General features: G+C 46.7%; 2 protein-coding genes, 1 long non-coding RNA gene and 1 other non-coding gene across 6 annotated transcripts; 2 read left to right on the forward strand and 2 right to left on the reverse strand.

Annotated features, from left to right (window-relative positions):
• The first annotated feature begins 855 nt into the window (after window positions 1-855).
• ITGA2 (integrin subunit alpha 2) lies at window positions 856-93,801 on the forward strand. 2 transcript variants are annotated; one of them, XM_066240713.1, is made up of 30 exons: window positions 856-1,029; window positions 24,486-24,606; window positions 39,054-39,163; window positions 41,873-41,964; window positions 46,213-46,327; window positions 46,499-46,626; window positions 49,237-49,385; window positions 52,614-52,764; window positions 53,021-53,186; window positions 55,033-55,109; window positions 56,865-57,003; window positions 57,873-58,018; window positions 59,654-59,797; window positions 61,457-61,660; window positions 62,375-62,511; window positions 65,702-65,841; window positions 69,392-69,543; window positions 72,234-72,344; window positions 72,895-72,977; window positions 73,403-73,544; window positions 74,626-74,718; window positions 75,282-75,358; window positions 75,439-75,522; window positions 79,018-79,120; window positions 80,557-80,667; window positions 81,545-81,649; window positions 83,036-83,149; window positions 86,535-86,624; window positions 88,983-89,099; window positions 90,098-93,801. In XM_066240713.1, exons 1-30 carry the CDS (start codon window positions 972-974, stop codon window positions 90,176-90,178), a joined length of 3,540 nt encoding a protein of 1,179 aa, XP_066096810.1. In that variant the 5' UTR covers window positions 856-971; the 3' UTR covers window positions 90,179-93,801. The 2 variants fall into 2 exon arrangements, with proteins under 2 accessions (XP_066096810.1, XP_066096821.1); XM_066240724.1 differs by lacking the exons at window positions 86,535-86,624; window positions 88,983-89,099; window positions 90,098-93,801 and adding an exon at window positions 83,474-83,599.
• LOC136321172 (small nucleolar RNA SNORA31) lies at window positions 32,085-32,216 on the forward strand. The gene has a single exon (XR_010728460.1). It is a non-coding gene; the product is annotated as a small nucleolar RNA SNORA31 (small nucleolar RNA).
• A 4,583-nt stretch (window positions 93,802-98,384) lies between the features above and the next one.
• Window positions 98,385-101,073, reverse strand: LOC136311615 (uncharacterized). The gene is made up of 2 exons (XR_010726817.1): window positions 100,949-101,073; window positions 98,385-98,893 (listed from the first exon to the last, which is right to left on the reverse strand). It is a non-coding gene; the product is annotated as an uncharacterized lncRNA (long non-coding RNA).
• Window positions 101,074-102,909: 1,836 nt separating this feature from the next.
• On the reverse strand, window positions 102,910-110,222 carry MOCS2 (molybdenum cofactor synthesis 2). 2 transcript variants are annotated; one of them, XM_066240740.1, is made up of 4 exons: window positions 110,061-110,222; window positions 108,866-108,987; window positions 106,696-106,840; window positions 102,910-103,037 (listed from the first exon to the last, which is right to left on the reverse strand). In XM_066240740.1, exons 1-3 carry the CDS (start codon window positions 110,205-110,207, stop codon window positions 106,714-106,716), a joined length of 396 nt encoding a protein of 131 aa, XP_066096837.1. In that variant the 5' UTR covers window positions 110,208-110,222; the 3' UTR covers window positions 102,910-103,037; window positions 106,696-106,713. The 2 variants fall into 2 exon arrangements, with proteins under 2 accessions (XP_066096837.1, XP_066096848.1); XM_066240751.1 differs by lacking the exon at window positions 102,910-103,037 and having other exon boundaries at window positions 106,695-106,840.
• Window positions 110,223-143,650: the final 33,428 nt, after the last annotated feature.

The following is a 143,650-nucleotide window of genomic DNA, read 5'->3' on the forward strand; positions in this document are numbered from 1 at the left end:
AAGGGAGCATTTAATTTTCACCAACTAGTTAAATTCTTTCCACCTTGAATCACTGTGCTTTCCAGTGACAAAGCCTAACGCATCCATCCCATCCTGTTCACAGTACCCGCTCCACCATGGTGACAATAATTTCCCCAATATGCTGGGCATTTGTGGATGAACCTTTGGAGAAAAAAAAAGTCAGGTTTAAAGAGAAGTGAATATCCTATTTCTTTGGTTGGTGAGTAAAAATGTCACACACGGTTATAGAATGTTCTCTTTCCAGATAGGAGGCTGACATGATGGAAGAAAGTGGTCACAGTGATGAACACACACACACACACACACACACACACACACACCCCACCCACTAGTCCTGCAGCAAGCAGGTTTTGCTTAAATGTCACCTCGGATAATCATAGCTTGGAAGCAGATTTAGTTTCCAACCTGGTCGTTCTGCTCTTATTTTTGTCAGCGTCCCCGCCCACTTGGGAACGGCGGGGCTAGCCCCGCACCTCGCAGCCCCCGAGAGCGGGATCCCACCCGCGCTGAGGGCTGCAGGACAAGAGCTGCAGAAGGGCCAGGGGGTCCTGGAGACCCAGGTCTCCGACGGTCGGTGGTGGGGCGAGGGGACAGGCTGGCTGTCGCCATCGGAGGCGCCCAGGCCGTGCCGTCCAGAGCAGGGAGGGTGCCATCCGCGCCGGCCGCGTCCCCACGGTTTCCGGGCGCGGGGCTAGGCCCGGGTGGCCGAGTGCAGGTGCGGTTTCCGGGGGCGTGGGGCCCAGGTGCGGCCCCGGCGCGGGCGGGCGGGGTGGGGCGGGCACATCCGCGTTCACGGGGCGGAGGGGCGGGCAGGCGGGGGCGGGTCTTGGCGCCCCAGGAGCGGCTGGAGCTACTTCTCCCTGCTCCCGCCGCGCTGGGAGACCAACCTCCGCACTGCTTGGCGCGTGTTGGGGTCTCGGGTCGCTCTGCAGTCCCCGAGCAGGCGCAGGATGCGGCGGGCACGCGCGAGGACCGCGCCGCTGAGGCCGGCGCTGCTGCTCCTGCAAGGTAAGCGGGGACGGTGCTCCGCAGGGGCAGCGGAGGGGCCCGCGGTCCCGGGTCAGGGGGTAGGGGCACGAGCCGTGGGGACTCGGGCGCAGTCAGCGCGCGCCCCCGGTCCGACACCACGTCGACCCAGGCGCCCCGCCATTCGGGCGAGATGGAGCGACTCCCCTGGCCCTGCCCGCGCTGCCCCGCCTGGTGTCCGCACGATGGGGGCAGGACTCGCCGTCTGTTAAGCAGCTTTCAAAGTCAGGTCAGTGCAAGCTCCGATTTCAGGCGCACGCGCACGTGCAGACTTGTGCACACTTGTGCACCGACAGTGGGCATGAGTGGCAATCCATCCCGGAGGGCGAGTCCAGCAGCCCGGCTCAGACAGGTGCGGCGCCTGACCCGGGCCAAGGGGAGCTGTGGGTCCCGGGGCGGGAGCCTGCCCCTCCTCAGCGCCATGCCTGGTGGCTTTTGCAGGAACCTGGGAACCCCTAAATGCTGATTTTTCGGCCCAAGGGTGTGCTCTGCTCCCGTTTCTTCGGGACGCAGCACTGATGTTTCTTGCGATAGGGGACGTAGGAAAACCGAGCGCCTCCTAACTACTTGGAGGAGGGGAATTCCTCCTTCCCTTCTTTCTGCCTTCCTCTTATTGTTCCAACGTCGTCTGTTCAACGAATGTAAACTCCGGGCCAGGAAAAGTTCTTTCCACTGTCTTGATCTTGGCGCCACAACAGGAGAATTGATGGAGCAGCAGCTCCGACTGCAGGGCAGCGAGAGGGGGGCCCACCAGGCTCCTGACTTATTTTGCCCCCAGTGTGGAAATGAGGCTGGGGTGCTGGGCTGCTGCGCGACCACCGTGCAGCAGCTCTTCTGCTGAGTTTAGTATGTGCTTACTTTAACTTGACTTGGGGAAAGGGGAGGGAGGGAGTCCCAGTCGTATTTTGTAGTTTGATCCCCCATCAAGACGAAAACATCTCTGATTTTCGAAGTTTTTATTTTTTTTACAAAGAAGATAACTATTTCCTAAACTCCCTGCCTTGAGGCACCTAGCTAGTCACTGTTCTTTATCGTGGAAGAAACCTAATCCATGTGACCCTGCAAAGCATTTCCCCCAGGTCAGAGAGAACTGAGAAAGAGCCTCACCACCTGCAAGACAATGTGGTTGGATTTCAGCCTCACCTGTGTCTGCTGCTCGAAGATACTCTCTCTTGCCCCGCCTCCTCCCCAGAATGTTCCCAAGGGGAGGGGCCTTCAACCCTAATTTAGGGGTTTCACATAAAGTTGGATTCATGTGGAAGATCAGGCCCGGGCAAACCACAGGCTTCCCACGAGCTAATCGACATTTAACACTGAGCTGCTTCATCTCTCTTTTATTACCCATTATTAACGGAAGCTATGGAAACATAACATCATCTTCTTCTGGTGGAAGTGTTGAGGCTTGTCTTTGAAAGAGCAGTGAGATGCTGGAGTGGAATGTGTGGCTTCAAGGCACGAAGTCAGGCACCAAGATTTTAACCCGGAGGTCATTTGAAAGGACAGCTTCGTGCAAGCAATGATTTAAAATGATGTGCAGGTAAAGCATTTTGTATAATTACTTCTTCCTTCTGCTCCAGTGATTTGCATATTCAATGAACCAATTTCCTCCCAATTCAGGGCAATCATAAGAAAGCTTTGCCCTTTTCCACATCAGTGGGGGTTCTTAGGGGAGCAACGTCATTTTGGGGGGTTTACCATGAATATCCAAGACCAACATGAGGAATTGAAATCCCTAGGTGAGTGATGTCTGAAGTTTTATAGGGCGTGACCCTATCGGCCCAGGATTCATTGTTACTATAAGCACACAATTGTACACTTGGACAAGTTATGTGATATACAGACATACCAAAAATGTAAACGTTAGTGTGTGCATATATGTGTTTAGACGTCTCACATTCTCTCCACCGTACCTGCCAACTACAGTAGAAACAAATCTCATGTTAACAATCAGATTCAAATTCACTTTCCATAATGCTTCCTGCAGGTACTTAAGGAAAAGCAGTGCTCAAAATTAGTTCCTGTGATGGTAACAGGGAGTGGGGTGGAGGGGTGGGGAAGGGAGGAGGAAGGAGAGGGAGGGAGAGGGGGGAGGGGAGGGGCACAAAGAAAACCAGATAGAAGGTGAGGGAGGATGATTTGACTTTGAGTGAGGGGTATGCAGCATAATCAAAGGTCAAAATAATCTGGAGATGTTTTCTCGGAACATATGTACTCTGATTTATCAATGTCACTGCATTAAAATTAATAAAAATAAGATTAAAAAATTAGTTCCATATTGATCACGTTTCATTCATGTCTTTGTTGAAGTGCTTGCCCTTGTATGGGTAGTCGGCAGGTTGAGGTTGGAAACGAAAGACCGTGAGAGGCCTGGAGAATGCGCCTTAACTAATAGGTCCAGAGAGGCAAGGGAAATGCAATTTTTTTGTGTGTATTTTTTGGAAGTTAGAAGCAGGGAGGCAGGCAGACTCCCACATGCGCCCGACTGGGATCCACCCGGCATGCCCATTAGGGGGCGGTGCTCTGCCCATTTGGGGCGTTGCTCCCTTGGGGCCAGAGCCATTCTCAGGCCCCAGCCGACTTTGCTCCAATGGAGCCTTGGCTGGGAGAGGGCGTGAGACAGAGAGAGGAGAGGGGGAAGGGTGGAGAAGCAGATGGGCGCTTCTATGTGCCCTGGCTAGAAATTGAACCCAGGACTTCCACACGCTAGGCCGACGCTCTACCACTGAGCCAACTGGCCAGGGCTGGGAAATGCAATTTTTAAGTGCACGATTTTTAAGTCACTTATATTCTCTAGTGTGTCACCAAGCCAAACAAGGGTAGTTCTTCACGCCTCTTGGGTTCTAGATTTCTTCTCTTCTCTTTCTGGTACCCAGAATCTTTCCCTTCTTAATGATTATTTTCAAATCCTCTCCCTCATTTCCCCTCAGGCTGTAAATAGTCTGGCATCTTTCTAGTTAGCAAGTCCTTTTACTCTGTGGGTTGGCAGGTCTTTCCTCCTGAAGCACCCGCAGCCCTGGCTTCTCCTCTCCCGAGTTCTCTTACCTTCCTGGCCGTTTGCGCGCAGTGCCCTCCGCTGGCTCTCACGCTGGCTGGGTCCTGGCCAGTGTCCGCCCAGCTCCACCCCAGCTCCTCCTCTACGCGCTGCAGGTCCCCTCCGGCAGCCACAGCCTGGGTCAGTGCCCCAGCCAGGCTGCCCCTGACCGTGAGCAGTGTTCCCATCTAGGTGTTGTATGAGCAGGAGCTCAACTGGAGTCAGCAGCTGCCCTCTGAAACCTGCCCTTCTGTTGTCAGCTGCTGTTTGATGGCGCATTCCGGGCGAACATGACCCCAGGAACCCTCTCCTTGTTCTCAGGCTCATGGCCAACGTCCTTCCAACCTCCGAGTTCTGTCCCTTCCCCCTAGCCCGTGCAGCCTGTGCTGTATCATCCACGTCACGCCCTGGGTGTTTTGTGTCCGGACTACTGGAGTGTACACACTGGTTTTCCTGTTTTGGTCTCTGATCCCTCCAGTCCAGTGTGCTCATTGTCACCAGTGTTATCTGTCTGAACGCTTCTCTGTCTCTGATCTCTCCCTCGCTTCAATCGTTTGGTGGCTCCCCTTCTTACGTAGGGTCAAGTCCAAATTCCTTGGCAGATCGGAAATGCCCTTTGCTCTCTGTCCGCTGGCTACCTGTTCAGCCTTTCCTCTAATACGCCTGTCCTCGCTCAGGGGCACACACAGGCACTCACACTGCGGGAAATGCATGTGCGATACACGCACACACACAGCTCCATGCACCTTCTGTGTCCGACCGCACCTGATCATACTGTCTTTAGTGTTGGCGTATTTTCCAGGCTGTTCTCTTTGTCTTCCCTGCCTGGATGCTTCCTACTTTTTGTCTCATCCCTTTGTAACTCACTATTGTCTTATGTTAGAAGAGATGACCTCCAAAGTAGGCCAGGTTTTTCTTTTATAATGAAAAGAAACTTTTGAGGGGATCTCCCATTTCTAGGACCCACCCCCAGCCCCAGAGCACCCTCTGATCCAGGAATTCCCCTCCCCCTTGGGCTACGGCTGCCCAACCTCCTCAAAGCTTTGCTCTCTGAAATACTGGTTCACACCTCTCTTTGATTTAAATTAATGGATTGGAGCTCGGGATTTAGTATTCAAAACCAGTTACTCATATGCGTCTGATGTGCAGCCAGGTTAGGAAGTAACTGCTGAAATATTAGCGCCGCACCTCCTCCTAATGAATTAAAATTCCAGCGTGGCCTGTACTACCTTGCTGCGAGGTGACCACCAAGACAGGCTGATTTCAACACCAAGGGGCGGTGCATGTGCCAGGTTGAGCGAATTCCCTCTAAAGGGGGTGACGAAGGCTCCTGTCTTCGTGTGCGGACAGTCTCGGGCAGAAAAGGGAGCAGTTATGTGACTGCAAAGCAGTGAGCTTCTCATGATGGAATTTCAGACATCCCTCCAAATAAAGACACCTCCAGCCAGTGTGTCAGAAAAAAAGCATTGCAGGAGAAATGGGGAAGATGGATGGGACCCAGCGTATCCTCCGGACGCCATGGAAATGTTACCACTAGAGTCACAAGCCGTAGTCTGGACTGTCGGCCATGCCTGAGACGTCGCTGAAAGGGTCAGCATAAAACGGGAAGAAGCAGTCTAATCATCTCTGCAATGATGTGGAAGATTTTGTGGTTGATTGGTTGGTTTCATTTGTCATGGTAACTAATGATTTACCTGGAAAAAAATTTAAAAAGAAATGCACAGAAGAACAGCCCTATAAAGAGAAGACTCTTGAGACCATACCAGGTGCTCTGTGAGAAAGGGGTCCCCCCAGGTGACCCCCAGGGGTCTTGGTGATCTGGCCATACTGAAGTCCGTAGCTAGGATTTGATCAGATCTTTGTGTGGTAACTGCTGCACGTCAGGCAATGTGCCAGGCCCGGTGCGGAAACATGGGACACTTGGCGTGTGGTCAGGGTGGCTTCCGTCCACTGGGAAACAAGTCTGTACAAGGGGAGGACATTGTCTCCGTCCCCGAAGGGTTCCTAACCAGTGTTGGGTCCCGCCATTGTATGCCCACTGGGTTAAACCCCTGCTCCATCTTGCTTGGAGGTCAGGGGACGCTCAAGGCATTGTGCTGAATAAGCACCGTGCTGTTTTCTAGGAGCAGAGTCTAAAACAGGGGCCCCCAAATTACAGCCTGCGGGCCTCATGCGGCCCCCTGAGGCCATTTATCCAGCCCCTGCCGCACTTCCATAAGGGGCACCTCGTTCATTGGTGGTCAGCGAGAGGAGCATAGTTCCCATTGAAATACTGGTCAGTTTGTTGATTTAAATTTACTTGTTCTTTATTTTAAATATTGTATTTGTTCCTGTTTTGTTTTTTTACTTTACAATATGTGCAGTGTGCATAGGGATTTGTTCATAGTTTTTTTTATAGTCTGGCCCTCCAATGGTCTGAGGGACAGTGAACTGGCCCTGTGTAATAAGTTTGGGGACCCCTGGTCTAGAAGGCTGGTCCAGTCCTGGTGGGACAGCAATATCAGTGCTTGGATCAGATTTTCAGGAAGTGCAGAGTTCTCTTGGAGCCGTAGACTTATGTTTCTCTCGTTATGCTTTTCATTCTCAATTTCCATCCAGTATAATCAAGAGCCTCAAAATAATCTTTTTAGAAATCATAGTCCCCATTAAATTTAATTTCCTAAATAAAATTATCGAGATAAATATATATAATGGTCCCAGAGAGCACAGAGAATCAGTGTGGGCACCAAAGTTTCCGTTAGTGAATGAGGGAAGCCTGTGATTCTGTGTGACTCTGGGGTGTTTTGAAACATTTTCTGACACTTTTATTAATCATATAAATTAGCAAAGAAGTTAATGTCTATTCTTAATTTTGTTAAAGTTTAATTAGTTCAGAGTGCCTGTATTCAAGTGCTTTATCCGGCCACGGCCTGCCTACTCTTGCACGTTGTGAGTGACACTTACTCATCAGTACAAACGCAAACTGAAGGAGGGTCCACCAGTATTTTCTGGACATGGAATATTGGGGCTGTCAGTGATTTTCAGGTATGCTTCTTCGAGAGAGCTGCCTGTCCCGTTGCCCAGTGGTTCGTAGAAACTGCAGTTCTGCTGGCGATGATTGGAGATGATTTTCTACGGAAGCCGCACGTAACCCCTGATCTCTGGATGACTTTCTATATAAAAATGAGGTTAATGTTCAGATGGAGCCGTGGAGAGAAGAGAGGGATGGACGCTGTGCTGTGCATGTGAGAGAGCATTGCATTGTGTTTTGAAAAAAGCCCGAGCAAAGGTATTGCACCCGAGGGTGCCTTGGACGTTGGCAGTTGTCACTCCCCCACCCCTGATTTGTTGGAGGGTGGCCTTTGTCTGTTTCAGGGAGGCCTGATCTCATTTCCATGGGGACCATGCAAAAATGCAGACTGAAGAAGCCTTCTTCGGGGCAGGTCAGTCGGATAAGTCTCTCCGAAACTGTTTGCCAGCTCCCTCAGGTCCTCCATCAAAACTGCTTCTCAGATGCTTGTTAGAGTGTGGATGCTGCCTCTCTGGGCTGTGCAGCCTTTGAAAACCATATTTTCAGTGCTGGTGGGTAGAGTGACTATTTCAGAATAATTGACATGGTGTTCTGTACACTTTCTAACATTGTTCCCTGGGAGGAAAAGAAGGAAGAAGCTAGCCCTGGAAATTGGGATACTTGCTTGAGAGCTTCATGGATTTCCTCTCCGTGCAAAAATGCAGTAAACAACCTGAACAGTGTTCATGCAAAATCAAGTTGTGACTACTAAGTCCTTTATGTAAATATGACAGTGCTCCTGCCCTCCGGGGCCACTATAACACAACATGAGACTGAGTGGCTCACAAACACCAGAACGTTGCTTCTCCCAGCTCTGGGCACTGGGAAGTCCAAGATTAGGGCACCAGCATGGTGCCTCCTGGTGAGAGCCCTTTTCCTGGTTCCTAGCTGGGGGCGCCTTCATCCCCATGCAGTGGGAGGGGCTCTCTGGACCCTCTCTTGTAAGACACTAGTCCCTCCCATGGGGGCAAAGCCTGAGCGGCTCCCAGAGGCCCCATGTCATCATCTCAGTATCTTTGGGAGTGAGCATTTCAGCAGAGGGGGGATTGCAAACTTTAAGACCATGGCACACAGTCATTAAGGAGTTCCTCTGTTATTGCAGTACTTGATTTCTGCCCCTGAGTAATCCAACCTGAATATTGCAGTGTTGTTTTATCATGATTGTGTTATTGTGGTTCGAGGGAGATCTGACCTAAGCCCCTTTGAGAGTACAGCACTGTGCACAGGGTCATCTGGCTTGAGTGTGGGGTTGCCGGCTTGAGCATGGGATCATTGGCTTGAGCCCAAGGTCGCTAGCTTGAGCAAGGGGTCACTGGCTCTGCTGGGGCCCCCTGGTCAAGGCACATATGAGAAAACAATCAATGAACAACTAAGGAGGGGCAACGAAGAATTGATGCTTCTCATCTCTCTCCCTTCCTGTCTGTCTGTCTGCCTGCCTGCCTGCCTGCCTGTCTTTCTCTTTCATGCATGCAAAAAAAATAAAATAGAGTACAGCACTGTGGTTTTTCTGAACTACAACTCAACCCCCAAGTCTGTACATCACACGTGTCTCAATGTCACTGAGGCTCATGCACCCAGGAAGCCTTCTCAATCCACGTGACCTGCTCATAGGGACTTTCATGGCAGTTGTCCCCTTCTCTGTTGATCACGTGGCTCCTCAGCTGTGAGTCCTACAGACTGGAACTCTTCTTCTCAGAAGAAGACAGGGCCCATGTCTTCTGTGCTTGTGCCGGCTTGCGTTTTGCTGCACAAACAATGAAGGCATGAGGCATCATGATGAACATATGACAGCTCCTGGGACACGGATCAAAGGCACGCTTTCTGTACTGATGCCAAGCTGACAACTTCCTGCTTTCTAATTAGTGCATGCAACCCCCCCCCCCCTTGGCAAGTTCATCTACATCTGTGAGCATGTTCTTTTAGTTGATCATTTTCTTTCACTTGACAGAGTTTGTTTGCTTTTGAGAAACATTCATCTACGGCCATACCACCCTGAACGCGCCCGATCTCGTCTGATCTCGGAAGCTAAGCAGGGTCGGGCCTGGTTAGTACTTGGATGGGAGAAACATTCTCCTTTGTCTAGGTATGAGAATTCTGTGGGCAGGTACCAAGATGAATGGATGTATTGGGACAGTACAGACATATTTTCCTATGTCCTTGTAACTTTTTTGTTCCCATCAAGTAGCATCATTATTTATCTTCAGTGTGACTCTCCCATTGAATACTCTTTTTTTTTTTTTCTGTAGTGATAAGCAGGGAGGCAGAGAGACAGACTTCCTCATGCACCCAACCGGGATCCACCCAGTATGCCCACTAGGGGGTGATACTTGGCCCATCTGGGGTGTTGCTCCATTGCAACTGGAGCTATTCTAGGGCCAGAGGCAGAGGCTATGGAGCCATCCTCAGTGCCCGGACCAACTTTGCTCCAGTGGAGCCTTGGCTGAAGGAGGGGAAGAGAAAGAGAAAGTAGAGGGGGAAGGGTGGAGAAGCAGATGGGCGCTTCTCCTGTGTGCCCTGGCTGGGAATCGATCCCGGGACTTCCACATGCCGTCCGACGCTCTACCACTGAGCCAAGTGGCCAAAGTTCTTTTTTTTTTTTTGAGAGAGAGAGAGAGGGAGAAAAGCACCAACTCATGGCTCCACTTAGTTGTGCCCTTGTTCTCGCTTGCTGTCCTTTGTATACGTGTGTCCATCTGGGTTTCCCAAAGTGTAGCTTTACATGACTGCATCCTGCCATGCTGTGGTTGGCTGTTGTCCCATTGTTAGATATTTAGATATTTAGGCTGTTTCCTGTGGGCTCTGACCTCCTCCTGTGGCTATAAATAGTCATTGTACAAAAAGCTTTTTTTCTTTTCCTCTCTTGGATCATTTCCAGATGGGGCATTACTGGGTCACAGGTGATGTGTGTACTTTCTAGCTCTCATTGTGTGCTGAACAGTGCAGTCACCACTAATGTGTGCATTTGCCTATCTCACTGTTGGAATTTAGTTTACTCTCTGTAGTTTGTCTTAAGTTTTTTTGTAGTTTAAGGGCTGTAACATGGTGTATCTTATGTAATTTAATTCTTGTTCTTTCTATTCACTGGGCTACATATTTAATATAACCATCTAAAAAAGCCTATCTTTTGAAAAAAATATAGATGGATTAGGCTGTTTTAGAATTTAGGCCCAGACAAAACCTCAAGGAATCATCTAGTAAATGCCTCATGTTTATAATAGCCAGCTTTTGAGAAGACTAAAGCCCAGGACTCCCACCTGCAGGGTGTCCTTCGGGATTTCTCCTTACAGTCTCTTGGACAGACTTCCCCTTGTCCTCTGTGGCCCCCAGGCTGACTACACAATTCGTTTTCACTTGAGTGGCAGGCCTCTAGTTAAAATGTCCATCTTCCTGTGGACTAGAAGCCTTCAGGGAAGAGAGAAAATAGAAGTTCTGTTTACCAGAAGATGGACTTCCAGTAACCGAATTTGGAGATTGTTCTGGCTAGCCACTGGCCATGCCACACATCACCCTAAAACTTAGTGGCCTCAAATGACAGCCGTTATTTGTTACATGTCATGGTTTCATAAGCAGGACTGTAAGACTGGCTTGACCAGGTGGTTCTCACACAAGGTCTCTCGTGTGGCTCCTCAGAGGGCAAGGCTGCCCTTTCTTTCCATGTGGTGCCATTGGGCGGCGTCTCCTGCGTGGCCTCTCCTAAGCCAGACTCAGAAATCGTCCCACCAGCTTCCGGGGAGGAGACATACTCTGCCTCTTGACCAGAAGACTGTCAGGTAATTCCCAGAAATGGTTTAACTAACATCAACTTAATGGTACTTACAAGACGGTTCATCGCTTAGATCAGAGTTGTTCAACATCGGCATTGTTGACATTTGGGGCCAGATCATTCTTTCTGGAGATGGGGTGGCAGGTGGGGTCGTTCTGTGCACTGCAGGACATTGAGGGACATCATTGACTCCACACACTAGATACCAGTAGCCCCCTCCCCCAACACACAGTGCGACAACCAAAAATGTGTCCAGACGTTACCAAATGCCCCCTGAGGGACAAATTTGTCCCCAGCAGAGAACCACTACACTAAACAAACAAGTATTAAGCACATTTACTGCCGGGTCTGAAGACTAAGTTAAAGGCTATTTTTCTGGGTGACTTTAGATAAGTCATAGGAAAACTATTCCCTTTGGGAGGATCAAATGGAATTGTGAATGAAAAAGTATTTTGTGTATTGTGGAAGCATACGTCATGTTATTTTTTAATCCGTAAACTTGGTACTCATTCGCTGTTATCATCATTCATTTTTCTGAGGGACCTCGTGGTGGGTGCCTGTCATTGGGCGGGAGAGTGTCAGATGCGGCAGGGGGACTTGCAGGAGTCCTGCAGCCCCGCCGGAGGTCTGTTTTCTATTCCTAAATGCACCTGTGGAGGAGCAGGGTAGCACCTAGGTCCTTACTGAATGTACAATTTGACACAGGTTTTTAAAGAAAACGTGTTTTTCTTTCTTAATGAAAGAGGAGGAATGTTACACCACTGGATTCCAGGGCAGTTGTGGGGGTCATCCTGTGCTCTTTTTTTTTTTCATGCCAGGAGCCAGATGTGATCTGTACATATTGTGTGGTCATTCCCAGAGAGCCCATAATTTCTAAGTTTAGCTGCATATTATTCTTTTGAGAGGAGAGGGGAGGGCTTTCTCCATGGAGACAATGCTGCTGCCTCTGGGTTCCTGTGGTTGTGTGTGTGTCCCAGCGATCTGCCCATGACCTGTGACTGTTTTCCGTGGTCATGCATATTCTGGATAATGATTAGCTATACTTGTGAGTCTGAAGGCTATTTTCTTCATCTTGAAGTCAGGGTCTGAGTAACCCCCGCTTCCGGCTGCTGTGGCTTCCTAGGGGGTGTGCGGACTGATAATGTTTCCTTGGCTTTTGTGGTGTGCTTTGAGTGTGCCTCAGCAAAAAGTAGTACCAGCCATCCACTCATCCATCACACAGGGCTCAGAAACTTCCGTGGGCATTGATTCAGGGTATATATTTGCGCATACACACACACACACACACACACACACACACACACACACTTTATGTTCGAGGTAAAGTGCTATAAGCCCTACAGTTTCTCAAGAATTATGCTCTCCTTGGTGACATAATGATATGAGTAGTAAAAGAAAAGAAAACCACAAAAAAGGGTTTTTATTAAGTCTTCATCGTTTGCTTGGCACTGGGCTGAGCCTGTTGTGTGCATTGTCTGCTCACAGGGAGGTAGGCAGATACAGAGAGCTGTTTCACAGACGACAGAGCAATGGCTCACATAGAAGGAGGGGCTTGCCCGAGGTCTCAGCCCTGTTCTCTGGCACTGTGATGTACTTCTGTCTTGCCCACTGTGTGGAGTTTTTCGGTTTGAAAAAATGCTTATACTTCAAGGGCTAGCTTGCTTCCACCACCCCACCACTCCAACACCCCAAAATATAGTCAGTCTGCTCTTCTAGTGTTCTTCTGTACTAGATAAAAAGCAAACTTACTGGTAAATGTTCTCTAAAATTCTAAATAGAAACTAACATGTCTGCATATTTGTAGATAGATGTATGTACGTATAACATACATATTTTCTAATCTGTCATTTAATCCATCCACCAGTGTGTCTTCTTGGTAGTCCACATTTAAGCATCTTCCTTTGAACCAGGCTAGAACTCTGAGAATTATACACTAAGTAAACCAGTGTTATTCACTTCTCTCTCTCTCTCTCTCTCTCATGTGTGTGTGTGTGTGTGTGTGTGTGTGTGTGTGTGTGTGTGTGTTAGAGAAGTTAGAAGTGGGAGGCAGAGAGACAGACTGATGCATGTGCCTGACCAGGATCCACCTGGCATGCCCACCAGGGGGTGATGCTCTGCCCATCTGGGGCGTTGCTGCGTTGCAACCGGAGCCATTCTAACGTCTGAGGCAGAAGCCATGGAGCTGTCCTCAGTGCCAGGCCAACTTTGCTCTAATGGAGCCTTGGCTGCTGGAAAGGGAAGAAAGAGACAGAAAGGAAGGAGAGGGGGAAGGGTAGAGAAGCAGATGGGTGCTTCTCCTGTGTGCTCTGACTGGGAATTGAACCTGGGACTTCCACACACCGGGCTGACGCTCTACCACTGAGCAAACTGGCTAGGGCCATATGTACTTTTTAATCTGTCTTTTAACTCATCCACTGGTGTGTCTTCTTGGTAGCCTGCATTGAAGCATCTTCCTTTGAACCAGGCAAGAACTCTAAGAATTATACACTAACTAAACAGGTGTTCACTGCTCTCTCATCGTGTGTGTGTGTGTGTGTGTGTGTGTGTGTGTGTGTTGCAAGCCATTGGCTGCTATGATTCTTAGCAGCTCTACGAGTGAGGGACATCCACTGGCTTCTGTCCTCACAGCCCTGCTCAGCCCTACAGACGCGTACCTATGGCTTCTCTTATGGACTCAGTCTGGCTCCGAGTGGGCCTTCCTCTTTTCCTGCTGCCTTCTGTCTTTCCCCAGCATCCTTGTCTTTCCCAGGGAACCCCAACTTCTCCTGACCTGCCCAAAGGGGGCCAACTTCAGGTTTGTCATTATCGCCTCCGGCAATCTCCCATTCCTGGCACGACACCCCGTCAAGTGGAGGGGAAGCAGTCGGCAGTCTCTGCGAATTCCGATGATGATCGATCCACTGCCATGTGTTGGGCGCGGTTCTGAGGACTGGGGATGGGATTGGGGTACAGCCATGACCACAATAGAGCCTCACGCTCCAAGATGCAGGCAGATTTACCTCAGAACACGCGAGGCTTACGCTTCGGGGACCCTCACTATGCAGGTCCCTCCCATGTGTGTACCTGGCCCGATATCTTTATTAAATATGCACATGTTAAAGTCACTGTCTCTTTTGTCCCTAACATGATATGTTTCAGCAAAGACCTCAACATAAACTGGTTAACCAATATCAACTTCCAAGAGTTTCTGAATTAGTCCCTGTAAAAGAAAACTTGAGTGGCCTTAAAATATATTGTAGCTCCTGCCTGATGATGGAAAACAGTCCTAAACACTTACACGGCATCAGAAATAAGAAGTTATAAAAATGACAGAAACTTTCCTATCTATAAATAATAAAAATGAAAAAAAAATAAAACCAATGTACCATGCCAGAAGAAAAGTTGAATATTTTTAGAGAATAACTCATGAAACAGTCAAGTGAAGATGTGATCAAAGCATAGGAAAAATGTGTAACAGAAGTGTGTCACTGTGTTTACTTTTTTTTTTTTCAGCTTTGAAAAATCTTGCTAAGACCGCTCTTCTCATCTTAAGTGACTATTATATTTTATACCTGAATTTGTTTCACAATTCTTGTAATATTTTCCTTTTAAAGAGCCTCTCTCCCTACAAAACTTAGATCTCCCAGGCTGATGCTCGTTGGGGAGGCCGATGAAACCATGCATTTGTTATCTGGTGATTTCTGTGGGTGGACGTGGGCCTCGCTGGGGTCCTCTGCTTTGGGGTCTCTCATGAAGTTGTAGTCAAGGTGTGGGCCAGGGCTGCAGTGTCATCCGCATGCTGGCTGAGGAAGGACCCACTCCCGTTCACTTTGATTGGTGGCAGAATTCATTTTCTCCCGGGCTGTTGGACTGAGGGCCTCGGCTCAGCACTGGCTCTCAGTGGGGGGCTGCCCTCAGTCCCCACGCCGTGTGGACCCCGTGGCTTCTTCAAAGCTAAACAAGAAGAACTCTGCCAGTGAGATGGACCTTATGGTACTGTGTGATGTAATTGCAAGGGGGACATCTATGGCCCTGGATTCGGTGTGTTGAGTCTTCAGCTCTGCTGGTCCACAGTCACAGGTGCTCCCAGCCTGGGAGAAGAGGTTCAGGCAAAGGCACGAGTGACCGGAGATGGGGACCACGGGCAGCCTGGCCACCACCAGCCACTATGGAAACCATGGGCAGCCTGGCCACGACCGGCAGTGAGGGAAACAGCTCTGACGGACATGTTTCTGAGGCAGAGAGAGAGAGAGAGAAGGCAGTGAGGATGCATGTGATGTTCTTCGGACAAAGCACTCCATGCAGAGGGAGCAGGGAACAAATGTAAAACACCTGAGGTCAGCATGTTGATGGAAGAGCCAGGAATCCAGCTGAATGAGTTAAAGGGACAGGGAAGGAGAGAGGGGTGACCATGCAGCTCTGGAGGCAGAACTTGCCCATGAGAGCAGCCGAGTCCCCTTTGGAGGGAGTGTTCCCTAATCAGACGTGCAGATGGTGAGTACAGAAGGAGGGACAAGAAGGTGGGTGCAGGCGAGGATGTCGGGACAGTCCCCAACCACAAGTCCGTGCCGAAGTGTCCCGGGAACCGAGAGGTGTATAGTGGGAGAAATACTGGCTTCAGTTAGGCCCATGAGGCAGGTCTTGTTACTCAGCAAGTCATCGAACAGGCGCTGCCTTGCTAAATGAACAAAAGTGCTACTGAGTTTCTGCCCTCACATGGAAGGAGACGAAGAATGTTGTAAGTAGAAGGTGCATTGAGGAGCTGGGGTTCCTAGTGGACCTCCCAGGCCCCTCGGCCGTTGGGACATAATAGGTCTGCCCGATGGTGAAACACTTCAACATCCTTATTAAAAAAAAAGAGAGAAATCTATTGAGTTTTATGAAGCACTTAACAAATGGACTCCAGAAGCCATCACAGTGGACTTTTGTAAAAGTTTATCACCTGCAAAATCAAAAATGGGAAAGGGCCGCAGGTCACCTGACTCTGTGCCATCATTCTCCAGGCTTAATACACTTCCTTTGTCACACACACAAAAAATTAACACCTACTCCACACAAAATATGCACTGTAAATGGTATAACTGGCATGAGTATCTCTCTTGTGTTCATACATGTGCATTTATGCCTTGATAGAATGATCTGTCAAAACTCAGAGGTGTAAATTGAAGTTTTCTGGTATCATCTCATCGCTCCCTGTCTCATTGGCTGGGGCTGCCTTCACCAAACCCCACAGGCCAGGTGGCTGCGTTAACAACAGCAATTTATTTTCTCGGCAGTTCTGGAAGCTACCGTCCTGAATGAGGGGCCCTCAGGTGGGTTTCCGGTGGGACCTCCCTTCCCGGAGTGCAGACTGCTGACCTATTGCCTTGCTCACCTGTGTGGCTTTGGGATGCCCCTCACCTTATATGGACAACGGTGCTATCAGATTCAGGTCCTGCTATTTGACCTCTTTTAACCTGAATGACCTCCTTTCTGTCCCTGTCTTCAAGTAGAGTTGCATCGGGAGTCAGAATGTCAGCGTATGAATTTGGGAGGGATGCTGTTCCTCCGTAACACCCCCGCACACTTAACAACATGTGAATGGGTTTCTTTCTGGCAACGGAAGTGATGTGCGTGTTTCTCTGATATGAACAAAGAGTCATTGTCAGATGAATGACACATGCCTAGCCTGTAAAAAAAAATGGTGGCAACAAATCAACGAAGCAGCAAATTATTCATTAGATGTCAATTGGAGTGTCTCTGCTTCTGAAAATGTAAATAAGATTTGTTCAAATCCCTATTCCAACCTTGTAGGAAAATTTTTCTTGTAGGAAATCTGAAGATTTCTCTAAACCCTCAGAAAGTGTCCATTTTCATTGTCGTTCAGTCCCGAGCTTCCCGACATCAGGATGTTTTTGTTCTCTGCTCTGCCAGGCCTGGTGTTTGGTGTCACCTTGGGGGCAGGCTCGGACGTTAGCCCAGCATCATTTCATGGATGCTGACCGACGGCATGGGCTTCCTGAGTCAGAGACGGGGACTTTGTCACTCAGAGCACTACAGTCTGTGTGAGCACGAGCGTGTGGACATCAGTTCCCTCTGTGCCTCCTGTGAGGTCCCCCAGGGGCTGCGCGAACGGGTCCCAAGGCATGCGGGCACACGCAGTAGGTGCCGTGCAGGGCAGGGGCCCAAGGCGGGGCACACCTGCTGTTTTACCAACAGGAAATTGGCCAGCCTGCCCTTTGTCCCCCAGGGAGCCAGGCCATCAACTGTAACCACACCCTGAGAGGCGGCCCAGGTGGACAGGTGTCAGGACTGTACCTTCTCCACATTCCCATTGTATAGAATTTAGTGGTGCCCCCCACAAAACATATGTCTGTGTCCTGTCTCCCCAAAATCTGTGCATCTGACCTTATTTGGATGGAGGGTCTTTGGAGGCTGCCTCCTGGAGATGGTCGCTGGGAACGTGGATGTTGAAGCCACTTCTGGTCAGAGCACAGAAGGAAGTAAGGAAAGCGTTGTCGGAAACTGGAGGGAAGGTGAGCCTCCGTGACACAGTGGCAAGGACCTTGGTCCAATGGTGACCCGCCGATGTGTAGAAAGTGGGACTTTCAAGAGTTAATGTAGACACTTAGCTGCGGAGACTTCCAAAGCAGAACATGGAAGGTGCAGCTGGCTGTTTCCCTGTGGAGTAGGGTGAGTGTCAGAGTGGAGAGAGAGAAGAACAGACGCTGATGATTTGAGAACATCTCAGCTGAGCCTGTCCAGATGACAAAAAAATATTTTTTAAAGCTAATAGAAAAGCTAAAAAAAAAAAAAAATAGAAGAGAGAGAGAAACTCACTGTTAGGAAAGTGCGCTCCGAAGAGCCGAGTGCCGCCTGGGCATGCGCTCCGAAGAGCCGAGTGCCGCTTGGGCATGCACTCCCTAGATCTGAACCCCCTGAGCAGAGGCCAGCGGGAGGTGCAGGAACCAGAAACGTCCGTCGGGGGAGTGCTCTCCTGTCTGGTGGCCAGGAGCCCAGCACCTGCACGGAGACCGGCAGCATTTGCAGGGATGTTGTCTCAGCAGAAGTGCTGCCCTCTGGGACCAAAGGGGACAGAGACGCGGAGGCCAGCAAGCCTGGCACAGGCTCCAGGGACAGAGCCCCGAGCCGCAGAGGATTGCTGTCAGATCTGACGCCTAAAGGAATCTCACCTGCTGGATTAAACGTTCATGGTCCGGGACCCCTTAATTTCTTTGCATTTCTCCCTTGAGACATAGCAAGGTCTGTGACATGCCCGTTGAACCACTGTGTCTGAGAAAGAGCTTGTTTGCTGGGTTCACAGACCCTCAGCTAGAGAGAGCATCTTGTCTCAGGACAGATCATTCCTAGTCGCTCCAATACTGATTTAGGTGAGATGGTTTCTCTTGGACTCAGGGCACCTTTCTCCTGGGAGTCTCTGCTGCTCCCTACGAGTGTTCCCTGCCCTGCTGTCTTAGTGACTGCTGCCCTGGGATGTCCAGCTCACTGTCCTGCGTCCCTGCTCCTGCCAGTGCCCTGCAACTTCTGAGGCCTGGTTTCTATGAGACACGGGAGAAATGCGTTTCACCTTCTTTAGACAGTGACACCCTGTGCCTGCTCTGTCATTGAGATTCAGGCCTTCAAGTGTGTATGTGTGTACACGGGTGTGCAAAAGAAAGTTTACAGTTGTGAGTACCCAATACACAGTTTATCTTTGTATTATCGTAATCATAACTTGTATGTCATTTTCCTTATGGATAACTGCAAATCTACTTATATAATAAAATTTATATATAAACCTACACATATATATATTTAATAAAATTTAACTACTAGATGAGAAAATGAACTCCATCATGATTTCATGTTGTTATATGATCTGCCAGGGTCTACCATTAATGGGGGGAAATGAGGTCATTATATACACAGTCACATGTGGCCTTCCCAGCATCAGATAACTTGAAAGTTGGAGCAGCTTGACATCACCTCCCCAAGCATTTACCGGTGTCTTAGATAATTGGTAATGTCTCAGTAGCACCTCTGAGTTCTGCACGGTGGGGTGATGTTAAACTGGGATGAGAGACGCCATCTTTCTCAATGTTTATTCTAACTCTCTGCTTCATTTGCTCCTTTATTTTCTTCTGCATTTCATTTCCTCAAAAGTAAAGATGTGCAGCAGTACATCTGCAGTATGGGTGTTCAGGAGAACAGTGGCAGGTGTAGACCAATGTGGGTTGGTGCATTTGCACCGTGGGTGTTCAGGAGAAGAGTTGCAGGTGTAGACCAGTGTGGATTGGTGCATCTGCACCGTGGGTGTTCAGGAGAACAGTCGCAGGTGTAGACCTGTGTGGATTGGTGCATCTGCACCGTAGGTGTTCAGAAGAAGAGTTGCGGGTGTAGACCTGTGTGGATTGGTGCATCTGCACCGTAGGTGTTCAGGAGAAGAGTTGCGGGTGTAGACCTGTGTGGATTGATGCATCTGCACCGTGGGTGTTCAGGAGAAGAGTTGCGGGTGTAGACCTGTGTGGATTGGTGCATCTGCACCGTGGGTGTTCAGGAGAAGAGTTGCAGGTGTAGACCTGTGTGGATTGGTGCATCTGCACCGTGGGTGTTCAGGAGAAGAGTTGCAGGTGTAGACCTGTGTGGATTGGTGCATCTGCACCGTGGGTGTTCAGGAGAACAGTCGCAGGTGTAGACCTGTGTGGATTGGTGCATCTGCACCGTAGGTGTTCAGGAGAAGAGTTGCAGGTGTAGACCTGTGTGGATTGGTGCATCTGCACCGTGGGTGTTCAGGAGAACAGTCGCAGGTGTAGACCTGTGTGGATTGGTGCATCTGCACCGTAGGTGTTCAGAAGAAGAGTTGCGGGTGTAGACCTGTGTGGATTGGTGCATCTGCACCGTGGGTGTTCAGGAGAAGAGTTGCGGGTGTAGACCTGTGTGGATAGATGCATCTGCACCGTGGGTGTTCAGGAGAAGAGTTGCGGGTGTAGACCTGTGTGGATTGATGCATCTGCACCGTGGGTGTTCAGGAGAAGAGTTGCGGGTGTAGACCTGTGTGGATTGGTGCATCTGCACTGTGGGTGTTCAGGAGAACAGTGGCAGGTGTAGACCTGTGTGGATTGGTGCATCTGCACCGTGGGTGTTCAGGAGAACAGTCGCGGGTGTAGACCTGTGTGGATTGGTGCATCTGCACCGTAGGTGTTCAGAAGAAGAGTTGCGGGTGTAGACCTGTGTGGATTGGTGCATCTGCACTGTGGGTGTTCAGGAGAAGAGTTGCGGGTGTAGACCTGTGTGGATTGATGCATCTGCACCGTGGGTGTTCAGGAGAAGAGTTGCGGGTGTAGACCTGTGTGGATTGGTGCATCTGCACCGTGGGTGTTCAGGAGAACAGTCACAGGTGTAGACCTGTGTGGATTGATGCATCTGCACCGTGGGTGTTCAGGAGAACAGTGGCAGGTGTAGACCAATGTGGGTTGGTGCATCTGCATCGTGGGTGTTCAGGAGAAGAGTTGCAGGTGTAGACCGGTGTGGATTGGTGCATCTGCACCGTGGGTGTTCAGGAGAAGAGTTGCAGGTGTAGACCTGTGTGGATTGATGCATCTGCACCGTGGGTGTTCAGGAGAAGAGTTGCAGGTGTAGACCTGTGTGGATTGGTGCATCTGCACCGTGGGTGTTCAGGAGAACAGTGGCAGGTGTAGACCTGTGTGAATTGATGCATCTGCACCGTGGGTGTTCAGGAGAAGAGTTGTAGGTGTAGACTGGTGTGGATTGGTGCATCTGCACCGTGGGTGTTCAGGAGAAGAGTTGCAGGTGTAGACCTGTGTGGATTGGTGCATCTGCACCGTGGGTGTTCAGGAGAACAGTGGCAGGTGTAGACCGGTGTGGATTGGTGCATCTGCACCGTGGGTGTTCAGGAGAAGAGTTGCAGGTGTAGACCAGTGTGGATTGGTGCATCTGCACCGTGGGTGTTCAGGAGAACAGTGGCAGGTGTAGACCAGTGTGGATTGGTACATCTGCACCGTGTGTGTTCAGGAGAACAGTGGCAGGTGTAGACCTGTGTGGATTGATGCATCTGCACCGTGGGTGTTCAGGAGAAGAGTTGCGGGTGTAGACCTGTGTGGATTGGTGCATCTGCACCGTGGGTGTTCAGGAGAACAGTCGCAGGTGTAGACCTGTGTGGATTGGTGCATCTGCACCGTGGGTGTTCAGAAGAAGAGTTGCGGGTGTAGACCTGTGTGGATTGGTGCATCTGCACCGTGGGTGTTCAGGAGAAGAGTTGCGGGTGTAGACCTGTGTGGATTGATGCATCTGCACCGTGGGTGTTCAGGAGAAGAGTTGCGGGTGTAGACCTGTGTGGATTGGTGCATCTGCACCGTGGGTGTTCAGGAGAACAGTGGCAGGTGTAGACCTGTGTGGATTGGTGCATCTGCACCGTGGGTGTTCAGGAGAACAGTCGCAGGTGTAGACCTGTGTGGATTGGTGCATCTGCACCGTAGGTGTTCAGAAGAAGAGTTGCGGGTGTAGACCTGTGTGGATTGGTGCATCTGCACCGTGGGTGTTCAGGAGAACAGTCACAGGTGTAGACCTGTGTGGATTGATGCATCTGCACTGTGGGTGTTCAGGAGAACAGTGGCAGGTGTAGACCAATGTGGGTTGGTGCATCTGCATCGTGGGTGTTCAGGAGAAGAGTTGCAGGTGTAGACCTGTGTGGATTGGTGCATCTGCACCGTGGGTGTTCAGGAGAAGAGTTGCAGGTGTAGACTGGTATGGATTGGTGCATCTGCACCGTGGGTGTTCAGGAGAAGAGTTGCAGGTGTAGACCTGTGTGGATTGATGCATCTGCACCGTGGGTGTTCAGGAGAACAGTGGCAGGTGTAGACCTGTGTGGATTGGTGCATCTGCACCGTGGGTGTTCAGGAGAACAGTCGCAGGTGTAGACCTGTGTGGATTGGTGCATCTGCACCGTAGGTGTTCAGAAGAAGAGTTGCGGGTGTAGACCTGTGTGGATTGGTGCATCTGCACCGTGGGTGTTCAGGAGAAGAGTTGCGGGTGTAGACCTGTGTGGATTGATGCATCTGCACCGTGGGTGTTCAGGAGAAGAGTTGCTGGTGTAGACCTGTGTGGATTGGTGCATCTGCACCGTGGGTGTTCAGGAGAACAGTCACAGGTGTAGACCTGTGTGGATTGATGCATCTGCACCGTGGGTGTTCAGGAGAACAGTGGCAGGTGTAGACCAATGTGGGTTGGTGCATCTGCATCGTGGGTGTTCAGGAGAAGAGTTGCAGGTGTAGACCTGTGTGGATTGGTGCATCTGCACCGTGGGTGTTCAGGAGAAGAGTCGCAGGTGTAGACCTGTGTGGATTGGTGCATCTGCACCGTGGGTGTTCAGGAGAAGAGTTGCAGGTGTAGACCTGTGTGGATTGATGCATCTGCACCGTGGGTGTTCAGGAGAAGAGTTGCAGGTGTAGACCTGTGTGGATTGATGCATCTGCACCGTGGGTGTTCAGGAGAAGAGTTGCAGGTGTAGACCGGTGTGGATTGGTGCATCTGCACCGTGGGTGTTCATGAGAAGAGTTGCAGGTGTAGACCGGTGTGGATTGGTGCTTCTGCACTGTGGTTGTTCAGGAGATCAGTGGCAGGTGTAGACCAGTGTGGATTGGTACATCTGCACCGTGTGTGTTCAGGAGAACAGTGGCAGGTGTAGACCTGTGTGGATTGATGCATCTGCACCGTGGGTGTTCAGGAGAAGAGTTGTAGGTGTAGACTGGTGTGGATTGGTGCATCTGCACCGTGGGTGTTCAGGAGAAGAGTTGCAGGTGTAGACCTGTGTGGATTGGTGCATCTGCACCGTGGGTGTTCAGGAGAAGAGTCACAAGTGTAGACCGGTGTGGATTGGTGCATCTGCACCGTGGGTGTTCAGGAGAACCGTTGCAGGTGTAGACCTGTGTGGATTGGTGCATCTGCACCGTGGGTGTTCAGGAGAAGAGTCACAAGTGTAGACCGGTGTGGATTGGTGCATCTGCACTGTGGGTGTTCAGGAGAACAGTCACAGGTGTAGACCGGTATGGATTGGTGCATCTGCACCGTGGGTGTTCAGGAGAACAGTCACAGGTGTAGACCGGTATGGATTGGTGCATCTACACTGTGGGTGTTCAGAACTGTCGCAGGTGTAGACCAATGTGGGTTTTGCTCCAGAGTATTCAAAAGGATTATTTTTTCTCTTCCTGGCAGCATGCATTTCTGGAAAATAATGCGCTGCGCTCTCTAGAGGGAACAGGTCCATGGGAGAGTGATTTTGGCACTCCGAGAGGAAATTACTTTTTTGTCAAAGCATCACTAGTGAGGCCTTGGTTCCTTTGGAGCCCTTAGAGGCATTTGTGCCCAGAAGGACGCGGGCACCAGTTGGGGGGCAGGCCTTTCCTCCATCCTTTCTGTGTCTGAAATGACAGACCTACAGAACACTTGCCCAGAAAGCGGAATATTCCTTCCTGAAAGCACACATTAATGGAACTTCGATGGTGGTGTTAAGGAGTGCACCCTGCCTTCGTGTCTGCACACGTGAGTGCTGACCTCAGACAGCAGGAAGCAAACCACGGAGTGGCAGGATCCGGGCACCCTTCTCTCTCCCAATGCGGTAGGATAGAGGACAGACAGCCCGAGTTAATGCTCTGTTTTTTCTGAACATGATTATCATTCAGAAAGCAGCATCCAGGAGCAAAATAGCTCTGACAGCTCCTGCCAGAATCAGAGACAAATGACCCCTTTTCTTACATGTTCATCCTTGGACAGGATCACTTCCGAAGGGACACAACCCGGTTTTCCAGGAGCCGTGGTTTCCCTGCCGCCTTCGAAGACGCAGCTGCGCCCTTTCAGTTGACATTTCCTGGGGAGCCCACTACAGATCTTCAATCTTCGACCTTCTAGGCAGTGGTCGGCAAACTCATTAGTTAACAGAGCCAAATATCAACAGTACAACGACTGAAATTTCTTTGAGAACCAAATTTTTTAAACTTAAACTATATAGGTAGGTACATTCCTTATCGAGGTAGCGCCCGCATGTGGTATTTTGTGGAAGAGCCACACTTGGGGCCGAAGAGCCGCATGTGGCTCGTGAGCCACAGTTTGCCGACCAGGACTCTAGGGGGCTCAGCAGCAGAGGATGCCACTTTCAGACCCTGCCTTGGGGACACAGAGTCCTCTGCTATCAGAAAGAACACATGGAGCTGAAGTGGCTTTAGTATCCCCAGAGGTGACATGTGGTTTGACAGGTCAAGCTTGTGAGTCACACAGCCCTGTGCTCAAGTCCTGCCCTCGCCCTTGTCACTGTCCACCTGTGAGACACACTCACCTGGGGAATCTTGGGAGTCTCTGGAGGACAGTTACAATGCGAGCAGCCCCGTCTCAGGGCTGTGCAGGAGGATGAACAAGACAGTGCACCATGCATCTGAAGGACCAAGCGTGGTGGTCCCCCGGCCCTGGAGAAGCACCTAAAAAAGCAGTAGCTACTGTCCCTTGGTAAACCAAGAAGGAAAAGAATTTCATCCAATGAGTTGTTTGCAAGGGGGCCCTGGATAATTCTGTGACAGATTTATAGCCTCAAATTGTAAATGTGGGCTCTGTTTTATCTTTCTCAATAGGCGTTTTGAATTGCTGCGTGGCGTATAATGTTGGGCTCCTGGAGGCGAAGATATTTCCCGGTCCTTCAAGTGAGCAGTTTGGTTACGTGGTGCAGCAGTTTATAAATCCAAAAGGCAACTGGTAAGCGTGGTCTCTTCTTTGTGACCTCTGTAGAAACAACTATGTGTGTTTAATATGTGACACCAGGTGCTATGTGCTCGTTCAGGTTGGTGCATGACTGTATTATTGACAAGTAGGTGTCAACTATTTTTAAACGAACTTTTCTTTGAGCAGTGGTAACTCTAAGACTGGTAATTAATGGGATGATATAATGCTACTTTATAAAACCACGGATAGAAAATTCTCTTTATGTAGTCTTTAGCAAATTCCTAATACTGGTTTTGACTATAGAAGACAGACAGACAGACATAGAGATATTTATAGTTTGATTTATTTATCTTCATTTCTTTTTCTGTACTAAACTGGTTTCTGTCCAGCTTTGTAAATCTTCATGTAGCTGATGCTGTTGCCCCTGAGCCATTTCTAGACTGTAGAATTGCTCCCTAAATTTTCTCCTTCATCGAGGCTCTGCCTACATTCCCTCAGCCTTCCCTACCTCAGATGGGAAGGGTCCTCACGAGCGTCCAGGCGAAAGTTACAAAGGTGCCTTTCTCTAGTGCATTTAGCATCTTTTATTTTTTTCCCAAAAGTGCCCCGAGTTTTTTAATGCTGTGTAATGGTTGCATTTATCAACAATCAATACATTTATATACAACCACTTTCATGGATATGGAGCTGTACCCCCCATTGATGCTCTAAGTTCCCCATGGTAATTGTAAAAATAAGCTCAGGTGATTCTGAACATTGTTTAGGGAGAAGAGCTGTAGGTCCCCTTCTTCCAGAGCTGATGTGCGCTGGTAGACGGGAGTCCTGCCATGGACCGCCCCCATCTCCCTAACAGCGGCAGCAGAAGACTGCAGACAGTCCCCCGAGCTTCAGAGCCTGGGTCCTCCAGAGCCCTTTGCAGTGATTAAACGGGCTGTTGTGGGCTTGCCAGATAAGAGCGGTCACTTACAACCTTTTTTTTTTCTTTCCGCGTGAACTTGGGTTTGATGCTCTAAAAAATGGATTCCAAGAAACATTTAAAATCCAAATTATTCACATCTTGGACCTTGGCTGTCTGTGATGGGGAGTGAAATGAAATAATCACTGGAGAGGGTACTGTGTCTCCCAGGGCGGCTTGGAAGAGGTGGATCAGGGGTCGGTCTCAGGGGACGGAGAGGAATAGGCCGCAGAGGAGGGTTAACCAGCACGGGAGACCTGGGAGGCAGTGTGTGCGTCGTAGAAGGTTTGTCAGTCAGCCCGAAGGATGAGCACAGTCGTTGGAAACCCAGAGAGTAGCAGTTACTGTCATCCTTTGGGGTACAAGAGAGAGAGAAAAGAGAAAGAGAGAGACAGAGAGAGAGAATCTCTAACAAGTATCTAATTACGCTTTGAGAACCATAAAGCATAAGATTACAAAGATGTTATGGCTGGTGTAGTCTGGCCTTGGAATCCAGCAGATAAACTTTCTAATGACCCCCAATTTTACATATCCATCCCCGATTCCTTCCTGAAGTGCAGACACTCGTATCACACATCTCCACTTTAATGCCCGATACACAGACATGTCAAACTCAACTGAGAAGGAATGCATATCAGATGGTCCATACCAGCGGAAGAGGCCAGAGCTCCTTGACTCCTCTTTCTCTCGCCTCCCCCACATAGCTGGTCCCTGTTGACATACCACCACAATACTCACGATAACAGCCCACCTCTCACCACCAGCACTTCCCAGCCACCCCCTGCTGCCCTTCTAACCCCTCTTTACTCTCCTCACTGGCGCCAGAGTGAACTTTTTAAAACATGATCCAAATAATGTCACTCCCTAGCCTGGCCTGTGGTGGCTCAGTGGATAGAGCATCGACCTGGAATGCTAAGGTCGCTGGTTTGAAACCCCGGGCTTGCCCAGTCAAGGCACAAACAAGAAGCAAGCAATAAACAACTAAAGTGAAGCAACTCTGATTTGATAGTTCTCATTCCTTCCCTCCTCTCTCCTCTTTCTGTGAAAGTCAGTAAATAATGTGTGTGTTTTTTCAAAATGAAAATATCACCCCCTAGTAAAACCCTCTGTGGCCGTCCACTGCAATTAAAATTCTCTAAAAGCTGCTTCATGGTCTGGCCTCCAGCGGCCGCGCCCACATCCTATTTTATTCCTTCACCTTTGTCCACTGTGCTCCAGAATTTGGGCTTCCGTCTGCCCCTCAGGTGCACCCAAGCTGTTCCTGCCTCGAAGGTTCCGCACCTGCCTTTGTCCTGGAAGGAGCAGTCTTCCCAGGGCCTTCCCTTGGCTGGCTGGTTCTCCCAAGTCTCGGACCCCCTGTGTCCCCTCGTCTGTCTAAACTAGCACTCACCGCACCTGCTGTCCCTCTCCAGCCCGGTGCGCTGACTGATGTTCTGTATGGCATTTGTCACTATTTGAAGTGGTCTTTATGTGTTCTATGGTCATTATCTGTCTCCTCCTCTGCCTCTGGGTGTAGGGACGTTGTTCTGATCACTTGGATGTCGTCAGAACCCAGAGTGCTATCTAGCACAGACCAGAGGATCCATTATCATTTGTGGAAGGACTGAACGTAAGTCCTATTTCCGAATGATTCACCCAAGGAACTCTACCAAGGGAACTAGAGTAGACTGACTTAAGTATGAGCTGAACGAGACCTGAGACTCTCTCCGATGTCCTGCTTCATGAGCATGGCCTTGCCAAGGCCAACTGGCCGTTATGCTTGAGGCTATTCTTTGAAGTGACAGTTTTTCTGGGACAGGGTACCTCTAAGAGAAAGGGTCACCAACAGTAAAGATGTATTAGAGGTGATGGGCCTGGCCAGGATTGTAAGGAGGCTCAGTCGCTGGCCACATTGCAGGTTGGAAGTTGGGTAAGACCCAAAGGGACAAAAAGTTGACAGGAGCCCAGTGGGCCGAGGCCTGGGGCAAGTGAGAGGCAGCCACGTTCCTTTTCTCTCTTCAGCATTCCCTGTGAGCACACACATGCTGGAAACAGTCCAGTGTGCTAGCGTTCATGGTGACGTTCTGGTGCGGAAAGGTTATGTGAGGACCAGGGACACCATGCTTCTAAATCCGGCCTTGGCCTTCATGTGTCTTTCCTGGAAGATGTCTAAACACAAAAACAATGACTGTTAGGACACAGGGTACCCCTCTATCATTGTCTGGGCTGGTGCTTTTAACCCTGGTGCAGAGCCTTCCAGTGGGTGTTGTGCTGGGTGGGTTTTCCCAGGCCTAACCCCCCCCCCCAGCCCGTATGTGACCACCAGCAGGTGTGAGTGCCCATCTGACCTGAGGGCGAGCCCACGGAGGCGTGCCAGGCAGGGACGGATGAAGACCGGCCTGGCATGCTGGTCCTCCCCCGGTGTGGCTTGTGAAGCAGAGGGCAGCGTATCCGAGCCGGGGCCTGAGCGTGTGATGTGTCGCAGGCCGGGCACCTGGGAGGCGCAGAGTGCGAGGCGCAGACCTTGAAGGTTAGGTGCTGCCTGGGTGGCCAAAGACACCACAGTTGTCAGCCACTTCCTTGCATGTGCATTTTTGTGTCATTCACATACTCACTATTATGAGCCATTCTCTCTTTTTAAGGCTTGGGAGGGACCCCAGAGGGGTCCCCTCCTTACGTCTCTCTCTCTGGCCTGGCCCCACCTGGGTGAGTGCCGCAGAGGGTAGGGCTGTGACAGGACCAGGCTGCCGGGTGTCCCCACGGCAGGGCTGAAGCAGCCAGGGGTGAGGGTAGCTGCCCTCACAGTCCGCGGGCTCCGGGATGTCACGTGACACCCGCAATCCAGAGCTGCCTATTCGTGTGACCATTGGCACCGTGCCTTCTCCTCTGCTGATTTACGACAGCTCTACGGACGTTGCAGGGGCCGCAGGTATGGAGAGGACTGTTTAAATGTTAACCTGCCTTCTGATACCAATCACGTTCATCTTAGGCACAGGAAGGGCTATTGCTATGAAGTCTTTTAATAACTGAGTTTTTCCTTTTTAGCTCTAAAATCTATAATACACACACACACACACACACACACACACACACCTTTGTTTTTGCTCCTCCCTACTGCTTGTCCGTCTGGAAGCTGCTGTTGAGGGGCTATCTCTGCTCACATGGATATTCTTTGCCACCTGTCTTGTGATCCCCAACTGCATCCTCAGCCCGCTCATTCTTCCCGACAGCTTGCTTCAGTCTGAGTTTTCTTACCTCGCTCTCGACTCTTTTAAAAGTAACACTTTTGCTGTTCCCTATGGCCCCTGTGTCTAAGAATTTACAGGCATGGTTTACATGGGGATCGATGAGATTTTAACACAATCTTTTACTGGTTTTATTTATTATGCTATTGTTGCACCGAGGAATTTACTCTAAAAATAGTGGTGGCATGGCTTTGAGAAGTCTAGAGGCTTTGTCATGGTCTTAAATGAGCTGGGTGATTTTCAAAGCTGGTTACCCCCCCCCCCCAAGCGTAGCCCAGAGCACCCCTCAGTCCGGAAGCAAAGTTCCCAGGCTGAGTGAGGGTTGTCTGCTTGGGCGTGTCCTCATTTTACACACAGATTGTTCGGCTGCAGATGATGCAATCCTTATCACACAGTTGCAAAAAGGATGGGACGTGTTTAAAATCATTTCCTGGAGGCTTGTGGTTTGCACACTGGCCAGTCTGTTTGTCTTACCCGAAGGCCCAACCCAAGAATAATCTGAGCTCATTTCATGACTCAAACACCTTAGAGCATGGCAGCTGCTTGTGTGACGAGGACTGTCTGGGAATCGGGGGTACTGCTAGGTGCAGAAATGTGTTTTGCTCCAGCAATGGCGGGTGCCTGCTTACGACTCCCTCAGGAAAGAGGGGACTGGGATGAGCACGTGTCATGGCCAACAAAGTAATGTTATCAGTACGTGAGCTTAAATTAATTTTAACGTTTTAGTAAAGAAATTATTTAACAAAGCTCTATGTCTGTTGTAAATACAACAGATTGTAAGAGAATTTTAGATAACATAGAAAATGTTCAATTCTATAACAGACATCAAAGATAGTCCTATGGAATGTTGGTGTTAACAATACCTGGTATTTATTGAGTATTCCTTCTTTGCTGAACACATGCTACTCCTAATGCTTCTAAGAGCATTGTGAAATCATCACCTCTTTTACCAATGAGGGGACTGAGGCTTAGGTGAAATAGTTTGCCTCAGATTACAGAACTAATAAGTAATAAACCTAGGGTAGATTAATGCAAAACAGAGATGAAATGCCCTACAGGCACATATTTTTATAAATATCCAAGAAAGAGAGTGACATAATGTAGTTGACATATATAAAATAATATTTAAGTATAACTTTTGTATAAACCTTATAACACATCAACTCCAGTATTTTGAATGGGAAGTTCTGTCACACAAAAAGTATTGCCCGGGCAGGGATGACAGTGTCTGTCTTCTCGTTCCTTCGTGCAGAGGGCTTTGTCAAGAGCCCGAGCTTGAGGGGTCTCACTGTCAGCTCCAACACCAGGAGCAGAATGACCTTGGGGAAGTCACACCACCTCTCTGGAACCCAAAGAGAGTGTCATTTCTGCCAGATGGGAGGGCATTGAGCACCTTGAGAGAGAACAGAAGTAAAACCCTTCAAAACCTAAGCCACTGTGCGGTCTCTCATGAGCTCCATGCGTAGGTCACCAGGAAAGAAGTCAGGGGTTTTGGTCATTGGCTCTGCCAGCCTTCCTTCCCTCCCTCTGCCCAGCTCCTTAGCCCCCCTCTCATCCATCGTGGGTTCGCTTCCAAGCCTACTGGTTCACTGTGGTCCATTTCTTCTCCGTCTTGGCCATGCGTGCTATTCCAATCCCCTTCCCAGTATCACCATGCCTTTGTCTTTCATTATGGCCTTGCAGTATAAGCCAGTATCATCCTTTATGTTTCTTTCTGAATCGGAAATTATCTTGCCATTGGGTTGTCCAGGCAGTGCCATGTCACACGCTCACTCTGTTTATTCCCAGGGTTTGTGTTTAAATCCAGGATGTAGACATTCCCTTTTGTTCTTCCATTTCACTTTCATTATTGTCACTCTAATGTGTTGTTCTGTAAGGGCATTAGACATTTGCCTATAATAGATAGATTCTTGCCCTTTTATCCTAAGTCTGAAAAACTCAATGTACTTTTTTCTTCTTTTTTCAAGTGAGAGGAAGGGAGATGGGGAGACAGACTCCCTGATGAGCCCTGACTGGGATCCACCCAGCAACCCCCATCTGGGGCTGATGCTCTGTTCATCTGGGGCTGCTTGCAACAGAGCTACTTTTAGCACCTGAGGAGGAGGAAGTTAACATCCTCAGTGCCTGGGGCCGATGCACTCAAATCAATTGAGCCATGGCTGTGGGAGGAGAAGGAAGAGAAGAGGGAGGGGGAGGGGTAGAGAAGCAGATGGTCGCTTCTCCTGTGTGTCTTGACCAGGAATTGAACCTGGGACATCCATATGCTGGGCAGATGTTCTACCACTGAGACAACCAGCCAGGGCCAAAAACTCCATACAAATATTTTTATAAATAACCACTATGCTATTGGCATGGAATTCACTATTAATATAGACACACAATGTGGCATGTCTCCTGTCAACAATGACTTTCTCCAGGCCAGCAGTAAGGACTGGCTAAATTGGGTCCCAAGTGTCTTCTAGAACTCTATGGACCACCTTGGTGTTGATTCAGTTACATTTGTACCCCATAGTTCTTCATTTTTTTCCCCACTAAGTAAAAATCATCTTTATGGCTACCCTGTTTGCATGGTTGGTGCTATTATCACAAATAAAAGTCTGTCATAGAAAAAGCACTCTTAGTATCCCCTGCTCTGACTTGCTTCGCCCTTCCCCACTCTGAGTGCAAACTTGTGTGGACACCTGCAAGCACACACGCACCTGTCTTTTGTGACTAGCATGTGGGGGGGCCTGCTGCCACAGAGTGTCTGAAGGGGGGTTTCCAATGACCTTCAGAACCCTGCAGGCCTCACTGTCTTGTCTGATCACACTGAGCACCCCTCTTTGTGAACACATGGATGTCCACTTCTGGGACAACGTTCTGTACAGCAGCAAATGGGGCGTGCGCGTGCACACACGCACACACACACACACACACACACACAGCTTCCTGGTGGCTCATTGTCTGAAACATGTCCATCCATCTAACTCCATCGGAGGAGGGATCTAGAGAACACTGCAAGGCACAGGTGGAACCTCTTGCCCATTTTGTTTATGGCCCAGGTGGCGGGAAAACAATGGGTACCTCTCCTCTCGCAGAGTTCTGTGTGAACTCAATGTGAGGGGAAGGCTCAAGGGTTTGGAACCAAAGGTCTAGGCTTCATCGCCAGGCGGGTACTTCCAAACAGTTCCTTAATAGGATAACGGGAATAGCTACAACACTTGATCTCATGGGGAATTTATGAGTGTCAAAGGGGTTAATAATGCCTGTAGAGAAGGGTTTATGAACTGAAAGCAGTTTATACACGTTGTTGCTCCTCCAATCCTTATTCTTGTTAAAACCACCACCTGCCAATGCATCTAGTTGACAGACCTGGAGCAGTTACTGTCTGCTGCTGGGGCTCCAGTGCAGATGCAAGAAAAAGGGTCCTTGCGCTTTCTGTCTGTCTGACTGTGGCAGCCAAGATTGAATGGGGGAATACAATAAAAGAAACAAAAAACAAAAAAAAAAAATCACCTGCCAAAAAACCTAGTTGAAAGGTACCACTCATGGGCTTTGATTTATTTATACAAGTGGGTGGTCTTGAAATCATTTCTTCTCTCCCCACTAGGGCCCAAGAATGCAGAATTTATACCATCATAGAGCTTTAAAACTGAGTATCCTGGCTTTTGAGTTTAACTCCAGGTCAACGGTTGCATGTTGGATGAGTCAGCGTAACAGAATCTGTTTTTATTGATTCCCTTGCTTCCAGTGCAGAAGTGAATTCCCAGGGTTTTCAGGAGACAGAGCAGTAAACTTAAGGTGTTTCAGGCAGTAATGAGGTTGGTGGACTCTGCACCCAGGGTTTCCCCGTCCTGTTGTTGGAGGAAACAATCTGGTAGCCAAAGAAGTCTGAGGCAGTATAATGAGGCTTATATACTCAAACTGCCTTTCAACAGACGCCAAAGAGTTTAAGTATTAAATTCATAATAGCCATATTTGTCAACCGAGAGCAAAAAAATGACCTCTATCTACCTGTCTTCCTCCTTCCAGAGACACACGGTCTTCTCAGGAGAGTTCTTTCCATCCTAAGTTCCTTGAAGGTTACAGTCAGGAAACATGTGGCCCTGTGGAACAGGCCGACACCTTGTGTTGTCAGTGGCTCGGGACTAAGTGATATAAGGAACAATATTTCTATACCATAGGTTCTGAAATGTCTTGTGTTGATGTGGTTATTATGTACAATAGGCTTCTAATTCCAAGTAAGATATCTGTTGGGTTTCTGAGATACACCCTGATGTCCTTTTACCTCAGTAGCTTGCTCCACTGATAGTACTCCCTTATCTGATGTGGAGCACTTACTGCCCTTCAGGTTCTTAGCCAAAACCCTACAGTCATGCATGACTCCCTTCTCTCTCTCTCTCTCTTTCTTTCTTTCTTTCTTTCTTTCTTTCTTTCTTTCTTTCTTTCTTTCTTTTTTCTTTTCTTTTCTTTTCTTTTCTTTAAATTCTCAAGAAATACTGGTGGGGTGGCCCTTTCTTCAAAATGTACCTAACATAGGACATCCTCGCCACCTGTTCTCCCACCATCCCTGTGGGAGTGGCCTACTTCCCCCTCGCCCCAAATGATGGCGGTTGTCTCCTAACTGCCTCACCTTTGCTCCAACACTGTCGTTCTCATGAGGACAGCCTTTGAAAGCCTCCTAAAATATGTCAGATCACATCACGACTCCACTCGAAACCCTCCAGGCCTCTCGTTTCACTCAGGGAAGCTGAATCTGTACACTCCCATCCACGTGGGTCTGGGACCGGCCCCATCCCAGCCTGACCTCACTGCCTTTCTCTTCCCTGTTCCCATGCTCTGGTCCAGCCACAGGGCTTTTGTACTTGCTGTTTCCACAGACTGGACTCCTCTTCCACCAGAGTCTTACGGTTTACTCCTTTAGTTTCCTTCAAGGCCTTGCTGAAATGTCACCTCCTCAGGGAGGCCTTCCCTGACCATTCTAATAAGCACCTCAGTCCCCTCCACACCTGGCTCTGTCCTGTTCATTTTTCCACAAAGCACTGATCACCGTCACCATGTGTCTCACTAACTTATTAAATGTATTGTCTTCCCCCCACCCCAGAATGTAAGCTCCATCAGGCCAGAAAGATTTGACTGACTTATTCATTAATGTATCGTCACTGCCTTGAATCAAGTCTGGCCCGTAGTACATTTGGCCGCCTTCACAGCTACAGCGTCCCAGGTCGGCCACTGCACACAGCCAGGGCTCACCATCCATATGGGAATGGCTCCCCCTGGAGTTGTGCAAAATGTCAGCTCCTAGGATCTCCATACGTGTTAGATAAATGAAAGAAAATATGTTTTTTCCTGACTATTTTCAGTACGTCTGTCAGTAATCCTGAGAAAAGTCACTGGTACTGAAAGAATGCTTGGAGAGGTTAGAGACTCACAGACCAAAGGAAGGTATCTATCACAGCCCCAGGTCGTGGGTTTAAAATGACCCACACCACCATAAATACTGTTTACCAGCTTGGCAAAGAACTTGACATTCCCGTGGAGGTGGGCAGATTGACTCTGTTTGGGAACTCTACATAATCACTATTTTCCCACAAGGTTGTTGAGCAGGAAGGGTTATTTTAAGCAGTCTGGAAAAGGCCCAGATGTCACCGTGGGGAAGAGGGACGTGTGTATCTCGGATTCCGTTTGGTTGGAGACAGGGCGCACACACTGTCCGTGTGGCCTGTCCATGTGCTGGCGCCGGGGTGGCGTCCACGACCTTGCAGGGGCTCTGCCCCATTTTGCAGGGTTCCCCGCTCGCTCTTCCTGTCCCCCACCTTCATGACATTCTCTCTCCACGTGAGTCCTTCTGCTACTGCTGGCTACATAAAATTTTATGCCTAAATATACCAGCCTCTCCTCTTCTTCCTGTCTGATCATTGAAGGATGTTCCAGTTCCTTCGGAACAGTCACTGTGATGTCATGGCCTTTCCTTACAAGGATGCATTATCAGGAACCAGGGTGTCACCCAGACCCTTGGGTGGGAGGGACAAGGGCATCTGCTGGGAGCAGCCCCAGCAAAGGACACATCCTCCGTAGTCACTGGCATGACCAGGCGGCTGCTTACCAGTGTGGCTCATGATATTTGGAGGATGTGTCACATAGGGCAGGCACTTCCTTGCTGTTCTTCCCCAGTTACCAGAATGGTCTGGTTTTCCACTGTTCACTGTTTTCTAGTGTTTAGAGCTTAAATGGGACAAAACTGTTAGATCCATGTGGCTACTCTGAGAGACTGTTGAGAACTGTCCCATCTTTCTTGTGAAGTGGCACACACAGTGCAGAGCCTTGCCTTTCCTCCTTCCGGCCGGATGGATGGGGGCCGTGCTCCCCCAGGGCTGGTGGGAATGCCGGAACCCCTCCTGAGCTGCCGCTTGTCAATCCTGACTTCCTCCTTGCGGTGGAGGAGGTGTCCCGGAGACGATGAGTCAGCAGGAAATGGCCAGTAGCCCTGTGAGCTTTGTCATCAAGGAGGCCGGCAGCTAGTGGTGTGGCTTTGCTGCTGAAACCTTCGGGGGAGAACTGGTTCCATTTAGCTGAGATGCAGTTTCTGCCCTACAGTGCCTTTTTCTGGGTGGGTGGGGGCTGGGACAGGACTCAGCGGGTGCTGTCTGAACACATCCTGTGCTCACCTGCGCGTAGACAGGATAGCCTGGCCCCGCAGCAGCGTGGGTGCAGGTCTGCATCCCCTCCTACACCGCACGGTCACAGCCCCCATCGCAGTGAGCAGGGCCTGGCTCTCCGTTTCCAGGTTCTGCTCCTTGGTGGTTCTGCAGCTGAGCCCCGATGCTCAGATAGGCTGCCCAGCCTGGGCCCATGCCAGGCCTTGTTGCCGCTCAGAGGAGGGAGGAAGGACTGAGGGTGAAGAGTTTGGGCCTCAGGACCCACTGCCCTTGGCTCTCAGTAGGGCTGTGGACACGAGTCCGTTGCTCGTCTGTCTCAGTGGTTCCATCTGGAAAATGGACACAAACTCCTCCCAGGCTTGTTTTTCTCATGAAATTCGATCATGTTTGGAAAACCTCACATGTGGGCCCAGCTATCTTAAGATTTGCTGGATTAATGTCTCTCCCCAGCATGCTGGAGAGGAGAGCCATCCGTCCTATCATCGTTTCCTGCTAGAAGGTGCCCTCTTGGTCCCTTCAGGCCCCACATCAGCTTCTGCTGGGACCACACAGGTCGCTGAGCTGCCGGCATGGGGGGCTGACTCAGGAGCAGTGGCCACATGGCCAGTATGTGGACACTTGCTCTCGACTCTACAAAGTTCTTTTTTCTTCTTCTTTTTTTTTAACTTTAACTGGGATAATAAGAAGAGAATTAACCATTTTCATTTCTCTGCTTAATTTCTTTTCAACCAGGAGAATTCTTTTAAATAATAACGTAGAATCATCTCTTCATTGGCTTGTTCATTTGTCTTTCCATCCATTAGGTCAACTAGCTGTTTCTCGGAGCTCCAGCACCCGGGCCAGTCCTCACGGACCTTTCTTCTCTCACTGGGGACTTAGTCAGTGGGCGGGCAGTTACAGGGTCATGTGATAAAAAACTGGTCCAGAGAAAAGTCAGAGGCTAGGGTAGCACTCAGCAAAGCCACCTCACCCAGATTCAGAAGTGCCTGGGGACTTCCTGGAGGAGGTGGTTTCTAATGGGAGACTTAAGTAAGTATTAGAACTTCGCCAGACAGGACACAGACTGCGTGAAGGTTTAGAAGCAAGAGAGACTCTGGTTCAGTGGAGGAGCTGAGTTTACCAGGGCGGAAATAGGGAATTTTGGGAAGGTGCACCGAGAGAAACAGAACTGGAGGGGTGCGTGAGAGCCCTGTATCTCTTTATGTCTTTCTCGTACTTTATGACGCGTCCTACCCACAAACGGCAGAGGTGGTGCATGCTGCCCCACGTGGGGGATGAGGACAAGGACTTGCGCAGACGAGGCAGAAAGGCAATTCTCACAGTACAGAGTCTTCGAGACTTTCCTCATGTCCTCTGAGTTGTCGTGAATCTGACCAGTCTGAGATGTACTCAGATCCACGTTTCCAATCCTGGGACCGATTCTCTCCCTCCATTAAAAAGAATGTGGATACCTTACTAATATCCATCACTCAGATTTCTTTTTCCAACACCTTAATTCCACGTGCCAGATATTATTGTAATCCTGTCTGCATTTAATATGTTAATAGGCAAACTAAGCTAAATACACTTATAAGAGGAAAACTCTTTCAACTCTAACTTTAATCAAAGTTAATTGAATTGAAGTACTCAAGAAGGCTTTATAAAATATTAGCTTGAGTCTGACCCGTGGTGGTGCTGTGGATAGAGTGCCGACCTGGAACGCTGAGGTCGCTGGTTCAAATCCCCAGGCTTGCCTGGTCAAAGCAGATAGAAGCAACTACTACGACTTGATACTTCTCTCTTCTCTATCCATCCATCTCTCTCCCTTTCTCCCCTGTCTCTCAAAGTCAATAAATAAAATCTAAAAAGAAGTGTGTGTGTGTGTGTGTGTGTGTGTGTGTGTATATATATATATATATATATATATATATATATATATATTAGTTTGAGACTAATTATGTGAGATGAATAAGGGGAGAAACTTAGTACTGAACCATCAACCATCTCTCAGAGTCATCCCTGTTCTGTTCTGGAATATTCTCGTTGGTCCCTCTGCTGAGAAGGGTGACTGCTACCTCTGTCCTTTGACCATTTTAATATTGGTTCCAGAGGGGAACTTACTCGTACCTTTTCATTCATTTGTATCATTATTATATTAATTGTCACGTGTTTTCAATAGTTTTACTAGATTTACTCAACAGACGTGGGCCTTAGACTTTTAAAAGTCTTCCTATAGCGCTTAGCATGTAGCACATGCTGTTTAATTGACAACGATAAACTTTTGATACAAATGGCTTGTGAAGAAATTTAAGTTTTATTAAAGAGATAAACTAATCCTTCCTAGCAGTGACAAAGGAAAATTGCTGAGACAAGTATCCTTTCTTCATAACTGGCTGTCACTGAGCAATTGACCTGTGACAGTTTCTACCAGACTGCCACATAGACTTTCTCCATCCCCTTCCGTGGTCAGAGATGTTGGCTGAGTGATTCTGCGGGAAAGCCCACGGCCTCTGGTTGCAGAAGCGCAAACGGAAGTGACTCTCCCCGAAGGGGCAGTGTGAGCAGCAGCTCTGACCTCCGCATCCTGTGTTCTGGCTGTAAACATAGCACTCTGTACTGTTTGCGAAGGTCTGACCCCATTATAGAAATGATAAACGTAAAGCCAGTGAGCTATCTCATCTGCTCCCTAGGCCTAGACAACCTGGAAGTTCTTAACGCGTAGAAAGCACTCGACTAACATGAGTTTTTGCTTTTTACTCCTGTTCCCTTCTTTATGGGGAGGCTGACCACTGCGATAGCCACTGGCCATCCGTGGCTACTAGTGCTTGAAATGTTACTTGTCCACAGTGGTTTGTGCTCTAAGTAGGAAGTACGCACTGAGTTTCAAAGACTTAATTTGGAAAAAAAAAAAAAATGTTAAATAGCTCATTAAAATACTAACACTGCATGGTAGTTTCTATATACTGAGTTAAGTAAAGTATGTTATTTAAATTAATTTCAACATGTGGCTTTACTATTATTATTATTAATATTAGGGAGAGACAAACAGGAAGGGAGAAAGATGAGAAGCATCAACTTGTAGTTGTGGCACCTTAGTTGTTCATTGATTGTTTCTCATATGTACCTTGACCTAGGGGCTCCAGCTGAGCCAGTGACCCCTTGCTCAAGCCACCGACCTTGGGCTTCAAGCCAATGACCTTTGGTCTCAAGCCAGCGACTACGGGGTCATGTCTATAATCCCACACTGAAGCTGGTGAGCCCGCGCTCAAGCTGGCAACCTCGGGGTTTCCAACCTAGGTCCTCAGCGTCCCAGGTTGGCACTCCCAGGTGCCACCACCTGGTCTGACAACATAAGGTTTTCATATTATTAATGTAACTACTAGAAGATTGTAAATGACATAGGTATCTGACGCTGGTGGCTTGCATTAGGTTTCCATTGGTCAGCTGTGCTTTCAAGAGACCTCCCATGTACTGGAACAGGACCGCTGTATGTCAGACATCCAGCCAGACATCGATCAGCAAGGAGGAAAGGAAAAATGATCAAATTGTAGCCATACAAACGTGAGCTATTCACTAATTAAAAATCGAAACGAGATGTGTGTCTCCACTGTTCTGTGATCTGGTCTATCTTTAAGACACATTAGCTAACATTTCACATTGAATAAAATAAACTCCTATTTCTAGGTTACTGGTTGGCTCACCATGGAGCGGCTTTCCCGAGAACCGAATGGGAGACGTGTACAAATGTCCTGTCGACCTACCCACGACCACATGTGAAAAACTCAATTTGCAAAGTAAGTTGTAATTAGCAATGTGATAATTTTTTTTTTTTTTACAAATAACAAAACCTGGTTTGTTGTATACACGATTGAAAAGTAACAAAACCAATCACAGTTCTGTTTTAAAAAAATACCAGCTTTTATTGCCCCTGCCCAGTTAATGGGACCCAATTGTATCTAAATTTCCAACACAGTTTGAAGGCCTGATGTAATAAGATGTGTCAACAATGTACTGTCTCCTGGGCCATCTACCCATCTACCTCTAGATAGGAACCAGTTTGCACCAACATTTAGGATGATTTTGGATTATTTACAGAAATCTAAGTCCACCCACATCTCTCTCTCTCTCTCCCCCCCTTTTTCTCTCTCTCTCACCCTTCAAAACAAGCCATGAAGTCTAGACATGTCAGTCTTTGGACAGATCTCAGAGGTACTATATCTAAATGATGTCCTTCTAGTAAAAGACAGTCACGATTTGGAGTTATCTGTAGTTGTTTGGAATTGCTGTTGTAATTGCCCACATCTCAAAGACTCTCTATGAATGTAAAAAATTACAAAATGCCACTGGAAACCTAAGTGAGTCATATTTCCACACAGCGCTTCCTGATGCAGGCAAAAAAATAAAAAATTACTCAATTCGATTATCATCCTCATTCAAAAGAGCCAGCACTGAGGAGTCCCGGAGTCCTGAGGAATTGAGGGGTGTATTAGGAAAGTACACTGTTGTGGAGATCGAAGGAAAGAAGAGATTCAAAAACAGTGACTAAGACTTAGAAACAAGGGCGAGAGTGTTGCTGACATGCCTGTGTCTCCCTGACCTCCAGAGTCATTGCTGACGTACAGCAGGGACTCAGTAACCTGTCTTCAGTGAAATGGGCCAGCTGTCAATCATGTTAAAGGCTGGAGGTGGAGGGTACTGTGACTGAGGGCAGAGGCTCGTCTTGTTTAAGGAGGGTGCAGGTGATTGAGATTTGTATTCTTGAAACATTTTCAATACTCATCATACACATAGAATACATATAAATTCTAAACATAATAAAAATATATACAGGCCCTAGCTGGCTACTCCCAGGTTTGAATTCTGGTCAGGGCATGCAAGAGAAGTGACCATCTGTTTCTCCAGCCCTCCCTCTTCTCTCTCTCTCTCTCTCTCTCTCTCTCTCTCTCCTCCCACAGCCTTGGCTCTATTGGTTTGAATGCATCGGCCCCAGGTGCTGAGGATGGCTCCATGGAGCCTCTGCCTCAGGTGCTAAAAATAGCTTGATTATGAGTATGGCCCAAGATGGGCAGAACATCAGACCCAGATGGGGGTTCCAAGGTGGATCCCAGTTGGGGTGCATGCAGGAGTCTGTCTCTCTATCTTCCCTCTTTTCACTTGGAAAAGGAAAAAAAAATACACATACACACACACACATACACACACACCCCTAATGTTTCATATTACCTCTCGCTTTTGAACACCCATCCCTAATGTATTCATTTTATTTTTTAAAAATGACATACATGTACTGACATATTATCTTCCTAACCAAAAATAATACATTTAGCAGAATAAAAACACACCTAGACGTTCTATTATTTTCCTCTCGGCACCCCATATCATCGCATCCGGAGGATAGACCCGACAGTGTGGATGGGAGAACGTAGATGACAAGGAATTTAGGGGCCGTGAGTAGAGAACAGGTGCATGGAGGAAGGCCGGCCTCTATTTCAGGAGGTGGAGTAGTGAGGAGAATCAGGAAAATGGCTCGGTGGGGTCGCGGGGCCCAGGGAAGATTTTTCTCATAAAAGGGGGGTGATCTCATTGGCTGGGAGAGAGGACGGAGGAGGTAAACGGGAGGTGACAGCTTGTCAAGAGCTGCACTGTCCGAATGGGATCACCAGCACCTGAGGCATCTGAGAAAGGGTGTTCTCTTCTCTAAGAAGCGAAGGAAGGATTCCTACGGCGATCCTCGGGCAGATGTGCGGAGAGGCTGAGCTCACACTTCCAGGGTGACGCGCTGTTCACAGACAGCGAGGGGACCTGGGTTGAACTTGGAGGCCTGGAAAGGAGGATAAGGGTTTAGAACGGTCATCCTGGGATGTGATCAGATAAATGAACATGGCAGAGTTGTCTTGGCAGAGATTGGGGAGCGCGAGGTCATGGTGTCACTGAGGAGAACGGCAGTGTTCAGCAGTTCAGGGACAGGCACAGTGGATGGTGCTGGGTCAGAGGCAGAGACGGGGTTGGAGAGATTTATTTATTGCTGGATGGGCCTAGCCTCAGGATTTCCTTATAAAATCTTCTCACTGTTGCTTTGAGCTGGATTCCACCATGTGGCATCCTACAATTTCACCGTAAGGATACTTTTTTCTGATCCATAATGAAGCATTAGATAGTTGTCATGACCTTGGAAAGGACAAGGATGTCAAACTGGAGACCAAATGGAGTCCTCAGGTGTGTTTTGTGGCCCGGCACTTTGAACATTTAACATGTAAATGCCTGTAAGTTCCGCCCTCTCTGGACCCCACCCCCAGTAACTTACACCTTCAGCGTCACACAGGTGAGGGAGCCAGTGGGTCACGGAAGGCCTCTCGCAGCCTTATGCTTGGTCAACTGAGCTTCCGGGTGTTTGGCACTAAATACAGGGCTTCAAATAAATGTGTGTGTGCAAGGGAAGTTTTTAAACAGCTTTAAATAAGTGGAGAACATTTTAAAACTTTTTTTTAATTTCCCTTTGAAAGCTTCCGTCAGCATTCCCAACGTTACCGAGATGAAAACCAACATGAGCCTGGGCTTGACTCTGACAAGGAACGTGGGAACCGGAGGATTTCTTGTGAGTGTTTACTTTTCGGATCTCCGTCCTCCTCAAGGATGTATGAAGTCAGTCTTTTTCGGCCTCCCTCCTATGACAACAGATCTTGAGGTTTAAATGTTAGAGTTTGCTTTATGACCAGCCGTGGGCTATCCACTGTGAACTAACAACCTGGAGATGGGCAGGCTTCTTAAGACACTCAGCAAAGCCATTGCCCCGGAATGTTTGGAGAAGGACGAGCAAAAGGAACACCATATTTTTTTTTATTTTTGCATTTGAAAAGTAATGTGTGGTCTTTCTGGGTCTCATTTCTCCTTTCCTTTTTTTTTTTTTTTTTTTTTTTTTTTGTATTTTTCTGAAGTTGGAAACGGGGAGGCAGTCAGACAGACTCCCACATGCGCCCGACTGGGATCCACCCGGCATGCCCACCAGGGGGCGATGCTCTGCCGCAATCAGAGTCATTCTAGCGCCAGAGGCAGAGGCCACAGAGCCATCCTCAGCACCCCAGAAAACTTTGCTCCATGGAGCCTTGGCTGCGGGAGGGGAAGCGAGAGACAGAGAGGAAGGAGAGGGGGAGGGGTGGAGAAGCACATGGTCGCTTCTCCTGTGTGCCCTGGCCGGGAATTGAACCCAGGACTCCTGCACGCCAGGCCGACGCTCTACCACTGAGCCAACTGGCCAGGGCTCATTTCTCCTTTCTATAGCAACACTCAAGAGAGGTCCTGCTGATTCCAAAAGCAGGTCTCAAGGCTGAAACGTACTTTTGTTTTTAATCATTTCCCCTAACCTTTGGCTAACCTGATACTAGTGAAGGCGTGGCTCAGTCTCTCATCTACTTTCTCGAATGCTGTGAAGAGATATCACAAATCAATGAGATAGAATACCTTCCTGACCAAGTGTTCTGGCCACTCCATGGGTTAATAACTTACATATCCAAGTGCGCTTTCAAGGGAATTAGAGAGTTGATGTATGCAAGTAGAAGAAAGTGGAAATTTTCCAAAAGAGGGGAGCATTTCTGAGCTTAGCACTAACCAAAGAGATAATATAGGAAATCGTTGAAAAGATTTGATGATATGAAAAGATTAAAATCATTGCACACACACAAAAGAAGTTGAAAAGCAAACAGAATTCCAGTTTGAAATCACCCATCTCCAGCAGCTTTTACAGGTGTACCCTACTTGTACTATTGTCGTATTAAAATAGTCCGAGAAAGCTTAACTTGACATTGATTACACCTAGGACATGCTAACCTAAGAGCCTATGTGTATAACAGGAGTCTTCTAAAAATGAATCAATTTTGAGCTACATCATTCTACTTGCATGAATAGATACTTAGTATTCAGACAGACTTTGTACTGCTAAGTAAATCGAGTGTTGCTTATAACATGTATTGCATCAGTGCATAGATGAATGTTGTCATGAATCTTCCTTCATGCTTTAGGATATCTCTAAATCCTTATAATAGGATTGCTTTCATCTTTTTTTTTTTTTACTTATTTGTTTTTAAAATTGAGAAAATTCAGAAAGAGAAATATATTGAGACTTATGGATGACAATGTGTTTCAAGGTTTTTCACCTGTAATTTCAGATAAAGTAAAATAAAATCACAAGAGAATTTGAGAGATTAACCATGTAGCGAGCAGAGAGGGAGGGAAGAAAAGAGAGATGTATGGGAGAGAGAGAAAACAGAAGAAGGAGGAAGAGGAGGAAGGGGAAGGAGAAAAAGAGGAGGAAGAGGAAGAAAGAGGAGGAGGAGGAAAAGGAAGAAGAAAAAGAAGGGGAAGAAGAGGAAGAGGAAGAAGAAGAAGGAGAAGAAAGCCAGTTTTTTTTTACATGCCTAAGAGACCAACATCTTAAGATACTCAAGAATTATGTGGAAAAGACGAACAATCATCACATTTTTTTTGAAACTCCTTAAATTCTGGGCTTAAAGCGGGAATGTATTTCTGGCAGTAACAATTGGCATATTCTAATTTCAACTTCTTAATGCTGTTTTCCATCGCTTTAAAAAATTTTTTTTTGAATATTTCATGAGTAATTATTTTGCAAGGTGATTAGGAAAAATACCGACTTGGGATTGAGGATATAGAAATTAATCATTGGTATCTGTTCTTTGGAAAAACTACCAAAGGCATCAGTTATGATTTCACCCTAACTGGCAGAGTGAACCAGTTTTTTAGGGGGAAGCCCAGCCTGTTCACCAAGCATGAAAATGGAGCGCAGCCGCTGCCTTCTCTTCCGAGACGCCAGCAATTAAACTGGGTCAGATAAATTTCCTTTTATGCTTCCAACTGATTTTTGCAAGTCCACACTTTCTGTTCAGTTTTAATCTTTGGTCTGCAACTTAAAGGTAAACTTGTAGCTGCTTTTTTAAGATCTTGACTAGATTTCTTCTTTCCCATTTTTTTCTTTTATATATTTAATATTATTTAATCTGGCCCTGGCCGGTTGGCTCAGCGGTAGAGCGTCAACCTAGCGTGCGGAGGACCCGGGTTCGATTCCCGGCCAGGGCACACAGGAGAAGCGCCCATTAGCTTCTCCACCCCTCCGCCGCGCCTTCCTCTCTGTCTCTCTTCCCCTCCCGCAGCCAAGGCTCCATTGGAGCAAAGATGGCCCGGGCGCTGGGGATGGCTCTGTGGCCTCTGCCTCAGGCGCTAGAGTGGCTCTGGTCGCAACATGGCGACGCCCAGGATGGGCAGAGCATCGCCCCCTGGTGGGCAGAGCGTCGCCCCTGGTGGGCGTGCCGGGTGGATCCCGGTCGGGCGCATGCGGGAGTCTGTCTGACTGTCTCTCCCTGTTTCCAGCTTCAGAAAAATGAAAAAGAAAAAAAAAAAAAATATTATTTAATCTAGTCATTCCTGTGGGGTTGAGTCCATTCTTGGCATTTCGGGCATGCCGGAGAAGGGGAGTTTGGGATTGGGTGCAGAAAGGGAGCACACACGATGTGGGCGAGAAGACCGGTGTCAGCCTTTATGACCGAAGGCTTCAGAGAGTGGAAATGAGGGGCTCTGAAGTCCTCTAAGACATTTCTCTCTAGCAGAGTTAAAAACTAGCAGTTCATGAGCCTCATCTGTTTGTAAAGCACAGAACACTTTTTTTTTAACTGCATTTTAACACAAAATTTGTCCTTTCTGACTGTCCTTGAGAATGTGGGCAATCTGGCTGTCCTGCATATAGGGTGTGAATTCCTCACTCACCTGGGTGTCTACAACTGGCCCTGAGCTCTCTTCTGGGTTTCCAGCCTGGCCCTGGGGGGACATGTGGGTTTATGATTTCTGCAGAATAGTACAAATGGAAGGGGCAGGAAGAGCCCTGTGTTCAAGAATAACAACGAGAATGATGCTGGCTAACAATTCCATACCACATGCCTTTTACCCAGCACTGTTCTAAGTGTTTTATACCTAGAGACCCATTTAATCTTTGCAACAACATTAAAAGCATAGGAGGCATGCAATGGCCGGTTGGCTCAGTGGTAGAGTGTCAACCTGGCATGTGGAAGTTCTGGGTTCGATTCCTGGTCAGGGCACACAGGAGAAGCAACCACCTGCTTCCCCCTCACCTTCCCTTTTCTCTCTCTCTCTCTCTCTCTCTCTCTCCCTCTCTCCCTCTCTCCCCATCTCTCCCTACACACACACACACACACACACACACACACACACACACAGCCATGGCTCAGTTGATTTGAGTGTGTTGGCCCTGGGAGCTGAGGATGGCTCCCTGGAGCCTCTGACTCAGGCAGTTGCAAACATCAGCCCTGTATGGGCAGAGCATCAGCCCCAGATGGTGTTGCCAGGTGGATCCCAGTTGGGGCACATGTGGGAATCTGTCTATCTCCCCTTCTTATACTTAAAAAAAAAAGACACAGGAGGCATGATTATCTTCATTTTGCACATGAAGCACCCGACACCCAGGTAATGGAAAGACAGGATATGGACTTTGTACTCCTTCCTGGGTGTTCCCCGGAATGAAAGCACCCCTCGTCTCTACCTCGATGAGTGACATGAAGGGCTGGCCCCTACACTGACACCGCCTCTGACAGTCCAAGGACCCCTATCCCAGAAGCCTGCCATGGGCACAACACATGGCCACCTCTCCCTCGCTCCTCTTTGCCTGTCTTACGCTCGCTCAAAGGCACTGTTGACTTGTTCATGCTGAGGGTTGACGACTCCTATGTCTGGTGGAAAAATGGAAATGAGTTTTAGGTGACCTAGGTGGGCAGGCAGAGGTCTGACATTCTCGTGTCTTGTCACTGTGCTCATGGCCTGGAAGACGTGTGGTCCCCTGTGGGCGCAGCAGTGTGGAAGCCAGTATTATGCGACCGGGGTCTGCTCGGACGTCAGTCCCGACTTTCAGCTCTCAGCCAGCTTCTCACCTGCAGTGCAGGGTAAGTGTGGGGTGTGCGGAGGGTCTGGGCAGCACCTGGCGTTAAAGGGAGGGCAGACCACGGCCACGTGCCGCCCTGTCCCTCAGCTCTGTCTGCCCACTCCCCATTTTGCTGTGGTGTGCAGCCTGACTCACCTATGGCCATCTCTCTCTTTCGTCCTCCCCTGTGTAGCCTGTCCTTCCTTCATTGATGTTGTGGTGGTGTGTGACGAATCCAACAGTATCTACCCCTGGGAGGCAGTAAAGAACTTTCTGGAAAAATTCGTACAAGGCCTGGATATTGGCCCCATGAAGACACAGGTATGAACGTCAGCAATACAGACATCCAACCCACAGCTTGCTTTCTGGGAAAACAGTGTTAGATAGGCGCTTGTAATTTTTTCATTCGTCAGAATCCGATATCAATTGCGTTTGACCGTGATCTTGAGAGGTAAATGAAACGTGTACTCTCTTGAATTACTCTATCTATGCTGGTCTTTGAGCTTGAATTTCTGTTTCTGACATAGGCATCAGGTACACAAGATAGCATTTTAATCTTCTTTTGTTGCTTATTTCTTCCTCCTCTGATGAATTTATTAATATATTTTAAAATCCAATATAGTATATTTTCTTTGTATCCACTTGGACTAATAGGGAATTTCTCTTGTTTATTCTGAGCTGGTAAACAATTACCCTTGAATTCTGGATTTTTATAAATCAGTCTGTAGACAACGTAATTCCACTGTTTATTATTTTATAGTCTTTTGTCATATTCTAGTCTGCCCTTCCTTTTTCAGTAGTTTTGTTTAGTTCTCTGCGTTTGAAGGAGTCTTTCATTTGTTTTTCTATCTTCTTGAGATAGGCAGCCAGCACTCAGGAGCAGAAGCGTCACGCCTCTTTAAAACTGAATAGCACTATGTTTAGTCCTGGGTTTCTTTTTCATTTTTCTGAAGCTGGAAACAGGGAGAGACAGACAGACTCCCGCATGCGCCCGACTGGGATCCACCCGGCACGCCCACCATGGGGCGACGCTCTGCCCACCAGGGGGCGATGCTCTGCCCATCCTGGGCGTCGCCATGTTGCGACCAGAGCCACTCTAGCGCCTGGGGCAGAGGCCACAGAGCCATCCCCAGCACCCGGGGCCATCTTTGCTCCAATGGAGCCTTAGCTGCGGGAGGGGAAGAGAGAGGCAGAGAGGAAAGTGCGGCGGAGGGGTGGAGAAGCAAATGGGCGCTTCTCCTGTGTGCCCTGGCCGGGAATTGAACCCGGGTCCTCCGCACGCTAGGCCGACGCTAGTCCTGGGTTTCTTTTTCTTTATTTTTTATTGGATTGCCATTCCTTCAGTCATTCTGGTTGTAGCAGCACATAGACACTGGGGACCGGTTCCCAGAGTGACAGTGCGTGTTCTTGGGCTGTGTCAGACGCTCCAGTGCCTACCATCTGCTAACACGTGTCAGAACGTCTCCCCCTAAGTGCTGGTTGGTTATCTATACTGAAATTTGCTTTTCATCTTTGCTACGCAGTAGTATTAAAAAATTGTTATACTTTTTCCCATTGACCTTAGTTCCTAATACCCAGAGCAGGTTAAATTGCCAAAACTGTGAAGGTTTCACTGTGGACTCTTACCAGAACGTTTTGTTAAGTAAGACTGGGTATAACCTGGGCTTCTGTAGAAATCAGTCAAGGCCCCTCTTAAGAGGAGTTTCATATGGACCTGCTGTTTTCTCCATCTCTAAATGGATTACCCCACCACCACCAATATGACTTAATCAATAGTTTCCTGTGTAGAATGCGTGGCCTTTATCTTCTTGTCTTCTTAACCCATGCACCTTCTTTCCTCTGGAGGTGGTTTTACTCAGCCTCATTGCCTGTGATGTAGATGTGACTTTTCTGGGAGTCCTGGTGAACCACCTTTCCTTAAGCGTCTGTCCGGCCTGTCCCTGTCCCACACAGAGGTTCCAGGGTTGCGTCCTGGGAGATGCTACCGTCTTCCTCTCATATGAGACTCTGAAAGCCTCAGAATTATTTTTGGCCCTGTCCTCTCTCTCTCTCAAGTCTTACAATCTCTCCTAAAAATGGGAGGGGGGTACAGTAATACATTTCTGCCATCTAGTGAAAGTCACAGTTGAAACTCAGAAATCCAGGCCCCCTAGGGTCCCCGACTCCCAGGCAGACAGGCTGATTTCTGTGCAGAGAGGAAGGTCAGTAAAGGAACTATCTGACCCTCTGGATCTAAGAAGAGTTAGGTTACATGCCCAGACATCCTGTCCAGGAGGGGTTCTGTCTCTCAGCTCCCTCAGACCAGACTCTCTTGGGTGCATTTTCTCCGATGCCCAGAATCTCTTGCCCCATGGGCACAGGCAGCGTCTTTGCCCTGAGGTATGGGATGAGTGGAACCAGGGCACAATAAATTTATCCAGACTGACTGCCTTGACGAGCAGCAGTAATCAATTGTTTTGAGCTCTCCTCCTCTTCTTATTATGGAATTATCCCCAATGGATGAGATGTTACCTTCCATTTATGACTGCTCATAAATATTTACATGTTGATATCTACTGTTCATTAGAAAATTTATATCGTTTTTCTTTATCTTTCTGTTACGAATGTTTTTCTGATCATGATCCACATTAGAATACTATAGGGCAGTGCTTAAACATTTACAACTATTACTCTAGGGAACCAAGTTGTACACAATGGCACCTTGTCTTGCTTATCAGTAAGTGCTGAGCACTGTTGCTCTACCCTCACAACCCCTAACAAAGAAGTCATTTCATCAGAAGAAAAGGAACTGCTCTTAAGAACAAACTTGAAAGTGATTCCCTGAAGCTACCTGCCATGTCTAAAGGCATGTTTGATGTTGATTCTGTTGGTCAAGTGAGAATGATTTATAACTTGGTGACAATCTCCTAATCAACTTCTGTTCTCCTGCAGATGGGGTTAATTCAGTACGCCAATAATCCAAGGGTTGTGTTCAACCTGAACACTTTTAAGACCAAGGCTGAAATGATCACTGCAACCTCTCAGACATTCCAACATGGGGGCGACCTCACCAATACGTTCAAAGCAATCAAGTACGCAAGGTAAGTCGTGAGGCAGATAGCCCTGGGGTCTGACCAAGTCCAAGTGCTTACAAGTGAGAAAAAGAAAAGAGAGAGAAACATAACATCCCTGCTATCCACACCTAAGTCAGAAATAATAACGAAGAAAAAGTTGAATTGTTCTGTAACTTAACAACACTTGGAGAAGACAGTGGGAAATGAAGTGTAAATGATCCTAGGACTTGTGTGAGATAGTCACCGACTCTGAAAGATTTTATTTGATGTAACGAAATGAGGAGAGCTTAGGCTGAAACAGGAGGACACGGAGCCATCTGAAATTATTCATTGATGTGTGTCAAGCCCCCTGACAACTTAAACTAAGGGAGCGCTTTATGAAGATGCAGAAGGGCTATGGACTCTCACCCCTAGACTACTCTGCAGCACATGAAGCGGGCTGCTGACGCTGGTGACAACCTGGGCGGGCGGTCTGACAGCATGCTGACACCCTCCTCACTCTGAGCCCCGCCCCTCTCGTTCCCCCCTCCCCTCTCATTCCCCCCCCCGCCCCTCTCATCCCCCCCTCTCATCCCTCCCCCCCCCGCCCCGTCCCCTTCAATCTGTTTTAATCAAACACCTTGACAAAAATGCTAATCACTTGCTCTCCTGTTGTGAAAAAATAAATGAGACTGATAAGGTCCCCTTCTCTTAAACCCACTCCCTGCCTTTTGCATCTTATATATTCCTTCCTTCTATCATGATTGATTCCTCAAGCGCCTATACCCGCCTCCCCCACATATCCTTGAAACACTTGGCTCTGCCACCAGGCCAGTGGACGTGGTCCCCTCCATCCCCCACCGCATGGAGACCTCATCCTTGAGCTTCCTGAGCCTGGGGTAGCGATGAGAACACACTACTCTCCCACCTCTGCTGCCAGGACTCCAGAGACTTCTAGAACCCCTGCCAAGGTTTTGCCAACAATTTTGCCTCTTCGCTGTCTTCTTTTCCTGTTTTCTTTTCGCTCTACAGAGCTGTCTTTCTTTGTAGCCCTCTTCCCGTGGGCACCGTGTCCGTGCTCATGGCCTTGGCACCAGCCCTGTAGGCTTCCCACAGCTGCACCATCAGTTCTGAACGCTCCCGAAATGCACACAGGACCCAGCAGACACTGAATCTCTCCATGCAGAGCATCGGGTCTCTTTTCAAAATCGGTGCATCCTAAACTACTGCCCTGCTACTACCCCAGCTCACAACTTTGTCGTTTTTACTCATGCTGCCACCGCCTCCTCCAGGAAGGAGACCAAGAATGTGACGGTTTTCTTCACTCTCCTGCACCTCCTTAGGTCCCACATCTGAGCAATCCCCACATCCTGTCATTGCTATTTCTGATGTCCTCAGCTCTGCTCCTTCCTTTCGCTGCACACATACTCTATTTTAGCTGCTGCTTCTATCAGCTGGCGACTCTCCCTGGATGTCTCAGGACTGCGAGAGACGTGGGGGTTGTAAAAGGGCTGATAGATAAGAGGTCTTTTTAAAATACTGTGTCAAATATAAAAGACCCACAAAAAATTAATAGGTTTGATTATATCAAACTATAAAATTTCTGTACAGAAGTAGTATCATTAAAACTCAAAAGGTGATTAATGAGTTTAAGACATTATGTCATATATATATGTCATATATATATATATATAAATATATATATATATAAACAAGGATAAATTTTTTGATTGAGAAAAGATATAACTAATCAGTAAGAAAATGATGAACATGCCAAACAAGGCTGGGTGGGAAAGATGAATGGATTAAGCAAAGAAAAAATAGCTCATGGACACAGCAGCGTGGGGTTATGAGAGGAAGAAGGGAAGGGTCAGGGAGGCAGAAGAGGGTAAAGGGGGGATAAATGGTGATGAAAAGAGATGTGACTTGAGGTGGTGAGCACACAATACAATACATAGATGATATGTTATGGAATAGTACGCCTGAAACCTATGTAATTTTATTAACCGACTTAATCCCAATAAATTCGATTCCAAAATTTATAGAGAAAGAAATACAAATGGCTCATGAACATATAAAATGTTCATCATCCCTTTGTAATGAAAAATGCATGTTAAAACTCCAATTACGTATTATTTGTCACTTCTCAGAAGGCCCTGAATTAAAGGGTTTAACAACCCTCATTAGGGAAAAGACAGAAATGTATTCTTATACACTGTTGGGAATAGAAATGGAAAGTTCTGAAGGTTGGTTTGGCATCAAAATTTGAAATGTATCTATTCTTTGTTCCAGTTATTGTATGGTACATATACCAAGGTAGAAGGACATTTATTATAACATTCATTGCAAAACTCAAAATTGCCTAAATGCCCAATAGTGGGGAATTGGTTAAATAACCATGGTGCCTCCACACACTGTTAAAAAGGGAACAAGAGCACCCTGTGTGCCTACATGGAAAGTCCCCTATCAAAATGAAAAGCAACTCTATAGACTGTGCCCCCATTTTGTAAAGTTGTATGGAGTAAGACTATGTTTATACATCTAGGAAGACATTTTCTAGGAAGACACATAAAATGATCACCGTGAGTACCTTTGGAACAGGGGCTTGGTGTCACATTTCTGTTTTATAACTTTCCAAATGCTTTTTTACTGAATACATCTATTTTTTTTAAAACTTATTTATTTATTTATTGTGTTTACATAGATTCTAGTGTCTCCCCAAAAGCATCCCCCCTCCCCTGTATTCCCCTCAACATCTCTCTTACCCCCTTCCCAACAGCTCCCTCTCCCCTTCCCTTCAGGTTTAATTTCATCCCTCAGTTCACATTGTTCCTTGGATTCCTCAAACGAGTGAGGTCATATTACTTTTTTAACAAAACAATTTGTATCAAAAAAGTGAGTGCAGATTCAGTGGCTATAATTTATGATGGAAGTCTTTTTGACCTGTTGATTAGTAGTAATGAATTTGCTTTTCTTGTCAGAAGGTAATTCTAAGGGCTCCTGATCCTGAGATGCTTATACACACACACACACACAGCACCCACTGTGGAACTCATGGACATTATTGTCAAATGCCCAGCAAGAGTGATATGTGTATGTTTCTCTACAAGTTACAAGAGGAGCATACTTAAAATACGTCTCCAGACTGACATGGAGAGAAATTTCAAGTCATGATTGGTCATGCCCAAGGTGGTTCCTATGCCTCTTTCTAAGAAGAGGTCCACACTGTAAGTTTGTTGTTGTTTAGTCATAAGTCTTTAATTTTATCTGCCACAGAGATTTCGCCTATGCAACAGCTGCTGGTGGCCGGCCAGGCGCTACCAAAGTCATGGTGGTTGTCACTGATGGTGAATCTCATGATGGTTCGATGCTGAAAGCCGTGATTGATCAGTGTAACGATGACAATATTCTGAGGTTTGGCATAGCAGTAAGTGTATTTTCTTTTAATTACCTTTCATTGGATGGGTCAGCATTCCTCTATAACATCACTTCCCAAGACTGCCCTTCTCATCGGCCGTCAAGCCTTAATATAAAAGTTTTCCTCTGCAGTCCTTTCGATGAGGGGGATGTGGTTGTACTTCTGCGGAGGAACTATTATGTCCAGAAATTGCCTAGAGAGTACTAACAGGGAGACTGATTTATAACAGTAATGACTGTTTTTCCTTCCTCTTCCTGTTTCCAAGGTTCTTGGGTACTTAAACAGAAATGCCCTTGATACTAAAAATTTAATCAAAGAAATTAAAGCAATTGCCAGCATGCCAACCGAAAGATACTTTTTCAACGTGTCTGATGAAGCCGCCCTGCTGGAAAAGGCTGGCACCATTGGAGAGCACATTTTCAGCATCGAAGGTAAAGGAACTTCCCAGTTTTCTTTTCAAAAAATTTTTTCAAGAATTCTTGATTTTATTACTGCAAATTTGCTCCATGGATGTTAAGTTGTACACCTAGTAGGAAAAGAACTCATAAATCAGTAAGAAAAATAGGCAAAGAACATGAACAAGTATTTTATAAAAGATGAAATACAAGTCACCAATAAACATAAGAAAATATTCCCACTTTCAGTAATTATTTAAAAGTATAAATTAAAGCAATGTTACTTTGTGCTGAAAAGATAACAAAGACTGGTAATGTTTAATTTTGGAGAGATTATGGAGACAGGAAGCTCATAGACTGTCAATAAGATTATAAATTGTGTAGCATTTTGGGGGCCATGTAGTAATATCTGTTAAAATTGTAACTAGTTTTACCTTTCAGTACTATAGTTTTTAGAATTGTAAAAACGTTTACTTTTTTAGTGTTATATTTTCAATTTCTGAAATTCTTGAATTGGTTTACAAAAGCCATGTATACTTTTAAAGTTAGAAAAACATAGTGAAGAGTTTCTGTAGTTCAGATCAGATCTACAGTAATTACTTATATGGCCTTGGTTAATCTAGTCAGTGTAAAAATGTTCCCTGTTCAGGAGCTCACTTGTAAGGAGGACTGGAACTCATCTCCAGTTGGTAAAAAGTCCCATGTGAACCCAAACCTGGTTCCTGGTGGTTAACCCACATAACTAGTATCAGTTAAGAGCATATTCTATTGAGCACCTACTATGTATCAGGTATTGCTTCTGAAACTAGGTCCAAGGTGATTGCATAAATTAAGCATTCATTCCTCAGTCATAACTTAATCTCCTGATTATCCACTGGAAAGTTCTATACACAAAGATCGTATTGCTTCTTCAACATCCCACGGTGCTGTTAAGTTGTTTAAATCATTTTCAAAATCTAATGTGCCCTGAACTAATACTAAATTATTTGGCTACCTGTCGCAGTGATTTTTTATTTCACAGTGGCATGGATTTGAACAATCATGATGTGGTCTAAATGCTAACTAAAATTGATTTTATGTATTATCTGGTACTACGGATTTTGGGGGAACACTGAGCTACTTTAAAAGTTATCTCTACTCATCCTATGTAAGGGATTACATCTTTTAAACAAGGGACTGCGTCATGGGGAACAGTTTGTCTTCTCTAGAATCAAGTGACACTCCAGTGAACCGGGCTTCGTTTGTGCAAAGACAGTGAAGCCACCGTTCCGGCCTCTGAATGGAAAGGAGCATGGATTGGGTCTCATGGTGCCAACTGAGTCAGAGACATTCCGTATGTTGAGCTAGGGACAGCCTTCCCAGTTGGTTAGGTTCCTACTCAGTCCTGAATCCTGCTCCCTGACGCCTGACCCCAGTCCCTGGCAGCGTTGTCCTCCCCACAGGTCAGCTGCCAAGCCCCTCCCACTGCGTCTGAGACGTGCGGGCATCTGTTAGCACCAATATTGAAAAGCTAAAAGTTTGGATAGTTTCTTAGCTAGCAGTCATCATTTGTTTTTGTTTTTTGTTTTTTTTTAAAAAAAGACTATTACCTCAGTTTTCATCTTACCTCATCCTCTATATTGAGTGTTCTTTGATATCAGAAACTTCACATCAATCAATATATTAAAAAGTAATCAAGATTAATGACAACTTGAATCTCTACCTTGGAAACACTGTGGGTTTCCCCAGCTGTTGGGATACTTAGTGAAACCTTCAGTCTGCCAGCTCCATATTTTTGAGTGACCATCAGCACATTGTGTGTGTGCATGCACATGCGTGAGACGAAAAGAATTGATTTAAAATTGATGACAGGGATATAATTCTTGTAACTGCCATTTCCCAGGCACCATTCAAGGAGGAGATAAGTTCCAGATGGAAATGTCACAAGTGGGATTCAGCGCTGATTACTCTCCTGAAAACGTGTGTATATCAGATAACTTCTAGCCATACTGTCACCGGGCTTAACACATGTGGGTGTGGTAGCTGCCTGGACCACCAGATGGGAAAAACAGCCATCTAGTGATCAGCAGTTTGGATTCCTAGTCCTAGCCGTTGAGTCTCTTCACACTGCTGACTTGCTGTCCAAAGCAACGCAGGTCATTGCCTTCCCTTCCCTGTTCCATGGGATTTTGTATGGAAAAAAAGGATAATGTACAAGAAAGCCTTTGAGCGCTACAGGGGACAGGCACTATGTTAATGCAAGGTATTATCATGGCAGGAATTTCCCTTGAGCCTATTGACTAATGGAAAAGTTTGTTAGACACACAGACGCCTGTCATCACTGTCCTTGTAGAACTCCAAATTGCTGAGGTATCTCTTTTCTAAAAGCAGAGACAGAAAAGAGTTGGAAAAGTAAGAAGTTAGGAAAAATGCGAGAGGGGGAGTCTCCTTAGCTCAGGGAGGTCCACTCTTCTACAAAGCATCCGTCACTCAAGCGTCTGATTCTAACTCTGCTCGAGATGTGAGTGGGACAGTTCAAGGACAAAGAGGGGGCCCTGAGGAATCCTCGGGAAACAGTCTGAGCTCAGGGGATCGGATCAGCAGACACAGCTCGTTTTCTCTCTAGAATTAAAGGTGCTCGCTTTTTCCGGGTCGCCAGTCATCAGAGATGTTCAGAAAAGTTATAGGTCTTCCCCTCAGAAAAAAATGTAAATGAACCCCAACAGAGAGAATTTGGGACACAAAGTCCTGAGGCATTTTTCTCCTCTGAAGCTCCTCACTGTACCTCATTTTCAGAACCCAGATATATGAGTTATTCACATAATCTCAAGTCTTTTATTCCCAAATACATCATTTCCCTATTTGCTACTTATTAATTAATGGCTTATATTTTCCAACCCAAAATCATATGTTTGATGTTTCCTAATATCTGAGATCAAAAGTTCAAAAATGATAAATCCCATCCTGACCCGCCTTGCGTTCTATGAGGATTCCTGGGTTTGAGCATTCGGATGGGGTGTGGCGTCTATCCATCCACAGTAGCTGTCTCCTGTGTCGCCCCTGCCCCGCCCCTGACCAGGGCTGACCTATGACAGTTTCCTTACATTAGACTATAGGCGCCCTTCATAGTGTGCTATTTTCAACTCGACGGGACCGGCTAGAGGTGATGAAGGAACATTTGAGGAGGAGTCAAGGAGAAAGTTGACAACAGAAGTGTGTGCACAGGGCCTCCCACAACCCCGACCAGGGGCTTAGCCACACCCTGCAGCCCCCAACCTCCGTTCCTCTGTCAGCCATGCTTTCCTGTCTCTCAGGCGGCCTCGTCCCCAACCTGAGCTCCTCTCATGAATCATGAGACCAGAGGCTCCCTTCTCACCCCTCCCCAAAGGTTCACTACTATTCAGCATTTGCAAATGTGCACCTTTGAGTGGATATGGCTATGGGATCCCCCTGATTATAGCTTATTATAAAGATTTCTCTATGTAATGTGTCATACCACCTAAAGCCCGAGGTAGCATAGCCCGTGGGAAGGCTTGTTTTTTGGCACAAATACATACGTTACAATGATTCTGAGATAGATCGACATACATTTGTATACTCTTCATCATGCTTGGTTGTTGATTTATTCCCCCTAAACCAAGACAATTTATTTCAGCATTTTGCCTACCCTGAATTCTTATGCTTTACAGGTGATTTTTTTTTTCTTTATTAATCTTCATTTCTTGATTATTTTAGGATATTCTGATGCTGGGGGCAGTGGGAGCTTATGACTGGAGTGGGACGATCGTCCAGAAGACATCTCATGGCCATTTGATCTTTCCTCAACAAGCCTTTGACCAAATTCTGCAGGACAGAAACCACAGTTCATATTTGGGTAAGGCGAGCCCCTTGCGGGATCTCAGGATCGGTTCAGTGCAGCCCAACAACTATCATCTCCATACTGCATTCATTGCACAATATTTACGGTCCCTCTTTGCTTATCTGGCCGTCATCCATAACTACTTAATGAAACCTGTATTATACTCACAAATGTCTTCTGGCTGTTCAAGTGGTTGTTATTTCTCTGACATGATTGTGTTTCTGCAAAATGGAAATGGTACCTGAAAGCCAGTTCAGCAAGCGCTGGCCTGATAGAAATTCAGAGTTCTTAGTCTTTTTTTCTCTCTAAGAAGCAGCCACCAATTTTTTTGATCATTTACCATGGCTTAGTTCCTGAGTTGCCTACTTGGTGGAGGTGAACATTTACGTCCTCCCAACAGCCCTTTGAGGGAAGTGTTGTTATCCCACTGTACCTTTGAGAGCCAGTGACGTAAATAATTTGCCTAAAGGTCAATGATGCAGTAACTGGCCGATCTAGAATTCAATGCAGGGACCATCTGAGTCCAAGGACCATCTGTGTTCTCTCCATTAGACAGGGTTATTTTGTAAAATCCATTTAGGGCCCGATTAGAGAAGTAGTTGTTGAGGGCCAGGTTCGTGAGTGGCTGATGGGGACAACCCGGAATCTAGGGTCAGCCTTACAGGTAGATGTCCCACCTACGCAGGACAGTGCTGCAGGTCAGAGGGCAGCAGGAGCAGTCCGTCCTAGCAACGGGAGGACGTGCCCTCAGCAGCACACTCAGGACTGGAAGAGGTTTGTATTGTACCTAACAGGAAAGAGCCTCTAACCACCTGGGCCAGCTGTGCACGCCTGCCTGGCTGCGACTCTCCGCTGCACCTGCTCTGTAACCCTTTCTCTCCTAGGTTATTCTGTGGCAGCGATTTCTACTGGAAAGGGGGTCCATTTTGTTGCGGGTGCTCCTCGGGCCAATTACACCGGCCAGATCGTGCTGTACCGGGTTGATGAGAATGGCAACGTCACAGTTATTCAGGCCCACAGAGGCGACCAGGTAAAGTCCATTGTTGAGCAGGTGACATTAATTTTAGGGACAGCTGGGGCAGGTGGGGGAGTTGGTGGAAGTGGACACAACCATTGATTGCGTGCGCATCCTGTGGCTGGCTCTGTCATCCGCGTTTACTTCGGTAGTCCTTAAACCTTCACCACACTGAGACCCGCCATCCCCTTCTGACGGGTCCCTGAGAAACGGACCAGCTTTCTAGGTCACTTAGGTTTCATGGGGTTGAGCTGTCATTCAGACCCAATCCTGGGCAGCCTCCCAGCCTACGCTGTTTGCCTACTTCCTGTGCCGTATTTTTGACTCCCAGATTAATAATACCTAGGCATTCTTTACCCATGATGATGGGCACCAAACCACTGCTTCATAGGCAAGCCCCTACTCGGAGCCCACGGTTTGGAGGAGAAATAATGGGAAGAGGGGAGTGATGTTCTGTCGCGTTGACCTTGCTGAAAGCAAAGCAATTTTCTTCTCTGCCACTTTCTTCCAAGGTGTGACAGTTTCATAGGCAGTAACGGCCATGACGCCAAGCCATGGCCCATTAGAGCAGAGGTCAGCTGATAGACTCCTGTTTTCTTACTAAGCAGTTTGGACCCATGGGCTGGGTGCGTATCGGAAACGAGCATCACAGCTCTCTGACAGCCAATGGAAATATTTCTCCCTGGAGTTGGAGAAGCTGCCTCTCCACAGCTTTCTCTTCTCTGGGATTCCACTTGACCCACTGTCTCTATGGATTTCCAGGAGGAAGAAAACCCACGGCTTTGACTTCCTTGACCACCAACCAGCTCTGGTCACATACTTTTCTCTTTAATATATTTTTTTAAAAGGGTGCTTTTAGTTTGAGGGGGAAAAATAAGGAAACAATGGAAGTGTTACAGAAGGAATTATTTCTTACTCGTTCCCAAATCCTTAGGATGTCTTCACAGAGGCACGCCCGGAGCATCAATTGAACGGAACGGACAGTCCAGTTCCCACCCACTCTCATTTCATGTTATTTGCCCCTGTCCCTCCCCGCCCAGCCTGTCCAGCAGCTACTCTTGTCCCAGCTCAGGCCATGGACACTGACACCACCCATGGGTCCCCACTCCTCTTCCCTTAGCAATCTCCTTGGTGCTTTTATGATGCAGTTCCCGTAACACTCGGTCTGTCTGAGGTTCCTCCCTCCCTGCGCTCTGACCACACGCTGTTGGGTGCTCTCCTCTATTATCACATAGTTCCCCATGGAAGCACAACATCTGTTCCACTTCTCCCTTCTTCTTCTCCCCCCTTCCTCGATTACCCATTCCTTAGACCTTATCTGCACCAGCCTCAGAAACACCTGTAGTGTTTACAAAAGTACTCTGGATCACATTCTAGGCACTGCACTGAAATCTCTGGAAATGGGTCTCAGGAACCTGTATTTGTAAAGGTATTTATCAGTGATTTTTTGGGCACCCTGCAATTTAAGAGCCAGATATTAGAAGGTGATACAACCTGAGAGAAAGGGACTCTGTTATCCATCTTTATGTTCCTAGCACTTTACAGGTAGAAAACACTCCCTTTTTCCTTGTTGAGTACACAGTGATTCAGTGTAATACTAAGGGTATGTGAACGCCAGGACTCAGAGTTAAATGTGCCTCGTCACTGCAGATTGGCTCCTATTTTGGAAGTGTGCTGTGTTCAGTTGACGTGGACAAAGACACCATTACAGATGTGCTCTTGGTCGGTGCGCCAACGTACATGAATGACCTGAAGAAAGAGGAAGGGAGAGTCTACCTGTTTACTCTCACAAAGGTAAAAACAAACTGTGACTCCGACTTCGTTTAATCTGTATTAGCATTTGGTAAATGAAAGTTAATCTGCACTTTTGCATTTGATTAAAGAAAATCTATTATTGAATGCTGATGACCCAAAATTAGTATGGTGTATATTTCATCATTTTGGGGATGTCACCGTACAGTTACAATTTTAAAAATCACATGAACTAGAGCTTACTGTACCATGCTCTGACATTTTTCTTGAGAGGTCTTTGAAGTTATATTCCCTTAATACAAATGAAGTCATTAAATATGCATGTCATTTTTTTAAAAAATACACCCATGTGCAGACTCACAAACATCTGTATGTTTCCCAAGTATTTTATCTAATTAGTCTTTGCTGTAGAGACAGAACAAGAACAGCTCAAAACTATCTTGTTAACTCTCTACAGTGAGATGGGCAGATCGGACCAGGCACTTGGGAAACATCCATGTAATCCTGGATGCTTTCTACCTTAGTTTGCCAGGAAATTCCATTGCTTAGTGTAACATTTAGGTGTCTAACCAACTCCTGAACTTTCCAGTTCTTGCATATAAAACTCAGCACACTCTAACATGAAACACAGTTTTTTCCAACTAGTAGCCTGAACTCTGACTCTGTATTGTAAGTACGGTGACGTAGAACATTTGATGACCACAGAGGGGAAAAGGTGGAAAAGTGAAGCTGATATTATTGAATATATAATAAATACTACATTTAGCTGTTGTGAACTTTGTCCTACCTTATCTATTTAAGTTAATGTAGAAATCAGCCCTTGAAAGAAAGCAATGCAACAATTCTAAAGCATATAAATGATGTATAACTGAGCATCCAGTAAGGATGGGGCATATCTACTTGGCTGAAAATGGCCCAAATCCCAGTTTCTTGAATGTCTCTTGCTTGTCAACTCTTCTAGATTACCATTATTAGTTCCTGAAGGGGAGAAGACCTACTATTTTATCAAACTTAGGGACAGGGTGGTTTGTTTCTGGAAGATGGTTGTCAAGGAGGCAGAATCAACACTGACCGGGTTGCATGGTTGAGAAGCAGCACTTTCCTGAGAAGTCACGCAGTGTTTCCATTCTGGATTTCAGATGTTGAAAAAACAGCTGCATCTTTTACGAGGAAATGTCTTTTCTTTGGGTGGAATTATTGAGTGTTTCTTACAATGGGCTAGTAACAGTCTCATTTTTCACTTACTATATATATACCATTATAAACATGCCCCACTGTTCAGTAAGTTTTATGTAAAGTTCTAAGTTAAGATGTTATATTTTATTTTGTCTCTACCTTAATTTTATTCAACATGTTTGTAGCTTTTCACCAGAATTTATTTTTTTAATCAAAAGGTTTAGGAATAGGTGAAGATCTTGATATTGAGGAAAAGGAGAGCCATAGGAATGGATACTTTCATATAGGTGTGTCACTAAAGTAAAGACAGTATCTCTTTTCACCTTGTTCTGTGAGCAGATATCCTGTGGCCTTACTTATGAAAATTCTTATTTATAATGATCATAATTGGATAAGTTTGGATTCTAGGTATACAACCCTATCCACTTTAACCAGTTGGCAAATTGATAATGGCCATCATTTGCTGTGAATTTTAATTATAAAATCTATAAGGTTTGCTTTACTATCCTTTCCCCACTTTTTAAGGGCATTTTGAATTGGCACCAATTTCTTGAAGGCCCCGGGGGTGTTGAAAACGCTCGGTTTGGCTCAGCGATTGCAGCTCTCTCAGACGTCAACATGGACGGCTTTAATGATGTCATAGTGGGGTCACCTTTGGAAAACCAGAACTCCGGTGCTGTGTACATCTACAACGGTCATGAGGGCACCATCCGCACAAAGTACTCCCAGGTAACCCATGAGGTTCACGGTGATGTGTTCACACACGGGTGACATCATGTCTGAGTGAGAATACCACATGGGCTGTCCACTCCACCCTTCTCACCTTATAACTTTTTTCACTTATGCAATCAAGAGTTAGTGAGCTGCTACTACAGTTTGTCAAGGACTGTCCTAGCCTTTGGGGAGGCTGCAAAAAGCAGAACAGACAGAACCCTGCTCTTCACGGGTCTTACGTCCTGGTGAAGGAGACGGAGGAAAAAATAAGATTAATAAGCTAATGTGTTGCAGATAGGAATAAACAATAAGGAACTTCTATAATGAAACAGGGAATAAGTTATCAGGGACGGGAGGTATCCACTGTTTGAAAGGGCGACAAGAAGTCCTTCCCGGGAAGGTGAGTTTGAGGAGAGGCTTGAAGGAAGTGAGGTAGGATTAGAATCGGGACCTGAACTTGGACCAGCTCCTTCCCAGGCCACCCATCCTTCACTGCTTTCTGCTGGTTTGGGACTTTATGGTAGTAGATTAATGCTGTTTCTTTGATGGGAATGTGGCTGCGAGAATAACACAGAGATAAGATGAGGTTGAAGGTCCATGGTGTGCCAGGGAGAACAGGCGTGTGGGAAGTGGCTCTGGAGAGGACGGGACAGTGCCGGGTAGCAGCTGCTTCTCTCTGTTTCCATGGTCGCGCTGCCCTCTAATTTCACATCAAATGTGCCCTTTCAGAAAATCTTGGGGTCTGATGGAGCCTTTCAGAGCCGCCTCCAGTACTTCGGGAGGTCCCTGGACGGCTATGGGGATCTAAACAGGGATTCCATCACTGATGTGTCTGTTGGTGCCTTTGGACAGGTCGTCCAGCTCTGGTGAGTCAGCAGGGGTCGGACATGGACCAGCTAACTCAGGTGGCCTGCAACGTGGGCAGACTACCGTGCTGGCCCTGTGGCTGTCACGGGCAGCATCTGAGACTCCGGGGCACTGACGAGGTGTGGTTTGCACAGAGGAAGGGATGTGTTCTCCATGGTGGGAAAAGAAAAATATTTTCTTGGGCCCTGGTCATTTGGGTTAGTGGCAGAGCATTGGCCCGATGTGTGGATGTTCTGGGTTTAATTCCCAGTCAGGGCAGACAGAAGAAGCACACATCTGCTTCTCTACCTCTCCCTCTCCCCTTTCCCCTCCTCACTCTCTCTCTTCTCCTCCCACAGCCATTGGTTCAAGGAAGTTGGCCCCAGGCACTGAAGATGGCTCCATGGAGCCTCTGCTTCACGTGCTAAAAATAGCTTGGTTGCCAAGCAATGGCCACAGATGAGCAGAGCATTGCCTAGTAGGGGGCCGGCCAGGTGGATCCTGGTTGGGAGACATGTGGGCATCTGTCTCTCTGTCTCCTCTCCTCTCACTTAAAAAATATATATATTTGCTTCTCTCTGTGGTGAGCAAAAGTGCATTGAAAAGATGGGGCCCTGGAGAAAATGGCATTTGGAATATTTCAGAATATTATCTTCCAGAGGGCCTCAGCTCCCTCCGCCTGCAGAAAGGAAGCTCTCTCAGAACACCCTGAACACCCTGCGCACGCAGACCACACGTGTGAAGGGCAACTTCGCATGTGGTTGGGAGGCACTCTTTGCAGTATCAGTCATGAACAAGAAGCCATTATGTGGGCTGGGTGACCTTCCGTTGACCTCAGCAGGGGTCCAAGAGCAGGGGGAACAATGAGGGATTCAAGGGCCACGTGACTCGAGGACAAAAATAAGTGTCTGGGGCCGGGGAGGGAATGGAGTCGGGAAGAAACCAAGAATCTGATCAAGAGTCCCGAAGGAAACACAGTTCGGCCATTCATTCTCTTGTTCCCATTGGAAAAATGTGCTTTCCACATCCAGATACGTCAGGAACAGAAAAACTACACATGGATGTCGCGTTGTTTCTGAGTGTGATGATACTATTTACTGTGTCTCACTTGTGCTTTTAAAGGACAAAGTGCGGTATTTTATTGAAAACTTTAAGTGGAAAAATAAAACTCCAAGATCATGTTTAAGACTTTAAAAATGAGGAAACATCTTCACGTGATTTAAAATCAGTAAAGAGAAGCCTACCAGTGGAAGAACACAAGGTGTGAAAGCAGAGTTATGTGACTGATGTTTACACAATGAGAACTTGCACCTTTCGGGAGCATGACCCTGTAGCCATCTTGGTAGGCATCGTCCTAGGAGGCTGTATTCCTACGAGGCCATGGCATTCTCTGTAATAGAGTCAATGGCGGCCTAACATTTTTCTTGGAAGGTGAATTTGATTCTTCAAAAGAGTCAAGACACATGAAATCAATTTATCGAAGTTTAGTCAAGCTAGGTTAATCCAATTTTGTGGTTACATTCCTGTAATGTGCTGAGACTGGTTTTCCTGGATGATTTTCTGAGAAAAATTTTTATTTTAGTGAGAGAGAGAGAGATGGACAGGGACAGATAGACAGGATGGGGGAGAGATGAGAAACATCAATTCTTTGTTGCGGCTCCATAGTCTCCTTAGTTGTTCATTGATTGCTTTTTCATATGTGCCTTGACCAGGGGGCTACAGCAGAGTGAGTGACCCCTTGCTCAAGCCAGTGACCTTGGGCTCAAGCCAGCGATCTTGGGCTCAAGCCAGCGACCATGGGGTCCAGTGGCATAGCGAACATAACTGGCGCCAGGGGCACGACACTTTATTGGTGACCCCTCTCCCCTAACTACGCTTCTACCACGCTTTTCTTGCTTGTCTTGGAGACCGTTTGGCACCCCTCTGCGAGCGGTGCCTGGGGCATGATAAGCCCCCCTGTCCCCCTCGCTATGCCACTGCTGGGGTCATGTCTGTGACCCCATGCTCAAGCTGGTCAGCCCACGCTCAAGCCGGTAAACCTCAGCGTTTCGATCCCGGGTCCTCTGTGTCCCAGGCCGATGCTCTATCCATTGTGCCACTGCCTGGTCAGGCGAAAATGATTTTTAAAAAACAAGTTTACAGAATACTGTAAATCAATGCCATCTCTATTGGAATAAGTGCTCAGCTTCTCAGGGAGACTGATTTAAAGAAAACCTCCATGTAGACTTTGTAGAGCTTGTAAGTTGTGGACATGTAGTATTTATAAAAGATGCTTTATGACTGCTTATCAGGGGGTCTGATAGATACATGATTAACTATAGAAATAATTTTTCAACAGAATCAAGTCTTGACATTAAAAGCAAATGGTTTTTTATACCTCCTTGCAGTACTCTTCAAAACAGGGAAATTATTAATTTTTAATTGCGGCCTTGTAAATATATAGTTAAGTCTATGCACAAGGGGTCATTATGATGAGGTACAAACTCCCCTGCCCAAGTAATGAGGAGACCCTGGGCTCTGATTTCTCACTTGCTATTATTTCTCACTTAGTAAACTGGAAAGTTCCTGAACATCTTTCCGTCTTAGGCTTTTGCACTGATAGACAGAGGTGATATTTGTCCTGCCCATTTCTCACAAGTGTTGCATGAGCAGATGAGGCCCTGTGTGGAGGAGAGCCCTTCAGCTGTCTAAACAGCTGAGCCGGAGTCAGAAGCCTGTAGCACCCCACCTGGGGTGGCCTCCTCACCACTTTCTGGCCTCAGACTCATTGCCACGATCTTAGTCACGTGCCTCACCTCCAGGAATCACCACCAGCTGCCGAGACAACAGGGAACAACCCCAGGTGCACTCCTGAGCCCTGCACACACACGCATGCACACACCCCCACTGCCACCTGCAGCCTCCCCTTCCTTTGTGAGAAAAGTGAATGTCACTGTGTCCAACTGGCACACCACGTCAGGGACCGTGCCTTGCAGACAGACACCCTGTGTTCACGCATGCCTTCATGAGACAAAGATTAGTAAACGTGGACCGTGCTGGGATGTAGTTACCAACAAACAAATTACACCTTAGATGAGCCACCTGAGAGCTCTCCGATGCAAAGCACTGCTATGTGCTCAGACGGGTGGGGAGGGTAACGGTGACAACTGTGATGTGTACACCCGGCAGACGAGCATTCATCCATTCATCTGTTCCCACTGTGTCTCTCAGGTCACAGAGCATCGCGGACGTGTCTGTAGATGCTTCTTTCACACCAGAAAAAATCACCCTGTCCAACAAGAATGCTGAGGTACGCCTCAAACTCTGCTTCAGCTCCAAGTTCAGACCCCACAAGCAGAACAGCCGAGTGGGTAAGTGGGCCTGGCATGGTCTGAGCAGAGACGGGTTGGCTGAGAGGGTTTTCGTCCTACATAGAGCTTGTATTTTGAGTTTGTAGCCCAAAAGGAATAGGGGTTTTATTTGAAGACATTGAAACTGCCACCCAGTGAGGTGTTCGGGGAAGGGCTGGTTAGGCATGTGTTTAGGAAGGTGACACTGTGCTGCACAGAGCTGTCATCTCTGTGACACAATCTTGGGCTCTCCCAAGCCTGTCCCTCAAGTGCCTCCTGCCACAGGTCCCTTCCACACAACCTCGGGCTCGCACATTCACACGGGGGACAGTGGCCCAGTTTCAATGACAGCATCTGCTGTAAGGTGGCCACACCGGGACCCAGAAAGAGCTGTTCAGGATGAGCAGCAAATATCACCCCTATTCCCAAGAAATGAGTAAGCATGAAAAGGACAGAAAATAGGAAAGACTAGATAATGTATGCCCGGTGTATTCAATTTTCTAAGTAACCCAGAGAGGCGAGTGCAAGTCTGAGACGTGTCCCATCAGCAGGAGACGGAGGGGACGGTGGGCACCTGTCAGCAGGAACTGTCACCATCCCACACAGACCTATCACGTCGTTTCCAACCACACATCTCAACATCTCACCTTGATCTCAGCTGCCGCGGCGTCTCAGCACATGCCCAGCGGAGTGACTGACTTGTCACTTGACTGACTAGATGACCTCTTTTCCTTTGTTGGTGTTTCAATCCTAATCCCCCTCCCCCTATGTCAGTTTCTGACTAAACATGAGAGACCCGTAGTGCCCACAGGTGTATGGTTAAGCGGCAAACGTGTAAACAAGCTCAGAGGCTGAGGATATGGAGGCAGGTTATTTGTCCTGATTCACCCCAGGAAATAAGTAGGTTAAGGACACAAAGTGGAAGTTAGGGTCACTTCCCAGCACGCTTTCCGTCGTCCCCTCCTCTTCGTGTCTGTTTGGCAGGTTCCTTTCCAGGGCTCAAACCCCGGCCCCCATCTGCACAGCGCCTCCCGCAGACCTGCCGTGTAGCCTGTCCATCCGTCCGTCCGAGTACACGTGATGGTCAAGTTGCAGACCATTCCTCGGTAAACCCTGGGTGGACAGATGTAACAGACAGCAGTGTTTTTCCACCGGCCAGTCCGCAGACTGGTCCAGAAAAGAGTAAACCTCCCTGATGTTGTCTGAAGATTACAGACCCAGTGATCTGAGTCAAATTTACGTATGCTCAGGGTGATTCCTGCCTTAGCGGTCCCTAAAATAATTCTCCTTTCTTCACCAGTCCCCAAGGGTAACAAGGTTGAAAACCACTGACATACAGAGTATAAATACTGTATTTACTGTATATAGGAAAGCTGCTAAAAAAGGTAGATTTTTATCTCACAACAGAGGCGTTGGCACTGGGAGGTGACAGATGAGTTAGCAGACCTTACTGTAGGGGTTATTTTGCAATGTACAGTGTCTATAAAATCACCACACTTCACGCCTGACGCTTACACAGCGTTCCATGCCAATGATACCTACATAAAGCCATGGGAGGTGGGGGGAAAGTCTGTCTAAAAGATTAATTTGGAAAATATAGTCATGGGCAGACATGCCTGGTTGGCCACCTGTGCTGGCATGGAAGCATGGGTTTGTCGTGTGCACCCCCCTTCCAACCGCAGGGACCACACTTAACCCCTTCTGTCGCCACACTCTTGGAAGCGGGCCCCTGCTTTCTGAGAATTTCCTCCTCTTCTGCTCACTGTCCAGCACCTCTGGGTTTCTGGTGGTTTATTGGGCACCTTCTTCTTCCAGATGCCTGCAGGGGCACACAGACAGGCGGTGATTATATGTGAGGCGAGAGTCCCGTCCTTACAACCATAAGCATGTGAACCTGCAAAGTCCGTCTCTGTTATTTCCTGTGTCAGGTTCACACTCCAGTTTAAACTTAGGAACATAAATGTTACTATATTGCCAACGAGGCTCTGTACTTTTTTGTTGTTGTTGATGATGGAGACAGAGAGAGAGGGACAGATAGAGACAGACAGACAGGGAGAGAGATGAGAAGCATCAGTTCTTTGTTGCAGCTCTTTAGTTCATTTATTGCTTTCTCATATATGCCTTGACTGGGGTGGGGGGCTACAGCAGAGTGAGTGACCCCTTGCTCAAGCCAGTGACCTTGGGCTTCAAGCCCCAGCTACCATAGGGTCACGTCTATGATCCCACACTCAAGCCAGCGACCCCACACTCAAGCTGGTGAACCCTCACACAAGCCTGATGAGCCTATGCTCAAGCCAGCAACCTCGGGGTTTCGAACCTGGATCCTCTGTGTCCCTGTCCAATGCTCTATCCACTGTGCCACTGCTTAGTCAGGCCTCTGTACCATTTTTACAAGTTAAACAGTATCTTCATGTGTACTGACTTTGTCTGTGCTATGGCCACCATCCCATCATATTTTTCCTTTGTGGTATTTTTAATTCATTTGATTCTCTTACATTTTATCTATCTTTGTTAACCTCCTTTACATCATCAAAGCAAGAAAAATTATACAGTATTTCTAATAGATATTTTCAAGGTAACAGGTATAATTAATGTTAAAGAAAGTCTATTCAATCTTTAAACTATCAAAAGTAATAAAATAAGCTAGAGTAACCCCAAATAAGGCAATAGATTCTGTGAATAGTATCAGATCTCTCTTAGTGTTAGACATGTGGTCGCAGACTTTAGCTGAAGTTTTCTTATGACATTGGCTATTGATGTCAGCTTTTAGCACATTGGTTTTCCATTTCTTCTTCCCTGGGTCAGTAGTATTATCTCTGTTCTATAGGTGAGGAAATGGAGGTTCAATGAGGTTTAACAAATTGCCTAAAGCCACACAGCTCATTAATAAGCAGAATTAGGATTCAAACCAAGTCTGAGCAAAGAAAGAGATGGCACTGTGGGGTTGCATGCCTTTGCCCACGGAAGCGGCTGGAACACGCCAGGCTCTATGTGTGTTCTTCTGGAGTGTCTCAGTTAATCCTCACAACAGCACAGAACTGGGGCTCTGGTTTCAGAATTTCCTGAACTATATCTGTGGCCGGGCTCTGGCTATGGGGATGCAGGTGAACAACTTTGCGTCTTTTATCCTGTTCTTTGTCTGAAAAAATAGAATGACCACATCTGCTTTCTCGAATTATTGTAAAACATGGCTAAGGTAACACAGAAGAACGGGTCTAGTTGTGGGCACTCGGTAACTTTTGTTTTATTTTTGTATCAATGAGCTATGAATGAAGTTTGAAAACCCAAGTGGGAGGGAGGGATTTTATGTCCAACTTTGTTTGGTAGATTTCCTGCTGACAAGCCTATTTTTCATTCCCCTGCTTCAAGCCCCGTCTCTTTGAACCACAGTTCTCTGTATCCACTGTCACAAGTGCCATGGGCTCTCCACGGTTCACAGTCAGTCAATGTAAAGACCAGGTTTGTATTTCGCAAAGTCAGAGACTTCACCCAGTAACACCCAATAAGACAGGGATGCTTTTTCCTTAAAATAAAGATTCTAGTAATTTATTTTTATGATTTCTTCTCATAGCCATTATGTATAACATGACCATTGACGCGGACCTGTATTCATCCCGAGTCACCTCCAGGGGGTTGTTTAGGGACAATAATGAGAGGGCCCTGCAGAAGAACGCAGTCGTCGGCCAGGCGCAGACCTGCTCGGAGTTCCTCATCCACATACAGGTGAGGCACCCTGCCTCTCTCCTTTTCCCCACGTCTGGACTGGAAATGTCTGAGTCAGAACATGCTTGTCTTTCTGATCCGTGCTTTTCTGTGAGCAGGAAGTACATTTCCTTGGCTCATATCTATGGTCACATGCCCTTATTCACAAGTTAGAAGCGTTGCATTTTATTTGAGATTGCAGCAAACAAGGCTGACAGTAAGATTCCTAAGTATACCAAGGACACCTGTGTTTTGTTAGATGTTTGGCAGGGAGAACTTGCAGCAGACAATACATTTTCATCTTGACATTTTCCTAGCACAGAGCATTGTGCTAATTTTTAAGGCACTGAAGAGAACAACCACAATTGTTTTTGCTGTTGGGTTTCCTTAACTCTGTGAAGGATGGGAGAGTATCAGGTCAGAATGGTTTGGTCCAATCTTAAGCCACAATGACTCTGGTTCAGATGGACTTCTAAAAAAAAATCTCCCGGCCCTGGCTGGGTGTCTCAGCGATAGAATGTCAGCCCAGCGTGTGGAAGTCCTGGGTTGGATTCCCTGGCAGGGCACACAAAAGTGCCCGTCTGCTTCTCCATCCTTCCCCCTCTCTTTCCTCTCTCTATTTTCCTCTCCCACAGCCAAGGCTCCATTGGAGCAAAGTTGGTCCAGGCACTGAGAATGGCTCCATAGCCTCCACCTCAGGCGCTAGAATGGCTCTGGTTGCAACGGAGCATCGCTCCAGATGGGCAGAGCATCTCCCAAGTTGAAAAAATACTTCTCAAGAGAATACTTCCAATAGGAAATTTATTTTACGAATTATATGACTGTTTCCACCTAGAAACCACATAATGGTACTTGACAATGTCATTGAGCCAGGAAACCATTTTTGAAAGAGCTGTTTGAGAACTTTTCTAGAATGGGGCTCTCAGTGTTGAAGATGCATGAGAATTGCCAAGGAAACTTTCACAAGGTCCCTCACCATGACCAGAAACCTGGGGGCTTGAAGCTCCAAGAAATATGCAGATAGAAGGGGCACCCCCAGGTATTCCCAGTACAAATGGATAATGCAGAGATCACATCTCAAGAAACGCAAAGTATAGAAGTTGAAAAAGCATGACATTGGTGCTTAGATGCGTTAAAACCAGTTGTGTATTATTCAAGTTAAATTTTTCTTTTTTTTTTTTTTGTGACAGAGACAGAGAGAGGGATAGATAGGGACAGACAGATAGGAATGGAGAGAGATGAGAAGCATCAATTCTTGGTTGCAGAACCTTAGTTGTTCATTGATTGCTCTCTCATATGTGCCTTAACCGGGAGGCTACAGCAGAGCCAGTGACCCCTTGCTCAAGCTGGTGAGCCTTGCTCAAACCAGATGAGCCCACGCTCAAGCTGGCAACATTGGGGTTTTGAACCTGGGTCCTCTGCGTCCCCGTCCAATGCTCTATCCACTGCACCACTGCCTGGTCAGACCAAGTTAAATTTTTTTAACTGCAAAAGTCTGGTCTGTTTTTTTGCTGGTCAGGAAATGGACACTGGTTTCTGTTCTCTCCTATTGCTGAGCTAAGTGATGGAGCCCATGAAAGATGCAGTCCACAGTGGGGGAATGCTCACGTATAGATCCTGTTCATGCTCTTGTGTCCTTGGGAGGTTCTCAGAGGGCATGCACCATTGTGGCCAGCTAGGCGCTATTGTTTCAGCTAACACACCCTATTTGATACCAGCACTGAAGTGTGTCCCCTGTGCCAGCCCGGAGCCAGCCGGGGAAGCGTCTCCTTGGAGGCAGGAAGCCAGCCTGGTAGCCAGGCCCCTGGAAGGGCTGGAGACAGGAGCCATGCCTGCTTGTGAATGAACAGAGTCACAACACCAGCTCACTTCTCAGGAAAAGGCACATTCGATTGTCAGTGTTAATCCATTTTATTTTCTGCATCGTCCTTTCCCAACAAGAACTTGGGAAGATGTTTTGGCGAGAGGATTGCCAGATGACACTCGCAACCCCATTCTGGAGTTTTCACGGGTTTCGTTAGGAAGCCCCACAAAACCAAAAGGCCCACGAAACACTGCAAGTCTTCCCTCTCTGCGCTAAGCGCAAAGTGGAGGGGGTGTCCTGGGTAGGTGGTCTCCGTCCCTCCACAGTGAGATGTGCGTCCTCTCGGCTGTGCAAGGAGCGGACTGGGACAGCTCCTGACAGTCAGTGGAGCCAGAAATTGGGGCTTGGTTTCAGATGCACTCCCTGGTCCGGTTTTGAAGAGCAGGGTTAGGGCTGACTAAGGAAAAGAACCCTCTCGTCCATCACCTGACAGCCAGCCCTGGGTCCCTTCCTCTTGAGGTCACAGTATTCCCTCCCAGAGACTGGGTCAGGATAGCTAAAGACTCCTTGGTCTTGGTAACAGGAATTCAAAGGACACAGCCAACAACCCAAGAGCCAGGTCCTGATATAGGAGACTTTTAAGCATTAAAACTGGACATGTCATCTAAATAATTGCAGTCCCTTATGGATGCACAATGAGATTACTGATGAGCTTAGGAAAGCAAAGCGGCTCCTGATTGTTACGGATCCCAGTTTTTATGTTTCTTAGTAGTGGAGGGATGGGGAAGCGAGAGCCTTGGAATTTCTGAACAAGACTGTGGGCGTTTTCTTGTTTCAAAGCTTCTGTGTGCTAACGAACTGACTCTGTTCGTGCGTGCATGTGTGTGCGTGCACGTGTGCTTATTAGGAGCCCTCGGATGTTGTCAGTCCCTTGGATCTGTGTGTGAACATCAGCCTGGCAAACCCTGGCACTAGCCCTGCCCTCGAAGCCTACTCTGAGACCACCAAGGTCTTCACTGTAAGTACGTTTTCTCTGCCCAGAATTCAGGCCTGCTAGCACAGCCGCTGCTGTTGGAAAGATACTTAGGACATGGCCTTTAAGTTGTTAATTCTGGAAATGAAACACAATGACTTATGCATACAGTTCATTAGCATGTAATTTCTACAAAGACAGAAATTTTTTTTTTGTCCCCTGCTCTGTTCCCAGCCCTGTGAGCCATGCCACAGTAGGTGGTCAAGGGATTTTTGTTGAGGAAATAATTTAAGAATAAAGCAAACACCTGTGTGCTCACCACCCACTTAGAGAAAATAAAATGTTCTCAGTACCCATGAAGTTCTCTGGATCTCTCCCCAACCCCAGCAGACCCACGGTCCTCTGGCTCCCCGGGCAGGTCGTCACCTTGAACGCTTCATTGACCTGTGCTTTTGTCTCTGATGTTGGTAAACGTGTATCTATTCTGAAAACACTGTTTGGTGTGGCATGGTCCCGAGCTTCATGGAAATGGAATGATACGGCATGTATCTTCTTTGTTAAATGCAAGCGGGTGGGTTGTTTGTCCCACTTGCAGATCCCTTTCCATAAGGACTGTGGCGACGACGGAGAATGCATCTCTGACCTGGTTCTCAACGTCCAGCAGCTGCCGGCCGCCCAGTAAGTCTGCCCTGACTGCGCATAGTAAAACACCGCAGTCGGAGAGCCTCTGACAGTGTTATGTGAATGTGGATGGAGATTTTTCTTTTCTACAAAAGAGATATCCACAACTAATAAAGACGGTTGCATCCAAATTTCAGTTTCTCCCATCTGTCTAGGTATAAAACAATAAGAAATAGAAAACCATTAATATTTGGGTGGTTCCTTTGCCTGCAGTGTGATTAAAAGCAATGAAGAAGAAGACCCATGTACTTACTTACTGTCAAATCATTTTGCAATGAAGATAGTTTCTCGTTAAGCAATTTCTCAGTATTCCAAATCTAAAGAGTTTATTTTAAAAGTGAGTGATGCATTTTGAATACTGACTAGTCTTTTCCCCCCCTTAAGGACTTTCTTTTCTCTTTTTTCCTTTATTTTTTTAACAGAGAAAAACCCTTCATTGTCAGCAACCAAAACAAAAGGCTAACGTTTTCGGTAACACTGAAAAACAGACAGGAGAGTGCCTACAACACTGGAATTGTTGTGGATTTCTCCGAAAACTTGTTCTTTGCTTCCTGGTCCATGCCGGTAAGTGAGGGCACCCTGTGCTCATCGGGGTTCCACCACAGTCACGGTCGCGCTGAGGCTCAGACCTCCCTGCCCTCCGTGTTGTAAGAAGCACTTGGTCCTAACTGTGCGGCTCCCAAATAGCTAAACTGCGTGAGAGCATTGCCTGGCCCCGTGTAGAGGCCATTCCCAGTCTGGGTCAGCTCTTTCCTTAGCCCCAACACTCGGCCACGGTGGCCAGGTCCTTAGCCAACTCCTCAGCCACCTGTGCGATGAGCCGCTGTGCCCTGCACTCAGCTGCTCCGAGCTGCACTTGCTCTGAGAAATTCGAGTCTCACGGCTCAGCCGCAGGGGCTGCGGCTGCCAACATGCCGGATTCTAGCGAGGTCAGTCCATCATGCCAACTTAATGGCTATACCAGGCGCACACTTGACCGGGAATGCCCCTAGGTCCCTCCTCAGTCACCGGGCAGTGGAGAGGAGAGAGCAGGGAAAGGCTACGATTTCCAAAGCAGCTTACCTGTCTGATGAAAGCATTCTAAAATGATTTCAGCCAGTTGAAAGTCAATGTGAACTCCATAGCTTTAGTGTTCTTAAACCTCTTTTGACTTTGGTGTTTAAACTTCCTGTGCAAAATGACAAAGTATTTTAAAGAGGAGTAAAAAAAAAATAAATAACAGAGGGAAACTATAAAAGATTCTTTAAATGATTTAAAATACAAAGAATCACTGACATAGGATTTTTTGTTTTTATATCATGAAAACTATACATTTCAGATATATTAAGAGAAAAGATATATATTAAAGACAGTATTTCCAAATATTGATTTAAAGTCATTTCGTGCTTATGAAATAGAAGAGCGGTGATTTACTTCTGGGGAAACATTCAAGCATTGGAGCTCTCCTTTGGCTTGTGGGGTGTCCTGCTCAGCGATGAAAAGGGCGTATGGGCCACCCAGACAGGGTGCGGTTTCTGAGTGCTGGGACAGGAGAGGACTCCAGGGTGAAGCCACCTCACGGCTGGGGTGCCCACATGCTTGCACACCCTCCATCATGGGCACATGGTCATGTGCCAACCACTCGCTGTTTCCTGGTCTCCTTTAGGTGGACGGGACGGAAGTAAGATGCCAGGTTGCTTCTTCGCAGAAGTCCGTTACCTGCAATGTAGGCTACCCTGCTTTAAAGAGGGGACAACAGGTACGACCCATGCAAGCCCCACCCCCCACACAAGTGTTCGTTCATCTTCCTCATTGGGTGTCACCCTTTACTCAGTAGGCATTGCAGAATAACCAGCTACACAGTGAGAGGAAGTTTGTTTAAATCTGCATGTTTTCTTTAAGTTCCTAATAAAAATCAGATTCCCCCTCACCCCACCCCCACCCCATGCAGTCCATTCCAAAAAGCACGTACAATATGAGAAGCTCTTTTACTCTGAACACATTGTCCAGCACTGGTCAAAGTGTCAGCACAGAGTCCCTGATAAGTAGTACTCATACCAGTACGCAGCGTCCACATTCAGACGAGCGTACGTGCTCGTGATGGGATGACTCACTTCTGTTGGTTGAAAGTTAAGCCCTTCTAATCCTCAAGGGGAGGTCTACTAAGCCAAGTGGACAAATAATGTGTGGTCTACCCATTTGGAAGCTGACAGCGTATAACATTCAGTAGTCAACGGGGGCAGGTTCACGTGGATGGGAAACTTCACCTCAGACCCTGAGCACGGGGCGTCGTCGACTGATGGATGTTAATTCTGTGTACAGGTGATGTTTACTATTAACTTCGACTTCAATCTTCAAAACCTTCAGAATCAGGCCTCTGTCAGTTTCCAAGCCATAAGGTAAAAAACCATAATGAGCTTACGCATGGCTGGCTCTTCTGGTGTTGCTGTGAGTGATTTCCTAATGCTTGCTTCCACAGCGAAAGCCACGAAGAAAACGAGGCCGATAATACGGCCAGCTTCCAAATCCCTCTGCTGTATGACGCCGAAATCCACATAACAAGGTAGGAGGAACGGCGGGCCGCCGGTGACCGCTGACATCACTCCGGTTTGTAACGCGCAGGGCTCGTGACTGCACACTTCTCTCTGCTCATTCTTAACATGAAAACGCTTCCCCCTTGTCAACAAAGACAGAAGTCCAGGGGCAAACTGGTCCCTAGGGAGCCTTGAGAGATTGCAGGTTTTCTAGGAATAACTCTCCAAAGGCAGAGGACTAGCCCTCCTGGCACAAGCCCACGGGAAGTCCCCACAGGCCCTCGCATGGGCTGCAAACCGTCCCAAGATGTCAGAGCGGGGCTTGGGGTGCCAAAGGTTACCTCCACCTTCTCCTCTCTGCCCTTCCCTTTGTCCACACGAGATCACCATCTATCCTGTTCCTGCATGTTGGATCCCCAAGTACAGTGCTTAACGCACAGTAGGCCCACCACAAAGATGGAATCTAGTCGGCAAAAATTAATCCCCAGGTGGAAAATTCCTGACATAGCTGGTTGTGAGTTTCTTCTAACCAAGAGGAAATGAGGCGTTTTCCAAAGGAGGTCACCCGTGAAGAGATGCTTTTATTCCATCCCCTGCCCACCCAAAGCAAGTAAAGCTGAGCGCTGGCCGGAATGGTGCCAGGTGACACCAGTTCTCTTGAATTGTTCAGGGAGACAGATGTCAAGGCCGCAGGTGCGAACGGGTTGATACCGTCACCTTCCCTCTCACTTATAAGTGAGGTGGTATCATAGACATGGACATGCTGGGTCACGGGCCACAGGTGACACCCACCTGCTTGCCTTGGAACCAGAGTTCTCTGCCTGGGTGGGGCAGTTGGGCCACCTCCCAGTGCAGATGAGTGAGCCGGGGGACAAGACATAACAGTGTGTCCCCAAGAAGCCATGTTAGAAGGTGTCCAGAGACAGCAGAACTCTCACCTCCCACCACATCGATCCAGCCCCTAAAAGCCGGCAGCATGGAGAACACCCAATAGACTGCTGAGCAAAAACTAAAAGGAAAATATGGCTAGTGCTCGGGACACATGAGCGAGAAAGAAAAGAATGCTTCTATATCGAGCGCATTGCGAACAGCCAAAGCAGAAACAGAGTGCAGTCCAAGTCCCCCGTCCCTGAAAAAGTCATCAGCGACTGCAGACTTCACTCAGTGGCTGAGTAACTGGAGACAAATGCAGCTAGCTGCAGAGGTGGCCACGACCACATGGCCCAGGGTTTTCTCTTCCTACCTATATTGATTCCTTCTCATCCTAAATGCCTTTTCTTAATACAGTCTTTCTGTGATGCTATGGGCATATATTTTTTTTTTTTTTGGTTTCAGATATATTTACCCCCAAATAAATATAAGATCGGGTGGCCCTTCCCTTTACTAACCACTCAGCTGTGTATATCGGGGAGGGTATGTTGGTCTCTAAGACACTCTGATGTTCTTTTTAAAAAAATGCTGTACAATGTAAAAAGTTTATATGAAGAATTATGATGAAGAAAGGTAAAGTAGCCCCCAAATCGACCACTGGATAATCCCTTTTAATTTTGCTTTTTAAAGAAAGACATTCAGTGCACATGGGTAGACAATCCAAACATTAGAGAAAGATACAGAAAATAGAATCATCCCTTCCCACCTCCTCGACTCACTGCTTAGATGACTAACCCGACTGTTTTAAGAATACCTTCCATATGCAGGGTTTGTTTTTGTACAGGGACATACACTTAACTCTCTCTCTCTCCTCTCTCCCTTTCTCTCTCTCACCCTCACCCTCACCCAAATGGAATGATCAAACTTTTCTGTGCTTTACTTTTTAATGTAATCCTAGACAAATTCCTATCAGGACACGTATATATACAGATCTATCTCATTCTCTTCCTGGCTAGATTGTAATTTACGTTAACTAATTTATAGTAATGAGATGTTTGGATATTTGACATTTTTATTTTGTTTAATCATCTACAAGCAATGCTGTGGGGAGGGGAAAAAAAACAACTTTTAAAAGAAACACCTTTGCAAGCTTTTTGGAAAAACATCCTTCCCGATTCTGAAACGTCACCCTTCGCAACTGCTCTGATACTTACTGTACATGTTTGTGTATGTAGTGCAGACGTGGTGGGCGGGACTGAGTGATGGACCCCCCACCCCCAACGAGTACTGCTAGCTGCTATGACAGATATATGGACCAACACTTCAGTTACTTGAGGAACACGAACACGGGGGTAACAAATGGGAAAAAAAAGGTTTCCTCTCTTTAAAATGCAAAAGCAGAACCTGTGAATCAGCTTAGAAGCTGGCTGTCCTCGGGGACTCACGCGAGCCTCCTGGAAGGCCAGGGAACAGTCCCCCACACAGGCCAGGATTTCTCTTCCAAAGCTTATTGGTTTCCATGTAATGCTCACAGATCATTGCTTCCCCTCATATGTGTAACCTTGACAAACCACACATCAATTGAAGACTTCCTATGACATAGTTTTCTTTTGAAAATTTGGAAAAGTTTTGTGTGTTTTTTTAAAGGAGGCATTTAAAAAAGAGAAAGGCAATATTTTTTGTAAAATTTTAAAAACTCTATCTCAAGAAATGTCCACTATAATTTTTATTTTATTTTTTTCTTTAGGCAATGTAATCAACATCTTATCATTAGGGTAGACTAGCTGGTGGGAGTAAATACTGCTTCTCAGTCTTCTTCCCCTCCTCCCTGTCCCCAGCCCCAGTGAAGCTGCCTGGGTTGGAACCCAGCCTCAGAGTCCCAGAAGTGAGAGCAGGTGCCCAGTTACATTCGTCTGACTGGTTCTGCGGGGTGCCCCTGACCTGGTCACCTCTCTGCACATGTGAACTCCAGAGGGCAAGCCCAAGCAGAGAGGTCATACCAGTCTAGTGCCTACAGCTTGCATCTGATAAAACCTCTGGGTCAGCCATTTAAGGGTGGTCTCTTCCCTACTGAGGGAAACAGACTGACCAACCCAGTTCAGACCAAAAGCAAGGAGAATTTCTGTGGACCTAGAGAAGGCACGGAAGGAGAAGCAGTGAAGACAGGTGCATGTCCTGTCTCCCGGGATCTGTGTGACCAGTGCTGGTGCTAACGCCTGATGCCCTATCACTGTGTTGTAGCCATACCCCGTGACAAGCTCTCCAGCAGATAGACCCATTCGTCCATTCAACAAGGACTAAGTGTCCACTATAGTAACACCCCAGTCAGTATTATTGCAATCTTGACCAGAGTTCCATGATCAGTTCTAAAGTAGTGCATTTTGTTATTTTAGAAATGTTACAGTACAGAGGTGCCCAGCAGGGGGATCATGAAGGCAGGGGCCCCGAACAGAGTCTGTGTTAGCCTGAGAGATGTACCCTGGGCCAGTAGCCCCGTAGCATGCACTTGTTTTCATTTGGTGTTTTCGTGCCTAAATACAAACTGCTTTCGCTTGTAACATAAGCCAGAGGATACTGAAGTGAGAAGAGAAATTGTAAGCATCAAGAAGAACAGCAACACTAACATGTCTGGCTTTACAAATCTCATCCCACAGATCTACCAACATAAATTTTTATGAGATCTCCTCGGATGGCCATGTTCCGTCTACTGTGCACAGTTTTGAAGACATTGGTCCAAAATTCGTCTTCTCCATTAAGGTTGGTTATGGGAGCTCAGGGGGAAGGGGACAGGAAGTGAGCCCAGGAAAGAGAGGAAGAAAGTCAAAAGAAGTTGAGAGAGACTAGCAGGTCTCAAACTTGAGATCACCTGGGGGACTGGTTAAAAGCCAGGTCCCTGGGCTCCATCCCAGAGCCTCTGATTTAGGGTGGGTCTGAGGATATACTGTATATTCCTACCACATCCCCAGGTGACACTGAGGCTACTGGTCCAGCTGCCGTGCTTTGAAAACCACTAAGATGGACCACAAATAAGTAAACGGCTAGGCACTGTGCCATTGTGTGTCCTGGGTAAGAGAGAATTGATACAGTCTGAAATCTACAGAACATTTAACATAATGGTGTTAATGTGGGCAAAAGTCTCTAATATAATTAGCACGCCAATTTATCCTTAGAGAATATTTCTATTTGAGAAGCTTACCATTTGTGGACAACTATGCACTTCGTAGCCATGCTGGGTAGTATCTAGAAATATTTTTAAGTCGGTTTCTATTGTCTATTAGTATAAGCAATTATTAGTCTAAAGATGGTTATCAATTATGTAAAGAGAAAGTAATTTGTAAAAGTAACTATTTTATAACATTACAGAAACTTTGGAAAGTAAGGAGAAAATTCATCCAACCACCCTGAGTCCATACAATTTTCTTTTGTCCATTTCTTACTAGTATGTTTCATCGTAGCAACCCTACAATTTGTTGATTTTTTCTTTTAAAGATCTTTAAGAAAACCTTGCTTTGTGATTCAGATACTGGAGTTTATAAAATAGGCATGGTTCTTGGCAACTATCTCTTTAAGGAAACCTTTAGTCGATTAGCAGCAGCAATAAAATAACATGCATAGAGAGTGTAATAAGTGTCAGCCTTTGTATCGAGTGCCTCTGCTACCTTGACCCATTTAATCCCAGGTCAGTTATAAGGTTGGTAAGGTTACTATCCCTATGGGTGTGACTTACAATGTTAGCAGCCAGCAGGGGATGTGCACTGGCTATTGCTGAGCAGACTCCCTATCTGTGGGGTCAGATGCTATACCTGTGCACCCAGACAGAACTGATGATTGTCCTGATGAGGAAAAGGAACCCTATAGAGACTCCCACACTTTGCCCACGCCACTCTGCCAGTCAGGGTGGGACATCATGCCCTGGTGGCCCAACTCCACATGTCCTTCACCACCTCCTAGGTCACAAATTATTTGATGGTTACAACTGTAAATGTAGCGGTTTTTCCAAGAGGTGAAACTATTATAGAGCCCGCAAGTGTCGCGATACAGCACGGATGTGGTTTCTTCCGGACTCAGCTGTGCCGCTAACTAGTTAGTTGCCCTTCATCTCCACCAAGGTTATTGCAGCGTGTGCGTGGTGTGGCGCTAGAAAAACAAAACAAAAATACTAAAACCAGAACGTTTCCTCTCGTACTGCGCAGGTGACAACAGGGAGTATTCCAGTCAGCATGGTGACTGTCCTCATCCACGTCCCCCAGTACACCAAAGAGAAGAACCCGCTGATGTACCTGACGGGCGTGCACACTGACCAGGTCAGGGCAACCGGACTGGCTGTGACAGTGTGCACGTTCAACGTGGAAACCCCCTCCCCCATGAGGTGGGGGCTGTCACGTCTGACAGGGATAGACGGGACACGGAGAAGACAGCCTCTGTGCATCCTGGGAGCCAATGAACTGAAGTGGGATGTCTGAGTCTAGGGGGCAGAAATTATTCCTGAAGCCCCGGGGTGGCCAGGTGGAGACCGACTTTGCCAGAGCCCTGCCCCCGGAGAAGGTGGTTGGCTGGGAAGTGCAAGGTCGCACCCACACCAGAGACGACTTGTTTACAGGCTGTCGTTGGCTGGTCTTCAGCCTGTCAGCCTGGACGTGTGGTCCTCACCCCTGGCTGTCATGCCAGTCACTGTGGCCTCTTTTTGAATAGAGGGATGCCCCCAGTCACCGCAGGCTAGGCTGTAGCACCTGTGTTTGTTTTTATAGTAACCTCCCCTCACCCACAACGTCAGTGGCTCTAACATGCCTGGGTTGAGAAGCACTGACTTCCAAACCCCTGACATCGGCCCCACCATTACCTGGCATTTACTTAGCTGGTTCTAATGTCATTGCTGTGGTGTGTGGAGGCTACTGCAGGAACCCCTGAAATGGTCCCTGGAAGAGAACCCTGAATTGAATCGTGCACAGTCTCTTGCTATTGCAAACCTGTCTCATCACAGACGGGCTCTAAGTCGCACCCGGAGCATTTGAGTACTTCCAGGTGAACGTAGTCAACGGCGAGAGGTGTGGCCAGGCCAGCAGGGAAGCAAGCCCAGCGTCCCGCCCCTGCTCCGACCTGTGGCAGTGGGGTGGCCTAACAGGGTGGAAGGGGCACTGTAAACTGCTTTGCTTCCTAAGACTGATATGTCCCTTTTTGTAGGCCGGTGACATCAGCTGCAATGCCGAAATAAACCCACTGAGAATAGGACAGACATCGTCTTCCGTGTCTTTCAAGAGTGAAAATTTCCGGCACATGAAAGAATTGGTGAGGACAGGTTAATGTGGTGACAGTTTCCTGTGGGCATTCAGTTGTTGACTTACCTGGAAATGAAGGCTCTTCCCAGCTACCCGCATAGCATAGATTCTGTTTTGCCTTTGATGACCAGGATGAATTAAGGCTTAGAAATACCTACTTGGGTCTGGATTAAATTGTTTTTACTTCATGATGGGTGGGGAAACAGGAAGAAAGGGGGGTGAAATTATTTCTGGTTACTTTTTAAAAAAAGTAATTATGGTATAATGATAGTATAAATGTAGTTGCAATCTAGTATGTAAAAATTCCCAGTAGAAATTCTTCTTAGGGTATGCCAAAATAATATACCTCTCAGCATTTTCCTAGTTTTTTTGTGAAAATGTTTTGATATTTTAAAAATGGCAATTGGTAAGTGGAAACAACCTAAAGCAAACATGACAACACACACACAAAAAACTATAAAGAAACTAAAGTTCCCCAGAAATGTAACAGTTCCCCACTAGACATTTAACCAACAGCCTCCTCTATGCCTCTCAGCGATCCTTCACGAATAGATACAGGTGCATACTGTTACATAAGTGGACCATGCTACCTTTTTGGATAGGCCAAGATGTCATAGACTTTTGAAAATTAGACTTTATTTTTTATAGCAGTTTTAGGTTCTCAGCCAAAATTAGTGCAAAGTACAGAGATTTCCCATGTGCCCCCTTGCTCCCACATAGCCACCGCCTCCCCCATTATCGGCCTGCTCCCACACACATGCTGGAGTGGTACATTGTTTCAACCGATGGACTTGCATGAACACATAATCACCCCGACCCCATAGTGTGCACTAGGCTCACTCCTGCTGCTGTAGATTCTGTGGGTTTAGGAAAAGGTCTGACGACAGGTACTGGGCATTATACAGAGCTGTTTCACTGCCCTGAAACTACCCACCCTGCCCGCCCTCAGTCTGATCTTTTGCCGTCAACTTTGTTCCTTAACCTATGGCAGGCGTCTTATCAATTATGTGTAAGGACTAAGTTGTACTGCTTTTTTGCAGACATATATTCAGTTATCTGCCTAACTAGTGCATTGTTGATAAACACAAATGAAGTATTTTTTAATTGTTTTTCACTGTCAGAAGTAGTGGGCGGACAGGGCTGGAGTGCTCTCCTCCACACAGTTATGACTACCTCCCGACGCCTTCCACACAGACGGGGAGCGCCAGGGCCAAGGGTGTGTGCACAGCCATTTGGAGGCACAGTGAAGAGTTAGGGCTGCTCGTCGTCCCTGGGACTGCCTGCCCCCCGCCCCCGTGTTCTTACTGTCCTCTCTGTCTTTGTAAATTGTGACGTTTCCTTTGTAAACCCCACACTAAGCCTCTCTCTCTCCCTTCCCGGCCATGCCACCATGAAGAACTGCAAAACCGCCTCGTGCCGGAATGTCACCTGCTGGCTGAGGGACCCGCAGGTGAAAGGCGAGTACTTCCTCAATGTGTCCACCAGGATTTGGAACGGGACTTTCGCGGCAGTGAGTACCAGCTTCGCTTGCCGGGTTTATGGCGAGCACAGAGTCGGGAGGACTTTGCTGTAGGGGAGTTCACGCCCTCTGGCAGAAGTGGCTCTGTCCCCTTCCTTGAACTCTTAAGTTGCCTGACTGTCTGAGTGATCCCAGAGCAACCGGTCAATGAGTCTAACAGGACTCCTCTGCGTGCCGGAGCCGGGGACCCAGTCTGCCCCCCATTTCACCCGTTCTCTGGTCAGAGCGGCATGTCTCCAGCTGCGGTCATGTCAGCCTCATGAGAAATGCCAGACAAGTGCCAAGGTGGCGTCAGCCTGTTTTTCTACTTGGCAGGTGTGACCGCAGCCGTATCTGTTTTCAGCAAGGGTGTTCCGAGCCAGGGCTTCGGTCTGGAATGAAAAGCATAGGGAAGATGGGCTCCTCCCTTCTGACAGCACAAGCGGCTCTGATGGAGGCGGCAGAATAATTCATCTGAAACTTCTGGGGAGGGGGTGGGGGAGGGGCTTCTGACTCCTGTGGGTTTTATTTAAAAAATAAAACAAATCAAGCAGTCCTTACGGTGCTCCCCTGCCTGAGCCCCGTTTCCTATCCATGCCCTGCTGTGCACTTCTGTGGCAGATTAGAGAGCTAAGCTCCCAGCAAACTTGTCACTGGGGCCAAAATATAAGGCCTATTCTTGGATAAAGACATGCTAGAATGAGGGAACTCCTGGGAGGCAGGGGAAAAAGAGAAGTGGGGGTGGAGAAGAAGGAACCCCACACACACTGAGGGTTCCTTCTTGCTCCCTTTTCTGCTTTCTCGTTCGTTGCACGTGCTCTCGCGCCTTGAGGACCCCCAGGTCCCGCACGATGTGAAGTGTGCTCTCAGTCACACGACCTTCCCAGATGTGGAGTCTGGTGCCCTCTCTCACTGGCTGGCTCTGGGCTCCCTGGGTCTGGGGAACAAACGTCTCCATAGCAGCAGCCCTGCCCGTCCAGGCGCCGAGTCCTGCAGCTCTGTGAAAAGCATTGGGTGTCTCGAGTCTGTTTAAAGATACATCACTTAGTAACTGTCAGACTTTCTAAAGGACCTGCCCAAATGTGTTCAGGGAAAAAACAGCTTCATTTCTGGGAACAGAGTTCTGAAGAAGTGTAATATTGAGGCTTTTTCAGCATAGTTACGATGGTTAACCCGAGAAAGCCACCTGACAGCATCGCGGCCCACAGCCCACACATCTCCCTCCATGGTGGAAGGTCAGGAGTTCATCACTTGTTTCGGCAGCACAGTGGAAGCTCTCTGACCACCTGGGAGGTCTAGTCTACACAGGGCCTCACTTCCTGTGTCAGAACCCACTGCCTTCCACCCTCTTCCTGATGCTCTGCCAATTAACATTACACATAATTTCATCACCAAGTGTGGCTTGGGCCTCCAAACTGATAGATGGCGTTGCTGGTGGCCATTTGTACAAAGCCCTTGTTGAATGCTAGTTCCTGCACCCTCCCGGGTATGCGCAGTCTGTGCGCCTGCCACAGCCTGCGACCCTGCCGAGGAACGTCGTGGCCAGCGTTGTAAGGAAGTTTTTTCCTCTTTAGTCTACAGGGACTATGAAACCAGCATTCACATAAGTGATAGGATTTTTTTAATTAAACCATTATCAATAACTTTTCATGTTGCACCAGTGAGATATGCTTTATAGACCGGAGGTCACGGTCAATGTATGACGCAATCGTCCATGTCGAGAAAATGAGGAAAAGTGATCGGAAACTGTGCCAGGGGAAGGAAGTCCCATGCCCACTTTCTGAGTATGCAGCCTGGTTCTGACTCCCAGACGGAGTTTAGCAAATGGCCTCATGGAGCACGCAGCGTCCTGTGCCCCGGTGACTGGGGACACCGAGTCCAGCAGCCAGAGCACATGGAGACAGTTCTCAAATCTGTATCCTATTTCAGTGTAAGCATCAGGCCCAACGTTAGCATTATAGAGAAGAGAACACACACGAGTGATGTAGCCATTGAAAAATAGATTCTTCTTTTATTATTATTATTATTATTATTATTATTGTAATGAGAAGCAGAGAGGCAGAGATAGACTCCTGCAAGCTCCTGACTGGAATCCACCCGGCACGCCCACCAGGCAGTGATGCTCTGCCCATCTGGGCCATTGTTCTGTTGCAGCTGGAGCCATTCTAGCATCTGAGGTGGAGGCCATGGAGCCATTCTCAGCACCCGGGCCAACTTTACTCCAATGGAGCCTTGGCTGCGGGAGGGGAAGAGAGAGACAAGAGAGGAAGGAGGTGGGGAGGAGTGGAGAAGCAGCTGGGTGCTTCTCCTGTGTGGCCTGGCTGGGAATTGAACCTGGGACTTCCACACGCCAGGCTAATGCTCTACCACTGAGCCAACCGGCCAGGGCTGATTTATTTTCCTATAATGGATCCAGAAATGCATGTAAAGTTTTTTTCATATTAGGTTACTAGAAAGATCAGCATAAAATATATGTGCTTTCTATATGCCTGCCCTAAATCCAGTATTTTTTATACAAATGCATAGATTAGGAAATCTGATTCAGATGAGTCATGTTACACAGCATGACAAAGGTTCAGGGTGTCTGCTGTGGACGGATATGCACAGTTGAGCTCAAGTGTACTTCTAAGCAGTATTGTTTTACATATATGTTCCTAAGAAGAAAAATTCTCTCTCCGCTTATCTGATACCCCATCCCATTATATCAGTTAGGTCAGTAGATAAATATCGTTTGCTCTAATTTTTCCATTATAGTCTACGTTCAGTATTATTTTGTATTGGTCCCAGCTCTACAGCACAGTGGTGAGACAATCATAACCTTTACCAAGTGTCCCCCAATATTTCTAGTACCCACCTGGCACCCCAAACAGTTAATACAGTATTATTGACTACAATACATTCCCTATGCTGTACTGTACACCCCCATGACTGTGTTCCAATTATCAATCTGTACCTCAGTCCCTTCCCCTCTTTTACCCAATCTCCCCCAGATCCCCTCTCCTCTGTCAAGCATCTGTGCTCTCTGAGTCTGTTTCCATAGAAAATATCGAGTTTGCAATTTTGCCCTGTGTCGCAAACGTAAGTTTCTAGAATTCTGCACCATGGTTGTTCCCAGTTAACGTCATTGCTACACCCTTTCCTGCCCGCCTGTTCTCAGTGACCATCACCCTGGGAGGAGCCTGGACCTGTGACTCCACCCCCCACCCTGGCAGCTCCTAGGCACTTGCTGTGGGGGCCGGTGACCAGTCACTGGTTTTGGGACAGTTTCTGGAGTCTTCAGATTGGCTGGCATTGGCTCTGGTTACTGTCCGCAGGGAAATGAACTGATAAGAAAGACGTCAAGCGTCATGCGTGAATTCTGCCAGGAGAAAACCTCTGCTTTCTTCTTCTGTTCCAGTCTACGTTCCAGACCGTGCAGCTGACCGCCTCCGCAGAAGTCGACACCTACAACCCGCAGGTCTATGTGATTGAAGATAACACCATCACGGTGAGCGCTTCCCGTCCCTGCCCCCAGGTCACAGAGGCTGGGCCAGCCTGCCACCTCCGAAGACGTAGCGTAGGGACACAGAAGCAGCTTACTGACACTCAGAACATCGCAGGCTTATTAGGCTGAGCTTTTGGAGGGGGTGTCTGCTCCTGGCCCTTCCCACTGCCTCCACGTGGGCCAAGCTGGATCAGCAGCAATCCCACACAGGGCACCACACGAGGCACCCCGTCGCACTGTGCCCCGTTCTCCATGGTGGACCAACACCCCAGGCCTCCTCCCACCTCGAGCCAGCACAGAGCAGTCCAACTCTTAGCCCGTGAAACCCACGCCATGCTTATTTGAATCAGCTGTTATGGTCTTTTTAAAGAGCAGTGCTGAAGTATGCTCAATAAATAAGGCATTTATTAGAGGGCTTTTTTAGTGGTAGACCTTAGCTAGACACTGACGCTGAGTGAAATGTCCATTCATGGGATCTGACGGTCTAGAACACTGTAAATGCTCCCCTTGATTAAAAAAGAAAAAAAGTTTTGCAAAGAAACGTGCTTTCGGAGAAAACAAAGGCTGCCTGTTCTCAGAACTGGCACGGCCCCTGGCCCCTCTGTCCCAAAGCTCTGGTGAGCATGGTTTCCGTGCCTAGCTATCTGCTCGCAGCCCTGAGCAGTTTCCTCCCGAAGCTTTTGTTAGAAATTGGAAGGCGGTTCAGGCCTGGTCCCCCGAGGCCAGCGTGGCCTCGGCTGCAGCCAGCGGCCTATGAACTGTGGACCTCTTCTCTGGCCCGGAGTACAGCTCACCGGGCAGCTGCCCCACCCGTCCCCGGGGGAAGGGACTCCACACCAGAGGGGATGCTTCTCTGTCTCTGGACCCTCTACCGAGGAGGACCACACCCGCTCAGCAGAGGCTGGGGCGTGGGAAATCAGGAACAGAACCGAGGGAAATGCAGTCCACAGTGTCAAAGTGCTGTGACCATAGACTGGGCGGCAAAGCACTATGGGTATTGTTTTAAAGTTCATTTTAAAAGGAATATGGTGCTCAGAGAATACCTGGACCTTTGCTTAAGTTTGCAGGGTGTTTTTTTTTTAACCTTTTGTTTTTAGAAAGATGTATTAAATAAATAGTATTAATTGAAAATTCAAATGAACAATTGTAATGAACCTTTCAGGAGCTTTTTCTCTGCCTGGTTTTCTCTAAGCAGTACGGATCAGCGACAGAGGTCAGCTATTCCTCCATTGTGACTGTGAAAGTAGTTATTGAATCCAAAGAAAAATTAGGTAATTTTCGAATAATATTTGGAATCCAAAATAATAAAGTGACATATCCCTATAGGTAAATATGTGACTTAAATTTATTTGAGTCCCAGGCCCATTTGAAAATCAGATACAAAAATTTTATACTCATGGGTCCCTACAGGTCCACGGACCTCAGATTAGGAAGTTGTGGAATAGAGGGAAGTCAGTTAAGCAGTGAACTATACGAATTCATAGTTACTGTATTCCTAATTTATAAAGCCTTATTTTAGCTCCTGAAGATACCAATGAAAAGAAAATACAGTTGCCAAAAGGCCAGGTTCAAGTTTAGCCCAACTCATACATTCTGTGATGAAAAGTGGCTCATCTGTCACTTGTAATTCACTGTTGTTAAACCAAGTAAATGAATTAGGCTTTGTCCCCTGGTAACTCTTTAAGAATATACTTTGTAGAGGAAATGGTCATAATTATTTCTACAATTACAAAAAAACAAACCCATACAGTTCTACTGTTAAACCTCAAAGACTAGTCACTCTATTACCAAGTCACAAGGTTGCAGGAAGTGGACACAAAGAACTGTAGAGAGCCTAAAGGACAGTTTTATCACTGAAAGGACAACTTGCACCCTGAGATATGACTTCTACTTTTTAACAATTCTTATCAAACAACCTTGAGTGGGGAGTTAACTGGAACCAGCATTTTAGGAGCCCACTTGTTGTTTCTGTTGTTCAATCACAAGGGATGTGTGGGTTGTTGATTTGGCCTTTGACTCCCCATCCCCAAGCCGGGGTTCCGAATGCTTTCACTTGATGACGCCACAGAAATTGCTGTCTCATATACATAACTGATGCACCTGAGACCGTCTGAGATGACTTATCTGCTAAGTACCGATGCAGTTAAAAGGGGGAGACCAGAAAACTTGTCTTCCTTGCCTGCACTTTGCGGGAGTGTTTCCTCTAGAAATCGTACTGCACAAGGTTTGAGGAACACGATCCTGAGCAAGTCACATCACCTTTCTGGATCCTCATTTATAAAAGTAGAGAATTGGAACATCTTATTTTTTTTTCCGATGCTAAAAGTTGTTTCACTGCATGTCGTGTCTGTATGTTTACAGATTCCCATTACGATCATGAAACCCCACGAGAAAGCCGAAGTGCCCACTGGAGTCATCGTAGGCAGTGTGATGGCTGGAATCCTTTTGCTGTTAGCGCTGGTGGCAATTTTATGGAAGGTAAGAGAAATTTCGTATTTAGAAATACAGGCGGGGCTCACAAGGACCTGTCCTGCATTTCCTGATCAAACAGCAGTGCTGAGAACCAGCACGACTAGTAATTCCAGATCCTGAGGGAGAACGATGCAGAATGAAGAAAATAAAGAGAAATAGGATGGGATTGGGAGGCCTCTGCAAGCTGATGGCAAAAACAGAGTGCTCTCTGCTCTCCACCCTCAACCCGGCTTTAATTATAGGGGAAAGTGAAGTCATTAGCAAATCAAAGAGACCATTAAAAACAAAGTCACATTTCCAAGGCAACCCAAGAATTCTCCTAGTGCAGAAAACCCCACCATACATAACATCTTAACTTCACAAAACAAAGAACTGCCTCCAGTGTCTCTGAAAGACATAGAGGATAGGAGGAGTACAAACAATCCAGCATCACAGCTAACAAAGGAGGTGTGGAGAAAAACAGCCTTTAGCAACTTTACTAAGCAGGGGGGGGGGGGGGCAGATTGTCAGCTTGCTGCCAGTTCCCCACACCTCTGTCCCCCAAAAATCTAAACCGCAAAGACTCTGTTGGCTTGTGGTCCCCAACACAGCAGCCTTAAGTGTCACATGGCACCTGCTCCCTCATAAGTGAAGAGGCAGTGCAGGTGTGTTTGCAGTCTCAGTCCTGTCCCTGAGGACAGTCAGGAGGGAGGCTGTCTCCTTGGTCTCGTCCCTGTCCTGTTTCTACCCCAACTTCCCTTCCTTTCATCAAGACCCCTGAATGTTTCGTTCAGCTGCAAATAACTCAAGCCTGAAAAAATTGGAACTGGATGCCACTCAGTTCAGCTCTCTGGGGACGAATTTCCTCCCGGATGGGGATGACACCAGGCTGGTCTGCACACCACCCCGTCCAGAGCCTCAGGGACCCCAGGGGTGCTTTCAGGAATGTGGCAGCGGAGGGAGTCGAAGGGCTCGTACAAAATCAGCCACAGAGGGTGACATTTTTACGTCATCATCCTATACAGCTCGGCTTCTTCAAAAGAAAATATGAAAAAATGGCCAAGAATCCAGATGAGGTGGACGAGACCATGGAACTGAACAACTGAGCCCCCAGCCCGACACGGCGGTGGGACCGACCGGGCGGCAGCCCACCAGGGTTTGCTGTGGGCACGGGTTTTCTTCTTCAGTCCCAGCGCTGTGCAGTGTAACAGGTGGACTAGCCCAGCATTTTAAGAGAAACTGCAGGTCAGTTTGGAAAAAAACAGAAACCAGGGGTGGGGTCGGGGTGGGACTATACAAGGGTAAGGGACTTGTTTTATATGGAAACATGATCTTCACGCTGGCTGGCCCAGGATTTACGTCAGAATGTGCACCATGTCAGAAAGGGGAAATCCTGACCAACACGGCACATCTTAAAGGAAAATAGAACCTTTCTTAGATTTTGTTTGGGGGGGGGGGGTCAGGGGGGAGCCAGTTGTGTAAAACGGTTGTTTTTAAATAGCAACAAAAAAAGTGGAAAGTGTTTGGTATAGCGAGATAATTAGCTTGCATATTGAGGTTGGGGGGGAGGGGAAGCACACAGGTCTTTTGCTTACGCTTTTCCTCCGAAGCTGACATAGTTGATGTGATAATTCTGTTATGACCTAAAATCTGCTGTTGTCACCGCTGCTGCCTCTGCTCGACCCCTGGGTAATGGGGGGGGGGGGTAATGCCTTCTGTGGAGTAGACCTCAGTTCCAGTGCGCGGATGGAGCTGGGGGCCAGGGCACAAAATCTGTGACAACTTCATGGGAAAATCCTGTCCCAGGAGGAAGTAGGAAGCTTCCCTTCTCCTGCAGGGCTCACCCTAGCTGCCAGTGGGCGGGCAAGGAAGGGACCTAGTGAATGTCTGAGCAATGAAGACAGCCTCTGGCCACTTGCACACTGGAGCCCCGTCCGGCCCCCGGGAGCCGTCCCACCCCAGGAACCCCCGACTCCTGGAAGCACCCTGAAGCCTGCCCCCTGCCCGGTGGTCCGACTTCCCCACCTTCCTTTACTGTGTCCCGCAAGTGGCGGCTCCGTCTGCAGCAGGGGTGAGGGGCGACGCCATGTGTTCCTCTTACCCACGCACGTGACCGTCAGGGGGCCCCTTCCTGTACTGCTGAGCAAGGAGCAACAACAGGCCTGTGGGAGTCTCTCGTTGGGATTCCAGGTAGTGCAAACAAGGGCCAAGGAAGCCAACCTTCATCTCAGGAATCTGAGAGACGATGCAGGGAGGTGCTGGAAATCCCCGAATTAGCAGCAGTGCCCTCTGTGCCTGTCTGTCTCTGGACTTGACCTCCAGAATGACTCGCACTCAGGCAGGTGGGTTCACAGGCTAGAGTCTCAGGTCCCACTCCTGAGAGTTGCCCGGTTGGAGGGGGACGAGGTCCAGTAATTCCCATTTTGACAGGCACCCAAGCATCACGGTGGAGGTGGCCACCTTGAGGAAACACCCCCATTTCTCTTCTGTGCCTCCTTTTCTGTTTCCAAGCCCACAGCTTCTCAAGGGGTGGGGGCCATGCCATGTCACAGTACTGAGCTGGGCCCTCAGAGAGGTCACTCGGCCTCTCCAGACGTCAGTGTCCCCTCTGTGGAGTGACGGGAAGGTGGGGTTGGGGCCCTTCGCTTTAAAGTCTAGGATCTAGCTTCCTTATAACACAGGCAATCCTCCAAGCACCTGACTGCAAGAAGTCAGAGGGCCATAGGCACGTGCCCGTGTGTCTGACCCCAGCGCCCACCGGGCCTGGCCCCTGCAATGGCCATCTGGAGCTGTGCACACACAGGAATGATTTCATTCGTATTTATATTTGGTAAAACAATGAAGGAGGAGAAAGGAAAAAAAAAGAAAAACCATAAAATGTCAGGGCTTTGCAATAAAAACAGCCTGATATTCTCTAGTTAGAAGTGCTGGAGTCCAAGCCTTACAACAGCAGTTTAGATTTAACCTGTTTTGTTCCAGTAAATCTTTTATTTAAAAAAAAAAAGGAAAAAGAAAAGACTGAAGGAGAAACTGGTCATTAGGTTGCTGTGGAATATTCAGTAACCCACGAGAGTGCTGCATCTACACACAGACCAGTTCCTGAGGTGCTGTGGGTAGCGCTGCCTCTCCCTGCCTCGCCGTCCTTACCTAAGCGTGACACTGCAGCCCGGCACAGCCCGCAGGGGCTCAGGAAACCTGCCTTCATGGTGGCGTGTCCATGCCGCAGCAGCAAGGCTCCTGGAACCCAAATAAACTAGCCCCCGCCTCTGCACCGCTTATTATGCAAGGACAGGGTCTCCCAGCCTTGGCACCAGTGACCCCTGGGGTCCCTTTCCTGTGGAGGGCTGCCCTGTGCACTGTAGGACGCTTAGCAGCATCACTGGCCTCTGCTGCCCACATGCTGGGGAGCACGCTCTCCCCCGGTCGTGATGAAAATGGTCACCAGACACTCTATGTGCCTCCTGGTTGAGGGGGGGCAGCGTCACCCTGATTGAGACCCACCGCGCTAACAAGTGGCCTGAAGACACAACTGTTACCAGAGCAATGATTTGAGGCAGAGGCTATCTTTATCAAGAGAGGAGTATTTCTCAAGCACTTTTAAGCAAAGAAATTATTATTTTTTTTTTAAAAGAGATGTTTGTAAAAAACATCTCTATTCCTGTTTAGCCATACTTTTGTTTTTGAAACTAAGAGTGTGGAGCTTCAACAATGTCATTTGGAAGTTTCCGTTTCACAAATGGTAGACGGATAAGATCTGCAGAATGTGACAAGAGCTGAGCTTCTCTGTGTGTGGCCGCCCTGGGCCTCACAGAACAGCAACAGGGTAAAAGATTTTGAAGAAACTGCAGAGACCCGAAATTCTGCATTGTTAATTTTAGTAGCAAGACAAGAACTTCTAGCTAGACAGAATTTTCTTTTTTCCCTAGCTGGTAGTGCTATTTTTATAAAATAGTAAAAGTGATCTATGAACTGTGAAGAGTAAAGAAAAAAACCAAATTTATCATAATCACACAAGTGGTTATGCTGAACGTTATTATGAAAGGTATTTTATAGTGTATTTATTGTGATCTACAGCTTTAACTTAAGGTAGGGCAATCTCATAAATTAAGATATCATTCAACAGAAAGCCAAACTAAACTCCCTGCCAATCTTTACTGTTTCAATTTGCACATAGAAATAATTGTATACACATTTTAGGACTATGCCCTTCAACTGGAAGGACTAACACATCTAGAGGTAAGGGTGAGGCTGGAAATAAAGATGTAAACTACTTTGAACCTTAAAGAATGAAAATGTAGCCATTATGTAAATATAAAAGGATGCTTTCATATGTACCTGATTTATTTTGGCAGATAAAAAGTCAAAATATAAATGTATATATTGCACAACTCTATTTGAATTGTATATTTTTTTACAGACATGTTGTCTGAATATTTTCCTTCATACACAATGTATAAATCTGTTAAGATGTAAAGTTGTTTTTGATTAACTAATTTTTTACTTTTCTCTCGACCAAAAAATATGGAAACGAATGTATGTGAGTCTATCCACAAAGTTGCAGAATCCCTTTGCTTTCTGAGAAACAGAAATCAAACTGGGGAGGTTATCAACATTAATGACTTCAGAGCCTTTCTCCTAATCAAGTGTGATAATCAGACAAGTATTATTTAATTGTAAACTGCGGTTTCCACAACACAACTGAATACCATTAAAATTATTTTGAAAATAATGCTCTTTACTTGGGACTTTGAGGTTTACGGCTAACACTATATATTTCACTTTGTTTCTCTTGTGCATTCACTGGGCTTCGCACACATTCACAGCTCACAGATGAGAGAGGCTGTGTCTAATCTCTCCCACCAGGGCAGAGACCAGAGAGGTGGGAACCTTAAGCTGCCCCAAAGCTTAGGGTCTAGCTGCCCAGCTTTGCTCCTCACAGCGGTCCACAGGTGTTGGACCCTGTTACAAAGTGTAGCTCTCAGCAGCTACTGGAACTACTGGGTTTACATCGCAAGGTTAACACGATCCTCCAGTAATTCCTATTGCGTGCAAGTTTGAGAAGCACTGCTCTAAGGCACGGCTTATCCCCTGGATAGAGCAGAGAAGAGAAAGCATCAGCCAAGCTGCTGCAGCTACACACAGTATTCTGCATAGTTGCGTTTTTAAATCTCAGTATCAAGCAGGAGGGATTAAATACAATGCTCACAAAAATGAGGGGTCAGGGAATGTGCAGATACTCCAGGACTTTCAGCTTTTTGTCTAGCGCATTTTCACCAATGAAATAAAAGTTGGTTTTGCATCTCATCTGCATAATCAAACTTTCTTTGACTTGTCATTTGCTTTTCTGATGCTTTTGTTTAATAATAAAAGTTTTTTATTGCTTCATATTCATTTTTAAATATCCCCTAATTTTTGTGAGCAGTCTGTGTGTGTGTGTGAGGATTAAATGCGCTGAACTTACATAGAACAGGATGCATCTCAGACTCACAGACTACCGTCACCATACAGACACCACGCTCGTGCCAAGGTTGGGTGGTCAGGGCTGCCGCTTACGTCAACACACAAGCATCCCCGGGTCAGGTAGTGTCTCCCCTTCCCATCCTGGTAAACTGAGTCATAAGGGAGCTTTCTGCACAACTCCCCCCAGGAAGTGTGTGGTGTGCACCACATGCTGACACACAGATCTGGAGAAAAGAACATTTGTCTCTGTTTCTGTTGTCACAGCGCAGGTTACAAGTGTGGCCAAACACCTGTATTAAAGCTACTGCTCTGTCCCAATTGGAAACTAATTTTCTATTTATTCATTTTTTAAAAATAGCTCCATCTTTTTATTACACATCACCTTTTAAAATGACAAACAGCGTTTTTAACAACTCCTTCACGCTACCATAACCCTTTCATAAACTAAGATACCAATGAAAGATTAAAAATCATCTTTTTCAAAAACTCACTGAAGGCCCACTCCAACCTAACTTCCTTTTTAAGTAAAAAGGGCTACTAAACAAACTGCACCTTTTGATTTTGTGCGAAATAAAAGTAACCAACTAAAACCTAAAACTCAAAAGATAAATTAAAATTTTTTTAATCTGACTCAAATTGCTCTTACTATATAGCTCGGGCTCTACTGCCCCCTGCTGGGAGAGCTGACTAACTACACACAAATCTTGACTGGCTGGGCCTGGGTACCATCCATCACTATACCAAGGTATTTTGACATTATTGCAGTATTGTATTTTACATCTCCATGACCCTTATTTTATAACTGGAAACCTGTACTTCTTGATCCCTTCATTTACTCCACCCACCCCCTAGCCCCTCTCTGCTCTGGTAATCACTAGTTTGTTTACTGTATTTTTGAGTCGGGGTTTTTTGTTTTTTTTGAGATTCCACCTATAAGTGAAATCATACTGTATTTGTTTTTCTCTGAATAATTTAGATAAAATCATACATCTGATAAGAGGTTAGTATCCAAAGTATATAAAGAACTTAGACATCTTAATATCAACAAAATCTGATCTAAAAACGGGCAGAGGACCTGAACATTTATCCAAAGAGGACATACAGATAGGCTACAGGCAGAGGGAGAGATACTCACCTCACTAATTGTCAGGGAAGTGCAAATTCAAGCCGCAGTGAGAGATCACCTCACGCCTGTCAGAACAGCTATCTTGAATTAATCCACAAACAAGTGCTGGCGAGGGTGTGGAGAAAAGGGAACCCCCCTGCACTGCTGGTGGGAATGCAGACTGGTGCAGCCACTGTGGAAAACAGGATGGAGGGTCCTCAAAAAGCTGAAGAACCAAACTGTCATATAATCCAGGGATTCCACGTCTGAGTATTTACCTCAAGAAAGTGAAAGCACTAACCCAAAAAGATACCTGCAACCCTCTGCTCACTTGCAGCTTCGAGTATACTAGCCAGACATGCAGACACCCAGTGTCCATCGAAAGGATGGGGACATTCCCTGTACACAGGGACTTGCAGGGGTCACCAGATGGAGTAAAGCTACACCAACCCGCTCATTCATTTGCCAGATGCAGGTATGCGTCTGTAAGCGGCACGACAACTACAGGGCACATCTCAGGTGTGTAGTGTGGGTGCTTCTGGTGCATGTGTGGGCGAGACACAGGTGACAGAGACAGAAGTCCCCAACCTGGGGAAGTTCACAGGCTCGTGTTGGAGATGAACTGACGGACACGGCACGCCAGGCAGCAGGAAGCAGCACAGCACGACGAGAAGTGGAGTAAGGGGCCAGGGCCCCAGAGAAGGCTCACTGGGGACTGACAGGAAGTGAGGGAGCAGGCCGTGGGAACATCTAGGAACAGCCTGCTACACAAAGGTTGGGAGAAGGCCTTCAGGCAGAAGAGGCCTCCACACAGCGCTGGGAGCCAGGACGAGAGGAGGAGAGGGCAGGCGGCTGTGCTGAGGACTCCGTGGTCCAGAGTGTGACTAGCTATCAGCAGGGCCCTAGGATGCTGACAGGACCTAAGTGGGGGACGGGCAGGGGACAGGGCCAGCAGGGTCACCGGGGAACGAGGGAGAAGTGGCTGTACCCAAAAGTTCCCCGGGAACCCGTTCCCCCCATTCTCCAGTGGCTTCATGTGAGGATCTGGACGCAAGACTCACACTGCTGGCTTCTGAGCCACGGTTTCTCACAACATCCTGGGCATACCTCAACGTCTAAAAGACCAACACACCCACAAAGTCAGAAAACACTTCACTCACTGATCCCCCGCTCACCCCAAAGAATATAAAATTCTCTTCATTTTTCCACCTATTGAAAAGTTCTTAAAATTTAATTTGCACTTCCTACTTGTAAAGTGACCGTACCTACTAGCCATCCTGCAAAGCCACGGTTCCAAAGTGACACTGACACCTTGCAGGCAATCTGCTTAAGACCTAAATTCTTTTCAACTTACTCTCGTCATCACTGGAGCCACCAAGTTACAGATGAGCTGTCAGAGTGACCGTAGTCCCCAAGTGTCTCCACCACCCATGACCCCGCCACCTCTAAGAAAGTGGGACGAGCTGAGACCCTGCTCCAGTCCAGAGCGGCACCCTGGACATTCCCAGCACGCCCCCGATGGACTCCTGAACCTCTGCCCGGGAGATGGAAAAGCGTATTTGTGTTCCAGACTTAAAGCCCAGTTGTTTAAAAACACATTTAAAGAATGTTTTGTTCTTTAAGAAGATAATTACCATCAACAAAGACCCTCTAAAGAAATATCTGAGTAGAAAAATCCTGAAATCTGCACATACCTCATATACGACACACACATATTAACAAAAGGGGCGCAAAATCCTAGGAGTGTCAACAGTGGGCCAGTGGCCCACAGTTGTGCTTTCAGAATGAACAACACTGTCTCTGTCCCCAAATGGTGGCAGGCTAAAGCGTGGCCAAAGGGAAAAGCAAGCAGCAGTTCGGTTCGGACAGGGCATGGCTGAGCCGGGCAGCCCCCCTTAGGAAGGGCGTGGGAGGCGGGGGTTATGTCTGCCTTCCCAGGATCCTCCCAGCCCAGTCTCGCTGGACGGGCGACAAAAAAGCCCCGCGTACCAGAGGGTTCCTGCTGGCACTGTGGCTGTCCTGAAGGTCCCAGGACAGGATGAATACAGGGTCTTCCCCACAGTAGGTGAGGTGGGTGGACAAGAACCACCAGGTGGGTGCCTGGCACCAAACAGGTTGAAAAAAAACGAATTCCTTATGTGAAAAAATGTTTTACTAGAGTTAACAAGATGACCAAAATGTTTTACTAGAGTTAACAAGATGACCAAAAATACCATTCATTTAAGGGTCTGAAAGTCTAATCTTTGTTCCCAATACACACAATGCAAATTTTGTGATGCCAGAAATTATGTCAACATTTTCATACTTTACGACTTAATGGAGCTTACACACTCTGATCTGTGAAGACCACAGCACATAGTGACCATGCCAAGACTGGACCTTCATTTAGGATAAAGAGCTCGCAGAAAAATTTATTCATGACTCCCCTACTGATCATGGTGCATAAGCAGCCAAAAAGGATATGACCTGAAAATGCTTTAGTAACCATATAATTTTCCTTTTTAATTGACTGTAGGTCAAATTTTAAACAATCAGCTCACATTATAAGACAAACAAACCTTGCTACTAGTCAGTGTGTCTGATTTTATAACAGTTTCATGCTGATTTATATACTGATGCCATTCTACTAATAAAATACATTAAGTAATGATAAGATGATAGATTCTGAAATACTAGACGTCTCCAGATTCTGAGATACAGGTTTTAGGTATTATCACTGATTTAAAAAAAAAAAGGAAAAATATGGCTTTTTAATGTTTTTAATCGTGTTTATTCAGCTGATTTTTAAATATATAAACTCTAAAAATATATCAGATCAAGACTTTCCAATAATGGCTCTGCCAACATTCCCAAACCATGTCCTGCTAACAAGGACCCCACTGGGGGTGGAGGAGGGGGCGGGGCGGCTCTGAGACACAGACAGTGAGGAGGGGCCACACACAGCTCAGCGAGTCCAGTTCCGATCGGAATGCAGCCATGGAATGATTGTCCCCCACGGACACCTTCCCTCCCGTTTAAATTATTCTTCCATTTTACCTCCCCCCACCCCAAAAGCCCTTCCTCCATCTCTAGCTCCAGTGTAAGACCTCACCCTCAACTGGCTCAGCTTCTGGAGAAGAAAAATCAAAATGCGATCAAAGGTACGTTTACCACATCTCAATGTTAGCACTCTAACCACATCAGTGACTTAATCACCAGTTGCCCAAAAGCATTCTTTGTTTCTTTTCCAAGAGGATGACGACTCTTCATACATTTCCTAAAAACAGAAGCACAACAGGTATTTAAAACAAAGCATTTTAATAAATGCAAATATATCTGAATAATGAAGGTCAATGAGTAGTGCAACTATTTAACTCGGCTTCTGTCTTAAGGCTCCAATAAACACTGAAGGAAGGCACTGAGAGCAGAAAAATAAGTGGACACGTTCCCTGCCCTTTAGGACGCCCAGGCGCAGAAACAGGTGAGAAGCCATCACAAGACCCGGGCCGCCCAGGGAAGAACGAACAATGACTCCCCCTTGGGGCCAGCATAGGAGACAGCCTGGGCAAGGGCACGTGGAGAGGGTGGACCGTCTACACCAGTGGTGGTCAACCTGGTCCCTACCGCCCACTAGTGGGCGTTCCAGCTTTCATGGTGGGTGGTAGCGGAACAACCAAAGTATAAATAAAAAGATAGACTTAACTATAGTAAATTGTTTTATAAAGATTTATTCTGCCAAACTTAGCAAAATCCAACATAAAGTACTTGGAAAGTAATTATTATTATATGCTTTAACTTGCTGTAACTCTGCTTTATAAATTTTATAAAGTAAAGTTACTTCCCTACTTTATAAATCACCATTACTGTGGAACTGGTGGGCGGTTAGAAAATTTTACTACTAAGAGATACAAAAGTGGGCGGTAGGTATAAAAAGGTTGACTACCCCTGGTCTACACTTTTCACCTTTTCAACATTTCTTTCCAAACACACATACTACTCTCACACTTCCAAATATGCTACGCGAAAGAAAGGCAGAGGGATCTTCCCATCAATTGTGACATTAAGTGACCTCCAGCAGAAGTCCTCAAACAGGCGTGAGTGGCACTGCGGGGACAGTGTCCCCACCTTCTGCCCGTCTCACAGGTGACGGGGCAGCACAGGCTGCAACCAGCACCAGACAAGCATGCAGACAATGTCTGGAAGGCTGGGGGGTAAGACGAGATCCCCGTCTCTTCTTCCCCTCCGGTCAGTTCTCCTTCCGAAGGAAACTGTCCTCTGAACACCTCTACCCCGGCACCCCCACCACCCAGGCCCTTACTGGGGTCCAGGCTTCCCCGCTCACAGTAGGCTGGCTGTCCCCCCGCCCGCCCCAGGCTCACAACTCATTCTGGGAGCTTGCTCTCACTCCACAGCCTGGGGCAGCCTGGTTCATGGCCAGCGGCCACAGAGCTGAGCAGATAAGACAGTCTCCATTCACAGAGCACGTCCCCTTACCCCAGTTTCTCCTATGACAACAGGCTCCATCTTTACTCAGAAATCACTGTCACTAAGTTCCACAGGCCCTGGATCAGAGCCCAGTCGGTGCATCCCGACCGCTCAGTGAGGCTCCTGGGACACCCCCCCCCCCACCCGGTCCCCTGCTTGGGGCTCTGCTCCACCAAGCAGGTCACGCACCCAGAGCACTGGCACCAGCTTTGACCCGGGGGGGGGAGGCAATGCCAGGCTGAGAGTGCAGAACGAGCCCCGTCCATGTTCCTTTACCAGGGGAGAGACGTGGGAGGTGAGCCTCTCCATTTCTTCAGCATGCTCCACGTAACCAGAGAACTATTTGCTCTTATTGCTCTTATTTACGGATCAGACAGACAGAAAGCAAGGCAGCATTTCCTATTTATAGTTTTAAATTCACTCACTAGGCAATTTCTCAGAGGCATTGCCCCACCCTCTTCTTTATCTAAAAGGACGGAGCTCTCAAAGGGTCTTTTGCCTTAAAGAATTTCTATTTTGGCAAATGCTGACTAGCCACGCACTCTCCAAAGGAGAGCTTCTCTCGTTTCAGGGAACCCTGATCCAAGGGAAAGGCCCAGACCGGGAATTCTAAGGATCACCAGTTATTGTGTTATGGGGGGGGGGGGTATATTTTTCATACTTCACAAACCTTGAAAACAAGATCCTACACAAACACCCTATTCCACAGATAGGGAGCACAGATTTTATAAAAACAGGAAGGAAGACCCACGAATTCAAGTTCAGTATATACTCTTATGCCCCATCCCTGAAAAATCCTTGAGAAAAATCATGTCTAGAGGCAGACTTAGATATTGTCTTCACTTACCTTCTTCCATATGGGCACCCTGGCTTTTAAAGCATCAATGGCGTAGCTCACAGCTTCAAGGGACGCTGCCCTGTGGGCTGAGGACACTGCGATGACAACGCTTGCTTCTGACACAGGAACCAAGCTTTCACAACAGGAAGGGAGAAAGTTACCACCTTCTTCAAATCTACATGTTAAAGTATCTACTATGGGGGGGGGGGTGTTCCACAGATGCACTCTTGGAACTAAACATCCACTTCTGTTTCACCTAAACATGCAGTTTCACTGGAAAAGGGAAAGAGAACAGAATGCTCCCGGTTGCATTCAGTGGAGGGAGCGCCAAAGTCATGGCTAATTTGTTAGCATCTACCTACCCACTCAACCTGTTCTATGCCACAGGGAAGAAAGGGACCTATTCAACAAGTATCCGTATCAGAGTCAAACCAACAAGGCACAAGCCAGCTAATGCTTGTGAAAGAAACAAAGTTACCAAATGAAGAATGCAACATAGACTTTAAAATATTAACTAGTGATACATACTAAACAATAGAATCAATAACATTAATAAAATTACAGTCATTAATAACAAAGTAACAACTAACAGAAGAGGATAGATACAATCTCAATTGTTGGGTTCTTTCGAAAGCCTGGAAGTCCACCCTTCTCAGTGCGAGAGGCAAGCTGATATAACCACCTACAAAGGACTTTACAATAAAAAGTAATTTTTTTATATGGGTTTTTATTTGTCTTTTTTACACTCTTTTTATTATTATTATTCATTTTAGAGAGGAGAGGGAGAGACAGAGAGAGAAGAGACAGAGAGAGAGAAGGGGGAGGAGCTGGAAGCATCAACTCCCATATGTGCCTTGACCCGGCAAGCCCAGGGTTTTGAACCGGCGACCTCAGCATTTCTAGGTTGACGCTTATCCACTGCGCCACCACAGGTCAGGCTTAAAAAGTAGTTTTTAACAGCCTGCCATATAAACAGAGTCCAGCCTACACAAGTTGTAAAGGCCTCAAAGACGTCAGCACACAGCAGCGCTAGCTCTCTGGCTCAGGGCCCGGGAATCCCGCACATCCGGGCCCCAAACGCTACCATGGGGCACACGGCCTTGGAGACATTGGGAGGTGTCCCCACTGTCTGCCGGCATGGGCACAGCCCCTCCCATCGACACAGAGGAGTCCCACACAACTGCACAACCAGATTCAGCTGATAGCAGGAAACAACCCCAGTTCACTGGTCAATTGACAAAGGAAGTCTATGGAACACGGCTATGTGTCTGACGGCCCATTTCTGCCTAATGTCACTGCAGAGTCTTCTGACCTCGTTTTCTGCCATCGGTATGTAGGCTTCATACTCTAAGCTAATGACTTTTTTCCCTTCGAAGTTATTTCTTGTGGTCCCTTAAAAAAAAAAGCAATTAAAATAAGCTTTCTCCTTATAATAGAAATTGCCTATTGATAGAACAAAAGGGTTATTTTTGTATAGACAAGAAGCACACCAATCTGTCTAAAAATTACCTTTAAATACTCTAAAAATAAAAACGGTCAGAAAAATGAAAGATGATTATAACAAAGACAAGAAAATAAAATGCACCCACTAGGCAAGCCAACAGAAACACCAGCACGACAAACTAGGATATATTTGTTTTCCGGCAGTATTTCATACTTAAGAGGAAACCATTATGTTCCCAGGATTATCATTAAGTTATTATCATCACCATTTTCCCCTCAATATTTGGAAAATACAGAATTCTTTCTGCCCATAATGACCTTCATCCTGCTCGTATTATGCCATTCACATTTTCATTTAAAGATTCCTAAAACAACACAAGAGCTAAAAGAACTTCTACCCACCACCTTGGGTCCTCTTGGCTTACTGCTTGGGATCTTAGAACCCTGTGTTAACATTGAACATGGGAAACACCCGCAAGTTCTATTGTCTTGGGCCATCAGCAGATGCTGGGAATGTCAGAACTCACCCACAAACAGGGATATTGCGCCACAGAGCGGAGAAGTAACCAACTGTGAGACTTCATCTATGGAAAGTTTCTCAGCAGTGAATTTTATTATGTCTTTAGATTTCTCTTCACCTTCATTCATGTCTTTCCTATAAATAAGATAGTAACAAATCTTAACAGCAGTACCGGAGACAAAACTTACAAGGCTGTGTTTTCAATTCACATTTTTTTCTACACTAAATGTATTAGGAGGAGGCATGATTTTATCTGAATGGTAAAAAAATAAGCAAGTGTTAAATTTTAGCAAAACAATGTTAATGATAAATCTCCCTAATGACTCAAGCATGATATATAAAGGAATTTACCATTCACATCGTCACTTAGAACAGAAGCTATTTCATAGGCCAATATCTTCTAAATTCTGGAATTGCTACCCTGTCTCCCGTCACGGTATGGCTCAGACACGCACGCCTCCATCCACGCGCACGCCACCCGTAACCACTATGTAACCCAGCAGCACACCTAGAGCTGCCTTCTCCTCCCTTATCCATAAAGGGGGAGCAGAGAAGGTGACTGCACAGAAACTGGGCTCATCTCACCCGGGCAGAGCCCCGGCGAAGTAACTGAGGGAGTACCAGAATGAGGGAATACCTAGGCCCCAGCGACGGTATGGCACTCGTCCATCGAGTACTTGGCACAGGCTCGCTGAGGGCCGGGCTGGGGACCGACCCACGCACTCCATACAGACCGGGGAGCAGAAGACTCAGTTCCTACTCTCAGGGGGCTGCCCCTGGAAGGAGAGATGCAGTAAGAAGAATTACAAGCAGGGATGACTTGTTGAAACAAACAGGGCTCAGACAGAGCATGGGGCTGGAAAGGGAGTTATTAAGATAAGAGGTTATATTTAGAGTAAAAACCTGGTAAGATAAGGCAGCCCTGTAAAGACACAGGGACAGGCCCCCAGGCAGAGACAGAGAGAATGGCAAATGCAAGGCTGTGGGACAAGAGCGAGCATGACCTGCCCCAAAAACTATGGGGGGAGGGGGGCTGAAAGCCAGGAAGTAAGCACTGGGTGAGGGGCAGAATGGATGGGCTGGGGCTGGGGCTGGGGCTGGGTAGGCAGGCCGAACCACGCGGGCCACGAGGAGTCTGGAGAAAATCAGAAATCCTGTGGGGTTTCATCCACATGAACAGATGACAGAAAGAAGACTCAGAGAAGTGAAAGGACACTGTTGGGCAGATAAAATGTATTATGCTCACTTTGTTAAAGATAACACGAGGAGGCCGTCGCCCAGGTGATATTAATGTGTGTTGGGGTGGGCTAAAGGCAGGCGGAATCCTTGTAGCCTGGGGCTTGGTTTTGGGATTGAGCCTTTCCTACCCTTTTTGCTGTAGGGTGGTACAATCCAATCATGCCTCAGAAGTGACTTTGTATTAGAGACTACCCTATTTTGTATATTGGATTAAAGGTTGTGAAGCTACACTATAAAATGGGGGCAGAACGGGACTTGGCTCTCTTGGTTCCTGGGATGATTAGCATGAGAGAGTAGAGCCAGCAGCGGAAGGAGGCCATGTGGAGGAGGCCAGGAGAAGCAGCTAAGATGGCGGAGTGCTGAGTGAGACGCCAGTTTGTAGAGTTTGTATCTGGGATAAGGAAGGAGATGGGGAACTGAGGAGAATAAGTCTGGTGAGCTAGAAACCTTTGATTCTAGGAAACTCGGATAAGTCAGTGGCTTTGTGAGCACTGGATGTGACTGGGTTTTGGAGCCCAGTGTGTATTTTTACTTGCCTGCCGGGTGCAAGGTAGGATTAAAGGCTATGGCCCACCAGTTTGTGGCTCCGTTGTTTCTTTACCGACTGTCTGAATCCAATGCGAACCTGCATAGGCTGGGCTGCTTTGATGGTGGCCCTGGCCATGGCTTCTGGCTTTACAGACACATTCAAGGTGACTTCAACCAAGGAATCTCACTAAACCTCTGTCTTTCCCTGGTCCTCCAGCTACTGAAATGAGCAATTACTCCTATGCCGCTGGATTCCAGGACATTTCAACCTCTGGGACACGCCACCCAGGCTTCATCTCCATCCTTGTATCGTGCAGTAATTACACGTAACCCACACACAGTCCATGAACTTCCAACCATACCAAGTTCCCACTCCTCGATGCTATAAAGACAGATTCTAAACTACACGCTCTAAACCCTGTCAAACACACACAAGTAATACACCATGCTGCTAAGGAAACCTCATCTTTGCAAAGAACAGCTCTAACCATCACACACATATACCTAACCGTAATGAAAGCCCGTATTTTCTTAGTAAATTCCAAACTCCAAAACACAGCATTTTTCTAAAACCATAGACATGATAAGGTGACCACAGTTTCCAAATAAAATAGAAATTCATGTCTAACAATGAATTCTTCTATTATTTCTAAGTAGTAGGACTAAAAAAGATCCAATCTCTACAGACAAGTTGGGCAATGTGCTCTGCAACATTTACTCTCCATGTTTGGGTGAACAAAATACACAGGCCTCCTTGGTGTGTGCCTTCCTTTAACAAAACCAAGGTTTCAGCACCGAATAGGATATTGACTCCTGATAGTGGAGAAAAACCCTATCAAATTAAAGAAAGTTTCCTTTCATTCCTAACTTACTGAAGTTTTTCATTGGACATGATTGTTAATTTCTATGTTATTTACTCTTCAGTTGACAATAAATTAAGCCTTGTTCTGCCTGTCTCTGTAGATTATACTGAAAAATGTTCTTATACATATGCCTGCTCAGATATGGTCTATGTCAGGGGTCAGGAACCTTTTTGGCTGAGAGAACCATGAACACCAAATATTTTAAAATATAATTTCGTGAGAGCCATACAATGACCCGTGTACGTTAGGCATTATCCAATAAAAATTTGGTGTTGTCCTGGAGGACAGCTGTGATTGGCTCCAGCCACCCACAACCATGAACATGAGCAGTAGGAAATGGATTGTAATACATGAGAATGTTTTATATTTTTAATGTTATTTTTTTTATTAAAAATTTGTCTGTGAGCCAGATGCAGCCATCAAAAGAGCCGTATCTGCCTTGCGAGCCATAGGTTCCCAACCCCTGGTCTGTGTTGTTTGGAAAGATGGAGTGATGACATGGGTCCTAGCCCCACCTGTAACACAGCTTTATTGTGTGCGCGCTCTCTCTCTCTCTCTCTCTCTCTCTATATATATATATATATATATATATGCACACACACACATACACACACATACATTATATTACACATACACATGTATGTATATATAAATATACCTGGAAAATGGTAAGCTTTCTTTTTAGGCACAGTGATCTTTGTACTTTCTGGCTCTGTAATTCTTCTACATTTCTCTGTGCCCAGGAGAGCTGTTATCCAGTGCTGATAAGCATATTTGTGAAAAAGTACAGTGTCCAATAACCTGAGTTCTAATGTTGGCCCTGAAGCTTATAGGTACGTGATCACTGACACATCTTGAAACCTCTCTATGTCTCCCCTCCTGCAAAGTATGTTCCAGCATCCAACATTATGCCTGGCACATAATAAAATCTCAATAAACCATGTGAAGGGACTTCAGTTCACAGTGACATGAAATGAAGCTGCTTACAACAGAACTGATGCAGACAGGACAGGTAGGTGTTTGTAAGTCCGCCTGCACTGGCGAAGGGCTGCTGCCTTCACAAGGAGCTGGGGTGGGCACACAGCCAAAGCACGCAGCACACCAGCGACCACCCGGAGGGCCCTTCCCCACAAGACTGGCTAAGAAAACCATAGCTCACGTACTCGAGAGTCTCCACAGCACTACCCTCCACTAATGGGGGGGATGATGGCAATTTCATCGCCTGACCGAAGCAGGAGGAGCTGATCTCCAAGCTCGACATATTCTTGACGGACAGCCAGTATCACCTGACCTCTGACATCAGCCAATCTGAAGGGAAACAAGCCCAATGAGAAGTATCAATGCTGTAGTAAGACTTAAAAGTCTTCAGCTGCAATGGAAATTATTACATGAATGTTACTTTGTGAAACACTGTCTGCAGAGTTACTAATTAAAGCAACAAATTCTTCAGAGAAAGGGCATATCTATCCACTGAAAAATATGCTTGTCATAAAAAACACAGCAAACTGCTAACAGCTCTTTATTGGGTATCCTGTGTCTTGGAGAATTAAACAAACAAACCAAATAATAATAATAATGATAAAATTCAGACCAAGTTAAAAAGAAAACATTTCTAATCCCAGGAGCCTTCTAAGTATACCTTGGAAGTTCCTCACAAGACCAGGTGTCTGCTGACAGGTAAAATTAACTAAAGATAAAGTGTGATACAAGCCCCACCAGGTGTCATTAATTATCAGGGGGCTTTAAGAGCAATTTAAAAGATACAAAAGAAAAAAGAAAAAAAGTAGTGATTTTTCTTCTGCACACACACTGTACAGTATCTTTTATGTGTTAAACATCTGTATGGACTTAAATGACACTACTAATACTGCTAAATATAAGGTCTACCGGAAAGTTCTGTTTTTGGAATAAAACAAAATACAAATTTTTCTTACCGTCAATAAACTTTATTAAATAATTGCCATTATTATTAATGATTTCTTGCCAGCATGAGGGCAATTTGTATATCCTATTTTTGAAAAATGTTTTATCTTTTGATGTGAAAAATTGAACCAGTGCTTGTTTGATATCTTCTTCATTTTTGAATTTTTTGCCCTTCAAAAAATTTTTGGACAAAACAAGTGATAGTCGGAGGCTGTTAAGTCCGGGGAATATGGTGGATGCGACAGACATGCTTCTGTAGCATTTCTTCCTTGTTGAAATTCGTACAAATTACAGTGGCGTAAATGAACTTTATCAGTAGCCATGGGTACACTATCACTTCACACATAAGACTAATGTGAATCAACTTTGTTTTAGTTAATTTGCTACGTCAGTATGTATACATTAAGTGATAAAAATAGAGAGGCACACATGCGCCAGATAAACATGTGCTATGTGTCGAAACTTGTTGTGATAGAAAGGAACAGAACTTTCCGGTAGACCTTATACCTTCAGAGAAGCCATTTTTATAATTTGTTCCAAAAAGAACTTGGGGTAGGAACCAGAGTAGGAAAGTCACGGATTTTCAATACTATCAGAAAAAAAAATCAAAACGCCAATTCAGCAGCCCCAAGGGTTTATCTCACATTTTCCTTTTAATCTTAGAGATTTCTATTTCGACTTCTCTAAAGAAACAACAGGACATAAATGTTTAAAGCACATATTTTCAACCAGAACTTGTGACAATGTTCACTTAACGTTATAAAAAATGCAGAATTGCCTGACCAGGCGGTGGCGCAGTGGATAGAGCGTTGGACTAGGATACGGAAGACCCAGGTTCAAGACCCCAAGGTCGCCAGCTTGAGCGCAGGCTCATCTAGTTTGAGCAAAAAGCTCACCAGCTTGGACTCAAGGTCGCTGGCTCGAGCAAAAAGGTTACTCGGTCTGCTGAAGGCCCGCGGTCAAGGCACGTATGAGAAAGCAATCAATGAACAATTAAGGTGTTGCAATGTGCAACGAAAAACTAATGATTGATGCTTCTCATCTCTCTCCGTTCCTGTCTGTCTGTGTCTGTCTATCCCTCTCTCTGATTCTCTCTGTCTCTGTAAAAAAAAAAGCAGAATCTACATTTTCAATAGTTTGCAAATTACAAAAGCAAGTGTAATCATGCCCCTCTGGGTACTGTGTTTTTCCAATAAACCATCTTTAACCTTCCTTAAGGCATTGGGCATTTTTAAACACTAGAATTTATCTTGTTAGTGTACACAGTTCCAGAAAAATAGAACGAATGAACTCTTTTAACAATACAGAAATCAAAATTAATTTTTTTTTCTTTTTACTTTTATCACTTATCCATTTATACATTTTAACATTACAGTGTCAGGCACATGCATCCTGCACGTTGTTAACTACCCTGGATGTCGCGTTTCTATCTCGTTCCACAGCTGCAGCGCTTTTATTTCTTGTGGCACAGAAATGGTCTCTGAACGAATTCCTGTGATTTCAGCACTTTTTGCAAAATACAACACTTCAACCTGAAAGGAGAGAAACTGTTAATACCAACACAGTCCTTTTCCGACTATCTATGCTGAGTTCTGTTTTCCAAATAGTAATTTTTTATCAAAGACGAAATTTTGTAAGTTGGAGGAAATTTAAACCACCCATAGAAATGTCAACATATCTACAAGTTCAAATTCTGAAAAAGATTTATGTTTGAAGCACAGCACAACACGCCCTAATTTCCGGATGCTCTTCAGTTTTCCAAATGTCAGTGTGCCACAGCCTAACACTGTCCCCTTAGAAACCATCACATTAGGTCAGTCTTGTTACCTGGCATAACATTCAAGCACCTTTTATAAACACTTAAGCAGGAAACGCATGTCTGAGGGAAGAGGTGAATTACACAAATAAATTAAATGCTCCTTAAAAGTGAAAAACATGTCTTTCATGGTTGTCACCTGGCCTTGGAATCTAGTCTGTGCCACAGGAAACCCAGCTGCCCAGGGTGAAGTCACACAACCGACCCACCCTGACATTTCTACAGAAGCAGGCGGTCTGAAATACAGGGCAAACTGGTATTTCCTGGGGCACTCCTGTGCGGTCAGCCTGGTGTCCTAAGGGATCCGACCAGGTCCTGGGGCCCACCCGCCCTCGGAGGACATTATTCTCCACCGCAAATCAGAGGTTTGCAAAGCCACAAGGTAAGCACAGGTCTTCTCATTAAAGCACGGGTCTTTGGTAGGAAAACACTTTGCAAAGCACAGGACTGTCGGACCCCTAGCCGCCGTGCACCTGACACCGATACAAAGTAACATTTCCTGTAACCTGCAATTGCAAAAGATAATAATGGGCTAGGCTGAGGTTCTCTGAAAGCAAAAGGAGGTCGAGAGACTACGTATCTTCCTAAAGAAAACCTGTCTCCGTCAAAACGAATAAGCTGAGAACAGGGGCAAAGGTCGAGGGCGTCTCCGGGCACCGGCGGGTCCCGGGCGCCGGCCACAGGACGCGACCTGGGCAGGGGCACAGCCTCCGAGGCCGGGAGGGGCCGCAGCGCCCAGGTGCCCGTAGGGAGGGGCGCACGCGTCCGGGAGGGATCCCCACCCTGTACCTGGCACCGCTGCACCATCCCGTCCCAGCTCGCGGCTCCGGGGTCCCGGCCGCGGAGGCGGAGACGCAGGCTCCCCGACTGCGCAGGCGCACCTAGCGGCTCCGCCCGCCGCCCGCACAGGGCATGCGACCAACTTGCTCCGCCCATCCTCGCGGTGTTCCGGCAGCCCGCCCAGCGGGAAGGTCAGGTTCCACTGGCACGTGGGTTTCGGAGAGGCGAGAGCTGAAGCTGTCACGGTGGGAGCCGACCGGGCCATGCACGCGTCTCTGCAGACGAGAGGCGAGCCTGGGCCGCAACCCCCAGGACACGTGCCACCTGCGTTGGGAAGCGGGGCTTTTCCACCCGCGCACCTGTAGGCTGCTCTTTCATCGCACTTTCCCTCTGCCCCGCCGGCCGGGGTGCGGTTGCTGGTCCTTAAAGACTACGTGCATTTAGCGGATCGGATGTCCACGTTACCGGATTGCCGGCCGCCTGGTGATTTGTCCGCGCACGACCCCATCCAGCCTTTCCAGCTGTTTACCAACAAGAAGTCTGTGTTTGCTCGCGGGTTGGTTGCGGTGGATTTGCACGGAGCGTGACTTCCCCTGGACTTTGTCGACCTGGGGGTGCGAAGCTGCCATGCAGCACTAACGGTGACCCGCGGTACCGGGTGTCCTACAAGAGACAAGTGTCACATCCTGCAGGAGTAGCCGCAGATGGTGGAGTGGGGTGGGTGGTGGTTAGAGAATTTCACCTGCCTGAGCCAAGCGGGAGGGAGACAGGCGGCATAGTGAGCTCCCAGGAAGGGAAATAGACTGCAAGGCAGGGTGTCCCCTGCAAGAGAGCAGCGCAGATGAGGCAGGTGGCCGTGACCTGGGGCAAGAAACATTGACAAGGGCTGATGAACACCAACGGTCTATGCTGGAACGTTGGCAGACATCAAGGATAAAGAATTATGTTCCCGTTCAGACAGATAAAGGGGAATGATGAAATGGCCCAAGATTCGTCCTGGTCGCCAAATGCCAGAACATGCTGGTGTGCAATTACCTCAAAAAGGCTGAGGACAAAAGAATGAACCCAAATGTTACATACAGCTAAGCAGGTGCAGGTGAACGCCAAAGCCCAACAGGCCTCAACTTTCCAACAACAATAAAAAAAATAGCCAGGGGCCTTTCAAAAAAAAATCTCTTAGGTCAAAAATCCAGTAAATCAAGAGAATAAACCAACTAAAGAGCTAATGGTAAAAAATAAGTAAATAATGGAAATGAGGTCTTAATCTATTTAAATATAAAACAAAAACATCTATTGTGGGAATATGGATATCAGAATATTTTTAAAAAACATAATAGAAAGTGCCCAAGTTGGACCGTGTAGTACAAACATTGAGTCAAATCTCAGTATTTTTCATAATCTTGTTTTTATATTTTAGAAGGTGCTATCAGGGGCAACTATGTCTTATGAATAAAAATGTGATGATTCTAATTCCTTCAGTTTCATCCCAGTTATTTTGTTGTTAAATTCAAGTAAAAATAAATTAAAATTTAAAAATTGATAAAGAGCATATAGTATCATTGCATTTAAAAAATTATATCCACATAACCTCAATGCCTAAGGATGCCACAGCGCTTACACATGGTAATAATTACTGTAAATGGGTAATAGAATGGAGGATGATTTTTTAAAACCCTTTTGCTTTCCTCTTAGTAAATTTCTGTGTTGCTTAATTTTTAAAAGTCATTTGTTTGTTCTATAAATATTTGTTTTGTGCTTATTGTTATTTAAGCACTGTGATACATCTGTGAGCTATAAAACCAGGGTCCTTGCCTCATGATGCTTACGACCTATTGATAGTTAGGAAGACAGATACATCCATATGGTAAGAAGAGGAATAAGGGCAGTGTGTGACGAGTGCTAAGGAGGAAATGAGACAGAGGCGACCTGGCTTTGGGGTTGGAAAGACTGGTTCAACATTAGCCTATCTGGAATTACTCTTGGAAGGGATCACCTAGAATCTCAAGCACTTTTCCATACAAGTGGCTGTAAGGACCTAGAGTACTGCAAGCGTGTACTGATAAACAGCCTAGAGAAACGCCTGGCATCTTGTAGGTGTGCAGAATGTTGCTACTTTAGTTAGTTTTGTGACTGAATGGAATTCTTTACAAAATATCACGTTCTTCTTGTGTAAATTTATTCATTGGTTGTCTTGAATTAAAAAAACAAAACAACGGCATATAGTTTATTCAGTCAAAAGAAACACTCCCCCTTGTGGTTAGTTTTTACAATTGCAAATCCTTCACCTCTCAAGTGGAAAGGAAATAGAACAGAGCTTTTTTGGAAATATGCTTTGTTGACCATATTCTGAAACCAGTATACTACCTACCAGTATCAGATGGCAGGTAGACTTCAAAATTTTATTTCTGCGAAACTAAGGGACGCACAACAAATAGGTTTAAAAAAAAATGCATCACCCAATGGTTTATCCAGTGAAAAGCAAATCTCTTTTAAGGATCATGACGTGGGCTCTAGAAAGCTTCTAATCACCATTTTCCTAATACCATTTTTTTTTTAATACTCATTAAGAGAAAGCTGAGAAAAAAAACCTGGAAATTTTTACCAAAAGGAGTTGTAAAGCATAGCCTTTCAGAAATAAGACATCGCCCTGAGGCAGCCACAGGAACAGGGCGAGGCTGAGCCCAGAGCCGTGGTGGACAGCCCAGGAGAAGTCCTCCTTCTCTTTAAGGTGCTCAACCCCACCTTTCACCAACTGCCAGTGACCTGGGAACAGAAGTGACTGGCTTCTGAGTACAGGACAAGACCACAGCAGGGGGCCTCTCTTTAGAAATAGCCAGACTTCCGATGCCCAAATCTAACTAGATGCTGAAGATGACCTGAAGCCCAGGTGTACCCTGGATGTAGAGAGGATACCCTGGGCATTAGGAGGTGGACTCAGGGCTAAGACCTTTCAAACAACCGAATAAGAGAGAGCAGAGCCCAGTTTGGCCAATGGAGGACCTTTCTGAGACAACTCTCTTTCAACCTTGTTCTCACCCACCCCATGTCCTCAGGCTACAGATAACTTTCCCTCTTCTCTACCTCTGCGGTAGGCAGACATTTCTGTGAAGGAGCAGAGAGTAAATATTTAGACATCTCAAGCCACATCATCTTTGTCATAGCTACTCAACTCTGTTGTCAACCATGAGAACAGTCAGTGACAACACGGAAATGAAGGAGTGTGGATGTTTCAGTAAAATTACTTATAAAGGCCTGACCTGTGGTGGCGCAGTGGGATAAAGCGTCGACCTGGAACACTGAGGTCGCCGGTTCGAAACCTTGGGCTTGCCTGGTCAAGGCACATATGGGAGTTGATGCTTCCTGCTCCTCCCCCTTCTCTCTCTCTCTCACTCCTCTCTCTCTAAAAAAAAAAAAAAAAAAAAAAAAAAAAAAAAAATTACTTATAAAAATAGAAGAGAGGCCAATTTGTCCAATGGGCTGTATTTGCGGACCCTTGCAGTGTTGCTCATAAAATAAGGGGGGAAAAGATTGAAATTGTTAAGAGTTCTACCACATTATAATCAGCATAAATAGGTCTGGGGAAATCTTCCCACGTTAAGTAATAGTAAAATGAGAAACAAACAGAAAACAAAATATAAACAAACGAGAAATTTTATTTTAGTAAAAGTTAAATAAAACTAATACAAGAAAAGGAGTATGCAAGTGATAGCAAAAACTATGGGATTGTAGAAAGCAACCGCCCCCCCCAACAAGGAGAAAATTCCCCCAGAGTGCTTTGCTATGAGAGAATTTATAAGGCACAAATTTGCCTAAGCCTCCAGGGATACGATAAAACCACAAAATAGAAATAAAGGTGCTAAGGAAATATTGAGGACAAGTATATGACCGTTATAGAATTGAGCAATAAGTATATGAGCAGCAGTGCACTGTTGGCAGAGCACAGCACTGCCCAGGAGAACTGCCCACAGTGGTTGGGACATCCTGTAACCGTGCTGGGCAGCAGAGTGGCCCCTGTGCCTACTGGGTACTTCAAATGTGGCTAGTGCAATCAGGGAACTGAGTAATACACTTAAAATCATTTTTAATTAACTGAGACTTAAATTGCCACATATGGCTAGTAGCTAAACCTCGAACTGTGAGTCCAAAGACAACTCTGGACACGACGACCAATGGACTCAGAGAAAAAGAGAAGAGGTTAAACAGTCACAGAGAACACAATAAGTATAGAGTGGGTATAAAGACCATGGAACACAGAGATTATCTGTGTCCCTGAAAAAGAAAGCTAAACAAATGGGACATGACTTGAACTTTAAATCATAATATCGGATAAATTTCCCAGATAAAGGAGCATACAGTGCAGAGTCTAAGGGCGCAGTGTATACCAATACAATCCTGAACATCATAATGGGCAAGCAAATATTTTCTGATCTTTATAGAATTCCAAGAATAAAATTCCTTTGGGTATCCAGGAAGAATAAAAATGTTATTTGAACATTGAGTTGCTTTTTTTATTTCTTCGTGGTAATGTTGTGCATCAGGAGACAGAGGTCAGTGTCTACAAGATGCTGAGGGAAGGAGCCACAGCCTAAAATGCTTCACATTCCAACATACTGGCATTCAATCATGAAGACAAATAAGAAAGAATTTAGAAAATATAATAAATACAGTATACACACCATATTACAAAACCTTTCCCATCGTAAAATCCAAACAGAAAACGACACAAAAGCCAGTGTAGAAAAGACTGGTGGAAAACACTGAGTCCATTTAAACATATAACCAAGTTTAAATAACCATGAAACTACAGTTAGGAAATATAAGTACATTTCAACTTAAGACGTCATGAGTGCAGTGTATAATTTATCTCAGAGACCTGGTTCCCCAGAAGCACCACCTGAAATGAGAACTGATAAAAGAGTGACTTTGAAGGGAACTTTGGTTAGGACGTGGGGGAAGTAGATGGGCCATTTCAGGGAAAACTCCAGCAGAGCATAGGTGAGACTTCTGATGGGACATGGCAGATTGAACATGGAAGTTTGCCTCTTCTCTCTCTCTCTATCTCTGAAAAATGATGGTTGAAGGAGAAAAAAAACGCCTAAACCAAGAGGATGAGAAAAACAGGAGAGACCAGAGAGAGGAAAATATTAGAAAGTAGCTGGGCCAATTTTGGTCCTGGTTTTGATGGAGTAGCCAGATTCAGGCTGACCTCACAAAGAATATCAGAGCTGGAAGACCTGTCACACCCCTGTCAGCAGGTGCTGGGTGCAGCGAGTGAGCCCCTTGAGGGGAGAAAAGCACATGCAGGGAGCCTCACCTTCATTCCAGCTTGTTCTTGAGAGAGCACTCAGGAAGACAGCACTCATATTAGAAGGAAAAGAATGAGAAAAGTTACTCTGTAAAAAAACAAAGAAAGCACAAAGTAGATTTTAAAGGCAGGAAGTATTGTAAGACATAAAGAATGATGTTATACCACAACAGTGTCAATTCAAGAGAAATGCAGAACCATCCCAAACTGCTATATACCAGATAACACAGCTTCAAAATACAGAAAGCAAATATCAACAGAACTAAAAGCCAAGGTAGATGAGCCCAAATCACAGGTGAAAATCTGAGCACGTGTTTATCAATAGCTGAAGACAAATTAAGCAGACAAAATCAGGAGGCAGAGAGAAGATTTGGACACAGCAATGAATCAATTTAGGCTGACTGACCCCTAGGATGCTGTACCCAACTACGGCCTCAGTCACGTTCCATGATTTCTGTTTGAGCGGCTGGAAAGCCGATCTCCAGCTGGCATGTGACCATGTGAGTTCTCGGATGTGAGTCCCGGGTGGACCTCTCCAAGGACCCGAGACTTCCAACTCCCCATTTCCTACCCAGAGAACACAGAGTGAGCCTCAGACCCCAGGGACACCAGAGATCTAGGAATCAGTCCAGCCTGAAGCCGGATCTTCCCACTAGAACTTTCCTAGTTAAGTGAGACCATATAATTTATCACTGACAGAGCCATTTTGAGCCAGTTCTCTGTCACTCGTTCCTGGAGGTGCCCACGCTGACTCAGCCAGTCAGTGACCGGTGGCGACCAGTGTAGAAGACACTGAATCGGGCTGCCCCAGACCTGGCATGCAGGAACAGCAGAGAAAACACTTGTGAAATCATGATGTGTCTGTCCTCTGAAGAGAGCAGCCATGAATGGACAGACACCTCCCTCGGGGCTTACAGGGAGCCCACAGAACCGAGCCTCCCACACGTGGTCACCACCCCCGCCTCCACACTGACCGGCACAGGGCTGGGGAGAGGACAAGGCGAGAACAGAATAGAGTCCTTGTCCTCGGGGAAACTGCTGGGTTTTTGATAAGAGATGATTCACTGCCTTTCCCAGAGAGAGAGAGGAGAGTACTCTGCCACCAAGGCAAGTGAGAGGGAGGCTCCAGATCCCCGAGGAGGGGCCCGAGGACTCGCCGTCTTAGTGGGATGGAGGGAAGCCCTAGAGAGATGTCTGCTGGGCGGTGAGCCGGCTGGATCGACCCTGTGCCTGCCTGGTGGGAGAGAATGCACCTAAGGACAGACACTGGGGGAGCGGGCACAGCCTCTTTCACCACTGTTGGGTGGCAAAGACGAGCAAGTTGACTGTGAGTCAGGTGGGGACCCCAGAAAGCCACCAGGGTTGTGTGAACCCTGACCTGCCCACAGTAGCGACCTCCTGGCACAGGGAGTCAGTGACAAGAAGCTGTGGGGTGTGGGCCTGGACAAAGGCAAGGTGTGGGCAGCAGAATGATGGCTGGATCTCCTGGTTGGGGGAATGTGCATGACGGATCCCCTGGGGCCCCCGGGAAGAGCACACCTGGGCCCCACAGGAAAGATCACAGAGCTGGGTAGAGACTTGAATCAAAGATGAGTTTGAACTTTAAAAATAACAGAGTTTAAACAGCTCACAGTAACTGGCAATTTACTGATCTAGCCCAGATCATATTAAGTGACAAGAAATGGAGAATGAGTAAGGTGTGGCTGAAGAGAGTGACTAGAAAAATACAGCCCTTGGGTGTTTACACCCCAGGGATCCGAGGTGGCTAAGTAACTCTATGGCACGTGGGAGAAATCGTCCCTCAGCATACAGATGTCTGAAAGGGGACTAAAAGACAAAAGACACTCAGGCATTAGTCAGGAGTGGTGATGATAAGCCCGGCACTGACATCTCTGATAAGCCCAGCACCGCCCACAGTTGGATTGAACTGACAGTCTTTCTGCAAATCCTGTTTCGGGAGGCTTTGCTAGAACAGACAGGGGGTGGGAAGGGAAGGTCAAGGTGCATGTCCAGGAGTTACCTAGATTGCAGGAAACTGGACAACGAGCCAAAATCGATTAGTTTTATTTTGAAAAGATGTACCCTGGCTGGTTGGTTCAGTGGTAGATCATCAGCCCAGTATGTGGATGTCCTTGGTTCATTTCCTGATCAGGGGACACAGGACAAGTGACCATCTGCTTCTCTCCCCTTCCCCCCCCCCCCCTTTCTCTCTTCTTCTCCCACAGCTATGGCTTGATTGGTTTGAGCTCATCGGCCCCAGGCACTGAGGATGGCTCCACGGAGCCTTCACCTCGGGTACTAAAAATAGCTCGGTTGAGAGCATGGTGCCAGACGGGCAGAGCATCAGCCCCGATGGAGGTTGCGAGGTAGATCCCAGTCAGGGCACATGTGGGGATCACTTTCTCTATCTCCCCTCCTCTCACTTGAAAAAGAAAAAAGAAAAAGAAAATATGTAAGAGATTGGTCATTCTTTCCTATGTGAAAGTTATGTCTCCTTTGCCCCTTATCTGTTGGAAGATAGTGTTTTTATCTTAAGGTATAATTTTAAAAGATTTTTCTTATCCTTAACATTTTTTGAAGGGCATTGGGGACTGCTAGAATGATTTTGGAAAGGCTAGGGGGATTGGAGAGTAAGAAAAGGGAAATCATAGGTTTTTCCCTTGAACATCTAGTGTGACCTGGCCAGCCCTGGGGACCACGGCCTGCGAAGCCGGCTGGTGTGCAGAGGCCGTGCCTCCTTACACATACACTGCTACTTGGCTCTAGCTCATGCTGTCTTGTGAGCGTGCATATCCAGTTGAGCCAAGTCTGCAGTTTTTCAAGAGAAATGAAAAATTCAGGTTTTTATATAAATCTCATCATTTTAAATGTTGGTGATTATTCAAAGTTTTTCAATAGCACCATGTGGGCCAAACGAAACATCTGTGAGCTGATATGACTGGTGAGTTGCCAGCGACCTCTGGCTCAGGTAACAGGAGAAGGTGGTCAGAACAGATACATGGAATGAAGTCTCAGGGCTTGTCCATCATCGTGGCTCTTAAAATGAGTTCTTGGACCAGCGGCGTCTCTCAGACTGGAAATGAGAACTTTGTAGGAGGTCTGAGGTTAGAGGAAGCAGGACACATTCTGCTAATGGTAAAGAATGAGGCACTGGGGTCCCCAGGATGATGTCACCTGCCACAGGGCACATTGGCTACAGAGAGACTCATTTCAGTGAGTACAGGGGAGGACATGGAGGTCCTGCTGAAGCCAGACCTGCTTTGGTAAACAAACAACTGAATATGCTACAGGTTAGACCAAAAAGTTTTTTTTTTTTTAAATGGACCCAGGGATGGAAAAGAACTTCTCATATCTAGAGGTGGAGGTATCAGAGACACCTTGTAAGAGAAGAAAGATCAAACACGTGGTTCCTGTAAACACTCTTGAAGCCCAGAGAAAAGATCTTTGAGAGCCAGAAGGCCAAAGTCTTCTTCCCTTAGAACAGTATCACTGAAGCCAACTTGGGGCAGGTGGGCTGTGCTGTGCTAGTCCCTGTACAGAAAGGAGATTGGAGTTGGTTCGGAAAAAATGCTACACCCAAAAGCTGGCCATGCGGTGAACATCTTGGTGAAACATGTGACTCAGAGAGGCCTCGATATACAGATCTCTAAGACAACTCACCTAGCCTCTGAATTGTTGTCATAGACTCCTAATTGGTCTCCTTGCTCACGACTTTGACCCGTATAGGCTGTTCTCAACATAGCAGCCAATGGGATCTTTTTTGAGACTTAAATCTGATTGTATCCCTCCTCTCCTGGAAATCATTCTGTGGTTCCCCATCTTATTTGGAGTGAATGTCAGAAGGCTTAAAATGGACAACAGGTCCTGAGCTGGCCCTCGCTGTCTTAGAGAATGTCATTTCCTCCTGCCCCACCCTGCTTGCCCATTCTGTTCCAGCCCCACTAGCCCCCTGCTGTTTCCTGTCCATCCTCAGGACCTTAGCACTTCCTGCTTCCTCCACCTGAGGGCTCTTCTGCCAGACACCTGCGGAGTGCACCCCATCCCTGCCCAGTGACACCATCTGACCAGCCTTCACTGACCACCTAGCGCCAACCGCAGCGTCCCACCCGGCTTCCTCTTCCCCCTGACGTTTGTTTATTTTTTTCCCATCACTTATTATTACCCGGTAGACTGCTTTTGTTTATTTGTTCATCATCATCTCTTCCCAACAGAATGCGAACTCCATTGTAATTTTGTCCACTGCTGCATCCCTAAAGGCTAGAGCTGTGCCTGGCACATAGTAGATGCTTGATAAACACCCATGGAATGAGGAAATGAATAAAGGTGTGGACAGAGTCAGGAAGCTTCCGATCACATGAGAAAAACTGACAGTCCTAGATGAAGGAACTACTGAGAAAATTGGAAAGAAACTTCCAAAATTAAAAAAGAAAAAAAAAGATTACCCTCAGCTCTTCCTCCACTGTAATGAGTAATGTCAGGGACACAAAGTTCAAAGCATGGGTGTTTGCTTTCTGGAGAAAAGAAAGGCTGACTCCTTAAAAACTGTTGAAAGATCAGAAAAGACTCACTTGGGTTCCGGGCGTGCATGAAGAAATCCACTCTGAACTTGGCCCATGAAGGACCCATATGTGGGTTTAAAACTGAGGGGAGGACATTATGTCTAAGAACTGTTACTGAGAGTGTGCCAGACTCTGTAATCAGGACCTACGACATTTCTGGATTTCTTAACTTTTTTTTTTAAACCCGTGATTTAGATATGTTTCCTCAGAAAGCTGGCTGTCATCAAGACCGAGTAGTGACCGCGGTCCGTAGGGCGTGCTCGTGGGCCTTCCTTATTTGCCGAGCTTCCCCCCCCCACTTTCTGTTAATGCATATTTACAAACGTGGGGAGATGAGAGGCGTGCGACTGAAATATTTTCTCCCAAAGATGATTATTTTTTAAATTTTGCTTTCAGGCTATGGATAGGTCTCTCTGTACATATGTGTCAGTTTCCTGACTTCCCCTCCTAGAGTGGTGTATCCTGAACCACCCTTTGCTGCTAGAAGTGAAAGGGAAGAGGCTAAGCACAGGATGAGTGACTTAATTCATTACATACTATTAGCCATCTAACATCGTATTAATCAAACAGCCTCCAATGGAAAAGCCCAGGGGACAAAGAATGGCCCCGTGACACAGTAATAAATTTCTGTATTTGAGATGGGCAAGGCCTTAGCATTTTTAAGACTTGTATTTGCTTAATGTTTTGAATGTTAACTCTAGTTTCAGAAGTTTTTCAAGTCCCAGTGTAGAAAACAGAGCTTTGCTTTTAGAATAATTTATTTTAATTCAAGTTTAATAAACTCAAGATGGGGGAAATGACTCAAAAACAATGAAATGTGTTTTTCTAAGCAAGCACATTAGAGTCTAATACAAAGAAAACATGTGAATAAAACCACAACGAATACAGCTTTTAATTAGAATATTTTATGGCACCAGTTTTCCTCGCAGAATCTGTAGGATGATGGGCCAATTCTCATTAAATGTAACAGAAACAATGCACAAAAACACAACCATTCAACAGTCAAAGTGTGACTTCAGACCAGAGACTTCTTTCATTTCTCGCAATTGACCAAAACCTCATTAGGTTTCCCTGTAACCAATGGAACCTCTCCTGGTCTCCTTACAGTGAGAGATTTCTCTGCTCCTTGACCTGACGAATGGGAACCTTCTGTAGCTCATCACTTCTCAATTCTGTTACTTCCAACCTACTTTATATTTTAGATACTCAGAATCCATGTCTTCCGCCCATTTGGGGGGGGGGAAATGAATTAACATCTAAGTGCAACCTCTCCCCAAGGAAGAATAAAGACATAGCAGTCCAATGTAAGTCGAGGATTACACTTTAGAAGGTGAGATGCTTTGTACATAAATAATTATGCTCTGGGGCTTGGTGTGATCTTTGTGGTACAGAATCAAGTTCCATAGGAATTCAAGGAAGGAGGCTCTCAGCTCCAGAAAGATTGGGAAAGTTCCTTTCATGGAAGAGGTCACATGAGTGGCATGTTCAGACTAGATAGCAAGACCAGAGACAAAGAAAGGTGGATGTTGTTGCAATTCTACATGGAAGAAATCATACAAGCTAAGCCACTGGGGGAGAAAATGCCACAAAGTGTTCTGGAAATGGAACCTAATGAAGATTTCTGAAACACGGGAGTCAAGTAACCAAGGAAAGTTTGGTGAGTACAGAAGAACAACTTCAGATCAGATAGTGTAGGTGTTCGAATGCCAAGCTGAGTTTAGAATAATGTCCCCTGCAAGAACCAGAAAGCCTGATGAAAATATATACCCCATTATCCTTCCCTTAACAAGAAATTAAGGGAGAAGGCAGTTTCAGGGATATGTCAGCAGCTCAACAGAATTCTCACAGACCTGGATCTTTCTGCTGCTTCTCTGCCATCCTTTGAGATTTTTTAATCTTTATATCTTTGTCCTCATGGTCACAAGATGGATGCAGAAGCTCCAGGCATTGTATCTATATTCAAAACAAAGAATAGGAAGAACCACACACATTCTTTTTATCAAAAAGCCAAGTCTTCCTTGGGATCCCCAGTTGACTTACATCTCATGATCCAAAAAAAGGAGCCAATGGCTAGCTACTTGCAGCTGAAAGAGAGGCAGAGGAGAGAAGTTTTTGTGTTTTCCAGCTTTTACAGTGGAACCAGCAAAGAAGAGAAGTGTTGGGAATGGCTGTCACTTCACCTAGCCAACCTTCTCAAAGGAGGGAGGGTTGTTGGCTCTCACAGACCGTAGATGGCCATCAAAGACTTTTCAGAAGAGAAGCAACACAGAGTGAGACTTTGTTTAATAGAATTGATCTGGGGGTGATATGGAAAATACAGTTGAGAGCAGAGAGAGGGAGGCATAATAAGTAAATAAATAAGAATGTGTCCCATTTGGCCTGACCAGGCGGTGGCACAGTGGATAGAGCGTCGGAGTAGGATGCAGAGGACCCAGGTTGAAACCCCAAGGTCCCTGCTTAAGCATGGGCTCACCAGCTTTTCCTCAAGGTTGCTAGCTTGAGCCCAAAGGTCACTGGCTTGAAGCCCAAGGTTTCTGGCTTGAGCTCAAGGTCACTGGCTTGAGTAAAGGGGTCACATGCTCTGCTGTAGCCCCACTGCTGAAGGCACATATGAGAAAGCAATCAATGAACAACTAAGGAGCCACAACAAAAAATTGATGCTTCTCACCTCTTTCCCTTCCTGTCTATCTGTCCCTATCTGTCCCTCTCTCTGACTCTCTGTCTCTGTCAAAAAAGAAGAAGGAAGGAAGGAAGGAAGGAAGGAAGGAAGGAAGGAAGGAAGGAAGGAAGGAAGGAAGGAAGGAAGGAAGGGAGGAAGGAAGGGAGGGAAGGAGGGAGGGAGAAAAGAAGGAAGGAAGAAGATGTCCCATCTGAAACATATTGAGAATTGAGGTCTTTTTTGAATTTTGAGATTTTTGTCTATCTAGTGTGTTATTCTTCCCAGGTGGGGCCAAGTTTGATGATGGGTGTGTGAGCTTTGCCTCCTGCCTTTGAGTGGGTTTAAAATCACACTTTGCTCACCGTGCAGTGCCGTAGGCAAAATGCAGAGACAAATGTGCCTACAGACATCTCCACTTGGACACCCCACCATCATCTTCCATGTATCATTTCCAACAATGGAGTTAAACGAACATGGTGCCTTTAAAATGTTATAGCCAAAGGCGTACTTTTGTGCTGTGTTAAATCTTTTCACATTGTGAGAAAGTACATAATACCTACCTTAGAGAAACATGAAATAAATACAAGTGACTCTAAAATCAAATTGGAATTGGAATAAATGTCATTCTTTGTATCATCCACAATTGTAATGTATTTGTAATTCAAAGCTAACATATTGCTTATATACAGTGCAGAAGTTTGACATATGTGCCTTCAGCCAGTGACCTTGAGCTCAAGCCAGCAACCTTGGGCTTCAAGCCAGCGACCTTTGGGCTCAAGCTAGCAACCTTGAGGAAAAGCTGGTGAGCCCATGCTTAAGCAGGCGACCTTGGGGTTTCAACCTGGGTCCTCTGCATCCTACTCTGATGCTCTATACTTAAATGACACAAGAAATGTATTATTCATGGTGTGAAAGAATTTGTCAATACTTGCATATTACCTTCTGAATCTGATTGGCAAGCCAATTTTGAGGCAATAAAAGTTATTTCCCAGACATACGTATGACAAGCATTAGAAAGACAGAGGGAAGGAAGGGTCTACTCTAGCCATCGCTATTTATTATCTGCCTGTGCTGTCTAGTTAGGCATCTTGTTTGTATAAACTGCTTCAGATTGGTTTAGATGGAGATCAAGAAAAGTAAATAAATGAGAATGAGACATGCTAGAAGAAGGGCTCCTGGACCAGGGGTCTGGCTTTCGCAATAGAGGGTTATGGGGCCTGATGCCTAAAACGTGATCTGCTGCAGGCACAGCACCCAGTCATGTTCCTATTTCCCCGAGCACCAGCACAGCAGGGTGTCGAGGAGAGAAGCTCTGCGATCCAAATGCCTGGGTTTGAATTCTGGACCCAGCACGGCCTGGCTGTGAGACTCTGAGAAGGTTAGTTCACTTCTCTGTGACTCACCTTCCTCCTCCATAAGGATGACTGCGAGAATTCAGTGAGATCATCCCCATGAAGCAGGTGGAACAGTGCCTGGAGCCTGCGGCGGCGGCAGCTGCCACGCTGCCCTGTTACTACTGCTGTTCCTCTGCTGCCGCTACTCTGCTACTGTTACTGCTCTGCGCCTGGTACGACCACTACTACTCATCTACGACTGCTCCTCTATGACGCCACTTCTGCTGCGTCCACTGTTCTGCTAATACTCTGCTACTTTATTACTACCACTGCTACTCTGCTAGTTCCCTGCTGCTACTGCTGCTGCTGCTACTCTACAACTACACTACTATGATTGCCGTGCTGCTGCTACTACTAGTAGTAGTCTACTACCACTATTACTCTACTACTTCTGTTATTCTATTACCCTGTTGCTGCTGCTGCTGCTCTACTACGATGACTACACCGCTGTTCCCACCACCACCACCACCCTGCTGCCACCACTGCACAGCGATCGCTATTACACTACTCTCCACCTCAGAGGCTGCTATATCACCGGTCGTAGCATGACTATTACCACTACTACCACCACTGCCCCTCCTGTGACAGCCAAAGTGGAAATACTTTCCTGAGAGAAGGAAAAGGAGAAAGAGAAGGAGGAAAGTCCCGAAACTGGTTTTGGCAAAGGTCCTCAGACCATCTGGGTGGCAGCAAGCCCAGGTGAACTGCCAGCAGCATCTGGTGTGATCACTTTCTTCTCCTCCGCTCACCTGATGGCTAGGACACTACTCTTTTGGTCCGTTATTTCCCCCACATCTACCACATCGCTGCTTCTGCACAGCCTCCATCACCGACTCTTCCTCAACTCCTAACACACCACCGCATTAGTGTCAGTGTTTGCATTGGTGTATCAGCTCTGGGGCTCAGCCCCTGGTCCTTCCCTTTGAACATTAGCCATCCCAAAGTGACATTTTCAATACTGTAGTTTTGACTAGCAGCTATGTGCGGGGACTTCGGCTCAAACCTTTGTCCCAAACGCTAGCCCTGCTATCAAACTACCTATTTCTCACCTCTACTTAGATATCTAAGAGCCGTTTGAAATAGCATGTCCAGCATGATGGTCCTGATGTTCTCTCACAAATGCACTCCTCACACAATCTCCTCTAGTTCTGGGTATGACGTCACCATTATAGTTTGGAGGCTCATCCCAGTCCCTTCTCTCCCTCTGAACCCCCATCTACCCAAAAGTTGCTGCCCCACCTGGAAAGGAGACATGTCCCCTGACCAGTTTCACCACCTCCGCTGCTACCAGCCTGGCCCAAACCACTGTTCCCTCTTCCTTGGACGTCCACAATAGCCTTTGTAGTAGATTGCTGCAAAAATGGCAGCAATTATTCCCCTTTCGGTAGCTACTGTAGCCTGCCCCTCTGCAATGGGGCTTTGCAGCTTCTCCTCTCAAGATGCAGAAACTTCTCCTCAGCCTTCACTCCGTGAAAACCCCATGACTTCTCCAGCTAGTGTCCTATGCCCCATACGCCCTTGAAGATAACCACATCTTATGTACACAAGGCAGATGGTTCTCAGCCCGAAACACTAAACACTTCATTATCTCTTGACATTCCAGAGCGTCATTTGTCTGTCTGTAAGAGCCAACACCTGCGGTCACTCAAGCACGGAAACTTTTCTCAAGTGAAATAAAGCATTTATACAAAGCAGAGGCATGCCACGTACCCTCAGTCGTGATTGTCCTGTAGCCATGACAAGGTCACTACAAATGGAAGAAGCACTTTAAAAAAAGTCAAGTACAATTGGATGGCAGCATTACAGGTACCAGCCAAACCTGGGCAGTCTTCTGTAGAGACGAGCAGAACTCCCAGTGCAGACCTGTGCCATGTTCACTCAGGTGCAAGATTCTTCTAACACTCCACACTGATAAGGGCATAGAGGTGCCAGACCACCTGCTCTTTCTATTAATACTCAGAAACTACAGATTGGACGGTGAGGGTATTTGTGAAAGTAATTATTTCTCATTGTGGTGAATTTAATACTATACACATAGACTCAAAATTATCTCTGTCTACCTGCAAGCCTACTGACCTGCCTTCCGACCACTCCCTATGTGCTCCATCATGTCCGTGTTCTGCACACTAAAGGGACGCCTCTCAATCAATGGCACGTCCATCCAGGCTGTCCTTCAGACCCACACGGCTGCCAGTATCTCTGACCAGCGTTCAGAAAGCAGTCTTTTCTTGGTTTCTGAGAGACTGCAAAGGCTCTCCCCTTCTCTCACAGGAGAACGAAATCTCCCAACGTCAGGCTGCCTGGGGAAGGAAACAACCTCTCTGAGTGCCGACGATCTCTTTGAAAAAGAGGACGAAATGTTGGAGCCAATGACCAGATGACAGCAGCACTTTTCCATGAGGTATCAACAGCCATTCATTCATTCATTCATCTGCTCATGAGACATTTTTATGGAAACAGTGGGTTGCTTTTTCTCTAAAAACCTGAACATGAATACATAAACATTTACTTAAACACTGATTCCAAACTTGGGTACTTTGACTTTCAATGGGAGGCAGCAACTCAGGATGTTTATATCCCTATAATTCTCAAATGGGTTTAAAACATACTCATAGAGCTGATGAGTGTCATCGACTAATGATCAGCAACAATTTGAGTGTAACAGCAAGCAGATACCTGAAGGGCTTTCTAGAGGTGTGTCTATATCCAAGTGTTAGTTACCCATTGCTGGAAGCAAAATTAAAGTTTAGTCTAGGACCCCTAGAAACCCAAGGTATATTTCTGAGCCTCTGGGTAGTCTAAGCAATGAAAACACATTCCTGTCTGGCTTTGGCAACTCCTCTTCATCTTGGAGCACATTACATTGTTGATCCCGCATCACCAGTCAGAACCACAAAGCTCAGAAAAGAAAAAGAAATCAGGTTTGAAGTATTCCATTAAAAAGAAGAGGGGGGGGGAAGAAGAGGGAGATGGTGAGGATATTATCGGCACTTATAATGAGTTCTCTCTTCATTTTGTTTTATTTTAAATTGCTTGGACATCAGATAGCCACCCTGGTAATTTTCTTGCCCAAAATGTGTTCATCTCACCAAAAACAGCACTGTAAATCTTCTAAAATAATTTACAGACTCCCAAACCTTTACAGTATCGTTTGTAGCCAGGGAGCCTCCCCACCCAATAGCAACCACTTTCCCGGACTTGGTCTAGAAGTTCACTGTGAGAGTGTAATTTCTTCCACATTGAACTCAGGTTTGGATTAGTATATGATTTCATCTTAAGTGGGGTTGTTGCTGGGTAATTTTTCTCCTTACTGGGCAGTTTTAGGAGGCTAAATTTTTCTTTTAGTAGTCAGAGTTGCTTGACTTTCTGTGGGTGTAGTGATATTTCTAAAAGCTTTTACCCTGTCAGGGAAATGATATGCCGGGAAGAACCTGTTCTTCCTCCCATAGGCCTACCCTAAATGGTTGCAGGAGGAAGAATATTGATGATACTACAAAAATCATCTCAGTATAATTTACCCTGAATTTGGCCTCTCGTTAAGAAAAGCAGAAAGAGTAAAGCTGTATTCTAAACTCATCTCCACCCTATACAAATACAACTAACTTGACTCTCCTAGTGGACACACAGAGGCAATGAACTAATCTATACCATGCAGTCAATCAGAGGATGCTACCATTTCAGTGGTCCTTGTCCACCATATGCTTTAATCTCTTCCTTTTTCAGATGCTAGTGCTGAAGTCCTGAGGACTGATAGAACTTCTCCAAAGTTGACAGACAGCAAGTGAGTCACAGGACTAGGACTTCCAAGGCTAGTTCTGAAGGTCAGTCTCTTACTCTACTATCACAGGAATTTTTTACTATGTGCCTCGCACCATCATACGTAGTAAGTACAGCATTCAATATAGACAATGTAGTATTGATTTTTGTCATTTTAATGATAACACTTGTATTGTGCAAGTGAAAAAAAAATAAGAATAAACTAAAACCAAAAAGTAAAAAGCAAAAAGAATAAAGGCAGAAGGACCCACAAAACTATTGAGAGATAAAAGCAAAACCCAGGGCTCCTCAGTGCGCCTGCCTTTCTTGTTCCCCTACAGAAGAGTAGAAATCATATCTTTTACAATATAAGGGTACAATGATGACTGTTACTGGCCCAGGAAATTACTGATGAAGTGATGGGTTTAAAATAGAGAGATGTACTTTGTTCAACATGACCATTGATATTTAAAGACTCAAAAGGATAATCTACTACTCTGTAAAGAGTATTAAAGTTGAGTAGCTACATGCAGCCCTAATGCCAAATTGTTCTATTTCTCTGAAAGACTATCAACCAAGTTCCTCTCCAGAGAAGCCCTTCTTGTGTGTCCGCTCCGTCTGTCAAGTTGTCCCAATGGAAATGAGTTCATACACATTGGCTACTTACCACATCAAGGACAACTGGGTACCATTGAAAAAAGAGAGAGGACTAAGGCCAGTCTCTGGTCCCAAAGAGTGGACAGTCTGGTCGGGAGAGATAAAAGATCAGGAAATACTTAGCAAGCAACATAAGACAGATGGAAAAAGGCAAGAACCATATGATATCACTCATATGTGAGATAGAAAACTGGAAGCAACACATGAGGAGCTTTGACTTTGGGTGGTTAAAAGACAATGCAGGTTATAGATAATATATCATAGAATTATACACTTGAAACCTGTATAATTTTATTAACCAGTACCACCCAAATAAACCTAACTTTTAAAAAGAAAAAAAAACCTAGCTAACTGTGATTCAAGTCACCTGAAATTCTTCCTAGAACAAGATGGGTTATCAGTCATTGTGAACTGCTTAAGTCAACATCATTTCATCTTTTTACTCTAGAAGCTAAAATAAAATAAAAGCACAAATAACATACCATGGGATTGTCCAAACAGTGCTAAAGAGACATTACACTTTGGTCCTCAGCCCCTATGTCTTCTCTAGCCTCTTGTTGTCATCTAAGTCCTCAATGAATCTAGAAAATAACATTCTGTGGAGTAGAAACCACATGGAGAAGGTGACACTTTTTAAACAATAAAATATTAAATCTCACTAAAGAAAGTCAACCTCCTTGAACGGTGAGATTCCTGATGTAGACATTTTAATTCGCTGTCAGGGATGTTGGTTCTTTGGATGGGGCAGCATATGATACTCAGACTTTGAAACCAGACCCAGTGTCAAGCCAAGCTCTCCTCCTGTTACATGGATGACTTGAGCAAATCTGTTGTCCTCTGCAGATTCAGTTTCCTTATCTATAAAATCCAGATAAGACCCCTTACGATGTTGGTGTAGGAGCAAGTACACCATTAAGGTATTTAATAGTTGGAACTTACATTCAATTTACTTCTATAAAACTCTCAAAATGGTAAAATGATTCTCATGGTCAAGTTAATTAACATATCCACCACTTGGCATTATGAAGTTTGTGTATATTAAGGATAAGAATACCTGAGATCTGCTCAGTAGCAAATTTCAAGTATACAGTCTATGAGCTATAGCCACCATATTGTACATTAGATCCCCAGAATGTGCCCATCCTGTAACTAAAAGCTTGTACCCTGAGTAGCATCGTCCCACTTCCCCAGCCCCAACCCCTGACAACCACATTCCACTCTTTGTCCTACAAGCTATTTTTAGATGCCCTGTGTGAGACCGAGCAGTGTATGCCTCCTTGTGTCTGGGTTACTTCACTCAGTCAGCATAATGTCCACCAGATTCACCCACATTGTTGCAAATAGTAGGATTTCCTTTGTTCTAAGGCTGAATAATATTCCATTACATATTTATACACCACATTTTCTTTATCCATTCATTTATTGACAAACAGCTTGTTTCCATGAATTGGTTATTGTAAATAAGGCTGCAGTGAACCTGAGAGTCCAGATATCTCTTATACTGACTTAATTCTCTTCGGATATACACCCAAAGGTAGGGTTGTTGGATACTATGGTAGTTCTAGTTTTAATTTTTTGAGGAACGTCCATACTGCTTTCTATAATAACTATATTAACTTATACTCCCACAAACAGTGTCTAAGGTTTCCCTTTCCACCACATCCTCACTAAGACTTACATTCCAATATTTTGCTAATAGCTATCCTAATAGGCGTGAGGTCCTATCTCACTGTGGCTTGATTTGTATTCCCCCAATGATTACTGGTAAATATCTTTTCTTATATCTATTGACCATTAGTGTGCCTCCTTTGGGAAAAAAAATGTTTATTCTGGTGTTTTGCCCATTTTTCTGTCAGATTGTGTGTCTTTTCTTTGTTTTGTTTGTTTGCTATAAAGTTATATGAGTTTCTTGTATACTTTGGATATTAACCTATTATTGCATATATTTGCAAATCTTTTCTCCCACTCCATCGACTGCTTTTTCCTTTTGGTAACGGTTTTCTTCCAACATCATTTGGGGGCTCCTTTCCCCTCCCCCTCCAGTACCCTGACACCTGGATACATCCTCCTCCTAGTCTCCCCCTTCTTCCTGTAGGTCTCTGACTAGCAGGTATTAGTACTCATATTGGTAGCCCGTCACAAATAAATACCCTTGCACATAAAGTTGGCCAATTATGAGAGCAGGCCTGGTATTTGTACTGATAGATTTCTGCTCACCCTTGGCCTTTGGTTACCTTTCCTGGTCCAGAATTGGCCAACCCGCCCTTCAGCTGTCCCTGCAGCCCTGGCAAGTGTGCTATGATGAGACAGAGGGCGTGACAGTTTCACTGGCTGCCCCTATCTTCTCTCTTTGGTCTGAAATGAAAATACTAACAAGTCTGAAATAGCATCTTGTTGCATTTAACTCCCCCAGGACCCACAAGGTACACAGAGGCGGCTTGTGAAGCCCCGGCTTCCTAGTTCAGACCTGCAGGGCAGTGAGCTCGGCTCCTGTTCCCGCGCCCGGTGTCTGCAGCCACCTTTTGGCACAGGTGCCCAGCCCCACATGGAGTGAGAAGTGTGATTCGTCCTTACTTCGCCTCTAAGCTGGCCTTGTGTGACACTTTGAGGCCGTCCTTCTGTTTTTATGCGGATGAAAATGTATGAAATATAAAGGCTCCTTTATGGGGCCCTGTGGTTTCCCTGCAGCTGGAACAAGGGATCTGAGTGATTCAGGGAAGCGCGCTCTGTTTGGCTGAAACGAGAAGAGAAGTGGTCAGGGCTGACGTTGTTTAATGTTTCCTTGCCGAGTAACTACAGAGCTACAGATGTCTCTTGATGCAACACGTTCATTTTATCATGCTTGTTTATTTGTACACATGTTGCCAAAGTAAAGGCTTCATCCAACAGTGAAGGACTGGAGCATCTGCTGGGTATTCTTCTGGGCCCATTATGTTCCACGTGAGCCCAGGCGGACTCTCCGACACGACTTGATGCAGCCTGCTGAGAGCGCGGTCAGGCCTCTAGTGCATCTGAAGGCACTGTAAACTCACTGCGTCGAGCTTAGCTACTTAAGTCATCTTTAAATGTAATGAAATTTCCTAGGCTCCAGTTAGGTGGAACCAGAAACGAGACCAGTTGGGTTATTCAGTGGAAATAACAACTGGTTCTAATCCACAGACAGAAGTAATTAAAGTATTCAAAGGAAGAAACGTTTGTTAAGAAGAATCAGATGTTGTGTTATTGACTTTTTTAAAAAGTGTAACAAACTGTTTCATAATTTGCCAAATCGTATCCACCTACGTAAGTTAATTAAAGTAGCAATGATTAGTTTGGGGGGGGGGGGGCGGATCGGGTCAGGACAAATGTGGAGAGTTAGATGCACTTGGCTAATGGACCTGCTTTTTCTCCATCACAGCGTTCTTTACATTCTTATTTATCCACTCTGAACAGAGGAGGGCCCCACTATTCTGCAAACCGTCCCAAGGGCTGCTGCGATGCGTGGTCTCTAAGGTCACCTCCATCGCAGGACTGAAGGGAAGAGGTGCTGACAGCTCGGTTGCCCCCAGCCAGTTCCTCTGAGGATAATGCTACAGCTCCGTTAGGTCTCTAAGTTCTGTGGGCTCTCTAGAACTTCTTATTGTGCCCGCACATAGCATCCCCGTCTGCCCCTCTGCAGTTTGTGCCAGCTAGACTGGACACAGTGACATGGCTGGCGTGTCTGTCCCCGTCTCAGTAACAAAACATTTTCAAAGTTGTTGCCCTTTAGTCATTGGCCACCCAGGCTGGTGACCATCTGTGACTCTGAGTCACTGTATCTGTTAACCTCGAGGTGGACATTACCATCAGCTAGAACTGATGACCCAGGGAAGTGTCAGCTCCCGTTGGTTCACAGCTGCCCCCACCCCCTCCTCCCTCCACCTCTTCCATGCCCTGGATTCCGGAAGCCCTGCTCTCAGACAGCCTCCCCCCCACTTCTGCTGACACCATCACCTTGTCATGCTTCCTGTCCTCCCTTCTGCAGAGATGGATCACACCTTGCTCTCACCTGCCAGCAGTCTGGACACTAGGCCTATGTCCCCCACAACACCCACTGTGAAGGGTTTACCTTTATATCAACTCCTGGGCCCGGAAACTGCACATTCTGGACCCCATTCCCCCAAAGCCAAACACCTCTCAAGAAGAAAAGCATGTGCATCTAAGTGATCAGTGCCAGGGCAGATTTGTGGAAGTAAACCTCCGCATGGCTTCAGCTCCGCCCCACGACCTTTCTGTGTGGGCATGGCTGAACTTCTCATTCTCCCATGGCCACTGTTCCAAATCTCTGCCATGTTCCTTCTTATGTACCACTCTGTTCTTGCCCCACACCAGGGAGGCTTTCAGACTCAGCACACACTCTTTGTGTTCCTCTCTACTCCCAATCTCATTTCAACCCCCTGTGCTCTAATTTGCTTTGAACTCACCCTAGCCAACATTTTCAACTTGATCTGCTTGTACCTCTTTCTTTATGAAGCTCCCTCCCCTTGGCGGTGGAGTTATTTCTTCTCACTGCTCCTTCCCAGTCTCCCTTTGAAATCCTCCTCCTTTGCTTGTCCTTTGGCTATGGTCACCGCCTGGGCTTTACCCCCGTCACTCCCCTGCGCAGTGCCCAGCCGTACTGACCCAAGGCCAGTGAGCGCTGTGTTAGGTGAAGCAGCTTCCTCCTGCCCCAGAGCTCTGCTGGCCTCTCTGATACTCAAATCGAAGCAGACGTGAGACAGGTGTGCTAGAGAAAATACCCAAATTTAGTATCACATGCATGTAGGGGAACCCCACCAGCAGCAACCTCACATTCAGGTGAGGTTCAGAGCCAGAAAGGGAACACAGGTTTATAAGACATCCTGAGCTAGGGATAAGGGCTTCAAACGGTCATTGCGGGACAATAGGAAGAGCAGATGTTTAGTAAATAAATGTTTTCCCTGCCGTACAGGTGGGTTGAAAAGGTTATTGTTGATAACATCTTACAGAGAAGGCCTCTATGGGGGCAGAAGTTCCTGCTGAACCTGCGGCTCAAGGTGCCTGTAGCTTAAAAACAATCTGCACACCACAGAGGCACATCTGGGGCGATGTGTTCTGGACCCCCTCAGTACAGAGGGTGTCCCCCAACCTACCCTTCTCTCCCAGGTTTCAGACGCATGCATCCAACATTCCACTGGGCATTTGGTGCGGATGAGCAGAAGTGGTGAGTTAAGCCTTGTGAATTCACGTTGTGGGGCCCACGCATAGCTTCCATCCCTGCCCACGTGGCTTCTCCATTCACATGTGCACTGTGGACAGCATTGGGGGATGGGGCCAAGGACAGAGTCTGGCTCGTGTCTCCTGCCACCTCACTTTGATTGCCTGAGAGTTGAGTGCTTCTGTGAGAGTTGCTCTCTGGGGGACGGTAAAAATGAGCTACAAAGATATTCACACTTGACGTCCACTCCCACAGGTCCCCTTGTCTCTAGGTTCCCGAAGACTGCGCCAAACCCTGTGGCTCTGACAGCAGGTCTGCGTCCCCGATGTTTGTTCTAACCTCAGGCCGTGTCACTTTCTAGATGAGGGGGAAGGCCAGGTCTGCTGCCGGAGCTCTGTCCATCATGAAGAGTGTCCCTTACCACTGACGTCCGAAGCCACACCCAGTGAGAGTGCAGTGCACCATCATCCGTGTTTGGCTTACATTCACATGCCTAAACCTGATCTATCCATGACCTATGTTTAGGGATGATTTCTTTTTTCTCCTTTTTTCTTTTTTCTTCCTGGTCCTAAGGAATTCCCCCCAGAGGTGTGAACTTCAGTGGGACACAAGGTCATCAGTGGCAGGTGACAAGGGCATCTGGGCTAGTGGCTTGTCATGCCTGTGTGTCCTCCCCTGTGCATTATCCCGGAGGCATCACCTCCCTCTTAAGAGTGATTGAGGTTGGGCTTACTTGACTTTAGGATGTGGCAGGCTTGACGACCCTCCCGAGAGAACTTCCGGTTACATGGTTATGCGATGTCCGGTGTTCAGATACTCTGTCTCTACCAGGGTCCAACAGCACACCTGAAACTACTCTTCAAAAGGTATGTAATTTTCCACTGCAGGCAGCATGGTTTTTCCCTAGAAACGAGGAGTCTATAATATGGTTCTCCCAACAAAGTTTCCCCATAAACCTCTCAGAGTCTTTCCTTACCAGTCACACTTCTAGCAGCATGGCGTCAGACAGTCGCGTGATTGGAGCAGCCGCCTGTCGGCACTGCGGTGTGGAACCAATGCAGCCAGCCCCTTCCTGCTCCGGACCCGCCCCCAACCTGGCCACGGTGGGTGTCCCCCACCATCTTAGTTCCTCAGCCAGCGGGTTCTAGCTCTAAGAACTGCATCAGACGAAAATTGGAACACTGCGTCCAGATTCTTAACCACTCACCCTTGATTGCATGTGCCATTAGAAACACCATGTTCTTTCACCCACACCCATAGCCCCTGGGGCTGAGCACCCCTCCCGCCCCTCCCTACCACGCATGACAATCACTGCGTCCGCTGAGAGTGTTCGCAAAGCGGTGCTTTCTGGGCCGTGTTGTTTTATACTCCTGTTGTCCACGTTACTTGTAGAGCCTGGTTCTGTAATGGCCTCCTACCACCACCCACCACCGCCCCGGTCTACAGAGGGGCATCTCCAACGGAGACCCACGTGATGCCGGCTCCCCACTCACTTGCGCCAGCCTTACTGCTTGAGTAGGTGCTGCGTCCCCTGGACCGCCCTGTGGAACACAGCCCTGCGGTACATCCACTCCAGCACGCCCACTTCTCTAAGCCTTTCAGTCCCCCCTTCCCCAGCGCCATGGCGTGTTGGCCCTGTTCCCTCGGGCAGCGAGGGCCACCACTTTCCCTGGCCACTAGTGTGCACCATCACCGGACGCTCAACGCCGTATCCTAGAAACAGGGTCTAACGTGGACTGCCTCTCCCACTCCCCTGGCTCTGGACCATGGCGGGGACAACTGCAGCCACAGCCTGGAGCACTCCTGGCTCCGCTGCTGACGTCTGCGCCCTCCGGGAGGCTGACTCTGGGACTGGCTAGCAAGATGCTCCCGAGCAGTGCTCCGGGATCCCGACATGTGGAAAGGGAGGGGAGGAGCAAGGCACCCAGAGGGCGGAACCAAGATGGGGTGCAGCTCTCTCGAGCCTCAGCAGGTCCTCTGGGTGACTCTGAAGATGGGGGCACCTCTTGGAGACCCCAAGTTGGGGGGGGGAGGGGCAAGGCCGTCAGCTTCCCCAGAATAAATGCTGGCCTCCCAGGTGCAGGGTAGGGAGCCCCTGAGCGAGGTGCTCTCTCCAGCCGAGGGGAAGCTGAAGGAGGCTGACAACACAGCCCACTGCTAGGGTCATAAATCTTCATTCCTGAAGGGGAATTGGGCGGGGCATCCCAGCCTCCACTGTACATCGTGTTAGAGCGGCTCATGCTAGACAAGGCGTGTCCGCTGGACCTCCCATTTATCAACTTCCCAAAATTACATGAGGGCGCAATCTCTCTGGAGGGGATCTTGCAGTCTGATCCACGACGAGCTTAGGAATCATGGAAATTAATACCAGTTAGAAGAGGATGACCCTGTTTCGGCCATGGTCTATTTCCAGAAACAGCTTCACACTCTTGAAAATGCTCCCCCAAAAATGCTGTCCCTCACCATTGTAGCTGGGAGCCCGGTGGAACTCTTGCTCAAATCCGTGTTGAGGCACTGAAGGAGGCTGAGAGAGACCATGCATCCTCTTGCCATGAAGATGGGCCCCCGGCCAATCGCAAGGTTCTCCTCATGATGGAAGCACGGGAGTGGGGCGCGGGGAGGCCAGAGCTGAGGCATGTGCTTCCTCGGAAGCGGAGTACTGGCTCTGAACCTAGGGCCCAGGGCATGCCCGCGGCTTTGTGCGGAGCCTCGCCGATGCTAGCAGAAGAAATCAGAAGAAAAGGGGGAGGAGCAGCTCGTTCACAAGAAGGGCAAGTCCAAGACCTGCAGCCAGGAGGGTGGAGACTGAGGCATGCTGAGGGGAGCACAGCACCAACGCTCCAGCATCTCAGGATTTCCCACCCCTCCCCCACTGGACGTGGTCTCCTGGGCCACAGACCCAACAAGCAGTGAAGTGACCCTTGCATATCCCAAATGCTGGATCCTTGAGGGAGAGTCAGCCTAGCCTACCAAGCAAGGGGCAGCTCATGCCAATGAACCTGTCACCGTCATAAACTGGAACAAAGCCCCACCTTCCGGGAATCCACTAGAACTGAGGCCCTCCTTCAGGGAGCTGGGACCTGGCATGCAGTGGAGGGGGCTCCGGCGACAGGACCACGGAGTGGGGGGAGGGCAGTGGGCCAATGTCACTGGCACCAAGGCGTCCTCTTGCTGGGGTGGGGATGGGGGAGGTGCTAGGTGAAACGTGGCCCCATGCCAGCCTCACTCCTGACGTCAAGGCCATCTGTTAGGCTGGATGGAGGAGAGGGGCTTCAGTGCCCTACTACGTGTTCACTAAACAGTCGGAGAAGTTCCCAGAGCGGCCATCAGGCTGGACTTGGGCAAGGACGCGAAACAGCACAGTGCCGCGGGGAGACGACCTCCACAAGACCCTCAGGTTGTATTAGTATCCAGCTCCCGGAGCTGTTGGCCATGTGACCTAGTGCGACGGAAAATCATGCTTTAATTTCTTTGTCACCCTGCCAACCACAAACACAAGATGGCTGCATACTCTCCTGGCTCCTGTGAGCCCAGAACTTGGTTCCTCCTGACATAACTACATCGTCAGGAAAAGGGACAGAAGGTGCTTCCAGTTGGCACCACACCTCTCAGAGGGATAGTAGCAGAGAACAGAGTTCTGATGAGGTTGGCAGAAGTATATGGTATCGCAATGGGTGCAGGTCACCCTCCAGCCTGGTCTGTGCCACTGATAAGTCCAAGGCCTTCTTCTAGTGACTTTCAAAGTGGGAATTTGGACATCGTTCCCATGGCAACAGTACCCAGGGGTGGGAAGGAGAGATGATTGCCCACCACTGAACCCTTAGGGAGAGAGAAAAAACGTCAAGGACTCTGAATAGGTTCAGATAGATCTTTGTCTTAAAATTCTGTGCAAGTCCCTGACTCCTCAAATGGTAGTTCTAAAACCTCCCATTTTTATAAGAAATAGTGTATAATGTATTTTTATTATCCTAAAATAAAATGTATAATAGATAAGTACAACCTTCCCATACACACTTAAAAACAAAACAGAGAATTTTTTTCTAGCTGAATGAGAAATAAAAAGAAAGTAACTTATACTAATATAAACCTCAATACTAGATGCCTAGACACAAACACACTAGAACAGTGGTCCCCAATCCCCGGGCTGCAGACCGGTACCGGTCCGTGGGCCATTTGGTACCGGTCCTCAGAGAAAGAATAAATAACTTAAATTATTTCTGTTTTATTTATATTTAAGTCTGAACGATGTTTTATTTTTAAAAAGTGACCAGATTCCCTCCGTTACATCCATCTAAGATTCACTCTTTTTTTTTTTTTAACTTATAAACACAGAAATGTATATTTCTCAGGGGCTACAAGAATAAGATAAGGATACAAGCATGGTCCAGTGAGGATCCTCTTCTAGATTACAGACTTATCATTATATCCTCACATGTGGAAAGGGTGAGGGATCTCTGTGAGGTCTTTTTCTTTTTCTTTTTATAAATAAATTTTTATTTAAATGGGGTGACATCACTAAATCAGGATACATATATTCAAAGAAAACATTTCCAGGTTATTTTGTCATTTAGTTCTGTTGCATACCCATCACCCAAAGAGAGATCGTCCTCCGTCACCCTCTATCCAGTTTTCTTTGTACCCCTCCCCCCACCCCCCGTAACCACCACACTCCTGTCTATGTGTATCCCAAGGTTCTCTTTACCATGCCACAGTCGCAGAGCTCCAGGGAAAAGCAACCTGGTCTCATCTCTCCAGGCAGAGGAGAACAGAAGCTCCATATCCACGCATGCTGCAAATGGCTTCTCCAGTCTACCTGAATCATTACCAGCTAGAAGCAGCGGTCACTGGGACTTGGACATGAGCTTCAAAGTATAGAATGGTGACAACAATTCCAGTGCCATGCGGACTTTTCCTGGATGTGGACTTTTCCTGGACTCCTGCTCCCTGTAACAGCTCCTAACAGACTGAACTGGGGTTAGGTTGCATTTTTCAGGGATTTGACATGGTGATGGGGCCAACTTGGACTTGGTGAACATGTTAAGGACACTACTCTTTTATGGATTCTTGCTGTATTGGCCAAGAGTTTGCTTAAAGGCTTTTAATCACTGTAAAAAAAAAAATAGAAGGCTGGATAAAGAAGATGGGGCACATATACACCATGGTATACTAGTCAGCTAGAAGAAATGATGACATCGGATCACTTACAGCAGATTGGTGAAATCTTGATAACATTATGCGGAGCGAAATAAACGAATCAGAAAAAAACAAGAACTGCAGGATTCCATACATTGGTGGGACATAAAAGTGAGACTAAGAGAAGATTCACTCTTGACACTTGTCTCAGTCACATGATACATTTATCCGTCCCACCCTAAAGGCCAGTCCATGAAAATATTTTCTGACATTAAACCTGTCCGTGGCCCAAAAAAGGTTGGGGACCACAGCACTAGAAGACATCATAACAGAGACAGAGGATTACACGTGCATGCTGAGTCCCCACCCATGTGACAATCACGCAGGCCGGATGACACAGGCTGCATATTGGTAACACAACATACCTTTTTGAAACTGTGACTATTGTTTGGACACTTAAAAGAAATTTGCCCCCTCAGTTTACATGGTAATGACATTCTTGAAAAGTTCAGTGCTTATTTATATAAAAACATTTGGTATAAGGTCTACTGGAAAGTTCTGTTCGTTTCTATCACAACAAGTTTCAACACGTAAGCACATGTTTATTTGGCTCATGTGTGCCTCTCTATTTTTATCATTTAATGTGTACATACTGACATAGCAAATTAACTAAAACAAAGTTGATTCACGTTAGTCTTATGTGTGAAGCGATAGTGTACCCATGACTACTGATAAAGTTATTTACGCCACTATAATTTTTACAAATTTCAACAAGGAAAAAATGCTACAGAAGTATGTCTCTCGCATCCACCATATTCCCCGGACTTAGCACCCTCCGACTATCACTTGTTTTTTTCCTTACAAAATTTTTTGAAGGGCAAAAAATTCAAAAATGAAGAAGATATCAAACAAGTACTGGTTCAATTTTTCACATCAAAAGATAAAACATTTTTCAAAAATGGGATATACAAATTGCCCTCACACTGGCAAGAAATCATTAATAATAATGGCAATTATATTACTTAATAAAGTTTATTGACAGTAAGAAAAATTTGTATTTTGTTTTATTCCAAAAACGAACAGAACTTTCTGGTAGACCTTATATTTTTATGTAAAATGAAGACAGGTTCTGGACCCAGATGGTGGCACACGAGGCTTTTACCTACACATGTGTCTGGTGGGTGAGGGACATTTCTGCCCTGCATGGGGAAGTTCCAGGTGGGGGAGGCAGCTAACGCCCTCGGCTTCTACCCAGAAACTGCCAAGAGTACCTGGCTATCCCTGTGATGACTACAAAATCCTGCTCTCAAATTTCTAAAATGCCCCTGGACGCCGTGAAGGACCCCTGTCTGTGGGTCACATCCAGACCCCCTGGCTGCCTTAGTCAACTCAGGCTGCAGTGACAAGACACCAGACCCTGGGCGCTTAACGACAGAACTTATTTTCTCAGCGCTCTGGAGTCTGAAGTCCAAGGTCACAGTGGCAACATGATGGGGTTAGCGTGTACCCTCTTCCTGGCTTGCAGATGATGCTTCCTCATTGTGTCCTCACAAGACAGAGAAAGAGAGCTCTCTGGTGTCTTTTCTTATGGCTCAAATCCCATCTGATCTGGGCCCTACCTTAGACTTCATTTAACCTCATCACTTCCATAAAGGCCTTATCTTCAAATACAGTTACATGGAAGTTCAGGTTTCAGCCTAAGAACGGAGAGACACATCACAGAAGACCCTCCACCATCCACCCTCCGCGACACCCCTCCTTGCAGGCTTGCAGGCCTCAGATGCTGAGAGCTCCTCATGCGCACTGGGCTCTCTCATGTCTGCGTCCTGGTTCGTGCCACGTCCTGTATCTGATGTGACTGACCACTTCTTCCAGGAAAGCATTCTGCACTTTCCAGGCTGGCCAACCTTCCTTGGTTTTCCTGGTCGACTCCCCTTTGAGCATGACAAACTGCGTCATCTGACGCTCTCTTTCTTGTGAGTGCCCGTATCTTCTTTACACTGAACCACCATCACCTGGCACAGTGCCTGACACCCAGGGGCTGTCAGCTTCCACGCGGTGCGGTCCTGAGAGGTTTGGATCACGGAAGCTGATGGGCTCACCAAAGACATGAGTGAAAAGAGGAGAAAATATAGGTACCCAGAATTCAGTGATAGCAAAGGGAACAGATGTCCACAATGGATGGGACATATTTCTGTGTTACTGGAAATTATGGGAAGAGCTATTCAAAGACCACTTCACCAGCTGGTTTCTGCCCTCTAGGAAATTCAGAGAATTAAGATACATAAAATAAAATCAGGTTCTTAAAAAGGCTGGGTCATTGGTAAACATTCAAAAGAGAGCATGTTCAGAGCAGGGTTGATGAGGGATAGGTGACGAGGTTGAAGAAGAGCAGGGACAGGTGGACAATGGAGGGACCTGCCATGAACCACAGCCCACGGTTTCTGCTGACACCTGCACGGTAACTCTAGTAAGATTTCTCAAAGCTCAGCCAGCTTTCCCTTTTTAGATGACAAAGATCATGTTGACTCAGAGAAGCTATTTAAGCCATATACAAAATGTTAAAATCATCCAAAATGTTACAACCCTGAAGTAAATGAACACTTTATAAAGGACTGGTGAGTATTCATCCTGACATTGTTCTCTACAGTTATGTATTTTTATGAAAATGGGGATTGCTTCTCTCTCTCTCTCTCTCTCTCTCTCTCTCTCTCTCTTTCTCTCTCTGTTTTAGATAGCACATTTGAAAGTTTATGGAACTCTTTTATCCAGTGATTGCAAAGTATCTGTATACTTTTTGAAGCATTCAGCTCCTCATAACTTTATGTGTAGCCGATGACTTTATTAAAAGAGAGTGATATTCTACCGGTTACAGAAATGGACATAATTCACTCTGGGGATCTTGCCTTTCAAATGACATGTGTCTGATTAAATAAAGTGCAGCCTTTCCTTTGGTTTTCAAGCGCTTTTGTGAACAACTTTGGAACTCTCCCGTGCCTGGTGTTTTGCCTCACCGCTGTTTACACTGAACTCTGGGCTTTGAGAGATGAACCAGGGCGAAGGTCATGGCCACTTAGAGGTCTTGCTTTTAGACTGTGAGTGAAGAGGCCTGATGAAAACCCAAGGACAAAGCCCTCTGCTGTGGTGTTGGATGAGGAGTTGGCTGGCTGGACATCCCCGCCTGCATTCCCCAGAGGAGTGGAGGGTGTTCCCGGCTTACCCCACTGAGGAAGGCAGTGTCCAGCACTTACCTGCTCTGAGGGGAGTGTGAAGGTAGGACCAGCCCTCTGCTATGAACTCATGTGTGTGTACGTGTGTGCACACGTGTGTGTGTCTATTATTTTACAATTACAGTTGACATTCATATTATTTGGTGTCGCTTTCAGGTGTACAGTGCAGTGGTTAGACAGCCATGCACTTAACAGAGTGTCCCCCTACATTCTCAGTCCCTACCTGGCATGTGCATGCTCATCACGGTATTACTGACCATACATCCTGTGCTGCTCTGGCCTCTCCCTCCCTGGCATGCAGAGGAAAGAGTCCTGCCCTGGGAACGACGGGCAGTAGGTCTCCTAACATGAGGGACTGGATAACGACCTTCACACAGCCTCCCAGATCCAAAACTCTGCTAGTCGCCAAACAGAGGCTCTGCGGACGCATGGAAGCTTCTATTTTATTCTCAGGGACCCTTCGGAGCACACTTGATGGGGGGGAGGCATCTCCCAGGCCGGGGCGTGTGGTGCAGCACCTCTGCTCTGTGAACCACAATGTTGGCAGCTCCTCCCGGACCGCCCCCCCACTCTGCGGTGTGGTTCCAGAATCAGATACTGCTCAGGCTCCAAGGAAGCCCGGCCCCTCACCTGGTGCCGCGGAAAAGACAGACTTGGACGGGGCACATGAGTGTGCCCGGGCCACCTCGGGGGAGAGCTGTGTGTCTGGATACAGGAACGAAAGATTCAAGGGGAAAAAGAAACACCACCAGACGTTTAGAGGCGGGAATGGACATGAGAAATGACGTTGACTCGCCTAATGGAACTTAGAGAAATCACAGAGGAAGCAACTGGGACTTTACAAGATCAGTTGCAAATGAGGTCACACCAATATGGAGTGTCAGAGCCCGTAGCAGAAGAGAGATCACTCAACGAGCTGTTCAGGGCTTTCCCTCTCTTGTAATTCTGCTTCGTACTCCAACACACACTGTCTCTGCAAGCACGTATACAATCTACAAGTAGATTCATGTATATACACATGCACACACACATAGATGGTATGCCTATGTATATATATGCTACTGTATATATACCATATTTCCCCATGTATAAGCCACACCATTTTTTGAAAAATTTGGGGTCTAAACACTGGGTGCATCTTATACAGTGGTTGTGGCATTTCCAATGCCATAGATGGAACTGAGGTCGAGGCTATCTATGAAAACAGTGATTCGTCATCAGACACAGATGAGGACAAGCTAATGGATAGGAGTTTTGACAGTGATGAGGAGTTGTATGAATCTTATTATAATGAGTAAAACTTGAGTCTAATACAGTAACTTTATGTAATACATTCTTCTTCAAATTTCAGGCCCCCAAATTAAGGTGTGTCCTATACCTGAGAGCATCTTATACATGGGAGAATATGGTATGTATCAAATGCTTTTAGCATTTATGCATGTGATGGGGTGCCTGGGAATAGTTTAGTTTCCTACTCAAAAGTGCCCACAGCTGCTGCTTCTGAGCCTCTGGAACTGTGGCACACTAAACAAAACACACTCTGCCTGATTCCAGGCGCACTTAAAATCCCTATTCTCAGTAAATTACCAACACCAGTGCGAAGGAAATAAATCAGTAGGCCTAACAGAACCAGTCTGCAACCTCACAGGTAATAAATATATTGCAACACAAAAATCTCTCCCGAAGCAGATTTATTTGTATGGAAGCCCGGT

The sequence above is a fragment of the Saccopteryx bilineata genome, chromosome 1 (genome assembly GCF_036850765.1).
Source record: "Saccopteryx bilineata isolate mSacBil1 chromosome 1, mSacBil1_pri_phased_curated, whole genome shotgun sequence".
NCBI lineage: Eukaryota > Metazoa > Chordata > Mammalia > Chiroptera > Emballonuridae > Saccopteryx > Saccopteryx bilineata.

Bases quoted from the DNA above. Each gene is read 5' to 3' on its own strand.
- ITGA2 (XM_066240713.1), top strand. From the start codon at position 972: ATGCGGCGGGCACGCGCGAGGACCGCGCCGCTGAGGCCGGCGCTGCTG. The intron at 62,512-65,701 runs GTGAGTCAGCAG...TGTGTCTCTCAG, and splicing joins GGACAGGTCGTCCAGCTCTG to GTCACAGAGCATCGCGGACG. The intron at 89,100-90,097 runs GTAAGAGAAATT...CATCCTATACAG, and splicing joins TGGTGGCAATTTTATGGAAG to CTCGGCTTCTTCAAAAGAAA.
- MOCS2 (XM_066240740.1), bottom strand. From the start codon at position 110,207: ATGGGCGGAGCAAGTTGGTCGCATGCCCTGTGCGGGCGGCGGGCGGAG. The intron at 108,988-110,060 runs GTACAGGGTGGG...CTCTCCTTTCAG, and splicing joins GGATGGTGCAGCGGTGCCAG to GTTGAAGTGTTGTATTTTGC. The intron at 106,841-108,865 runs GTAGTTAACAAC...GTTTCCCTTCAG, and splicing joins ATAGAAACGCGACATCCAGG to ATTGGCTGATGTCAGAGGTC.